The sequence below is a fragment of the Saimiri boliviensis genome, chromosome 12 (assembly GCF_048565385.1).
Source record: "Saimiri boliviensis isolate mSaiBol1 chromosome 12, mSaiBol1.pri, whole genome shotgun sequence".
NCBI classification, from domain to species: domain Eukaryota; kingdom Metazoa; phylum Chordata; class Mammalia; order Primates; family Cebidae; genus Saimiri; species Saimiri boliviensis.
Window position 1 is genome coordinate 8,729,876 of NC_133460.1, and position 101,276 is coordinate 8,831,151.

Consider the following 101,276-nt stretch of genomic DNA (forward strand, 5'->3'; position numbering starts at 1 on the left):
GGACTACAGGCATGTGCCACCATGCCCAGCTAATTTTTTTTGTTGTTGTATTTTTAGTAGAGATGGGGTTTCACCATGTTGACCAGGATGGTCTCTCTCTATCTCTTGACCTCATGATCCATCCACCTCGGCCTCCCAAAGTGCTTGGATTACAGGCGTGAGCCCCTCCGCCCAGCCCCTTTTAACTCTTTAATGGTGCTACTTCACAAGAATTTTTGTTTCTGTTAGTGGACAGAACATACACCCTGGGACAGGAGGTATTTTTTTTTCCTTTTTCTTTTTCTTTTTTTTAATGGTAAATGTAGGGGATTTTATTGCCAATGAAAATGGCTCTCAGTGGGAAAGACAGCTGAAAAGGGGACAGCAGGAAGGAAATCTTCCCCTGGAGTCCAGCCATCCAGACTTCTCTGAAGCTGCGCGGTCAAGCGGTCCCTCTGAAGTCAAGCTGCTTTTCTCTGACATACACCCTGGGACAGGAGAGTATGTTTTCCAAGACCAGGAAGAATTTGAAGGGACTTTAATATTCATTAAGCTCTTTTGTCCTGCAAAGTCATTCGAGTTAATAAAATTCAAAAAGAATTCAGCGGTTGGTCCGGAGCAGATTCAGGAGCCTCAGGTAAGCAGCACGTGTCTGCTGCACTCGGCACTGCAAGCTTGGTGTCAGGGACAGCGCCTCACACAAATTAGGAAAGCAAACATTTCCCGAGTGAGGGGATGGATGAATGAACTAATGATACCTGCACTCAGTGGGCCGGGGACAGGACTGTTAACTAAAGCCCATACCCGGGAAGAGGTTCGGGAATAAAGGATGCCCAAAGGTAGCCTGGGTCTTGTCTCACCCCAGGACCTTGCCTTTCTGCCTGGACGCTGATTTTGGGGTCAAGCCGGTTTCCGCTATTTTAACAAGTGTCCAGGGAAGGTGACACGCCAGAGTGGGAGGCCCTGGAAATCCACATTTGCAGCCCACCTCAAACCTTCCGCTGCCCTCTGGGTCCGCTCTCCTAGACTCTCAAAAACTGCAGGCTCCAGGCATGGGGCGCCGAGACCAGCGGGTCAGACCCTCACCCAGACGGGCGTACCTGCCGGGGTCCCGCACCACATCCCAGAACAGGACCGCTGCTGGAGGTCCAGCCGCCCAGCTCGCAAGGGCTCAGGCTCGCAACCACGCATCCTCCAAGGCCACGGCCACGGCCACCGCGGCGGAGCGCTGATCAGCCCTGGAGGGCTAGGGGCCCCTCCGACCCGGGCTTGGTGTGCAGGAGTGAGCGTGTGGGGCTCAGCCGGGCGTTGGGGGCGGCAGAACCGAGGGGAGGCCCTGCACCCCATCTCCCCACAGGCCTCTTGCTCCCTCTCCTCTCAACGAGGCCACCCGCACTGAGTGAGAGCCAGGCCCCTTCCCCAAGGCGCTGAACTCCGCGGAACCGGCCGGCGGACTCCGACGGAAAGACTCTCCGTTTTTTGTTGTTTTTTTTTTTTGTTTGTTTGTTTGTTTGTTTGTGTTTTAGACGGAGTCTTGCTCTGTCGCCCGGGTTGGAGTGCAGTGGCACGTTCTCGGCTAACTGCAGCCTCCACCTCCCGGGTTCAAGCGGTTCTCCTGCCTCAGCCTCCCGAGTAGCTGGGATTACAGACACGCACCACCACGCCTGGCTAATTTTTGTATTTTTAGTAGAGACGGGGTTTCACCATGTTGGCCAGGCTGGTCTTGAACTTGTGACCTCAGATGATCTGCCCACCTCGGCCTCCCAAAGTGCTGGGATTACAGGCGTGAGTCACCGCGCCCGGCCTGTAATACCCTCTAGTCCTCAGCCCCGCGGGTTTCTCTCCACGCCTCTCCCTCCCGGGCCTCTAGTGGCTGCCTCGTCCCGCCAAGGCCACAACCCCTCCGGTGCCACAGCACCCCGCCCCAGACACGCCCCCTTCGGCCCTGCAGAACCGCGCCCCGACCCTTGGCCCTTCGGACCCCCTTCCCTGGGGGCGAGGTTTTTTGGCCTCGCCCCTGGACTAACTGCGCGGTGGGAGGAACCCGAGGCTAGGAGCCCGCTGCGCGGGACGCAGAGAATACCCAGCAGACCGAAAGGAAAGACCGTCGCCCGCAGGGAGCCCTAGGCAATTAAAATAAAGAACAGGATGAGCTCAGATGCTAAGGGCAGGAAAACAAAGACCCGGCAGATGAGCCAGTCAGGCGATCCTGGCCCCGACGCACCGAGGGGTCTAGGTCGAGGGCCGGCCGACACTGGAGAGGTGGTCCCGGCTCCTCCGGGGCTCTGAACGCTCAGGGAGGCACCAGCTGCAGCCAAGGGCACAACCCAAGAGGCCACTTTAAGCACAGGGAAAGAGTTAATTTAGGTTCAAACGCTGTTGGTGAGGCCGCTTCCCTCCCGGGGAGCCACTGCTTCGTCGTCGGGAAAGTTGGGACAAAAACCGCCTGGCAGGCCTCGGGAGGACTTTAGGTGGCCGTGTAGATGGAGCAGCCTCTGCCCCATCACATCCTCCTGTTCCATCTTCCAGCACAGGTCGCTGCTCCTGTGCCCTGGAATGTAAGCCCCCGAGGGCAGGGCCTCATTCCTTCCGTTTCTCTCTGGGTCATCAGCACCGGCTTTGCAACGGTGCCTGGCACACCGCAAGCCGTTGTAGGGTAGTCACGTGAATGAAAAGTCTAGCAAAGAAGTCGGCACGCTGTGGGCATTTAAAAATGGCTCTTAGCTCTTAGCCCAAAAGAAAGACTGGCAGACCCCCAGGGGCACCAGGACAGTCTTGATTTGGGAGGTGGTAGTTCTGGCTCGGGGGTAGTTACACTCTCACACATTCTGGGATTGAAATCTGGATTGCTCACTTTGTCTTCCTGTCTCTGGCCCCGCCCTCTTCCCATCCCACTCCCAAACTGGGAGCTTAAGGGTTAACTCTAGGAAGCCCCTCATCACCTGGATGGGATGGGACTGGGGCAAGGAACTTCCTGTTCCATTTTCCCAGAGCCGTTCCCCAGGCTGGTGGAGGCTGACTCTGGCCCTGGAACCCTCAGAGAACCTCTCAGCATCTCTGCCTCTGTAGTGAGGACCCCGAGCGGTGAGTTGGAGGGAAGCTGGGGTGCAGGCTGCCAGCACGGGTGCTAGGAGCTCACAACAGCTTGAAGAGAGCACGGGAAGCTCCAGGCCTTGGTGCTGGGGCGAGGGCTGGAAGAGTCTTGGGAGGATGTAGAGGGTCTGCTGGGGAGCCTTGTGCCAGCCGGCTTGGTGGATCTGTTGAGATGGGCATTTTGGGGAGGAGGGAGATCGCAGGACTTCCCGTGACATTGAAGAAGGCAGGCTTCACATGCTCCCAGGTGGACTGATGGGCCTTGCCCACTCAGCCCAGCACGTGGAGAGAAGCCAACCAGCGAACAACAAATCAGGCAGCTGCCCACTGCGTCCAGGGAGACAGGGAGTGTTCCCAGCCGAGGACCCCACATTTGCCACCTTCGGCAGCGCTGGGCACTCATGTGATCTGGGTGGGTCTCGTGGCAGCATCTCCACTCCGGGCTCCAGATTACACTGGTCAAATGTTGGATGGTGGCTGTAGAGCCTCCCCTGCCTCCCTACCCAGCCTACCCCCTACAGTGGTGCATATTAACAGAGCTTTTGTCCTGGAGATCTTGGGGGAGGGAGAGACTCTCTGAAGCCAACTTGTCTCAAATTCCACCTCTTTGAAACCTTTTACAGAGACCTCACCTGGAGATTCCGGCCTCCCGGTGTGGCTGGGCCTGAGGGCTGGAATTTGGAATCCTCTTATTTTTTCTAGTTCTTGCTGTGATATTTTGGCTAAAGCTAGGAAATGGCACAGAGCAGGACCGACTTCAGTTGCTTTCCTGTTTCAGAGCTTTGGCCCTGTGTTCTAGATCTACATTCTCAGCCTGAAGCAAATCCTCGGCTCCATCTGGTGTGACCCTAAGCAAGTCACCAAGTGCAAAGATTGGTCTTTGCACTTGGCAAAGGGAGAAATGATTGTTTAGTCCATGGGTTGGACCAGGAGGAAGCGAGCCTAAGCGCCCTACACTCAGTACCTGCCCGCTGCTCCTGCTGGGCAACGGATGAGCAGCGATTGGTTCTCTTGTTATTTTGTGCATGCTACTAAAAACCACTCAGACACAATCCCATTTTCTCTCCCAACTCCGCCGTTTTTGTTATAGTTTTTTGAGACGGGGTCTTCCCCTTTTATCCAGGCTGGTGTGCAGTGGCACGAACATGGCTCACTGCAGCTTCAACCTTTCGGGTTCAAGTGATCCTTCTGCCTTGGCCACCCAAAATGCTGGGATTATAGGCATGAGCCGCCATACCCTGCCTCACGCCATTTTTCTGATCATTTGCCACAGATCTTTTCTGTCTTAGATGTTGCTACACACTTTTCCTTCGAGATGGCCAGAATCATTGCCATTTCCTAATTTCTGCTGACAGACGCTGAAGTAACTTCAGGTGCTGGATGAACACTCATTGAACTAGACACAGCTCCTATTCCCAGGCCAGGGTGAGAAGTACACTCATCTGTGATTGGGGCATGGCATCGTCCTGGTTGGGGAGAGATGGGGTGGGGTGGGGTGGGTGCCTGGAGTGGATGCCAAAGGGCAGGAAAGTGTAGTTCCGGCTTGGGGGTGGTTACACTCTCGCACAAGCAGGGGTTGAAATCTGGATTTCTCACTTTGTCTTCATTTACCCTGCCCCCATCCGGCTCCCAAGCTGAGAGCTTAAGGGTTAACACTAAGAAACCCCTCACCACCTGGATGAGATGAGACTGGGGCAGGGAGCTTATACTGTTCCATTTTTCCGGAGTGGCCCAGGTTGGGAGATGCTGGGGAGCCAGGGTGGGGGTGGGGGAGCATGGAAGATACTGTTCGTTGGGGGGAAGTTAGGAGAGATGGGTTATGTTCTGGCATCACCTCCCTCTCCTTTTCATCAGCTGGCTTAAAATCCCCCATTGTGTACCACAACTCACACCCGACTTGAGAAGGAGTTTCAGAGAACCCTCAGGCTCGTATTAAGGGGGTTCACCGAACTGTCCAAGGCTCTGACTAGGCCATCATTACCAGGGAGAGGCTGCCCAAGGTTGGGTTACTTTTTTTTTTTTTTTTTTGAGATTGCAGTCTCTCTGTGTCACCCAGGCTGGAGTGCAGTGGCTCAATCTCAGCTCACTGCAACCTCTGCCTCCCAGGTTCAAGCAATTCTCCTGCCTCAGCCTCCTGAGCAGCTGGGGACCACAGACGCATGCCACTATGCTTGGCTAAATTTTTTATTTTTTTGACACAGTGTCTCACTCTGTCACCCAGGCTGGAGTGCAGTGGCACGATCTCTGCTCACTGTAACCTCTGCCTTCTAGGCTCAAGCAATTCTCCTGTCTCAGCCTCCCAAGTAACTGGGACTACAGGCACACGCCACCACGCTGGGCTAATTTTTGTAATTTTAGTAGAGACGGGGTTTCATCATATTGTTCAGTCTAGTCTCGAACTCCTGACCTCAGGTGATTCACCCACCTCGGCCTCCCAGAGTGCTGGGATTATAGGGGTGAGCCATTGCACCCAGCCACTGGGTTATCTTTTTGCTGAGCCTTAGAGTCCTCAGCTGTAGAATGGGTCAACAGGACTGTGAGTCACTGTTTGCTGTGGTGCCTGCTGTTGTAATCAGCAATAATGAGAACAGTAACAGCTTGAGCTCATAGACGCCTACTGTATGCTAGCCACTAGGTGCTGGACATTGCCCTGGGCCATCCAGGTGGGGGGAGTGGTGCTTCAGGCTTTCTTCCCATCCCCCTACCTGGGGTGCCCAATGGAAGTGGAGGGTGGGAGGCTCTAGGAGAGGTTCATTTGTAGCCCTGAGGCTGGAGAACTGGAAGGGCAGAAAGCAGAGGGCAGGAACCCTCTGAGACATGGGTTTCCATGTCTATAAATTACCCTTGCCTGAAAGAAAATGTAAAAGTGCCTCAGAGATCTAACAAAAATAGGAGCCTGCTCTGCTCAGAAAAGCTTAAGTCTTCCAGCCTCAATTAGTTGAGCTGGGCTAAATTGAGTCCCCTGCAGGTGGGGCTGAAATTTCAGAGGTTCCCCACGGGTAGCACTCGGCTACCAGACCAGGAAGAGAAGCCCCACAGTGAGGTGGGGGAGGAGGAGGCTGTCAGTACCCTCACCCAGTGGCCCCTGGTGGCTATAGATGACTTTTTATTTTTTGAGATGGGGGATTTCACTGTCGCTTAGGCTGGAGTGCAATGTTGCAGTCACAGCTCACTGCCGCCTCAACTTCCTGGGCTCAAGCAGTCCTCCCACCTCAGCCTCCCAAGTAGCTGGGACTACAGGTGCACACCACCACAACTGGCTAATTTTAAATTGTTTTTATAAATGGGGGTCTTGCCATGTTGCCCAGGCTAGGCTTGAACTCTTGAGGCTCAAGGGATCCTCCTGCCTCAGCCTCCCAAAGTGCTAGGATAACAGGCGTGATCCCAGCACCCCTAACCTTTTATTCTGAAAATTCGAAAACATCCAGAGAGCTTGAAAGAGGAGTGAAAGGAACATTCATATATGTATCTCATTGTCAATCCATTAACGTGGCTGAGACTTCAGGCCCCTTCTCCAAACTCTTCAGCATCTTCTGAGAACGCAGCCATTTCCTATGTATTACAGGACTAGACTCTCACCTCCGCAATGAGTAGTCATTCTATTATCATGCAGTGTCCCGACCATACTCAAAATTTTCCAACTGGCCCCAGGATATCTTTTAGAGCCTTTAAGAAATATGAGTCGGGTGCGGTGGCTCAAGCCTGTAATCCCAGCACTTTGGGAGGCTGAGGCGGGTGGATGACGAGGTCAAGAGATCGAGACCATCCTGGTCAACATGGTGAAACCCCGTCTCTACTAAAAAGACAAAAAATCAGCTGGGCATGGTGGCGCGTGCCTGTAATCCCAGCTACTCAGGAGGCTGAGGCAGGAGAATTGCCTGAACCCAGGAGGTGGAGGTTGCGGTGAGCCGAGATCGCGCCATTGCACTCCAGCCTGGGTAACAAGAGTGAAACTCCGTCTCAAAAAAAAAAAAAAAAGAAATATGAATGAGGATCCAATCCAGGTTCACTCACTTGGTTGTGAGGGCTCTTTGGGCTCCTCCCCAGCAGTGCAGCCTCTAGGCACTTGCTTTTTATGACAATGAGTAGTAACTCAGGTCAGTTTCTTTGAGAGATGGTCTGACTTGTTGCATATTCTGGGCAAGCCCCTATGCATTGAAAGTTGAGTCTAAAGGCCACATTAGGCCGAGGCGTGGTGGTTCATGCCTGTAATCCCAGCACTTTGGGAGGCAGAAGCAGGTGGATCACCTGAAGTCAGGAGTCTCAGACCAGCCTGGACAACATGGTGAAATCCCATCTCTACTAAAAATAAAAAAATTAGCTAGGCGTGGTGGCACATGCCTTTAATCCCAGCTACTCAGGTGGCTGAGGGCCATGAATCACTGGAACTTGGGAAGCAGAGGTTGCAGTGAGCCGAGATTGCACCATTGCATTTCAGCCTGGGCAACAAGAGCAAAACTCCATCTCAAATAAATAAATAAAAATAAAGGCTCCGTTGGATTGAGATTAGGCATTTTTGGGCTAGGCACAGTGTCTTGTGCCTGTAATCCTAGCACTTTGGGAGGCTGAGGCCGGTGGATCTCTTGAGCCTAGGAGTTTGAGACCAGCCTGAGCAATATAATGAGACCTCATCTCTACAAAAATAAAATAAAATAAACTCAGCATGGTAATGTGCACCTGTAGTCCCAGCTACTCAGTCCCAGGCTGAGGCAGGAGGATCACTTGAGCCCAGGAGGTCAAGGCTGCAGTGAGCCATGATGGCACCACTGCACTCCAGCCTGGGTGACAGAGCGAGACCCTGTCTAAATAAATTACTTAATTAAATTAAATATTTAAAAAAGAGGTTTGGCCTGGTGGGTCATGCCTTATTCCCAGCACTTTGGGAGGCTGAGGTGGGCCAATCACTTGAGGTCGGATGTTCAAGACCAGCCTGGCCAAAATGGTGAAATCCTCATCTCTACTAATAATGCAAAAATTAGCCAGGTGTGGTGGCACAGGCCTGTAATCCTAGCTATTCAGGTGGCTGAGGGACGAGAATTGCTTGAACTTGGGAGGTGGAGGCTACAGCGAGCTGAGATCGTGCCACTGCATTCCAGCCTAGGTGACAGAGTGAGACTCCATCTCAAAAAAAAAGCCAGGCGCGGTGGCTCACGCCCGTAATCCCAACAGTTTGGGAGGCTGAGGCAGGCAGATCACCTGAGGTTGGGAGTTCAAGACCAGCCTGACCAACATGGAGAAACTCCATCTCTACTAAAAATACAAAATTAGCCAGGTACGGAGGCATATGCCTGTAATTTCAGCTACTCAGGAAGCTGAGACAGGAGAATTGCTTAAACCTGGGAGGCAGAGGTTGCAGTGAGCTGAGATCATACCATTGCCCTCCAGCCTGGGCACCAAGAGCAAAACTGTTTCAAAAAAAAAAAAAGTGCTTTAAAAAAACAAATATTTTTGGCCAGGATCCATCTTGATTCTCCCAGTGGCCACATCAGGAAGAAGGGAAGGACAGGTTGTTTCTCTTTCAGGGATGCTTACCCAGTGAGAAAAAGAATTCCGTTGGGTCTGTGTATTGGGTGTCTTTTGACATCGATGACGGAGGCATAGGGCAAGCTTCCTTGCAGCAGATCCTAACTCAGGGTGTTCAGCTCTGCAGGTGTGGGAAGAGAGGAGGAGAGAGACCCGAGAGCGGGGCCCGCTGCAGGGAAGCATCCCCACAGTGAAGGATGCTTGAAGAATCAGTCCCAGCTGCCCTGGAGCAGGAGCAGCTGGGGGAAGTCAAACTGGAGGAGGAGGAGGCTACTGGCCCAGAGGACCCCAGGCGGCCAGAGTCCAGGCTGAGGCCCGAGGTGGCTCACCAGCTATTCAGATGCTTCCAGTATCAGGAGGACATGGGGCCGAGGGCATCCCTGAGCCGGCTCCGGGAGCTCTGCGGCCACTGGCTGCGGCCGGCTCTGCACACCAAGAAGCAGATCCTGGAGCTGCTTGTGCTGGAGCAGTTCCTGAGTGTGCTGCCGCCACACCTCCTGGGCCGCCTGCAAGGGCAGCCGCTCAGGGACGGGGAGGAGGTGGTACTGCTGCTGGAGGGCGTCCACCAGGAGCCCAGCCACTCGGGGCCACTGGTGAGAGGGTCGGGGCAGCGGGCTGAGCGGCGTGGGAATGACGGGGACTTGATCCCCGCAGTGAGGAATCTCTGGAAACGCCACTTTCCCTCACCTGACCATTCCTTCTTCACCTCCTAACTCCTCCCCTGTCTGACTCTCACCCCGTCTCTGTCCCATGTCCCCTCGGAGTTGGTAGGACACAGGTTACCACCCCGGGAGTCGCTTAACTTGAATGTGTTTTGAGCAGGATTTTAGTTGTAATGCTGGCAAGAGCTGTCCCCGTGCGGACATCACCTTGGAGGAACAGGGGTGTGTTTCCCAGGTCGCCAGCCACAGCCCCAAGAAGGAAGTGCCAGCAGAAGAGCCTCCAGTGCTGGGCCTACCGGATGAGCCTCCCCCACCCCTGCCAGAGCCTGCCAAGCCTGCTGAGCTGGGACAGTGGAGACTTCCTTCAAGTTCAAAGCAGCTGCCGAGCCCGGGGCCCCAGAAGACATTCCAGTCCCTGCAAGAAAGCAGTGAGGAGCTTGCGCCCTGGGAGGCCAAGGACTGGATGTTGGGGGAGCGGCCTGCCTGAATGTCTGGGGTGGGGTGAGAAGTGGGGCATCCACAGGTGGCGGGGACAGGGGCGTGCCAAGATGCCTTCACAGGGCCTCGATGATGGGGCGCATGTCCTTGCAGCCACATGGCAGGCAGGGCTGCCTTCTAACGTGCTTCCTCCCCTCTTCCCCAATGCTGTCAGGTCCCCAGAGCCCCTTGCCATGGCCAGAGGAGAATTCCCGAGATCAGGAGCTGGTGGCTGTGCTGGTGAGCTGGGCCCTGCCCCAGGGGGTTCTCAAGCCCCGGGAACTTCTCTGCCATTGCAGCTTTAGCTAATTTGCATCTGCCCTGATTCAATCCTCCAAAGCGTTCAATTCCCCACAGTTTCCTGGGGCATGTTCCTCACTCACCAAGGGTTTCTGCTCTTGATACAGGAGTCCCTGACCTTTGAGGATGTGCCAGAGAATAAGGTGTGGCCCGCACATCCTCTGGGTAAGCAGACCTTCCCTGGAGCAGTGACCACTGATCACTGATGCGTCTTTCTTTTCTTTTACTTTTCTCTCCGTCTCTCTCTCTCTCTCTCTCTCTCTCTCTCTCTCTCTCTCTCTCTCTCTCTTTTTTTAGAGATCAGGATCTGTCTATGTTGCCCAGGCTAGTCTCAACTCTTGGGCTCAAGTGATCCTCCCACCTCCACCTCCCAAAGTACTAAGATTACAGGCATGAGCCACCATGCCCGGCCAACACCTCTTTCTTTGACTGAAGTTCCAGATCCCACCTGACCTTCTGGCCTTTTTGTTTTTTGAAACAGGGTGTCACTCTGTCACCCAGACTGTGGCACAATCAGGGCTCACTGCAGCCAGGACCTCCTGGGCTCAGGTAATCCTCCCACCTCAGCCTCCCGAGTAGCTGGGACTACAGGTGTGTGCCACCAGGCCCAGCTAACTTTTTGTAGCAATGGGGTCTCATTATATTGCCCAGGCTGGTCTTGGAACTTCAGGCCTCAAGTGATCCGCCTACATTGGCCTCCCAAAGTGCTGGGAATACAGGCATGAACCACTGTGCCTGGCCGTTCTGGCCTTTGTAAGAGGCTATTTTGATGTTTTCTTTTAAATTTTTACCTTTAGGCTCATTGTGTCTGGTATAATTGCCGGCTGTTAATTTTGAACTTTTAAAATAGGCAATCAAGGGAATCATTGCTAATGGGTATGGGGTTTCCATTTGGGGTAACAAAACAGTTCTGCAACTAGATATTTATGATGTTGACATAACCTTGTAAATATACTTGAAGGCCAGAACTGGACACTTAAAAACAGTTACTGTGGTAAATTGCATGTTTTGTGTATTTTACTGAAAAAAAAATAAAATAAAGAGGGGCACCCTCTCTACCCACCTACCAGGTTTTTTGTTGTCGTTTTGAGACGGAGTCTCGCTCTGTTGACCAGGCTGGAGTGCAGTGGCACAATCTCGGCTCACTGCAACCTCCCCCTCCCGGGTTCAAGCTATTCTGCCTCAGTCTCCCAAGTAGCCGGGACCACAGGCATGTTTCGTCACACCCAGCTAATTTTTGTATTTTTTGTAGAGACGGAGTTTCACCATGTTGCCCAGGCTGGTCTCAAACTCACTCCTGACTTCAAGTGATCTGCCCACCTCGGTCTCCCAAAGTGCTGGAATTACAGGCGTGAACCACTGCCCCTGACCTCTCACCGACCAGCTTTGCAGGATCCTGGGTTTCGTTCTACTTCCAGGCCAATCTCGTTCTGGCGATTGATAGGAGCCCTGGGAATAAGCCTGACCATCTCTTGTTTTCTCTTGTTTCCCAGGATTCAGAAGCAGAACTCCAGACAAGGAGGAGTTTAAACAAGAAGACCCCAAAGGGGCTGCCTGGCCCGCCGCCGTCTTAGCAGAGTCCCAGGCAGACAGTTCTGGGGTACCAGGAGAGCCTCCGGCCCAGACACGAGGACCAGGCGCTGCGGACAGCGGTCCCAGTGAAGATGGGTCCCTTCTTGGTGGCAGTGAAATATTGGAGGTCAAAGTGGCCGAGGGCGCCCCCGGGCCCAATCCGGAGTTGCAGTTCATCTGCGCGAACTGCGGGGTGAACTTCCCGCAGTTGTCTCGCCTGAAGGCGCACCAGCTGCGCTCGCACCCGGCAGGGCGCTCCTTCCTGTGCCTGTGCTGCGGGAAGAGCTTCGGCCGCAGCTCCATCCTCAAGCTGCACATGCGCACTCACACGGACGAGCGGCCGCACGCCTGCCACCTGTGCGATCACCGCTTCCGCCAGAGCTCGCACCTGAGCAAGCACCTGCTCACCCACTCCTCCGAGCCCGCCTTCCTGTGCGCCGAATGCGGCCGCGGCTTCCAGCGCCGCACCAGCCTCGTGCAGCACCTGCTGGCGCACGCCCAGGACCAGAAACCGCCGTGCGCGCCTGAGAGCAAGGCCGAAGCGCCGCCGCCAACCGAGGTCCTGTGCTCGCACTGCGGCCAGACCTTTCAGCGCCGCTCCAGCCTCAAGCGCCACCTGCGGATCCATGCCAGGGACAAGGACCACCGGTCCTCTGAAGGCTCCGGCAGCCGCCGCCGGGACTCTGACCGGAGGCCTTTCGTGTGCAGCGACTGCGGCAAAGCCTTCCGGCGCAGTGAGCACCTGGTGACCCACCGGCGGGTGCACACGGGCGAGCGGCCCTTTTCCTGCCAGGCTTGTGGCCGCAGCTTCACGCAGAGCTCGCAGCTGGTCAGCCACCAACGGGTGCACACCGGCGAGAAGCCCTACGCCTGCCCCCAGTGCGGGAAGCGCTTTGTGCGCCGGGCCAGCTTGGCCCGCCACCTGCTGACCCACGGTGGCCCTCGGCCCCACCACTGCACCCAGTGCGGCAAGAGCTTTGGCCAGCCCCAGGACCTTGCCCGCCACCAGCGCAGCCACACGGGCGAGAAGCCCTGCCGCTGCAGCGAGTGCGGTGAGGGCTTCAGCCAGAGCGCCCACCTGGCGCGCCACCAGCGCATCCACACTGGGGAGAAGCCCCACGCGTGTGACACCTGCGGCCACCGCTTCCGTAATAGCTCCAACCTGGCCCGCCACCGCCGCAGCCACACAGGTGAGCGGCCTTACAGCTGCCAGACATGTGGCCGCAGCTTCCGGCGCAACGCGCACCTACGGCGGCACCTGGCTACCCATGCGGAGCCTGGGCAGGAGCAGGCCGAGCCCCCACAGGAGTGCATGGAGTGCGGTAAGAGCTTCAGCCGCAGCTGCAACCTGCTGCGACATCAGCTGGTGCACACGGGCGCCAGGCCCTACTCTTGCACGCAATGTGGCCGCAGCTTCAGCCGCAACTCCCACCTGCTGCGCCACCTGCGCACCCATGCCCGCGAGACGCTTTACTAGCTTAACCCACCTTCCGCCAGCCATGCCCTGTGCCCACCTACCTGGGGTCCTCTACAGCAGAGGCCTGCAGAAATATCCCTTCCCACCATACCCCACGTCCCTCTGCCTCCACTTCCACAACTGTCCTTCCCTGCGCCAGGCATTGGTTCCCAGCCTCAGCAATGTAATTAAAACGCCCAAAGTAAAATGGCCTTCTCCAAAATGGCCCCTCTTTATTTCTTTATAAGCCCACAAAAATTCGAACTGTCAGCTTTCCCTCTGGAGCACAGGGACACAGCTATGCCTTCTGGAGTAGGCTGCCTGGGAGCAGGTGTGGGGAGAGGGTTGCCACCCAGAGTGGGGGAGAAGGGGAGATGTCAGCCATCACAGCCAGCTGTGGGGAGGATCAAGGAATCTGAACCTGAAATGTTTTCTCCTCTGGACATTACCCTTGATCTGTGCTGTGCAGTAAGTACTCACTAGTCACGTAAGACTCCTTAAGTTGGCTGGGCATGGTGCCGGTGCTCCCAGGACTTTGGGAGGCAGAGATGGGTGGATCACTTGAAGTCAGGAGTTCGAGACCAGCCTGACCAATAGGGTGAAACCCCTGTCTCTACAATAAATACAAATATTAGCCAGGTGTGGTGGTGTGCACCTGTAGTCCCAGCAACCAGGGAGGCTGAGACAGGAGAACTGCTTGAACCTGGGAGGCAGAGGCTGCAGTGAGCTGGGATCACACCATTGTACTCCAGCCTGGGTGACTATGTCACCAGATGTCACAGGAGAAATTTCTCTCATGGAAGACCCCAGAGAAGGTCATTTCAAGGAGGAGGCATCAGCCAACTGAAAGATAGAGGGTGAGGAGTTGGGAGAGGCCACATATGAAGCACAGGAAGCCCTCCTGATTTATTGAGTGCCTACTGTGTGCCAGGGAAGGTGCTGGGTTATTGAGCGGAATGAGGGGAAGGCGCCCTGGGAAGGATGTGGGGGTGTGTGGGGGGGTGGCCCAGGCAGAGGGAGTAGCAGGAAGCTAGGTGGGGGAAGGGAGGAGCCCCAGCTGCAGCTGGACAGCATCTGTCCCAGAGGGGGATGGGAAAGCTCCTGATGAGTGGCCTGACAGGACAGCCCTGAGCTCGTGTGCAGTGGGAGGCCCCTGATGAGTGGCCTGACAGGACAGCCCTGAGCTCGTGTACAGTGGGAGGCCTGCAGAGGGCGCAGGCAGGGAGGGATTTCTCTAGTAATAGTCACTTCTGCTTTGGCTACCGCATGGAAATGACTGGAGAAGGGCAAAGCCGGGGACGCCCGCTAGGTGGTGGACACAGTGGGGCTGCCACAGCCCCTGGGGACCACAGCACAGCAAGAGGGATTTCTAGGTAAGAGGGCCATGGGGGACATGAGAGCGGTGAGCCCTTGGGGACACGGGTCACTAGAGAGGTCAGGGAAATGGGAGAGAGAACTTGAACGGTCGCAGAGGGGAGATCCCACATGTGGCCCAGGGTAAGGTGAGTCAGGACCAGGCCCTGGCTGTGGGCGGCCCCTCAGAGCTGGGGGCTCAGGCCAGAGACAGTCCTCCCAGGGTCACCGGGTGTCAGAGCGATCTGCAGGATGTGAAGGATGAAAGCCTGCGGGGCCCTTTGAGGCTCTGCAGAAAGGAACTCGGGACCCAGCTGCCTCTTTCCTCAGGAAGGCTGGGGACAGCAGGGCCCAGAGAGCCTGGCGACACCTTTCTTCCCGGTCACCTCCCCTAGCCCTGCAGGAGCTACTGGGACAGGGGCTGGAAGCAAGCAGGGCCCCTCAGGGTGACCAGGGTCACTTAAGGTGAATGTCAGGGTCACTGTCCAGCTGTCTCCCCTGCTGGCCTCTAGGCTGGTCCCAAGGAGTACTTGTTCCAAAACTCAGGAGTGCAACCTTTTTTCTTTATAAATTACCCAGTCTCAAGTATTCTCTATAGCAGTGTGAAAAGGGCCAGACCAGGAATGTTCCTGGTCCCCAAGCCCTTCACATCCTCAAACACCCAGCGCCCCTCCCAGACAGTGGGCTCAGCCTTGGGACAGCTGCTCAGGGAGGAGCTTCCCCTGTGGGCATTTGCCCCTCCCCAGGCCATGGCCCATTTCCGCCTCCTTCCTGCTCAGACCGAAGGCCAGAGTCATGGAACCCCAGGATGGGATGGGACAGGCCAGGCCAGGGCCCCCAGCCCCATCTTTATGTCAGCAGCTGCTGGTGGTTGCCAAGCCTCCCCTGAATGGGAGAGGCTGGTCTCTGAGTCAGCAGAGGCAGGAAGTAGAGGAGCCTCTGCAGGACCGGGAGAGCGTGGCCTCCGAAATGGTGAGAGGTGCCCTCCCAGGCGTTTCTTCTGGCTGCTCCAGGCTCTGCAACTAACTGCAGGGTGGTGAGGCCTCAGGCCCAGAGATCTGACCCCTGCCTTCTTGACTCTACCCTGAAACCAGGGTCCAGTGGGGGGCTCCTGAGTCCCCTTCTGCCCCAGCCCCTGGGGCCTCTGATCTTGGGAGAAAACCAAGGGGATTTTGTGGCCCCAGCCCTGCCAGAGGGATGAGGGCAGAAGAGGGAGCCATGACAAGAAAAATGGAGCCCCAAACTCCCCTTGCACCACAGGCCCAGGGGTGGTGGTCAGGGAGCCGCTTCTGTGCTTCCAGCTCTGTGATCAAGGACGTGCCAGGCTAAAATCCTCTAGTCCTCAACCAACCCACCAGGGCACGGAGACCCATGCACTATTATCCATAAGAAAGTCGGGGGCCGCTGGGCGTGATGGCTCACACTTACAATTCCAGCACTTTGAAAGGCCATGGTGGGTGGATCACCTGAGGGCAGGAGTTTGAGACCAGCCTGACCAACATAAGAAACCCCTTCTCACCAGGCGCTGTGGCTCACGCCTGTAATCCTAGCACTTCGGGAGGCCGAGGTGGGTGGATCACCTGAGGTCAGGAGTTCAAGACCAGCCTGGCCATCATGGTGAAACCCCATCTTTTTTAAAAAAGAAAGAAACCCCTTCTCTACTAAAAACACAAAAAATTAGCTGGGCATGGTGGTGCATGCCTGTAATCCCAGCTCCTCCGGAGGCTAAGGCAGGAGCATTGCTTGAACCCAGGAGGCAGAGGTTGTGGTAAGCCAAGATTGTGCCATTGCACTCCAGCCTGGGCAACAAGAGCAAAACTCTGTCTCAAAAGAAAGAAAAGAAAAAAAAAAAAAGACAGGGGTCTGACCTTGTTCTTCCACATCTGTAACCCGGGTATGTCCATCAGAGCCACATTCTCTGCTGTCACTACTGGGCCCCCTGCCTCCCTGTGCCCGCCTCTCAGAGAAGCCTGAACGCAGGCACCTGATTCAGCAACTGTTATTTTATTGTGTTGCTTTCAGGGGAAAGTATGAATGCAGTGCCCGCTACCACAGATGATGCAGTCAAGTGTCCCACACTTGCGGAAGTCACAGGGGTCAGCACATCCGGAGTGTAATCGAGATGGTTTGGCTTCGTGTCCCACCCAAATATCACCTGGAACTCTAATCCCCACATGTCAAGGGAGGGACGTGGGAGGAGGTGATTGGATCATGGGGGCGGTTTCCCCATGCTGTTCTGGTGAAACTGAGTGAGTTCTAATGAGATCTGATATTTTTAAAATGTTTGGCAGTTCCCTGCTTTCTCTCTCTCTCTCTTTCTTTTATCTCTCTCTCTCTCTTTCTCTCTCTCTCTTCTGCCACCATGTAAGACATGCCTTGCTTTCCCTTCGCTTTCTTTTTTTTTTTTTTTTTTTTTTTTTTTTTTTTTTTTTTTTTTGAGACGGAGTTTCGCTCTTGTTACCCAGGCTGGAGTGCAATGGCGCGATCTCGGCTCACCGCAACCTCCGCCTCCTGGGTTCAGGCAATTCTCCTGCCTCAGCCTCCTGAGTAGCTGGGATTACAGGCACGTGCCACCATGCCCAGCTAATTTTTTTGTATTTTTAGTAGAGACGGGGTTTCACCATGTTGACCAGGATGGTCTCGATCTCTCGACCTCGTGATCCACCCGCCTCAGCCTCCCAAAGTGCTGGGATTACAGGCTTGAGCCACCGCGCCCGGCCTCCCTTCGCTTTCAACCATGATTGTAAGTTTCCTGAGGCCTCCCCAGTTTTGTAGAACTGTGAGTCAATTAATCCTTTTTTCCTTATAAATTACCCAGTCTCAGGTGTTCTTTGTAGCAGTGTGAAAATGTACAAATAGAGAAAATTCATAACAGATGTGGGTAATGCTATAAAGATAACCTGAAAATGTGGAAGCAGCTTTGGAACTGGGTGACAGGAAGAGGTTGGAGCAGTTTGGAGGGCTCAGAAGAAGACAGGAAGATGTGGGAGAGTTTGGAACTTCCTAGAGACTTCTTGAATGGCTTTGAGCAAAATGCTGATAGCGATATGTGTAAGATATATTGCCGAGTCGCAATGAGGAAACTGAGGCCGGTATATATAAAAATGGGAAAATCGGCCGGGCGCGGTGGCTCAAGCCTGTAATCCCAGCACTTTGGGAGGCCGAGGCGGGTGGATCACGAGGTCAAGAGATCGAGACCATCCTGATCAACATGGTGAAACCCCGTCTCTACTAAAAGTGCAAAAAATTAGCTGGGCATGGTGGCACGTGCCTGTAATCCCAGCTACTCAGGAGGCTGAGGCAGGAGAACTGCCTGAGCCCAGGAGGCGGAGGTTGCGGTGAGCCGAGATCGCGCCATTGCACTCCAGCCTGGGTAACAAGGGCGAAACTCCGTCTCAAAATAAATAAATAAATAAATAAAAATGGGAAAATCAAGCCGGGCGCGGTGGCTCAAGCCTGTAATCCCAGCACTTTGGGAGGCCGAGGCGGGTGGATCACAAGGTCAAGAGATCATGACCATCCTGGTGAACATGGTGAAACCCCGTCTCTACTAAAAATAGAAAAAATTAGCTGGGCATCCTGGCTTGTGCCTGTAATCCCAGCTACTCAGGAGGCTGAGGCAGGAGAATTGCCTGAACCCAGGAGGCAGAGGTTGCAGTGAGCAGAGATCGTGCCATTGCACTCCAGCCTGGGTAACAAGAGCGAAACTCCGTCACAAAAAAAAAAAGGGAAAATCAATTTATTCAGCAATTTATTCAGCTCCCGGGTGAGGTTCTATGGTCCGGGACATGGCCAGAGAAGTCACGCTTAACCTCTCAGGGCCGGGGGTTTTTTGGGGGTTAGAAGCAATTGATTAGATATTGGGGAAACCAAGCATAGGCAGTTTCATCGGTCGTAGGGAGACAAGGCCCGGATGGGGCGAGCCGCTATAGGTAAGGAGGTGAGACTTATTGAGAGGTGGGCTGCCATTGGGTAAGGTTTGGCGGGATGTCTTAAATTTTCGTGGGTCCAAATGCATAGTTTATTGCTGAGAGTGCAAGTTTAGGGCTGAGGTCCAAATGCATAGTTTATTGCTAAGAGTGCATAGTTTGGCCGGGCACGGTGGCTCAAGCCTGTAATCCCAGCACTTTGGGAGGCCAAGGTGGGTGGATCACGAGGTCAAGAGATCGAGACCATCCTGGTCAACATGGTGAAACCCCGTCTCTACTAAAAATACAAAAAATTAGCTGGGCATGGTGGCGTGTGCCTGTAATCCCAGCCACTCAGGAGGCTGAGGCAGGAGAATTGCCTGAACCCAGGAGGCGGAGGTTGCGGTGAGCTGAGATCGCGCCATTGCACTCCAGCCTGGGTAACAAGAGTGAAACTCCGCCTCAAAAACAAAAACAAACAAAAACAAAAAACAAAAACAAAAAAAAAACAAACAAACAAACAAAAAGAGTACATAGTTTAGGGCTGAGGTTCAAATGCACAGCTTAGTGCTGAATATAGACCTGGGGGCAGAATGCAGAAGTGGGTGAGGGGGAGCCCACATGGAGAAGCCAGATGCTGAGTAATGTGTCCTGGCTGATAACTGTTATCAGGCACGAAGAGGGGTGGGTGTTGTCTGTCCGGCTCCCATCGAGGCCATCGACCTTACAATATGGAGAATAAAGTCCAGGCTGAGGGGACATCAGATGGAGATAAGGAACTTGCTAGGAATTGGAGTAAAGGAGACTTGCTATGCTTTAGCAAAGGACTGGTAGCATTTTGCCCCTGCCCTGTGGTACTTTGAACTTGAAAGAGATGATTTAGCTTGTCTTGTAGTAGAAATTTCTTTTTTGGAGGGCGGGGGTAGACTGGAGTGCTGTGGAAAGATCTTGGCTCACTGCAACCTCGCAGTCCCTGGTTCAAGTGATTCTCCTGACTCAGCCTCCCGAGTAGCTGGGATTACAGGTATGTGCCACCACACCTAGCTAATTTATATTTTGTTTTGCTTTTTTGCTTTGAGATGAAGGTTTGCTCTTGTTGCCCAGGCTAGAGTGTAATGGCAAGATCTTGGCTCACTTCGATCTCTGCCTCCTAGGTTCAAGCAGTTCTCCTGCCTTAGCCTCCCAAGTAGCTGAGATTACAGGCGTGGACCACCTTGTCCAGCTAATTTTATATTATTAGTAGAGACAGTTTCTCCATGTTGCTGGGGCTGGTCTTGACTCCTGACCTCAGGTGATCCACCCACCTCGACCTCCCAAAGTGTTGGAATTACAGGTGCGAGCCACTGCACCTGGCCTGCTTTTTGTATTTTTAGTAGAGACAGGGTTTCATCATGTTGGCTAAGATGGTTTCATCTTGAGCTCCTGACCTCGTGATCCACCTGCCTTGGCCTCCCAAAGTGCTGGGATTATAGGCGTGAGCCACCACTCCCCACCAGCAGTAGAAATTTCTAAGCAGCAAAGCATTCAACACGTGATCTGTCTTTTCCTGAAACTGTATGCTTCTATGCACTCACAAAGAGATGGTTTAGAATTAGAACTTACATTTAAAAGGGAAGCAGACTGTAAAAGATTGGAAAGTTTGCAGCCTGACCATATGGTAGAATAGAAAAACCCATTTTCTGGAGAGAAATTCAAGTTAGGCCCAGGACCCTGCTGCTTTGTGCAGCCTTGAGACATGACGGCTGTGTCCCAGCCATTCCAGCTCCAGCTGTGGCTAAAGGGGGCCAAGGTACAGCTCAGGCCATCGCTTCAGAAGGTGCATGTCCCAAGCCTTGGCAGCCTCCACGTGGTGTCGGGCCTGCAGGTGTGCAAAAGATAACAGCTGAGCTTTGGGGCCTCCACCTAGATTTCAGCGATGTAGGGAAGTGCCTGCACCACCACGTAGAAGTCGGCTGCAGGGGCGGGGCTCATGGAGAACAGCTGCTGGGGCAATGCAGAGGGGAAATGCAGGGTTGGAGCCCCCACACTGAGTCCCCACTGGGGCACTGCCTACTGGAGCTGTGAGAAGAGGACCACTGTCCTCCAGACCCCAGAATGGCAGATCCACCAAGAGCTTGTACCGTGTGCCTGGAAAAGCCACAGGCACTCAACACCAGCTCATGAAAGCAGCTGCGGGGGCTGGACCCTGCAGAGCCACAGGGGCGGAGCTGCCCAAGGCCCTGGGAACCGCCCCTTCATCAGCGTGCCCAGGATGTGCGACATGGAGTCAAAGAGATCATGTTGGGCAGAGCGGCCCGACCAACATGGTGAAGCCCCATCAGTACTAAAACCACAAAATCAGCCAGGCTAATTTCAGCTACTCCACAGGCTGAGGTAGGAGAATCACTTGAGCCTGGGAGGCGGGGGTTGCAGTAAGCCAAGGTCACCCCATTGCACAAGGCAACACTCCATCTCAAAAAAAAAAAAAATAAATAAAGGTGCTTGGCAGTTCCCAACGCCCCGCTTCTCCTGCTGCCATGCAGAACGTGCCTTGCTTCTCTTTCACCTTCCCTTGTGATTGTAAGTTTCCTCAGGCCTCCCCAGCCATGTGGAACTGTGAGTCAATTAAACTTCTTTCCTTTATAATTACCCAGTCTCAGGCATTCTTACAGCAGTGTGAAAACGGACTCGGTGGCTCAAGCCTGTAATCCCAGCACTTTGGGAGGCCGAGGCGGGTGGATCACGAGGTCAAGAGATTGAGACCGTCCTGGTCAACATGGTGAAACCCCGTCTCTACTAAAAATACAAAAAATAAGCTGGGCGTGGTGGCGTGTGCCTGTAATCCCAGCTACTCAGGAGGCTGAGGCAGGAGAATTGCTTGAACCCAGGAGGCGGAGGTTGTGGTGAGCCGAGATCGCGCCATTGCACTCCAGCCTGGGTAACAAGAGCGAAACTCCGTCTAAAAAAAGAAAAAAGAAAAAAGAAAACAGACCAATACAGCAACGAATGAGCCTTGTCCTGGGAAAACCACCTTTGTGATCATAGTATCTCCTCTGCCAGGTAAGTTTAAGAGTTTTATTATGATGCCCTTGTGACAGTGCCAGGTCAGAGCTGCTGCAGGAACTGCCAGGCAGGGGGCTTGGGTGTGTGGAGGGGGGCAGGGCACAGCAGAGCTGAGGGAGGGGTCAGGGTGGGTTTGAAGTTAGGGGGAGGGCAAAAGTGGCATCAGAAGCTTCACTGGGGTTCAGAGCACTGCTGGGCTGTCAGCTCCTCCATCCCCTCAATGGGATTCCTTAGTACTGAAAAAGGACCCGAGGAGCTCTGCCAGAGAGCAGCAGAAACTCTCAAACTTTTCCCAGAGGAACGTCACCATCTTCTGCAACCAGGCCACAAAGTTCTGCCACCAGGTCTGCAGCCGCTGCATCATGGCCCGGAACCATCTCTTGACCATGTCACAAAAGCTCTCCTCCGGCTCCTGGGTTTTGGGATCCTGAACTTCCAGAACAGGCGGTCTGTTGCTTCTGCGCCGTACTGCATCCGTTTCTCCTTCAAGTAGAGGAGTGAGCTCCTGTGGAATGCGGGCACCGTTCAGGATCTGCAGGTGGGGGTGTCAGCCCCAGGCCCTGGCCACACCCAGGCCTCTCAGCCTTTTCCTGAGTCTGGGAGACGAAAGCCCACGTGTGTTGGTTTTGCAGCCACAGCCCCATGGACAGGAGGGACTTTTCCAAGAGTTCCGTCCTCTCCACTCCCCTCCGAGGCAGTGACACGCTGGCTGTGTCTGCTTGGTCACCATGCCAGGGCCCCCATCGTGGCTTGAGTTGAAGGCAGGGCTCTGCCACTGTGTGCTGGAGGAGGCTGGGGGCAGGTCCCAGCTCCGTTGTCACTCCCAGCCCTCCACCCCCAGCTCAGGGGCTGGGCACACCCTGCCGACACCAACATCAAGACAGGGCAGGGGTCTGCCAGGTGCGGTGGCTCACAAATGAAATCCCAGCCCTTTGGGAGGACAAGACAGGCAGATCAAAAGGTTGGGAGTTCAAGACGAGCCAGGACAACATGGTGAAACCCTGTCTGCACTAGAAATAGAAAAGAAAATTTAGCCCGGCATGGTGGTGCACGTCTATAGTCCCAGCTACTGAGGAGGCTGAGGGAGGAGAATCACTTGAACCTGGGAGAGGGAGGTTGCAGAGAACCCAGATCGCTCCATTGCACTCTAGCCTGGGTGACAAAGTGAGACTCCATGTCAAAGAAAAGACAGGGCAAAGGTGAAGGGAGGAAAGGCACACAGATGGGTGCCTCATACTCACAGGCTGCTGTCCCTGAAAACGATCCTTCGCAGTGTCCAAAATGCGCTCTTTGATTTTGTCCTGGGGAGAGGAGGACACAGTGTGCTCAGGCTGCTCCTGCCGCCCCCTCCTCACTGTGGCCCCCACTGCGCCAGGGTGATTGTCAAGGGGACCCAGAGCCCAGACCTAGTAACCTGTGGAGCCTGAGACCCAGCGACTAAGCTTGGTGGACGGGGAGGCTGTGGCTCACCTCCAGATCATTCATGCTCGACTCCACCTGTAAGGAACAAAGCACATGGTTCCAGGCCCAGCCTCCGCTGCACCCAACACCAGTGAGTCCTCACGCCCCGCCAGTCCTCAGCTCCCACATACCCAGAACTGGGTCCAGCAGGGTCCCAGGGCACATATGCCACCCCTGTCGTTTCCTCAAGGAGCCCTGGGGCTCGGATGCCTCCCTTAGTGTCCCTGGGGGTCCAGATCCCCCACCCGTGCACTCACTGCCACTAAGGTGCAAGCCTTTGCCCAGGGTAAGGATGAGGGAGCCTGCGGGTCCCTCTTCATCCTTCTCACCCTGAGCTCCCCACAGTGTGGAGAGCCTGAGGGCAGAGACATCTGACCTGATGATTGAGGGAAAATCCACCCACCTGTTCAGGTTTTGATACCTCATTTTTCATGGTGTCAGTAAATTCATCTATCATCTGATGCTGTGAAGAGAGGGAGAGTTGGCATCAAAGGGCCTGATCCTTGTCCCTCCCGAGTTCCAGGTGCCCACAGTGTTCTCAGTGTCACATACTTAGCCCCAGACCTCTCACCCCTGAGCAGACGTGCGGAAAAGCATTACCATGTCGGCATTCAGTTTCTTAATGTCATCAGGCAGGATCTGCAGAAATAATGGTGACACTCAGGCCCCATGTGTAACCTAACCCTTTCCCGCAAGAGAAGTTACACACACACACACACACACACACGACAGGGGTGCGGGATGAGAGGAGACGCCACTCCCAGGAGCCCCTCACAGCCCGGAGAGCCCAGGGCAGGGGCAGGCAGGGCTCTCCTGGAAACCACTCAGAGAACCCTCCTCTCAGGGACCAGCTCAGCTGCGCAGGCCCAAAGGCAGGGCCCGCATAGGCCTGGGTGACCCTTCCTTCCAAGAGCAGGACTTGTGTGACCCTGGGGTGTCTCCCTGCACACACACCCTCCTCCATGCACACACCCGGGGGGATGGGCGCTGCCCTGGAGCAGGCTGGCTCAGCTGGGATTCCCACAACCACTGTGGTCCCAGGTGAGAGGTGGCCAAGAAAAAACTTTTAGGGAGGTCACAGTGGCCATTCCTCTCTGAGGAGCTGATGAAGATTCAGGGGTGCCAGGTAGGTCCACCCTACAACCTGCCACTCTTTCCAACTGCCAACCTGCGCCCACAGTGCCCGGGCCATTCCTTCCTGCAGAAATGTGGCTGCACCTGCAGAGGCAGGAGGCACCACACAGACTCCCCGCTGAGCCCCCATGTGAAGGCCCTAGTCTGGAGGGTGACATGCCGGGTTCCCCGACCGCGGAGCGGTGAGCTTCACCACAGATTGCACAGGGCCTGGGAGGTGTTCTGGGCAGGGCAGCTGTCTGCACACTTGGAGGCAGTGAAGGTCCCATCCCGCCAGCCCCACTTCCCACGACACAGGGGAAAAGCAGCCACGTGCCGGCCTGTGGGAGCCACATGTCCTGCGGGTCCCTGTCTTGAACCTGGGCCAGGCCACAGCCTTGAAAACTCCATTGTCACGGGCCACAGAGTTCCCTAGAGGGTCTGGTGGGCCTCGCATTTAGGATGGGGCAGGGGTAGAGGACGGGAAGTGGGAGGGAACCCAGGAAGGAAGGAAGACGCACCCAGGCCCATGCCCGGGCCCTGCTCTCGGGCCTGCCCAGCTGAGCCAGCTCCTGCGAGGAGGGTTCTCTGAGCGGTTTCCAGGAGAGCGCTCCCTGCCCGTGCCCCGGGCTCTCTGGGCTGTGAGGGGCCCCTGGGCCTGGTGCTTTCTCTCATCTGCACCCCTGCCCTTCTCCAGCGCCCCTGACACACACGTCCTCCAGCGCCCCCGACAATACCCTCATCCCATCACTGTCCTGTCACTCGGCGCCCCCGACTGAACCTCACACACAGGCAGCTGGGAAATACTTAGGGCACACGCGACCTTACGGTGTCTTTTCAGACAAATCCACAAAAGCACACGCAGCTTCTCACTCACCTTTGCGAAGCACATGGCGGCCAAGAGTTCCAGGAGCCAGGACCTGCTGGTGAGGGACAGGTGTGAGGAAAAGTGTCTCAGAGAAGCGCCCTCCTCCCCAGAGGGTCCTCACCTTCAGAGACCCCAACTCCGCACCCGGGATGACCCAGCACCACTGAGACAGTTGCCTTGTGTAGCCAGCCTGGCACAAACTCAGCTGGTTTTATTGGTGGAGGGGGAGGAATGGGTGGAGCCTCTCCCAGGGCAGGAGGCGGGGCTGAGTGGCTGAAAAAGAGACAGACAGAGACAGAGACTCACCTGAGAGAGACAGTGGTCTGCAGTCCCTGGGAGGGATGAGGTCCGTCCCTTGCTGTGGTCCTGCACCCTCTGAGCTGGGGTGGGATATCTGAGCTCAGGAATGGGCTGCTTCTCCCACCCGACTGCCTGAGACGGGGAGGGACAGAGGCTGGGGAAACTCCCGGAGCCCAGGAAGGAGACCTCAGCCATGTGGACTCTGAGGACAAAGGAATGTGGGCACTGTCCTTGCCTGAGGTGTGCCCTGACTCCAGAGGGCCAGAGAAGCTTCTGGATGAGGAGGCAGGACCTGCCAGACCTAAAAGGAGGCCCTGGAGGGCAGGGGCCTGTGCAGGTCCAAGGGGCGGCTAGTGGTGATGAAGATCTACCTGCGGGACAAGATAGGACCCTCTGCAGGGTGCAAGGCGTCCCACTGACCGTCTGAGCTTGGCTGGCCAGGCTCTCCTGACCCCTTCTGGGCCAAGGGAAGGCCAGCGGGGGCCGAAGGTCACTGGTGCCAGCAATCCTGCGGCTCCCCTGCCGGCTTCTCTAGCCCCACGGGTTCTGACCCACCAGCCTGGCTGGGCCTCCCACCTCCTCCTCAATCCCCACCCTGGTGGCCAAGCCTCCCCTCCCCCCAGCTGAGCACAACCACAGCCTTGACCTCGGGATGGCTTCCTGGGGCTGCCCTAAGGCAGTAGCACAACAAGCGGCCCTGACTCAGGACATCTCTTCTCGCACCGTCTGCAGGCTGGAAGTCCAAGGTCAGGGTGGACGGTGCTGCGTCCTTCTGAGGGCGAGGAGCTGGGATCCTGTTCCGGCCTCTGTCCTGCCCTTGACCATGGCCATCTTCATCTTCATCGTGTTCTCTCTGGCTATGACTGTCCACACTTCCCCTTTTCATAAGGACACCAGTCACATTGAAGTAGGGTCCACCCCAGTGAACTCATTGTCCCTTCACCGCCTCCATAATGACCCTGTTTCCAAATAAGGGCACATTCTGAGGTCCTGGGGTGAGGACTTCAGCTTGGACACAATGTATCCCATTGTATTATCAAAGGGGCCCTGGAGAGACAGAACCTGGAAACCACGCTTTCCTGGGGAAATCTTCACTTGGGTGGACTAGACACTGGTTGTCACCTGCCTGCCACTCGGGAGTCCATTCCACTGCGTGCAGCCCCCTCTCCACAGTTAGGAAGTCCAGATCTTTCCCTGAGCCATCTCTGAACTGTAGAGTGGGTGAGAGAAGGAAGCCACTGCCGCACCAGCTCAAAGTCTTGCTCTAGGCTTCAGCTCCAAGAGACTGTCTCTCGCCCGGCAACCCTAGCCCCTCCGTGACTCTCACACAGGCCACCATCCAAAGGCATCTTATCATCCATCCAGACTGTTAATGGTTTTTATGGCTTTATGGTGACGTGATTCACAGGCAATGCAATTTACTCATCAAGCTGTGCGATTCAAAGCAGAGAACTGTGTGACTATCACCACCACCCGTTTGAGAACATTTTCATCATGTGAGAGAAATTCTGCCCTCTGAGACATCACCACCAATCCTCATTTCCATGGACAACCACTCATCTACTTTCTTTCTTTTTTTTTTTTCTATTTTGAGATGGAGTCTTGCTGTGCTGTCTAGGCTCAAGTGCAGTGGGACGATCTCAGCTCACTGCAAACTCTGCCACCTGGGTTCAAGCAATTCTCCTGCCTCAGCCTCCCAAGTAGCTGGGACCACAGGCATGTGCCACCATGCCCAGAAAATATTTTTGGTGGAGATGGGGTTTCACCATGTTGGTTGTAGGAAGTAGAAAAGTTCCTTTTAATAGTTTCCTTTCTTGTTAAAGAGTAGGTGTGCTAATAACTTTGTTAAGCTATTAGCACACCTGCTGTGTGTACGTGCTGTATATCTGTGTTGTACCTGCTCACAGGCATGTCCCAGCTCTCCATTGCTTTTACCTCTTTAGAAAGTTTGACGTTTTTAGCCAATCGGGTTTTAGTTTAGATTGTGAGGTCTGACTCCAGCCAATGGAGATAAGACACAGCAGTAAGGATGACCCCAAATGGGTAAGGGATAAATTTGTGTGTTTTCCTTTGTTCATTGAGCTCTCATGGCCTGATGGCTAGCGAGGGTACCCTTCCTGAAGTCCAGGAAGTAAAAATTATGTTGCTGAAAGATCCTCTGTCTCAGTACTAATTTTTCTTTGTGGCACCCAGCATCTGTTACCAACATTGATCAGGGAGTCTCGAGCTCCTGACTGCAAGTGATCTGTCCGCCTTGGCCTCCCAAAGTGCTAGAATCAGAGGTATGAGCCACTGTGCCTAGTTATGACTTTCCAGTCATTCTGATGTGGAATAGTCTAGAAGAATAGTTCTAGAAGCAATCATTTAGATCCTCAATCTGTGGGGAGTGGGGACAGGGTGAACAAGGTGGCCCCAGGTTCCACCCACCCCTCACTCTAGAACTAGGGCCACCCAGGAGTGCTGAGGAGGCAGTGACTGCGCCTGAGCCAGGGCTGGTCCCCGTCTTTCCACCAGCGTTGAGTCGATGGGATCCACGCTGTTCTCTCCAGGGAGCAAGCAGGGAAGGGCTTCTTGGGGATAGACTGTGTAAGGTTGACTCAGGATGGAGAGACAGACCCATGGTCAGGTTTAGCAAGTTTATTTTAACCTGCCAGGCTGTCTCAGCACAGGCAGTAAAGGCAGCAGCCTGGCTTAGACTAAGGGGTTACAGAGAGGGTTTGCAGGTAGCTGGGTGCTATTCTAAGAAAAACCGCAACTTGGTTCTCAGGGGCTGACATTCTGTTTACTTGGGTTAACATGCCGAGTTTCAGAGCTGGGTGCGACCACATCCTGGTGCCCTGTTCACCAGGCTTGAGGCAGTTTTTGTTATGAGCTCGGCTTAGCAGCGGAGAACGGGGAGGGGGTCTATGCACTTGCCTTGCTGTGACCCTAACAGAAGGGTGCCCAGTTGAATGGGAGGCAGTTCTGAACCCAGGGAGGCTGGGTGGCCTGGAGGGGAAGTGGGGTGACTGGAAACGAGGTAAACGGAGTCTGGAGAGCAAGGGTCTTCCCTCCAGTCACTGATGCCAGCACCCAAGACGTGGCACCTGGGTCCTCAGGGTGGTCTCTGGGCTGGGTCCGAGGCTGGGTCTCGGGTCCCCACCAATGTGGCAGTGACTATAGGGGGGCATCGTGGGAGCAGGTGGGAGAGGGGCTGGGCCCAGCTTCGCAGTCAGGCCGGTGTTCAAACGATCCAGGAGCGCCAGGCACAGCGGGCAGGAGGCGCGGGGCTGCGGAGAGTCTCCGAGAAAAGCCGGCTCTTCCCGGAATAGGACGGTCTTGCGGGGGCAGCGGGCGCGGGGGACAGCTGTTTCCCTCGTGTGACCCAGTGGGCCCGCCCTCCTCGCCGCCCCTCCCCGGGCTCAGGAGCGTCCGACCGCCCCCTGGTGGCCACAGGGAGGGAAGGACGGGGGCGGTGACTGACGCGTGGTCTCCGCGTGCGGGCTCCGGAGGGGGCGCGGGGAGCGCAGGACCCAGCTGAGGCTGAGCACAGCGCCAGGTGCCACCAATTCCCGCCGCCGCCGCTCCGGGAGAGATCCGCGCTGCTTAGTCCACGCGGGAGCCCCGGCCCCTGGGAACAGGCAAGGGGCCTCCGCAGCTCGTCACAACCCCCACCCAGGTCCAGCGGCGGGTGACTCGGCGGTGGAGGGCGCTGTTCCGTCCGGATGGGCCCCCCATCAGCGGGAGGCGACACCTCGCACCGGCAGGGGCAGGAGGAGCAGCGGGAGGGGCGCGGGCTGCGGTCCTGAGGCCTGGTTGAGCTCGCACCGACAATCGCAGGTTTCGGACTCGGGGCATGCTTTGGGGGGCTCAGGGCTCGCGGGCCAGAGCTGGGGGCGGGGCAGCCCAGCTACTTGGGCCCCACGGGCTTTGCGGGGTGGCGTTTGGCTCGGTCTTCATGTCGCCCTTGGGGAAGCGCCTGTAGAGGGCGCCCTTGAAGAAATAGGTGTCACCTGGGGGAGCAGAGCTTGAGTCCTGGGCCGGCTTCTGTGCTTCTGGCTCTGTGATCAAGGAAGCACCAGGCTGAAATCCTCTAGTCCTCAACCAACTCACCAGGTTACCGAGACCCATGCACCATTATCCATAAGGAAGTCAGGGGCCTGGCCTTGCCCTTCCACATCCGGAACCCGAGTATGTCCATCAGAGCCACATTCTCTGCTGTCACTACTGGGCCCCCTGCCTCCCTGTGCCCGCCTCTCAGAGAAGCCTGAACGCAGGCACCTGATTCCATTTGAGCAACTGTTGTTATTTTATTGTGTTCCTTTCAGGGGAAAGTATGAACGCAGTGCCCACTACCACAGATGATGCAGTCAAGTGTCCCACACTTGCAGAAGTCACAGGGGTCAGCACATCCGGAGTGCAATCGAGGTGGTTTGGCTTGGTGTCCCACCCAAATATCATCTGGAACTGTAATTCCCACATGTCAAGGGAGGCACCTGGGAGGAGGTGATTGGATCATGGGGGCGGTTTCCCCCATGCTATTCTGGTGAAAGTGAGTTCTCACCAGATGTGATTGTTTGATGGAGTTTTGCTCTTGTTGCCCAGGCTGGTGTACGATGGCACAATCTCGGCTCACTGCAACGTCGTCCTCCCAGGTTCAAGCGATTCTCCTTCCTCAGCCTCACAAGTAGCTGGGATTACAACACACGCCACCACTCCCAGCTATTTGTTTTAGTTTTTTTTTGGGAGGCCAACGCGGGTGGATCACGAGGTCGAGAGTTCGAGACCATCCTGGTCAATGTAGTGAAACCCTGTCTCTACTAAAAATGCAAAAAAAAAAAAAAAAAAAAAAATTAGCTGGGCATGGTGGCGCGTGCCTGTAGTCCCAGCTACTAGGGAGGCTGAGGCAGGAGAATTGCTTGAACCCAGGAGGCGGAGATTGTGGTGAGCCGAGATGGCACCATTGCACTCCAGCCTGGGTAACAAGAGCGAAACTCCGTCTCAAAAAAAAAAAAAAAAAAAAAAGACCCTTGCTATGCTTTAGCAAAGAGATTGGTGGCCCCTGCCCTGTGAAACTTTGAACTTGAGAGAGATGATTTAGCATGTCTTGCAGTAGAAATTTGTTTACTTATTTATTTATTTATTTCCTTCTTTCTTTCTGACGGAGTCTTGCTCTGTCACCAGGCTGGAATACAGTGGCACGATCTCAGATAACTGACATCTGTGACTCCCTGGTTCCAGTGATTCTTCTGCCTCAGCCTCCCAAGTAGCTAGGATTCCAGGCACGCACCATCACGCCCAGCTAATTTTTGTATTTTTAGTAGAGACAGCATTTCACCATGTTAGCCAGATGGTCTTGATCTCCTGACATCGTGATCCACTCGCCTCGGCCTCCCAAAGTGCTGGGTTTACAGACGTGAGCCACCAAGTCTGGCCAGCAGTAGAAATTCCTAAGCAACAAAGCATTCCGCAGGTGACCTGTCTTTTCCTGAAACCATATGGTTATACACACTGACAAAGAGATGGTTTGAAATTAGAACTTAAGTTTAAAACGGAAGCAGAGCGTAAAGAAATGGAAAATTTGCAGCCTAATCCTGTGGTAGAAGAGAAAAACCCATTTTCTGGAGAGAAATTAAAGGTAGGCCCAGGGCCCGGCTGCTCTGTGGGCCGGCAGGTGTGCAGAAGACAAGAGCTGAGCTTCGGGGGCCTCCGCCTAGATGTAGGGAAGTGCCTGCACCACCAGGTAGAAGTCGGCTGCAGGGGCGGGGCTCATGGAGAACAGCTGCTGGGGCAATGCAGAGGGGAAATGCAGGGTTGGAGCCCCCACACTGAGTCCCCACTGGGGCACTGCCTACTGGAGCTGTGAGAAGAGGACCACTGTCCTCCAGACCCCAGAATGGCAGATCCACCAAGAGCTTGTACCGTGTGCCTGGAAAAGCCACAGGCACTCAACACCAGCTCATGAAAGCAGCTGCGGGGGCTGGACCCTGCAGAGCCACAGGGGCGGAGCTGCCCAAGGCCCTGGGAACCGCCCCTTCATCAGCGTGCCCTGGATGTGCGACATGGAGTCAAAGAGATCATTTGAGAGTTTTAAGATGTAAGGACCGCCCAGCTGGATTTGGGATTGCCTGGGGCCTATAGTCCGTTTTTTGGCCATTTTCTCCTGTTTGGAATGGGAACATTTACCCAATGCCTGTACTCTCAGTGTATCTTGGAAGTAGCTAACTTGCTTTTGAATTTACAGGTTCACAGGCAGGGAAGACTTGCCTTTCACAGCTGAGACTTTTTATTTGGACTTTTGGGTTAATGCTGGAATGAGTTTAGACTGGGCGCTGTTGGGAAGGCATGATGGTGATTTGACACGTGAGAAAGACGTGTGATTTGGGAGGGCCCAGGGCAGAATGAGATGGCGTGGCTCTGTGTCCTCACGCAAATCATCTCAGATTGTAATCCCGACATGTCAAGGGAGGGGCCCGGTGGGAGGTGACTGGATCATGGGGGTGGTTTCCCCCAAGTCGTTCTGGTGTAAGCGAGTGAGTTCTCACAAGATCTAGTGTTTTAAAAGTGGCGGTGGACTGGGTGCGGTGGCTCACAACTGTAATCCCAGCAGTTTGAGAGGCTGAGGCGGGTGGATCTCCTGAGGTCAGGAGTTTGAGAGCAGGCTGACCAACGTGGAGAAACCCCATCTCTACTAAAAATACAAAATTTGCCAAGCGTGGTGGCACACGCCTGTAATCCCAGCTACTCAGGAGCCTGAGGCAGGAGAATCACTTGAATCTGGGAGGTGGATGTTGCAGTGAGCCGAGATTTCACCGTTGCACTCCAGCCTGGGCAGCAAGCGTGAAACTCCATTACAAAAAAAAAAAAAAAAGAAGGAAAGAAAAAGTGTTTGGTGGCTGGGCACAGTGGTTCACTCCTGTAATCCCAGTACTTTCGGAGCCTGAGGGGGGTGAATCACCTGAGGTCAGGAGCGTGAAACCAGCCTGACCAACATGGTGAAGCCCTATCTCTACTAAAAGTACAAAAGCTAGCTGGACATGGTGGTGCATGCCTGTAATCTCAGCTACTCAGCAGGCTGAGGCAGGAGAATCGCTTAAACCCTGGGAGGTGGAGGTTATACTGAGCTGAGATCACACCACTACACTCTAGCTGGGCGACAGAGTGAGACTCTGTCTCAAAAAAAAAGAAAAAAATAATAATGTAATAGAACCTAATAAATCACAGATACTTCTAATGTCATCTAGTATCCCAGTCCCCCATAAATAAAGCGTGGCCTTCATATAACCATTTTACAAATGAATGAGCAACTCCTGCGTATCTCACGTCTGGGATACTTTCCAGAGGCAGGAGCCCCGGGGAAGGCCAAAGAAGGGCACCTGTTCCCAGACAGGCAGAGCTCTCATGGGGTCCTGGCAATGCAGCAGTATTGTGTAAGTAAGTGAGTTCTCACAAGATCTAATGTTTTAAAAGTGTTTGTCAGTGGACTGGGTGCGGTGGCTCACAACTGTAATCCTAGCAGTTTGAGAGGCTGAGGCGGGTGGATCACCCGAGGTCAGGAGTTCGAGACCAGCCTGACCAACATGGAGAAACCCTGTCTCTACTAAAAATAAAAAATTTGCCAAGTGTTTTGTGGTATTGGGTGGCTGTGATCACAGGAGCACGGCCTGTGCAGTGCACTCCAGCCTGGGCAACAGGAGCAAAACTCCATCTCAAAAAAATAAATAAATAAAACAGTGTTTGGCAGTTCCCCCTGCCCGCTTCTCCTGCTGCCATGTAGAACGTGCCTTGATTCTCTTTCACCTTCCCCCATGATTGTAAGTTTCCTCAGGCCTCCCCTGCCCTGTAGAACTGTGAGTCAATTAACCTTTTCTTCATAAATTACCCAGTCTCAGGCATTCCTTATAGTGGTGTGAAAAATGGACTAATACAGAAACAGATAAGCCTTGCCATGGGAAAACCACCTTTGTGATCACGGTATCTCCTCTGCCAGGTAAGTATAAGCAAGTTTTATTAAGATGCTGTTGCGACAGTGCCAGGTCAGAGCTGCAGCAGGAACGCCAGGAGGGGGGTGGGGCACAGGAGAGCAGAGGGAGGGGTCCGGGTGGGTACATGGTGACAGGGAGGGCAAAGGTGGTGTCAGTAGCTTTGCTGGGGTTCAGAGCACTTCTAGGGTGTCAGCTCCCCCTTCCCCATCGTGAGGCTCCTTAAGGGCTGGAAAAAGGACATGAAGAGCTCTGCCAGAGAGCAGCAGAAACTCTCAAACTCTTTCCAGAAGGTCTGCACTTCATGGACCAGGTCTGCCCCCTTCTTCACCCAGGCCAGAGCCATCTGGCACCACGTCTGCAGCCACTGCAGCACGGCCTGGAAGCCCTCCTTGGGTTTCGGGATCCTCAACTTCCTGGACAGGCGGTCTGTTGCCTCTGCACCATAATTCATCTCTTTTTCTTTTCTTTTTTTTTTTTTTTTTGAGACGGAGTTTCACTCTTGTTACCCAGGCTGGAGTGCAATGGCGCGATCTCGGCTCACCGCAACCTCCGCCTCCTGGGTTCAGGCAATTCTCCTGCCTCAGCCTCCTGAGTAGCTGGGATTACAGGCACGCACCACCATGCCCAGCTAATTTTGAGTATTTTTAGTAGAGACGGGGTTTCACCATGTTGACCAGGATGGTCTCGATCTCTTGAGCTCGTGATCCACCCGCCTCGGCCTCCCAAAGTGCTGGGATTACAGGCTTGAGCCACCACGCCCGGCCATCTCTTTTTCAAGTAGAGGAGTGAGCTCCTGTGGAATGGGGGTACCATTCAGGGTCTGCAGGTGGGGGTGTCAGCCCCAGGCTCTGGCCACACCCAGGCCTCTCAGCCTTTTCCTGAGTCTGGGAGACGGAAGCGCACAGGTGTTGGTGTCTGAGCCAAAGCACCATGGACAGGAGGGACTTTTCCCAGAGTCCCCTCCTCTGCATTCTCCTCCACAGCAGTGACACAATGGCTGTGTCTGCTTGGTCAGCAGGCCAGGGCCCCCATCGTGCCTTGAGTTGAAGGCAGGGCTCTGCTACTGTGTGCTGGGGAAGCTGGGGCAGCCCCTAGCTGGGCTGTCGATCCCAGCCCTGCACCCCCAGCTCAGGGGCTGGGCACACCCTACCCACACCAATATCAAGACAGGGCAGGGGTCTGTCAGGCGTGGTGGCTCACGCAAGAAATCCAGCAGTTTGGGAGGCCGAGGCAGGCAGGTCGCAAGGTTAGGAGTTTGAGACCAGCCTGGGTGACATGGTGAAACTCTGTCTGCACTAAAAATAGAAAAAAAATTAGCCTAGCGTGGACACAATGTATCCCATTGTATTATCAAAGGGGCCCTGGAGAGACAGAACCTGGAAACCACGCTTTTCTGGGGAAATCTTCACTTGGGTGGACTAGACACTGGTTGTCACCTGCCTGCTACTTAGGAGTCCATTCCACTGCGTGCAGCCCCCTCTCCACAGTTAGGAAGTCCAGATCTTTCCCTGAGCCATCTCTGAACTGTAGAGTGGGTGAGAGAAGGAAGCCACTGCCGCACCAGCTCAAAGTCTTGCTCTAGGCTTCAGCTCCAAGAGACTGACTCTCGCCCGGCAACCCTAGCCCCTCTGTGACTCTCACAAAGGCCACCATCCAAAGGCATCTTGTCATCCATCCAGACTGTTCCCGGTTTTTATGGCTTTATGGTGACGTGATTCACAGGCAATGCAATTTACTCATCAAGCTGTGCGATTCAAAGCAGAGAACTGTGTGACTATCACCACCACCCGTTTGAGAACATTTTCATCATGTGAGAGAAATTCTGCCCTCTGAGACATCACCACCAGTCCTCATTTCCATGGACAACCACTCATCTACTTTATTTTTTTCTTTTTTGAGATAGAGTCTTGCTGTGTTGTCTAGGCTAAAGTGCAGTGGCACGATCTCGGCCCACTGCAATCTCTGCCTCCTGAGTTCAAGCAATTCACCTGCCTTAGCCTCCTGAGTAGCTGCGATTACAGGTACCTGCCACCATGTCCAGGTAATTTTTATATTTTTACAAAAAAAAAGAAGAGACTGGGTTTCACCCCGTTGGCCAGGATGGTCTTGATCTCTTGGCCTTGTGATCCGCCTCGGCCTCCCAAAAGCTGAGATTATAGGCATGAGCCACCATGCCTGGCTTTTTATTTTATTTATTTATTTTGAGTCGAAGTCTCACTCTGTTGACCAGGCTGGAGTGCAGTGGCGTGATCTTGGCTCACCGCAACCTCTGCCTCCCAGGTTTAGTCAATTCTCCTGCCTCAGCCTCCAGAGTAGGTGCAATTACAAGCACATGCCACCAGGCCTGGCTAATTTTTGTATTTTTAGTAGACACAGGGCTTCCACATGCTGGCCAGGCTGGCCTTGAACTCCTGACCTCCGTTGATCCACCCACCTACGCCTCCCAAATGCTGGGATTACAGGCGTGAGCCACCGCACCTGGTGAGAACATACCATTTTTAAATGACAGCATTTAGAAAATAGAAGTAATCGCTTTCACATGACATGTTTGTGTAGCAGACATAAAGCTTTAAAGGTTATAGAACTCTCCATGGAGTCATGAGGCAGTCTCACTTCCACAGTGGCCATCCCTCCACTGGGTGCCTCATAACCAACTTTTGGGTTCCTCTCTGCTTCCTCCTCCCACTCTTCCTTCTTTTTCTTCTTCTTCTTTTTTTTTTTTTTTTTTTTTTGAGACAGAGTGTCGCTCTTGTTACCCAGGCTGGAGTGCAATGGTGCGATCTCGGCTCGCCGCAACCTCCGCCTCCTGGGTTCAGGCAATTCTCCTTCCTCAGCCTCCTGAGTAGCTGGGATTACAGGCACGCGCCACCATGCCCAGCTAATTTTTGGTATTTTTAGTAGAGACGGGGTTTCACCATGTTGACCAGGATGGTCTCGATCTCTCGACCTCGTGATCCACCCGCCTCGGCCTCCCAAAGTGCTGGGATTACAGGCTTGAGCCACCGCGCCTGGCCTCTTTTTCTTCTTCTTCTTTTTTTTTTTTTTGAGACAGAGTCTTGCTCTGTTACCCAGGCTGGAGTGCAGTGGCGCGATCTCGGCTCACAGCAACCTCCCTCAGGTTCAAGTGACTCTCCTGCCTCAGCCTCCTGAGTAGCTGGGATTATGGACTTGTACCACCATGCCGGGCTAATTTTTTAAAATATATTTTTAGTGCAGACAGGGTTTCACCATGTTGGCCAGGCTGGTCTCAAACTCCTGACCTCAAATGATCTGCCTGCCTCGGCCCCCTACAGTGCTGGGATAACAGGCATGAGCCACTGAACCTCCCAACTCTTTGTTTTTAGATTCTTCAGCAACCCTGGATTCCTTCTGCAAAGCGAGGAGATTCAGGTCAGGCCAGTTCCCACCACCACACTTCTCCCCAGGTCCATCAATGCTCAGAAGAAGGATTTCTGTCTATTCTTCTTTTTTAGACAGAGTCTCCTTCTGTCACCAGGCTGGTGTGCAATGGCCCAGTCTCGGCTCACTGCAACCTCTGCCTCCTGGGTTCAGGCAATTCTCTTGCTTCAGCCTTCCGAATAGCTGAGACTACAGGGCAGTGCCACCAAGTCCAGCTAATTTTTGTATTTTTAGTAGAGATAGGGTTTCATCATATTGACCTGGATAGTCTCCCGCTGTTGACCTCGTGATCTACCTGCCTTGGCCTCCGTAAGTACTGGGATTACAGGTGTGAGCCATTGCACCTGGCCTGTCTATTCATTTTTATTGTCCTGAGTGGGATGAATAAGCTTCTAAAATAAAAAAAATTCTGCCTCCTCATACATGGAAAAGAAACTGACAGAGGCCTAACATCATTTCCTAGCAGCCTAGAATGCCCAGGTAACTGACCAAAGCCTCCTGTCTTCCATCCTCAAGCTGATCTGTTTGTATGAGCAACTGGGGCAACCCTTCCTGGTGGCTGCCACAGCCTTGGCTCCGGGAAGCACTGTGGGGCCACTGAGGCTGGATGGCAACCTAGGAAATGGCCCCTAAGTGACTCTACTCGTGGAGGTCAGGCCGTCAGTGTGGCTCTGCGGAGAAGATATGAAGAGATTGGTCCTGTGGTGGCGGAACACTGCAGAGCCACAGAAATGCTACGAGACAGCCAGCGGCTGGCCCCCACAGTCCTAACTAGTGAAAATGCGTTTCCTGACCCCACCCTGAGTGAGGATTCAGCATAAGGTGTGGGATCTGCAAATTTAAATTTCTCGGTGATTCTGATGTGGAATAGTCTAGAAGAATAGTTACAGATGCAATCATTTAGATCCTCAATCTGTGGGGAGTGGGGACAGGGTGAACAAGGTGGCCCCAGGTTCCATCCACCCCTCACTCTAGAACTAGGGCCACCCAGGAGTGCTGAGGAGGCAGTGACTGCGCCTGAGCCAGGGTTGGTCCCCGTCTTTCCACCAGCGTTGAGTTGATGGGATCCACGCTGTTCTCTCCAGGGTGCAAGCAGGGAAAGGCTTCTTGGGGATAGAAGGGTGCCCAATTAAATGGGAGCCAGTTCTGGGACCAGGAAGGTGCCCAGGCTGGGTGGCCTGGGGAGGACGGAAACCAGGTTAATGGGGTCCCTCCAGGCACTGATGCCACCACCCAAGATATGGAGCATGGGTCCTCATGGGTGGTCTCTGGAGCTGGGTCCGGATCTGAGTCCCGGGTCCTCACCAAAGTGACAGTGACTATAGGGGGGCGTCGTGGGAGCAGAATCGGGTGAGAAACCGCGGGTGGGAGAGAGACCAGCTTCGCAGTCAGGGCTGAGCTCTAACGATCCAGGAACGCCAGGCACAGGGGTCAGGCGGGGCGGGGCTGCGGGGAGTCCTGGGACTGCGCTCGGAGAAAAGCTGGCTCTTCCCGGAAAAGGACGGTCCTGCGAAGGCAGCGCGCGGTGGAGGACAGCTGTTCCCTTCGGGTGACGCCGCGGGCCCGCCGCCCCCCACAACCGCCGCCCCTTCCGGGCTCGGGATGGTCCCACCGCCCCCTGGCGGCTTCGGGGAGGAAGGACGGGGGCGGTGACCGACGCTTGGTCTCTGCGCGCGGGCGCCCCCTGGCGCGGGCTCCGGAGGTGGCCGAGAGCGGGACCCAGCGGAGGCTGAGCCCAGCGCCAAGGGCGACCAGTCCCCGCCGCCGCCGCTCCGCGGGAGAACCGTCTCGCTTAGTCCGCGCGCAAGCCCCAGTCCCTGGGAACAGACAAGGGGCCCCCGCAGCGCCTCACAATCCCGACCAGGTCCAGCGGCGGCTGACTCGGCAGCGGAGGGCGCTGTTCCGCCGGGATGGGCCCATCAGCGGGAGGCGACGCCTCCCACCAGCAGGGGCAGGAGGAGCAGCGGGAGGGGCGCCGGCCGCCGTCCTGAGGCCTGGTTGAGCTCGCACTGACAATCGCAGCCTCTGGACTCCGGGGTCGCTTTGGGGGGCCTGGGGGCGTGGGGTCCAGCGCTGGGGGCGGGGCAGTCCAGCCACTCGGGCCCCATGGGCTGGGGGGCATTCGGCTCGGACTTGATGCTGCCCATGGGGAAGCGCCAGTAGTGGGCGCCCTTGAAGAAATAGGTGTCACCTGGAAGAGCAGAGCTTGAGTCCCGGGCCTGCCCCGCCCCGCCCCGCCCTGCTGCCCAAAGACCCCCATCACCCCAGGGTGGCCTCCATGTCCTCATTCCCCGCACCCCTCTCCCCACCCCCAGGCCCAGTAACCCGCAGGTCCCCGCGCTCCCCACCTGTGTTGCTGACGGTGACATCGTCGGGGGAAGGGGGCGCGCCCTCCCAGAGGCTGAGGTCACGAGGGTAGCCGGGGTCCGGGCGCGCCGCCGCCTCGTCGTAGCGCCAGTACTGCCGGCCACGGACCAGGTAGGTCTTCCCATTCTGCGGCCACGAGAACACGGCGTCCACCTCCTCCCCCCAGGGCAGCCCCAGCTCGGTGAGCGGCCGCGCTCCGCCCTCCAGCTGCCGGTCCTGGAACACCCAGAACTGGGGACCTGCAGCGCGGAGGCCGGGAGGTCAGGGTGGGCTCCCCGTGCCGGCCCCAGCGAGCCCCGCCGCCCGCCTCACTCACCGCTAAAGAGGAGGATTCGGCCGTCTCGGTGCCGGGCATAGGCGGCCTGCACTACCCTCACCTGGGCGGGCAGACCCTCCCAAAAGCGGTGCAGCCGCGCGGGCCGCGGGGACACCAGCTGTCCCGAGGGCTGGAGACGCCAGAACCAGGGGCCTGCAAGGGACGAAAGGGTCGGCAGAAAGGCATGAAATAGCAGGAGGTCTCCTCTCCCGGGCTGTGCGGCTGGGTGGGAGGGCTCCCATCTGGAAATCAAGGGTGCAGTGGATCTAGGGTGACCAGCCCCTCCTGGCCTGCCTGGGGCTTTTCCCTTTTTAGCACTAAAAGTCACACTGGTGGGGCCTGGTGGCTCAGACCTGTAATCCTAGCACCTTGGGAGGCTGATGGGAGAATCACTTGAGCCAGGAGTTTGAGACCAGCCTGGGCAACATAGTGAGACCCCCCATGTCTACAAGATAAAAAATAAATTACTAGCAAGGCGTGGTGGCCTGTGCCTGTGGTCCCAGCTACCTGGGAGGCTGAGGTGGGAGGATCGCTTGAGTCCAGTATTTTGAGGCTGCAGTGAGCCATGATCACACCACTGCACTTCAGCCCAGGCAAGAAAGCAATACTCTGTCCCAAAGAAGGAGAAGAAAAAAAAGTTTCACTTCCAGGGTAAGCCCACAGCTCCAGTGGGTCACTTGAAGTGGGTAGGAAGTCAACACATGTGAGGTCAGGGGACATGAGAAATGACTCACCTTTGAAGAAGAAAGTTTCCCCTCGGATGTTGGCGATGGCGTCAAAATTGCCGTCACATCGATCAGGGATGGGGGAGGATGGGCTGGGGAGGAAAGGAGAGGTGAGCAGACACTGGGGGCTGGTTTCCTCCAAGGCAGGGACCCCACCATCCCCATCTGAGGGCACTAAGGCTGGGCAGCACGTCACCCAAGGTCACAGGTGGTGGGGGACTCACCTATCTGGGGGCGCGGCCGGGGGCTGGGGAGGAGCCAGGGGCTTCCTTGTGGGCTTGTCATGTGGGGTTTGGGGTGCCTTCCCTGTGGGGAAAGAGTTAGGCAAGTGTGGGTCCCCTGGCCCTGCTGCAGAGAACACTGCGTAGGGCACGTGATGGTTTGGGGCAGGCCCCCTCCCCCTACCATAGAGCTGCTGCAGGCCATCACGGTCATCCTGAGACAGGCGGTACTTGTCTGGGTCACCCACTGGGCCCTGGTAGAAGGGCCTCATGATGGAGTTGGGGGCTGAGGAGTGGCCCAGGCCCAGAGCATGGCCGAACTCATGCACAGCCACGGCAAACAGGTCAGTCCCCTCGCCATCTGCAGGGGAAAGCAGGCAGGAGCTGAGGCCACCCCTGCACTGGGAAGCGGGGGCACAGGAAGGCCCTGTGAATACGGCTGCTGGCCAGCAAGAACAGCAGGACACCCTCCAGAGGTGGCCCCAGATTTCCCTGCCCAGGCCCTCCCCAACCTTCCATCATTCCTGTCTCCAGTCACCCAGTCAGCATGGCGGTGCTGGACACTGGACCACAGGCTGAAGAGACCCAGAGAACACACAGGAAGGGGCGATCTTACACAAACAGATGGGCCCCTCCCCTGAAAAGGGAACATTTTGTGCAGAGAAACTTGACAGGGAACAGCTTGGTGTGGTGGCTCACACTGGTAATCCCAGCACTTTTGGAGGCCCAGGTGGGAGGATTGTTTGAGCCCAGGAGTTCAAGACCAGCCTGGGCAGCATAAGGAGACCTCTGTCTCTACCAAAAAAAAAAAAAAAAAAAAAAATCAAAAAATCAGCCAGGAGTGGTGGCACACACCCAAGGTCCCAGCTACTCGGGTCCCAGGCTGAGGCAGGGAGGCAGGAGGACTGCTCGAGCCCAGGAGGGCGAGCCATGACTGTGCCACTGCACTCCAGCCTGGACGACAGAATAAGACCCCATCTCAAAAAAAAAAAGAAAGAAAAGAAACTCGAGGGGGTGGTGGGCTGGGGCAGGAACCTGCAAGATGTGGGCCATTCTCTGCAGTCAGTGCCAGCCCTGGGAGCATCCCCTCCCCACAGCTCCAGTCTATGGTCAGCGACCCCCACCCCCTCCCCCTTACCACCCATATCTGCTGGGGATGGAGGTCCTTGTCCTTAACCCAAGAACTGCCCCCATTCCTGCCCCCATCCCTCCTCCAGGTACATTCCTTCCCCACATCCCTCGAGTCCTCCATTCCCCCTCCCCCATCTCCCTGCCCACCGCTTCAGCCCCTCATCTCCCCACCCTTTACCACCCCCACTCAGGTCTTCCTCCATCTCCTTGGAAACACGGAGCTCCTTCAGCAGGCACTCTCAGCCCACAGCCTGCTGGCTCCAGCACCCGGCCTCACTCCCAGCCTCTTCCCACCGCAGCAGCCTCTTCCCTCGGGACTCAGCCCAGGCGCCAGGACCCTTTGCAAGCCCAGCTCATTGATCCGTGAGCTGCCTGCCAGCTCCTGCTCCCGCTGCTGAGAGGCCAAAAGAGACCAAGACAGAGTCACAGCGTGGCAAGCACTGCAGGGAGGCACCGATGACTCCATGCCGATCTGTTTCACAACCAGCTCTAAGGTCAGCAGTGTTCCGGCAGATTCATAGGTAACGACTTGGTGAACTGAAAAGCAAATTTCTCTCGGTCCATAAAGCCACTCGCTAAGTGTCTAAGCATGAAACGTGAGTCCTGAGAGGAGTCGCAAACACGTTTTCATTCACTTCTCACCAAACCTGTCTCCTAGGCCCATTTTACAAAGGAGGAAACTGAGGGATAGAGACTTCAAGGTAGTGGCCAGGTACCCTGGCTGTGCCGGCCTGCCTCTCAGCAGGGGCTTCAATGGTCTTGGTGAATTTCCATGTTGACTCTACGTTCTCTTGTTCCTCTGAGCCCTTTTTCTGAGAAACTGGGGGAAGTTTGGTGTCTTAATCAGGGCCGTGTCAGTCATCTTTCACTTTCTTCCCTGCCTTGCCTCTCCTTGGCCACACTAGGCTTCCGGGCCCTGCACCTCTTCCTGCACCCTTGTCACGCCATGCATCTGGGGGAAATTATACAAGCACGACTGTGCAGACCCAGCCCCATGAGATTCCTAAAGGCCAGTCCACAGGGGCACCTCCTAGCATCCTTGCGCCAGGCTCCGGCAGGCAGCTCCATGCCAGGCCCACAGCCCCTCAAGCTTCCAACCCAGCCCCAGCCTCCAACTCTCAAATGACAAATGTGTTTCCTGTTTCATCAGGACAGGACATCGATGTCATCTGTAACTTCTGGTGCACTGGGGCACACAGCTGCATATCCCCACGGTCACCTCCTGCCTCCCACCCTGCCCGGTGTGAGGACTTAGCCTTGATCACCTCCTCCAGGATAAGAACGTCCTACCCCCATCTATCCATCCAGACCCACCCATCCATCCCCGCCTCTGTGCATGCAACCTTCTGTCTATCCAGCCCTGCCTCTGTGCCTGCATCTGTCCATCCATCCCTGTTTCTGTGCATGCATCTGTCCATCCATCCATCCCTGCCTCTGTGCATGCATCCGTCCATCCATCCATCCCTGCCTCTGTGCATGCATCCGTCCATCCATCCATCCCTGCCTCTGTGCATGCATCCGTCCATCCATCCATCCCTGCCTCTGTGCATGCATCCGTCCATCCATCCATCCCTGCCTCTGTGCATGCATCCGTCCATCCATCCATCCCTGCCTCTGTGCATGCATCCGTCCATCCATCCAGCCCTGCCTCTGTGCATGCATCTGTCTATCCATCCATCCTTGCCTCTGCGTATGCACGCATCCATCCATCCATCCCTGCCTCTGTGCCTGCATCTATCCATCCATCTCCACCTCTATGCATGCATCTGTCCATCCATCCATCCCCCATTCCTTTCTTTGTATCAGCTCATCCAGCGTTGAGTGTTCACGACTGCCTCATCCTAAGACGCTCATTGGACCCATTCCCTCCCCACACCTGTGCTGCACTCTGCTCTCCCTTCCCAGTCAAGTTCTCCAGCCAGTGGTCTCAACTTAATCTTCACTTCCTCCGCTCCTCTCACGCCTAACCCCACTGTGGCCTAAATTCTTCCCAACCCGCTGGGCTTACAGACACTAAAAAAGTCACTTTGTCCCTGGATGACCAAACGCAGGCCCATGTAACTTACTGGGCTTGTTTGCTGCCCCAGCCTCGGCTGACCACTTCCTCCTTCACTCTTGTTCTTGATCACCTTTGGGCTCAGTCTTTCTCCATCTCTGTTGAGTCCTCCTCCCCTGCCACCTACCGCTTTGTGGTGGGGTTCTCCATAGCTCTGCACCTGAACTTCACGTTCCACCCTTTCTTCCCAGAAGCTCGCCAACCCCCGTGGACTGCTGGCTCTCAAGGCGGCCGCTAGCCCAGCTCTGATAGCAGCTGGTAACACACAGTATGTGGCCCGGCCCAGGCCCTGTGCTGAGAGGTGTGGGTGAATCGCTTATTTCATCAGCAAGCCCCCTCCGCCAGCAGGTACCATTCTCATCGAATTTCTCAGGCGAGGAAGCTGAGTACAATGAGGTTAAGGAAGTTGTTCATTACAAGAGGAAGTTCCCTGACTGACTGGAGTTCAACTTTGAAGCCCACATTCTTTTTTTCTTTCTTTGTTGTGACAGGGCCTCACTATGTCACCCAGGCTGGAGTGCAGTTATGGGAACACAGCTCCTTGCTGCCTCAACCTCCCCAGCTCAAGCAATCCTCCTCTCTCAGACTCCTAAGTAGCTGACACTACAACCATGTGCCACCACGCTCAGCTGAAGCCCATTATTTTTTTCTTTTTCTTTTTTTTTTTTTTTTTTGAGACGGAGTCTTGCTCTGTCACCCAGCCTGGAGTGCAGTGTCGGGATCTTGGCTTACTGCAACCTCCACCTCCTGGGTTCAAGCAATTCTCCTGCCTCAGCATCCTGAGTAGCTGGGATTACAGGCATGCACCACCATGCCCAGCTAATTATTATGTTTTTAGTAGAGACGGGTTTTCACTATATTGGTCAGGCTGGTCTCGAACTCCTGACCTCAGGTGATTGGCCCGTCTCGGCCTCGCAAAGTGCTGGGATTACAGGTGTGGGCCACTGCGCCCAGTCTGAAGCCTGTGTCTTAATGCTGCAGCACACAGCCTCCCCAGCCTTTGCCTCACCCAAACCTAGACAGGGCCTAGGCCCCCTCCCTGGCTGCCCCCTTTCCTGGTCACTCAGGCTCTCCAGCAGCCCACAGCCAATGCATTTAATATGAGGCTACAATCCAGGGGTCCTCAGGCAGGACCACCTCCCCTGAATTGCTGTCCCTGCTGCAGAGCTCCCAGAGGATCAGGCTCCTCTGCAGCTGAGACCACATCCTCACTCAGCTTCTAGGCTGTTTCTGCTTCCCATTCTGCTCAGCACATGGCCCCCGAGAAACTGCTGGCACAAGAATTTCCCTCTGGAGCTCCACCTCTGGGGAACCTGACCTCAGACAGAGGAGTCCAAACTCTAGGGCAGGATCCTCAACTTCCCATACCCACCTGCATGGCCAGCCCGGGCACGCTGCAGACTCACATCCAGACCAGCACGTGTGCCGGGCTTCTGCCAGCCTGCTCCTCCCGCTCCCGGTTCCCCACCTGCATTCCCAACAGCCATCCTCCAAGGGCCTTAACCGCATCGCCCCTGTCCCAGAATCCAGCCGGATCTCAGTGCTAACCCTGGCCCCCGACTGAAGCTGGTGATATATCTAGAATGCGAAACCCCTTAATGACTCCCTCATTGTCCCAAGTCTTCCACATGCTTTCTAGGCCCTTGGTGATCCGGGACCTGCTGCCTTCTGATGCCACATGTTTGCCTTCTGGCCTCGGATGTTCTAGGGCATTTCCCTGTGCACTGGCTCCTCGTACCCCTGACTCAGCTGGCTCACTGCTTTCCTATTGTATCTCAACCCTGTGGACCTGAGGAGAGCAGAGGCCCGTCTGTCTTGTCTTGTGCTAGTAGGCGCTTAGTGTGTATGAGTGGATATTCAGACACACACATATATATATGTATAATTTTTTTTTGAGATGCAGTTTTGCTCTTGTTGCCCAGGCTGGAGTGCAGTGGTGCAATCTGGGCCCACGGCAACCTCTGCCTCTCAGGTCCCTGCCTCAGCCTCCCGAGTAGCTGGGATTACAAGCACCCACCACCACACCCGGGTACTTTTTTGTATTTTTAGTAGAGACTGGGTTTCACCGTGTTGGTCAGGCTGGTCTTGAACTCCCGACCTCAGGCGATCTACCCACCTCAGTCTCCCAAGGTGCTGGGATTACAGGCACGAGCCACTGCACCCAGCCGATATTCGTATACATATTGAGGCAATGAAGTCACCTCTTCCAGGAAGTCTCCCCTTGCCCAAGAGCTTTGAACCAACATCTCTGAGCCGCTGCAGGTTTGAGGACTTCCTCTGCTGGGATTCTGTGCAGCTGCGTCACTGTGGGTGTTGTCATTGCCAGCCGCTCTTCTGACTCAGCTGCTGGGCAAAGATGTGTTTTCGTCTCTGTAACCCCCAGCCTCAGCTGACAGGCTTTCGTGATGGTTCATTGTGTGTGTCAATTTGGCCTGGCTGTCGTGCCCAGCTGGTTGGTGAAACACCAGTCTAGATGCTATGGTGAAGGTGCTTTGTAGACACAATTAACATCTATAATCAGTTGACTTTAAGTAAAGCAGATCACACTCCATAGTGTGGCTGGGGGTGGGGTAGGGACACAGCCAGTCAGTTAGTTCAAGGCCTTAAGAGCAAAACTAAGGTTTCCTGGAGAGCAAAAAATTTTGCCTCCAGTCTATAACTGCCTAACAAATTTTGGATTTGCTAGCTCTTACAATCCCTGTGAGCCAATTCCTTAAAATAAATCTCTACACACACACACACACACACACACACACACACACACACACACATATCCTATTGGTTCTGTTTCTCCAGAGACCCCAGTTCATAGAGCCCCCCATCAATAAATATAATTTAAACCTAATTCTTGGCCAGGAGTGCTGGCTCACGCCTATAATCCCAGTGCTTTGGAAGGCCAAGGTGAGAGGATCACTTGAGCACTTGAGCCCAGGAGTTCAGGACCAGCCTGGCAACATAGTGCTACAAAAAAAAAAAAAAAAAAAAAAAAAAAAAAAAAAAAAATTTTAAAGGCTAGTCAAGTGAAGCAGTAAAAATTTTAAAACTAGCCAGTTGCGGTAGTGCACACCTGTGGTCCTGGCTATGTGGGTGGCTGAGGAGAGAGGATCACCTGAGCCCAGGAGGTGAAGGCTGCAGTGAGCCGTGATCATGTCACTGCACTTCAGCCTGGGCAACATAGTGAGACCCTGTTTCTACAAAAAGTAAAACAAATAGCCAGGTATGGTGGTGTGCACCAGTGATCCCAGCTACTCTGGAGACTGAGAGGGGAGGATTCCTTGAGCCCAGAAGTTCAGGGCTCCTGTGAGCTAAGATTGCACCACTGCACTCCAGCCTGAGCAACAGAGCGAGACCCTGTCTCTTAAACAAAACACACAACAGAAAACATATTCTTAAGACCAGACCGGAAGAGGATCTCTCATAAGAGAGGAGATTTTACCTTTTGACCCAAAAGTCCAGGTTTCCTCATCATCAAAGTGAGTGTCCCCAGAGATGGGGTGCTCCCCGGGGAAGAAGGCATGGGCTAGGGTGCCCCCCACCCCATCAAAGGGGTAGCTGTCCTGGTGGAAGGCGCTGGCAAAGTCGATGAGGATGTCAGGCTCCTGGCCCTGAGGGGAATCCACCTCATTGAATTTGAGATCTGTCTCCATGCCCCAGGCCATCAGGGCATAGTTCATGAGGACCCGCACGGTCTCTGGCCTCAGCTGGGAACTCTGGGGGAAGGAACGCACCCTGGGGAGAGGGGAGCGAGGCGTAAGGGTGGCTGTGGAGGGTGCAGGCAATCATTCAAAGCTGGGGCCCAGCAGTCCCGCCCAGGATGCGGGTGACCCAGGGACCTACCTCCACGTCAGGGTGCGCTTCTTCCACACACTGCCACTCAGAGCGTACCGGCGCCGACGCCTGACCAGCCCCGCCACCCCTAGCACGTCAGGCAGGGAGCAGCGGGGCTTACGCATGGTGGCCACAGTCCTTGGGTCTGCGGGAGACATTTGGCAGGGAAGGGTCCACAGTAGGAGAGCCTGCCTTAATCATGGCACCAATCAACTTTCTACATGGGGAAACTGAGGGTCAGAGGGGTTAAGAAATGGCCACGCATGGTGGCTCACGCCTGTAATCCCAGCATTTTGGGAGGCTGAAGTGGGCAGATCACAAGGTCAGGAGTTCAAGACTAGCCTGGCCAAGATGGTGAAACCTCATCTCTAATAAACATACAAATAATTAGCAGGATGTGGTGGCATGCGCCTGTAGTTCCAGCTACTCCGGAGGCTGAGACATGAAAATCACTTGAACCTGGGAGGCAGAGGTAGCAGTGAGCTGAGATTGCACCACTGTACTCCAGCCTTGGTGACAGAGTGAGATTCTATCTCAAAAGGCCGGGCACGGTGGCTCACACTTGTAATCCCAGCACTTTGGGAGGCCAAGATGGGCAGATCATGAGGTCAAGAGATCGAGACCATTCTGGTCAATATGGTGAAAGCCTGTCTCTACTTAAAAAATATATAATAATTAGCTGGGCGTGGTGGTGTGTGCCTGTAGTCCCAGCTACCGGGAGGCTGAGGCAGGAGAATTGCTTGAACCCAGGAGGTAGAAGTTGCGGTGAGCCGAGATCGCGCCATTGCACTCCAGCCTGGGTAACAAGGGCAAAACTGCGTCTCAAAAAAAAAAAAAAAAAGCAAGTCAGACCCAGCTCCAAGTTGCTTCCCTTCTGAGAACACTTGGGAGTTGCTAATCACCCTTGAAATCAACCCCAATCGCCTCTCATGGACCCTGGCTGAGGCCTCTCACCAGAGCTCTTCAATGCTCCTTTCACTCCAGGCACACCAGCTTGTGGACACCCTTCTTCCACACCTTCCCGTGGCTGGTTCTTAGCTATTATCGCAGCTCATATACCTTTCAGAGAGACCTGCCCTAACCAGACCAGCTCCTTGAGGCCAATCACATTTTACTTTTTTCCAAACACTCACCACTATCTGAAATTATCTTGCATATTTATGTTCTTGATCCATCTTTCTCTCCCTTGAGAAAGTTAGCTCCATGAGAGCAGGAGCCTTACCTGCTTTATTCATCACTATACCAGTGGAGCCTGAAAGGGCGTGGCATCTGAGATATGCTCAAAGTATATTTTGTTATATATGTCTCCATTTGTTACCCAGGTTGGAATGAGGTGGTACAATCACAGCTCTTTGCAGCCTTCAACCCCTGGGCTTAAGCAATCCTCCCACCTCAGTGTTCTGAGTAGCTGGGACCACAGGCCTATGCCACTACACTCTTAAGTTTTAAAAAATTCTTAGAGATGGGGATCTCGCTTTGTTGGCCAGGCTGGTCTCAAATTCCTGGCCTCAAGCAATCCTCAAGCCTCAGCCTCCCAAAGCTTGGGATTAAGGCATAAGCCACCAGGTTCTTGATAAATGCCTGAGACCCTCTGGGGTTGGGGCCTGAGAGCAACATCTTCCTAGCTCCGTGTTCGAGGAGCAGCTGAGGTCTGAGACTGTTGGGTGGCGGTCAGGCTGGGTGCAGAGCAGGGCTGGGGAGAGGTGGGGGCCACCTACCCATTAGGCCGGTCTCTGGTAGCCCCGCGAACCTTTGCATGACCTTGATGGCATCGCTCAGCTTCTCAGGGCTCTGCAGCTGGGCCTGGGCAGGGTGGGGTGGCGGCAGGTAACCATATCGCGTCAGCCACTCCTAGGGCATCGGAGGGGACAGGTGAAGCGGGCTGGCTGAAACGCATGGGGTATCCCTGCCCACCACCATCCTCGCAGCCCTGTCCCTCCCAGGCACCCAGAACCCAGGGCCCCAGCTCGGATGTCCGCCTGCTCCCTTCTGGAGGCCCTCGCTTCAGTCCCGAGTTTGCCAGTCTTTGTCTGGACTTCAGCTCCTCATCCCAGCTCCCTTCCAGAGCCCCAGATCCCAGCCCCAAACCTCCCGACAGACCCAAGAATCCGGGTGCCCAGATCCCATCCTCGGTCACTCTGGATATTGTAATTTGGCTCCTGCCTCCTGGGGTCCCAGGAGTCCGGTCCCAGCTTCACTCTCCCAACCTCCTTGCAGATCCCAGGAGCCTGCGGACCCCGCGCTCACCACGCCCAGGCTCACGTCCTGCGCCGAGGGCTTCGGGGCGCGCGCCGGCGGCAGCAGCAGCGGCAGCAGCAGCGCGAGGAGCCGGAGCCTCAGCCGCAACCGCAGCACCTGCAGCCGCATGGCGCGCCTCAGATCCGGCCGCCTTCAGGGCTCGAAGGGGGCCTGGCCGGGGCCGCCCCGGGGAACTGGGGGAGGAGATCCCGGCTTGGAGAGGGTCGGGGGCACCCGGCGCGGAGTAGGAAGGGATGCACTGGAGGGCTGGGTGTGTCCGGGGGGTCCCGGGAAGCGCCCAGTGGAGTCAGCGGAGGGTACAAGAGGTCCCGGGTCCAGACGCTGGGTCGGGTCGGCCCGGGAATCCCAGCACGGTTGAGAAGACGCAGGAACGGCGGAGGTCCGGATTCGCCGCGACGGCCTCTCCGGGTCCCGGGGCGCTGCGCCGGCTGCCCCTCCTCTCCCGGCTCGTGCAGAGGACTGGGTGGGGCGGGCCGGGCGCACCCGGATAAGCAGTAAGGGCGCGGCAAGGAAAATGGCCCAATCTTCGGACGTCCAGCGACAAGGGGCGGGCCAAGCGGTGGCCCCCGCCCCGACCCAGGGACCCTCCTCCGACGGAGGACGCCCCGGGGGTGGGGGGTCCACTGCTTCAACTTCGTCGTCCGCAAGTTTCTCTTCCCAGATCCCCGCTCCCGTGGGACTCCCCGGGGCAGGACTCGTTTCTGCTTTCTCGAAGTCGCGCGGCCGGGAAGAGGGCGTCCCGGACCTCTGGCTCGGCTAGCCCTCCCCATCCCCGTATCCCACCCCCACTTCTTCCCCTAGGACCCCATGGTGCTGGTCTTTTGAGAGCTGGGGGGATTTCCGGGCAGCTGGAGGCTAGGAAGGAAGCCTCCTTCCCCGCGGGGTCCCGGTCCGCCGCCCTCCCAGCCAGCTCCAGCTGTGCGCGGTTGCGGCTGCCAGAGGGCCGGATACTCAGTCCCCCAGCCCACGTGGGCTGCGCGCCGGGCTCGGCCTCTGCACGCGGGGGTTTGAGCTTCTCTAGGTCCCGGGGGCAGGAACTGCTCCGCGACTGCGCCCCTCTCCCCAGGTGCCAGACATTTAAATGCAGCAACCTCTGCGCGGAGGCCGCAGCTCAGGTCTATGCCGGGAGCCGGGGACAGGGGAGTGGATGGGCGGGCGGCGGAGTTCCGGGAAGCAGAGACCTGGGGGTCTGCGAGCCGCCCCCTCCCGCGCCCACAGCACGGGGCTAGGAGGCCCTGCCGCTGGGGAAGGAACTGGAGGAAGCGGGCGGGAGGCTTCCTGGCGAGGGCGAGTGTGAGTTAAACTGCTCAGTCCCGGAGCAGCTGGGGGGTCGCCGCCGGGCTGCTCACAAAAACAGCGAGCAGGATGCGGAGCTGGAGAAGCAAAGGCAAACACCGCGATCCCGTGCCCGCTCGCCGGGGCGCCGGAACAGAACACCACGGACTGGGAGGCTCAACCAGAAGTTTACGCTCTCACAGTTCTGGAAGCTGGAAGGCTAAGATCAAGGTGCCTGCGGGGCGGGTATCTCCTGAAGCCTCCTCCGGGGCGGGCGGAGGGCGTCCTCTTGCTGTTTCCCCACACGGTCCCCCCAGGTGTCTCGACCTCTTTTTTTTTTTTTTTTTTTTTTGGTGGGGGGCGGAACGGAGCCTTGCTCTGTCTCCCAGGCTCTGTCTCCCTTGCTCACTCTCTGGAGTGCGCTGGCGCGATCTCGGCTTACGACAGCGGCTTACTCCTCGACTCAGGCAATACTCCCACCTCAACCTCCCAAGTAGCTGGGACTATTGGCCCAAGCCACCATCCCTATCTTTTTTTTTTTTTTTTTTTTTTTTTTTTGAGTCTCTCTCTGTCGCCCAGGCTGGAGTGCAGTGTAGTGGCTCTATCTCTGCTCACTGCAACCTCCACCTCCCAGGTTCAAGTAATTCTCCTGCCTCAGCTTCCCACGTAGCTAGGACTACAGGCTTGCACTGCCACGCCTAGCTAATTTTTTGTATTTTAGTAGAGACGAGGTTTCACCGTGTTACCCAGAGTGGTTTGGAACTCTTGAGCTCATTCAATCCACCCACATCAGCCTCCCAAAGAACTAGGATTACAGGCATGAGCCACCACACCCAGGACTTTTTTTATTTTTTGTTTTGGAGACGGAGCTTGACGCCCAGGCTGGAGTGCAATGGCATGATCTTGGTTCACTGCAACCTCCACCTCAGGGGTTCAAGCAATTCAAGGAAGGGCTTTTACTGTGGTTATGGGATAAAGTGGGATGACGGTCCCTTCCAACCAGCCAGGGTTTTCCTAATTTAAATTTCTCTCTAGGGTGAGGGAGAGAGCACCAGGACCTTCGGATCAGAGGACCTTCGGATCATCCTGCTCCGATGTGGGCACAGGAGAGGAGGTAGGCACGGAGCTTTAAAGCTGTCAGCAGTAAAACATCAAAAACGGAGTCAGACCCTTTATTACCTGGTACAAATTAAAACCTATGCTTTAGGCCATGCGCAGTGGCACACCCTGTAATCCCAGCACTTTGGAAGGCCAACATATACAGATTGCTTGAGCCAGGAGTTCGAGACCAGCCTGGGCAACATAGTGAGACTCTGTTTCTACAAAAAATATACAAATTAGCTGGGAGTCGTGGTGCACACCTGTAGTTCCAGCTACTTGGTAAGTTGAGGCAGTAGGATCACCTGTGCCTAGAACATCGAGGCTGCAGTGGGCTGTTACTGCACCACTGCACTCCAGCTAAGTGACAGAGTAAGATCCTGTCTTAAAAATAAGTAAGCTGGGCATGGTGGCTCAGGCCTGTAATCCGAGCACTTTGGGAGGCTGAGGTGGGTGGATCACTTGAGGCCAGGAGTTCCAGACCAGCCTGGCTAAGCTGGAGAAACCCCATCTCTACTAAAACTGCAAAAAATTAGCTGAGTGTAGTGGCATGCACTGTAATCCCAGCTACTGGTGAGGCTAAGGCGCTCACTATGTTGTCCAGGCTTGTCTTGAACTCCTGGGCTTAAGTGATCCTCCTGCCTCAGCCTCCCAGAGCGCTGAGATTACAGGAATGAGCCACTGCTCCTGGCCACAAATTGTTGTCATAAGCCTCTAAATTGTAGAGTACAGATGATGCCACAAGAGATTATTGAAACTCTCACCCACTAATTTCACTTGTAGGTAGGTGACAGAGTGGGGATTCCACCCATGTGTTTTTGGAGATCTGTGTACAAGGACATTCTCTCATACTCTTACGAGAAATGGCAGTGGAGAAACAGTGGGAGTTTTTTTGTATTGTATTATTTTATTTTTGTTTGTTTGTTTGCTTGTTCCTGTCATTTATTAGCTTTTTTCTTTGTGGTATTTTTGGGGGGGTGGTGGGGGGGTTGTTTGTGTGTTGGTTTGTTTCTGAGATGGAGTTTTGCTCTTATTGCCCAGGCTGGAGTGGTACAATGGCGCAATCTTGGCTCTCTGCAAACTCTGCCTCCCGGGTCCAAGTGATTCTCCTACCTCAGCCTCCCGAGTACCTGGAATTACAGGCGTGTACCACCACGACTGGCTAATTTTTTGTATTTTTAGTAGAGACAGGGTTTCTCCATTTTGGTCAGGCTGGTCTGGAACTCCTGACCTCAGGTGATCCACCCGCCTTGGCCTCCCAGAGTGCTGGGATCACAGGCGTGATCCACCTCGCCTGGCCTTTTCTTTGTGTTTTGGGGGATTTTTCTGTTTATTTTTCACCTTCTTTTTGTTTTGTTTTGTTTTGTTTCTAGGAGTTTAAACACTGGATGGAACGCTATAGAGTGATTAGTAAACACAAGCTCAATCCAGATGCATCATCCTAGAGAGATCTCAGGAATATTTTTTTTCTTAGACAGGGTCATGTTCTGTCACCCATGCTGGAGTCCAGTGGTGCAATCATAGCTCATTGCAGCCTCTATTGAGCCTCCTGAGCTCAATTGATCCTCCTGCCTTGGCCTCCCAAAGCATTGAGATTACAGGAATAAACCACTGGGCATGGCCTCAGAAACACTTCAGAAATAAGTGCCTGAATTCTTCAAATGTGAATGCCTGAAAGACACAGAAGAGGGCAAGGTGACTATTTAAGATTAAATGAAACTAAATAGGGCTGGGTGAAGTGGCTCTTGCCTGAAATCTCAGCACTCTGGGAGGCCAAGGTGGGTGGATCAGCTGAGGTCAGGAGTTCTAGACCAGCCTAGCCAACAAGGCAAAACCCCGTCTCTACTAAAAAAGAGTAAAAAATTGGCAGGGTGCGGTGGCTCATGCCTGTAATCCTAGCACTTTGGGAGGCCGAGGTGGGTGGATCACCTGAGGTCAGGAGTTCAAGATCAGCCTGGCCATCATGGTGAAACCCCATCTTTATAAACAAAACAAAACAAAACAAAACAAAACAAAAGAGTAAAAAGTTAGCCTGATGTGGTGGTAGGTGCCTGTAATCCCAGCTTCTCTGGAGGATGAGGCAAGAGAATCACTTGAACCCAGGAGGCAGAGTTTTCAGTGAGCTGAGATTAAGCCATTACACTGTAGCTTGGGTCTCAAAAAAAAAGAAAAAGGCCGGGTGAGATGGCTTACGCCTGTAATCCCAGCATTTTGGGAGGCCGAGGTGGGTGGATCATCTGAGGTCAAGAGTTCAAGACCAACCTGACCAACATGAGAAACCCATCTCTACTATAAGTACAAAAATTAGCCAGGTGTGGTGGCAGGAGCCTGTAATCCCAGCTACTTGGCAGGCTGAGGCAGCAGAATCACTTGAACCCGGGAGGCAGAGGTTGCAGTGAGCTGCGATTAAGCCATTGCACTCCAGCCTGGGCAACAAGAGTAAAACTTCGTCTCAAAAAATATATATATTAGCAGGCATTGTGGTGTACACCTGTAGTCCCAGCTACTCAGGAAGCTGAGGCAGGAGAATCGCTTGAACCCTAGAGGCAGAGATTGCAATGAGCCGATTGTGCCACTGCACTCCAGCCTGGACAGCAGAAAGAGACTCTGTCTCAAAAGAAACACAGAGACAGGGTCTTGCTCTGTTGCTCTGGCTGGAGTGCAGTAGCTATCTGAAGGCTCCATCATAGCACACTGCAGCCTCCAATTCCTGGAGAGTTGGAAAGAGAAAAGAAAAAAGAAAGCAGAGGCCGGGCGCGGTGGCTCAAGCCTATAATCCTAGCACTTTGGGAGGCCGAGGCAGGTGGATCAAGAGGTCGAGAGATCGAGACCATCCCGGTCAACATAGTGAAACCCCGTCTCTACTAAAAAAATACAAAAAAAATTAGCTGGGCATGGTGGCACGTGCCTGTAATCCCAGCTACTCGGGAGGCTGAGGCAGGAGAATTGCCTGAACCCAGGAGGCGGAGGTTGCGGTGAGCCGAGATCACGCCATTGCACTCCAGCCTGGGTAACAAGAGCGAAACTCTGTCTCAAAAAAGAAAGGAGAGTGGTGGTTGCCAGGGGTTGGGGTGGGGAAAGAGATTGACTGCAAAGGGGCAAGGACAACTTTTTGAGGTGATTCATCATGACTGTAGTGGTAGTTACGTTACCAAATGTATTTGTCAAAACTCATCAATTGAAAGACATAAAATTGATGACTTTAATTATATGTATAGTATTCCTTGTAGTGGGTTAAATTGCGTGTCCCCGGCTGGGAGAGGTGGGTCATGCCTGTAATCCCAGCACTTTGGGAGGCTGAGGCCAGCGGATTGCCTGACCTCAGGAGTTCGAGACCAGCCTGGGCAACACGGTGAAACTCCGTCTCTACTAAAATAACAAAAATTAAGACTGGGCGAGGTGGCTCACGCCTGTAATCCCAGCACTTTGGGAGGTTTAGGAGGGCGGATCACAAAGGCAGAAGGACATCGAGACCATCCTGCCTAACATGGTGAAACCCCCTCTATACTATAATACAAAAAATTAGCTGTGTGTGGTGGCAGGTACCTGTAGTCCTAGCTCTTCGGGAGGCTGAGGCAGGGGAATTGCTTGAACCCAGGAGGCAGAGGTTGCAGTGAGCCGAGGTTAAACCATTGAACTCCAGCCTGGCGACAGAGGGAGACTCCATCTCAAAAAATAAGAAGAAAAAGAAAAGAAAGAAAAAAAATTAGCCAGGCTGGCCACGTGCACCTGTAACCTCACTACTCAGGAGGCAGGAAAATTGCTTGAACCCGGGAGGTGGAGGTTGCAGTGAGCCTGTAGGGTCCAGCCCCACGGGGTCCTGTGAGCCCTTCTGTACTGGTGAGGAGATGAGAAACTGTGGAAATAAAGACACAAGACACTGAGATCAAGACAGAGTTGGGCACAAGGGTCCACTGCCAACCAAAGCGTGGAGTCCGGCAGTGACCCCAAGTGCCTGGACGCTCTTTTATCGAGTGCAAAGCAGGGGGTGGGGTAGGTAGGGTGAGGTATTGGTGGTCAGTGATAGGTGTCATGTAGGGAGGGGTCCAGGACTTTCAAGTAGCCGAGACAAGGGAAGGAACATAATTCGTCAGCACTTTTCCCTACTTGTCAAGAAAGAAAAAAGACATTAAGATTTGTGTTACTTTTACTGATTATCTCTTCTAAGGAAAAGACGAACCAGGTGCAGAAAAGCAGAACATGAGAGTGGACCGGGAACGTGACCGTGGAAGCCCAGCATCACATAGAGACAAGTAAGCCCCTGGATGTCTTCGGGTCTCCCTGACAGCCATCAGGCCTACCGCAAGAGCTTGGGGGAGCAGCGTTTTCTCCTAGCTCCTCTGAGGAAGGAGACATCTCCGACGTCTCCTTCCATAGTTCGATAACAGCGGGCGCTTTCCCAGCGCTGGCACTACCACACAGCCATGGCGGCCGCCAGCAGCCCTTACACGGGTGTGACAGAGGGCTTAAGGCGTCTTGCCTTAGGATCACTTATTTCACAATGTCACCTTAGGTTCACACTTCACAACCCGAGAGGCATTAGTAAAAGATTATGTTGAGTATATATATATATATATATATATATATATATATATATATATCTTAGTGATTACCTATGAATAACTAAGATTACCTGTGAACAACTAGTATGGTTATATCTCTACTCATTTATTTTTCATTATTTAGATGGGAACAGGCTGAGGCTTCTGACTCCTGCCTCAGCACCTATGGGGTCTCCCACCCACATGAGCCGAGATCACACCACTGCAGTACAGTCTGGATGACAGAGCAAGACTCCATCTCCAAAAAAAGAAAAAAAACAAGTGTCCTCCCAAAAAAAAAGGATACTCACACGTCCTAACCCCAGGTCCACAAGAATGCGGCCTTATTTGAAAATAGGGTCTAGCCGGGCACAGTGGCTCACTCCTGTAATCCCAACACTTTGGCAGGCTATGCTGGGTGGATCGCTTGAGCTCAGGAGTTTGAGAGCTCCTGTAAAGATGGTGAAACCCCATCTCTATCAGAAATACAAAAATTAGCCAGGTGTGGTGGCGCACACCTGTGGTCCCAGCTACTTGGGAGGCTGAGACAGAAGAATCGCTTAAACCTGGGAGGCAGAGTTTACTGTGAACCGAGATCTTGCCACTGCCCTCCAGCCTGGGTGACAGAACGAGACTCCATCTCAAAAAAAAAAAAAAAGAAAAGAAAAGAAAACAGGGTATTTGCAGGCGTTAAGTTAAAGATTTCAGGATGAGATCATCCTGGATTTAGGGTGGGCCCTAAATTCAATAGCCTGCATCTTTTTTGTTTGTTTAAAAAAAAATTATTTTACTTTTTTTAAGAGACGGGGTCTTGCTATGTTGCCCAGGCTGGAGTGCAGCGACTATTCACAGGCGCCATCCCACTACTGATCAGCACGGGAGTTTTGACCTGCTCTGTTTCCGACCTGGGCCCGTACACCCCTCCTGAGGCAACCTGGTGGTCCCCCGCTCCCGGGAGGTCACCATATTGATGCTGAACTTAGTGCGGACACCCGATTGGCATAGCGACTGCAGCCCAGAACTCCTAGGCTCAAGAGATCCTCCAGCCTCAGCCTCCCGAGTAGCTTTGACTACAGGCATGCGCCACCGCACCTGCAGTGGCCGGCATCTTTATGGAAGAGGGTGAATTTGAGTTACAGACTGAGGAGAAGACCTAGGGGCGCAGGTCATGTGAAAGTGGAGGCAGAGACTGGACTGATGCAGCCAGAAGGCAGGGAACCCCGAGGAGTCCCCTGCTGTCCCCACGGCCAGGGAGAGGCATGGAGTACATTTGCCCTCAGAGCGTCCAGAAGGAACCAACCCTGAGTTCAGACTTCCGGCCTCCAGAACTGTGATACAATCATTTTCTGTTGGGTAAGCCCAGTTTGTGGTTTTTTTGGTTCCTTTTTTGTTTGGGACAGGGCCTCGCTCTGTCACCCAGGCTGGAGGGCAGTGATGCAATCATGGCTCACTGCTGCAGCTTCGACCTCCTGGACTCAGGGGATCCTCCCACCTCAGCCTCCCAAGTAGCCGGGACAGCAGGCCTGTGCCACTGATTATTCTTTATTTTTGTAGAGACCGAGTTTCGCTATGTTTCCCGGGCTGGTGTGGCATTTTGCCACCGCAGCCCTAGGAAGCTAATGCCTACCTCAATAAAGCCCCCCTTTTTTTTTCTTTTGAGACAGGGTCTTGTTCTGTCACCCAGGCTGGAGTACAGTGAGTGACACAATCTCAGCTTACTGCAGCCTCTACTTCCTGGACTCAAGTGATCCTCCTGCCTTAGCCTTGTGAGTAGCTGGGACTATAGCACGTGCCACTGTGCCCTGCTAATTTTGTACTTTTTGTAGAAATGGGTTTTTCCCATGTTGCCCAGGCTGGTCTTGAACTTCTGGCCTCAAGTAATCTGCCTGCCTCTGCCTAAAGTGTTGAGATTACAGGTGTGAGCCACTGTGTCCAGCCAAAGCTGGTTTTGTTGTTGTTGTTGTTGTTGAGACCAAGTCTCCCTCTGTCACCCAGGCTGGAGGGCAATGGAATGATCTCAGCTGAGTGCAACCTCTGCCTCCCGGGCTCAAGCAATTCTCCTGCCTCAGCCTCCCAAGTAGCTGGGATTACAGGCACCCGCCATCACACCTGGCTAATTTTTGTATTTTTAGTAGAGATGGAGTTTCACCATCTTGGCCAGGCTTCTTGAACTCCTGACCTCATGATCTAACCGCCTTGGCCTCCCAAAGCGCTGGGATTACAAGCCTGAGCTACCTCGACCTGCCTATTTATTTAGTTAGTTGTTTGTTTATTTATTTATTTATTTATTTTGAGATGGAGTCTCGCTCTGTTGCCAGGCTGGAGTGCACTGGTGCAATCTGGGCTCACTGCAACTTCCAACTCCCTGGTTCAAGCGATTCTCCTGCCTCACCCTCCCTAGTAGCTGGGATTCCCACCCAGTTACGTTTTGTATTTTAGCAGAGACGGCGTTTCACCATGTTGGCCAGGCTGGTCTTGGTCTCCTGACCTTGTGATCTACCCACCTTGGCCTCCCAAAGTGCTGGGATTCAGGCGTGAGCCACCATGCCCGACCTGATTTTTTTTTTTTTTCGTAAGTGGGAGAAAACACTTGGAAACATAAGCCTACATCAAAAAAACAAGTTGCAGAACAATGGATTCACTGTGAAATATTTCATATAAAGGTTTTTAATGCTCCAAACAATACCACCTACTGTTCATGGACTGAGCACACGTCATAAAAGCCTGGAGGCACCTGGGTCTGGACCCAGGTTATTTCTACCAGGCTGCCTCTGGGGACGGCAGGGAAGAGAGTGGAGTTCTACTGGCCTCTGGATGCCCAGCTGAGACTGCCCAAGGCACTGTGAGATCTGAGAAGGCTTCCCCAGGGATGAGGCCCCTCCTCAACTCCCAGCCAAGACTCTGAATCTCCCGGGGCTCAGTGGGTGGATGGAAAGGTGAGGGGGTCATTCCAAACTAAGCATCCGGGAAGCTGGCTTATTTAGGGGCCAGGCTGGAAAGTAGGTGAGGCTGGGTGACCATCCCTCCCTCCCTTCTTTTTTTGGAGGGTGGGTAGGAGTCTTGCTCTGCCACTTAGGCTGGAGTGTAGTGACAAGATCTCTGCTCACTGCAACGTCTGCTGCCCAGGTTCAAGCAATTCTCCCGCCTCAGCCTCCTGAGTAGCTGCCATGACAGGCGTGTGCCACCATGCCAGGCTAATTTTTGTATTTTTAGTAGAGACCGAGTTTCAGCATTTTGGCCAGGCTGGTCTTGAACTCCTGACTTTGTGATCCACCTGCCTCAGCCTCTCAAAGTGCTGGGATTACAGGTGTGAACCACCGTGCCCAGCTGATCCCTCCTTTTTTTTTTTTTTTTTTTTTTTTTTTGAGATGGAGTCTTGCTTTCTTGCCCAGGCTGGAGTGCAGTGGCACAATCTTGGCTCACTGCAACTTCTGCCTTCCAGGTTCAAGCAATTCTCCTGTCTCAGCCTCCTGAGTAGCCGGGATTATAGGTGCCCACCACAACGCCCAGCTAATTTTTGTATTTTTGGTAGAGACGGGGCTTAGCCATGTTGGTCAGGCTGGTCTTGAACTTCTGAGCTTGTGATCCACCTACCTTGGCCTCCCAAAGTGCTGGGGTTACCGGAGTGAGCCACCGCACCCTGCTGATCCCTCCCTTCTTAACCAGTCATGTACCAGTCTCCCCAGGGCTTCCCTGAGGCCCCTCTGTCTCTCCTATTCATTTTTCTCCTGGGATCGGCAGGGTGCCTAGGGATGAGGGGAGGGCTGGGGGCCCCTGTGTGCTGGGGGGCCAGAACTCTTAAGCCCAACAGGGAGATGGAGGCCAGGAATCTTGGGTCCGGAGGAGACTGAGCACCAGATTCAGATATTCAAATCCAGGCACACTGGCTCATGACTCAAATCCCAGCACTTTTGGAGGCCAAGGCAGGAGAATTGCTTGAGGCCAGAAGTCAAGACCAGCCTAGAGAATATAGTAAGACCCCCACCTCTACAAAAAATAAAAAAGTTAGCAGGGCATGGTGGCACCTGCCTGTAGTTCCAGCCACTCAGGAGGCTGATGCAGGCGGATCACTTGAGTCCAAGAGTTCGAGACTGCAGTGAGCTATGATCATGCCGCTGCACTCCAACCTGGGTGACAGAGTGAGACCCTGTCTCTGAAAAAAACAAAAACAACACAAACTTCCCAAGAGGGACTGAGGCCGAGAGCTAGGCAGGCTGGGATGAGGGCTCTGCTGTGCACCCACAGACAAACGACTTCACCTCTCTGAGCCTGGCCTCCTCATCTATGAATGGTGTGACCTCACAGGGCTCCTGTGAGGATGAAGCACAGGTAGCATGCAGGTGAGTCACCTTGGTGGCCATGCCGAGGATCACCAGCAAGGACTAAGTGTTGGAACTTCACCCCCATTTAATCCTCACACCTGGCCGGGCGCGGTGGCTCAAGCTGTAATCTCAACACTCTGGGAGGCCAAGGTGGGCAGATCACTTGAGGTCAGGAGTTCGAGACCATTCTGGCCAACATGGTGAAACCCTGTCTCTACTAAAAATACAAAAATTAGCTGGTTGTGGTGGCGCGTGCCTGTGATCCCAGGTACTTAGGAGGCTGGGGTGGGAGAATGGCTTGAACCCCGGAGGCAGAGGTTGCAGTGAACTGAGATGCCTGCACTCCAGCCTAGGGGACAGAGCGAGACTCTATCTCAAAAAAAAAGAAAGAAAGAAAAAGAAAAAGAAAGAAAGAAAAGAAATCCTCACATCCCTATAAGCTAGGAACTATTACCCCCATTTTATAGACGGGGAAACTGAGGGCTGCAGAGGTTAATCAGCTGAAGGGCACAGGCACATACATCTGGTATGTGGCCAACTGAATCCTGGACTGAAGCCATGTGAAGCCAGCACCCGCAAGCCAAGTGCCTTTGCTGTGCTGTTTTACTGGTTCTTTCTGGTTTATTGGTCTACACTCCCTCCCACGGCCTGGGTGGACTGTGAACCTGTGATCATTTCATCCCAGGCTGAGCCCAGCCTGGTAGGAGGTGCTTAAGATGTGCTAAGTGTGGTGTGAGTAGGGCCCAGGGTGACTGACATTTGGAGGAGATACTGAGCTTATATTTTTGGAGGGTCACATGGCAGCACCCAGGGGAGACTGGGCTGTCTTCAGCCCTCCAGGGGCTACCAGGCTGCTCCCACAGGTGCTGTGGGAGAAAGTGGCAGCCTTGCTGGGCAATGTGGCTCTAAGATAATGCTCCAGCTCCCCTACTCTCTGCTGGCAGAAAACTCTGTCCCAGCCCCAGGACCCAGAAGTCCCAGTTCCTAAGTCACCCCTCCAGGGAGTCCTTGCTTCCCTTTTCCCACAAGCCAGTGGTCCCAGCCCCCACCCTCCTCTGGTTTTTCTAGAACCCAGGTAAGTAGCCCCTAGGCCCCCGAGACTTACGAACCCTGACTCCTAGCCTGAGGTGCATGGAGCCAGCTGACACCCGCTGGCCAGAGCCGATGTGCACAGCCCCTTCCACCTCTGCACTCCACGATGCCAGGTGAGTAGCTGGAAGTCAGCCGAGGAGCAGGTATTGCATCATGGACATTGGCAAATGCAATGAACCCGGGCTTCTATTTTAACCAGGGAGCCTGCTGTTAAACGCCTAACGCATCGTTGCTCCCAGCCCTCCATCTTCCTGCTCTCCAGGCCAGGAGCCCCTGTCACAAGGCGCAGGGAGCCCTGGAGTCTGGAGAGAATCATGACAAGACACAAGGCTGTGGCTGGGCATCGCTGCTGTCCACGCCACCCTGGGGCTGGACCTGGTCCCCAGCCCCAGACCTTCCCATCTCCACACCAAGGCCCCTGTCCCAGCCTGGAGTTGGTCCCCAGCTCTGCATAACTCAGGAACTGAGAGCTCCAGGTGTGGAGCCGCACAGACTGGATGTGGCTATTGGCAAGTCACTTTAGCTGTCTGGGCTACAGTGTCCTCGTCTGCAGCATGGGAATCAGTAAATAGCATGACCCTAAAGCCACACTTGTGCTGTTTACCTTCAAGTTCTGCCCAAGGGTCCCCAAGCAAGGTGGAGAATCCCTCACCCCGAGCCTCAGCTTCCTCATCTGTAAGATGGGAATTACAGCAATTCCTTCTCATCAGGCCATCATAAAAGCCAACAAGTTGGGTGGAGCACGGTGGCTCACACCTGTAATCCCAGCACTTTGGGAGGCCGAGGCAGGTGGATCATGAGGTCAGGAGTTTGAGACCAGTCTGGCCAACATGGTGAAACCCCGTTTCTACTAAAAATACAAAATTAGCTGGATGTGGTGGCGCATGCCTGTAATCCCAGCTACTTGTGAGGCTGAGGCAGGAGAATCGCTTGAACCCAGGAGCGGAGGCTGCTGGGAGCAGAGATGGCACCATTGTACTCCAGCCTGGGTGAGAAGAGTGAAATTCTGTCTCCAAAAAAAAAAGAAAAAAAAAAAAAAAGTCAACAGGTTACACCTATAAAATAGTTTACTTGGCCAGTAGCAGTGGCTCATGTCTGTAATCTCAGTACTTTGGGAGGCCCAGGAAAGAGGATTGCTTGAATCCAGGAGTTTGAGACCAGCCCCGGCAACATGTTGAAAACCCACCCCTATAAAAAGTCCAAAAATTAGCGGGGCATGAGTGGCCTGTGCCTGTAGTCCCAGCTACTGGGGAGGCTGAGGTGGGAGGATCGCTTGAGCCTGGGAGGTCGAGGCTGCAGTGATGGTGCCACTGCACTCCAGCCTGGGTGGCAGAGCAAGACTCCATCTCTAAAAAATAAAAAGTTTACTTAGCAGAGTGCTTAAGATGTCAGATTCGATGTTGTTGTCTATTGCTAATCATTTCCCATCCCACAGGGCAAGGCAGTGGGGACCGGAAAGGAGCCGCGGCTATCTCAATGTAGGATCTGCACACAGTAGGTGCTCAGTTTGCAACCACAGCAAGGTGGGCCAGTGCCCCCAGCCGGGTGGAAGCGACTCTCCCTCGACCTGCCCGGCCACACCGGCAGCCTGGGAGGGCCCCGGCCCCTCCCGCGGCCCCGCCCCTTCACCTGTGCAGGCCGCACACCTGGAGCCGCCTCCGGAAGAGGGGACGGGAGACCTCGGAGGGAGCCCGGAGGCTTCGGGTGAGAGCGTGGGGGACGCCGAGGGCCAGGACCCTCGAGCTTCGGGAGGGACCGGTCTGGCCGCTTCAGCGGAGAAAATGGGGGTGCCGGGGCGGGGGCTGGGGAACCGGGATCGCGGTGAACCGGGGGCGGTAACTCAGCCGTCGGGGGTGAACCTAGTTCCTTCTCCAGGTCTCCAAGGCCTGGGGCTGGGGGTCGGGGGGCTGGAGGCCCAGACACCTGGGCAGCTAGGTGCTGGAGGGGATGGGGAGTCTTCAGGTCCGGGTCTCTGGGGTGGAGGGGGTCCGGGGAGCGGGGTCCGGGGTGCCAAGTCAGGGAGATCCCCGGGAGCGGCCTGGGGGCAGCTGGGCTGGGACCACCGTGACATTTAGGTCCTGCGAGCAGGGCTGCGCTTGGACACCGGGCGAGAGGAGGAGGGGGAGCACAGGTGTGTGGTGTGTGTGTAGTGGGGGACCCTCCGGAGGGCTGGGGCAGGTAAGCCTGGTGTGTCGGGCCCGCTGTTCCGAGCCCCTGAACCCCAGGCCCTGAGCAGTCCTAGGGGAGCACAGGGCTCCCGTCCCCAGGGGCGGGCCGGGAAGTAAACAGAAACTCCGAGCCGCGCTGTGGCGGGGCGGCCGGCACAACCTGTTACCTCGCCCTGTTCTGGGCCCCACGCCAGGACCCTGGGAAACTGGGGGGCTGGGGGTCAGGGCTCCTGAGTCCCATGGAAAATGAACTGAGGTGGGAATCCTTGGAGGGGGACACTGGAGGTGGGGACCTCTGAGTCTGGAGGGTGGAGTCAAAGCACCTGCTTGGGAGATAAGGAGAGTGAGGGCCCGAGACCTGGAGGGTCCGGGGCTGGGAGCTGGGCTTTTGGTAGGGGAGGGAGCTGGATTCCTGGGGGCCAAAACACCTCAGTTCCCAAGCCTTAGGGTCCAGCATTCCTGGGAGGAGAAGGGACGGGGCTCAACTCCAACAGCTGAGTCCCTGAGAACCTGGGTTCTGGGGACGATCTCAGATGGTGAGGGGCTAGGAGCCAAACTTGTGGGTTCTGGGAAGAGACGGTACCGGGAGCAGAGGTGGCCGGCGGCCCTGCAGCGCTCGAAGCTTTCCTGGGGGCAGAGATTGGTAGAGGCCAAAGGCTGGGCAGGTCATTTCCTTCTACTTCCTGCCTCAGTGTACCCCAGGGACATTAACGGAACTGGGTGGCCAGAACACAGGTCATTAACCCTTCGTGGCCCAGGAAGCTCTGGCCGCAGGACCCGGCAGGCCGTGCAGGTCAAGAATTCATGGAGGGCCGGGTGCTGGCCCGCGGAGGGCGCGCCCCCATCAGACTGCAGAGTAGAATGTCCCGCAGCCACCTGTCCCCACAGATGCTGCAGGTGACATGAGCTCTCCAGATGGGCCCAGCTTCCCATCGTCGGGGCTGCTTTCCGGGGGTACCTCTCCCAGCGGCGACGAGGGCTTCTTCCCCTTTGTGCTGGAGCGGCGAGACTCATTCCTGGGAGGGGGCCCAGGGCCTGAGGAGCCAGAGGACCTGGCCCTGCAGCTGCAGCAGAAGGAGAAAGACCTCCTGTTGGCCGCGGAGCTCGGCAAGATGCTTCTGGAACGAAATGAGGAGCTGCGCCGGCAGCTGGAGACGCTGAGCACCCAGCACTCGGAGCGTGAGGAAGTAAGCTAGTGCCAGCCCGGATGGGCAGGGGAGGACAGGTGGGCCTGGAGAGGACAAGAGAAGGGAGTCAGGCAAGGGAAGGAGAGAGGAGCCGGAGGGGGTGGAGGGACGGGGGGGGGGAGGACTCTGGAACAGGTTAGGGCTGGCCGAGTTCCCCTGGCAGTGCTGCCCAGTGGTAAAGAACATGAACTCTGGGGACTGTGGACAGTTCCTCACTCCTGTAATCCCAGCACTTTGGAAGGCCAGAACAGCACTAACACGAGCCCAGTGTTCGAGACCAGCCCGAGCAACATAGCCAGACTCTGTCTCTACATAAAATAAGAAAATTAGCTGGATGTGGTGGTGGCACTTGAAGTCTTAGCTACTCAGGAGGCTGAGGCAGGAGGATCACTTGAGCCAGGAATTTTAGAGTTTGAGGCTGCAGTAAGCTATGATCCACTGCACTCCGGCTTGGGCAACAGAGTGAGACCCTGGGGAAAAGAAAAAAAAACGGTGGCGGAAGGAAGGAAAGAAAGTGAGAGAAAAAAAAAAAAAAAGAAGAGAAAAACCATGAACTCTGAGGTAAGACCTGGGTTCAGGTTGGGCATGGTGGCTCACACTTGTAAGCCTGTAATCCCAGCACTTCGGGAGGCCAAGGTGGGCAGATCATTTGAGGAGTTCAAGACCAGCCTGACCAATATGGTGAAACCCCATCTCTAAGTAAAAATACAAAAAAAAAAAAAAAAAATTAGCCAGGCATGATGGCTTGTGCCTGTAGTCGCAGGTACTCAGGAGACTGAGGCAGGAGAATCACTTGAACCTGGGAGGCAGAGGTTGCTGTGAGCCAAGATCATGCCACTGCGCTCCAGCCTGGGTGACACAGTGAGACTTTGTCTCAAACAAAAAAAAAAAGAGGAAGAAGAAGAAGAAAGACCAGGCCATGCAAGGCGGTTCACACCTATAATCCCAGCACTTTGGGAGGCCAAGGTGGTCGGATCACCTGAGGTCGGGAGTTCAAGACTAACCTGACCAACATGGAGAAACCCTGTCTCTACTAAAAATACAAAAAAGTTATCCAGGCACGTTGATGCCTGCCTGTAATCCCAGCTACTCAGGAGGCTGAGGCAGGAGAATCACTTGAACCCGGGAGGCGGAGGTTGCGGTGAGCCAAGATGGCACCATTGCACTCCAGCCTGGGCCACAAGAGCGAAACTCCGCCTCAAAAAAAAAAAAAAAAAAAAGGAAAAGAAAGACCTAGGTTCAGCCCCTTGCACTGCTGTGTGACCCTGAGTCAGCTGCTGGCCCTCTCTGGATCTTGAGTCCAGCCCCTCAGCAGTATAGCGGGACAACAGGCAACAGGCATGGGTATCCACTCCCTGCCTGGCACTGGGCTAAGTGCTTTTCATGACTGTTGATTCTCACCCAGCCCAATGAGGTAGGAACAGTTCCCTCTGCTCAGGTTCTATTTTTGGCCAAATTCTCACTCTGGGATTCACACCTGGTCTTCTGAACACCCTCCTTTATCTGAGGCATCAGCCCCAACCACTGCCCTGAACCTGACTTGGGTAGCTAACCCTCTCCACCAGGCCACCTAGTGGGCATCTCAACACAGGTGGCACTCAATTTCACACCCCCATCACCTGCTGTCCCCATCCCCGCCTTCCCACCTGAGGACCAGAGCCTGTGCACCTCCTTGGCCTCTCTCTCTCTCTCTCTCTCTCTCTCTCTCTCTCTCTCTCTCTCTTTTTAACAGGGCCTCCCTCTGTCATTCAGGCTGTAGTGCAGAGGTGTAATCATAGCTCACTGCAACCTCAACCTCAGGAGCTCAAGCAATCCTCCCATCTCAGCCTTCTCAGTAGCTGGGACTACAGGCACATGTGCACCACCATACCTGGCTAGTTTTTGTATTTTTTGTACAGATGGGATCTCACCATGTTGCCCAAGACATTTACATTTTTAACTCTCATTCTCTCATGAATGTACAGCAAAGCTTTCAAGTGGCTAAATTGCCGAGTTTGACCCGCAGACTCTGGCCAAGTGACAGATGACAGAAGTACACAGACACAGGTGTTTTTCCTGTGAGAGCACAGCTAGGGGACCCCAGAGCTTACAGACCCCAAAGAACGAATTTGTCCCTGCAGCCCTAATATGCCAGACACACTTGAATTTATTTTAGAACAGATTTAATGACAAAAGTCTTGAGCAAACACCACTTGTGGGTAATTAACATTGCTGACCCTCCTCCCCAGTAGAGAGCAGTCATGCACATGGATAATCAAAGGTTGGTTTGGGGAGCGGGCAGAATAGGGAAACAAGCTGTTTAGATAAACTCCTCTACATTCCCCTGTTATCTGCTCTTTGCTGAAAAAGCTTCGTGGAAAAAGTTATGACTGAAGGCATGACTTCTGGGCTCAAGCAAACTCCCTGCCTCAGCCTCCCAAAGTGTTGAGATTATAGGTGTGAGACAATGTGCTCAGCCAACCTTTCTTGAGTGCACAAATTCCCCCTATAGCCACAAGCCCTTTTGATTCTTCTAAACTAGATTCGAACCACCCACTTGTCAGCTCTGCAGCCTTCAAGCTGATCACCTCTGCCCCAGACACTCCAGCCACCTGCTCCCAAGTCCCCAGCATCCACTCTTTTTTTTTTTTTTTTTGAGATGGAATCTCGCTTTGTTGCCCAGGCTGGAGTGCAATAGTGACATGGTCTTGGCTCACCACAACCTCCACCTCCTGGTTCAAGCGATTCTCCTGCCTCAGCCCCCTGAGTAGCTGGGATTACAGGTGCCCGCCACCACGCTCAACTAATTTTTATATTTTTAGTAGAGACAGGGTTTCACCATGTTGGTCAGGCTGTCCTCAAACTCCTGACCTCGTGATCTGCCCGCCTCAGCCTCCCTCAGCTGGGATTACTGGCATGAGCAACTGCACCTGGCCTCTCTCTCTCTCTTTCTCTCTCTCTCTCTTTTTTAAATTATTTTTTAGATGGAGTTTCACTCCGTCACCCCGGCTAGAGTGCAGTGGTGCAATCTCAGCTCACTGCAATCCCCACTTCAGGGGGTTCAGGCAATTCTCTCACCTCAGCCTCCTGAGTAGCTGGGATTACAAGCGTGTGCCACCACACTTGGCTAATTTTTGTATTTTTAGTAGAGACGGGGTTTCACCATGCTGGCCAGGCTGGTCTCGAACTCCTGCCCTCAGATGATCCGCCTGCCTTGACCTCCCAAAGTGCTGGGATTATAGGTATGAGCCACTGTGCCCAGCTCCCAGCTTTCACTCTTGACTCCTGGAGCCCATGCTCTAAGGGACACCCCACGATCTTCAAAAACTGCAAATCAGACCCTTTCACTCCTCACCCAGAATCTCCCCCTCACTCTTAGAATGAAACGGAAATTCTTCCCCAGGGCCTAAAAGTCCCCAAGAGCTGAGCTCCTCTCTCACCTCATCACAGAAGCATTCCTTCTTCCCCTCGTCCACGAAGGGCAGCTGCACCCCCCTCTCCCCAACAGCAAGGGCTCTTTTCACTTCCTCCAAGAGCTCATGCTCATTCCCTCTGGGCTTTGCACCTGCTGCTCCTTAATGCTTGGCCCTCTTTCTGGTGGCTCCTTGTCCTGCAGAAGTCAACTCAAACACAACATCCTCCTTGAAGGACTCTCCACCCCCACCCCAATCCTTACTCTTCATCACTTCCCAAGTCTCTTTACAACCCTTACTGTCCCCATGAAATTACCTGACTCTGGCATGTGTCCATACTTTCTGGACTCAGCTGCTTGAAGCAGTGAACTTGCTAACAGCTAACCCCAGAACAAGTGGAGCTCAGAAAATATTGTAGGATCGATAGTAGTGTGGGTGGATGGACTTAGAGATATTATGTCCAGGCCACAAGGCATCAGCAGAGCCAAGCATCAGCCAGGACAATCTGACCTTGAACCTGACAGCTTAATCTTGAGGCTGTGTTGCCCCCACAGTATTCAGTTGAAGAGTTTCGCTGCCTGAGTTGGCGTCTCTGCTTCACGAAATTACTGTGTGTTGGCTGGGCACAGTGTCTCACACCTGTAATCCCAGCATTTTGGGAGGCCAAGGAGGGTGGGTCACTTGAGGCCAGGAGTTCAAGACCAGCCTGGCCAACATGGTAAAACTCTGTCTCTACTAAGAAAACAAAAACATTTGCCAGGCGAGGTGGCACACCATGCCAGAAATCTCAGCTACTTGGGAGGCTGAGGCAGGAGAATGTCTTGAACCCAGGAGGCAGACATTTCGGGGAGCCGAGATCATGCCACTGCACTCCAGCCTGGGCAAAAGAGTGAGGACCTGTCTCAAAAAAACAAACAAAACAAAAATAAATGATTGTGTGTCCTTAGCCAAGGCACTCAGCATCTCTTTGAGCTTCAGTTTTATCTGTAAACCCAGGACGTTGGTGATTCTCCCTCTAGTGGATGAAATGGAGCAATGCAGCTAAAGCCCTGGTGCAGGGCACCTGAGTCCCTGCAGCAGCTGGGGCAATTGACACCTTCCTGTAGGCCCAGCCCGCTTTGAGGGTGGAAGAGGGTGGGCCAGAGGTTAACCCCCAACTCATCTGCTTCCCCACGCTGGGCATCTGGGTGTGCCAGGGCGTCCCTCAGCTGGTCAGACAGGTTTTGGACCAGGGCGGGGCTGACCAGGCTTAATTAGAGGGAACTGGCCAGGAGGAGCTGGGGAGGGGCCTGGGCAGAGTCCGGGCTCCAGAGCCCGTGGGCCACAGCTGGTGTGTGCCACGATGGGCCGGGGCTTGAATTCTGCCAGACTGAGGCGCCAAAAACGGCGCTTGCGACCTCGGGTCCAGAAGCCCAGGCAGCAGCTGGAGGTGAGTGGGCATCAGAGAGCCCCACCGCCACCTTGCCCGGGGCCCACAAGTCCCATCTGCCCAGAACCTTCCCTCTGAGTTTCTGGGTCTTGCTCACCCTTCCTCCTGCACTCTCCCTTGCTTTTGTGTCTGTCTTGGACTCAAGGCCCCCCCAGCTGTCTCTCCATCCCCATCTCTCCATGCCTGTCCAGTCTCATCAGTGCTACTCTGTCTCTGTCCCCTCTCATGGCCCCCACAGCGGCTCCAGCAAGAGAACCATGAGCTCCGTCGAGGCCTGGCAGCCCGGGGAGCTGAGTGGGAGGCCAGGGCCGTGGAGCTGGAGGGAGACGTGGAGGCCCTGCGGGCCCAGCTGGGGGAGCAGCGCTCAGAACAGCAGGACAGTGGGCGAGAACGGGCGAGGGCCCTCGGGGAGCTCAGTGAGCAGAACCTCCGCCTCAGCCAGCAGCTGGCCCAGGTGGGACAGCCCTGACCCCAGGGCCCTGGGCGAGGTTGGGGAGGACGCCTGGGTCCCCAGAGGGGGTTGGGTGCATTGGGCTTGGCGCTGAGGCTCCTCTGTCCCCCTATCTACCTCACCAGGCCTCCCAGACTGAGCAGGAGCTTCAGAGGGAACTGGACACCCTTCGGGGACAGTGCCAGGCTCAGGCACTGGCCGGGGCAGAGCTGAGGACGCGGCTGGAGAGTCTGCAAGGGGAGGTGCGTGCCAGCTGGGGCTTGGGGATTGTCTGAGCCAAAAAAGCTGGGCTGGGGGGCTGGGAGGGGGCGGCCCCCGTCCCCAGCTCTGAGATGTTTCCCCAGAACCAGATGCTGCAGAGCCGCCGGCAGGACCTGGAGGCCCAGATCCGAGGCCTGCGTGAGGAGGTGGAGAAGGGCCAGGGCCGCCTGCGGACCACCCACGAGGAGTTGTTGCTGCTGAAGCGGGAGCGGCGGGAGCACAGCCTGGAGGTGACCTGCAGGGCTGGGGGACTATGACTGCCTGGACGCTTGGCAATGGCTTCAGCACTTTCTGGGAGATGAAGCCAGAGCTGGGTCACTAGGAGGCCCAGAGGCTGGCCCACAAGACCATGGGCATTAGCCTGTAGGCAAGTGGGAGCCACAGAAGGCCGTTGAGTAGGGGAGGCATGCTCTTAGAATGCATCAGAGCCTGGCAGCTGGAAGGGCCAGGGAAGGGGCTGATGCCAGAGCTCAGGCCAGGAATGACAGCCCCTAGACAGAAAAAGGAATGAGAAGAGGACACGTGGTCTGATGTTAGCGGTCTCAGGAGTCTGCACTTTGGGGTCAGCTTGTCTGCCTTCGCATCCCAGGGCCTCTTCTTACTACTGTGGGGCAAACAGCCTCCCTCGCACTGATAAATGCCGCGTGAAAGCAATTAGTGAGTGAGGAGGTAGACTGGGCAGGGGAGGGGACAGGGCTCTCCGAGGCGGGCCCCGCTTTATAGGCGAGGAAATTGGTGTCTCAGCCGAGGGAAGGCACAGCTGGAGGCGCCCAGCGATCCAAGAATGGGAACAACCTGGGCCGCTGGGGTGCGGGGGCCTCTGCGGCCCCCCAGCGTGGACCTGCCGCGGGATGCCGGTGCCGGGTGCGTCCCGCTGACCGCCCGCGCTTCCGTCTGCGGGACCGTCCTCAGCTGGAACGCGCACGCTCCGAGGCCGGGGAGGCGCTGAGCGCGCTGCGGAGGCTGCAGCGGCGAGTCTCGGAGCTGGAGGAGGAGTCACGACTCCAAGACGCCGACGTGTCGAGCGCCTCGCTGCAGTCGGAGCTGGCCCACAGCCTCGAAGAGTACGGCCAGGGCGCTGTCGCACGCGGAGATGCCCCGGTGAGCTCATAGGGCACCAGTCCTGTTACCTGTGCCATCGCGAGGGTCGCAGGCACCGCCTTTCCTCCAACAGACTCCACACCACTAACCCATTTCTTTGGCCCACAGACCACCCGGTCCCCAAAGACCCTAGAGGCGTCCGGGCCCCAGCCTTCACCCCCAGAGGAGAGCTTAGAGCCCCCCAAGAAGCGAGCATCCCTCAGCCCAGCGGAGATACTAGAGGAGCAGGAGGCGGAAGTGGCCAAGCTGCAAGATGAGGTTAGGGAGAGGGCACGTTCTGGTCGCAGGACCCCTCCAGCTGTCAGCTTCTGTCTCCCATGTCGCCTCCCAGCCTTTGCCCACAGAGCTCCCTACACCTTTGTTGGAAATAGATGCTCCGTGCGGCAAAGAAAAATTAGCACTGAGACAGAATCTTTTCAGGACAGCAATTTTTACTTCCTGGACTGCAGGAAGGGTACCCTTGTTAGCCCTCGTGCCAGAAGAGTACAATGAACAAAGAAAACACACAAATGTATTTCTTATGCATTTGGGGTCGTCCTTACTGCTTTTTTTTTATTTTTATTTTTTTATTTTTATTTTATTTTATTTTTTTTGAGACGGAGTTTCACTCTTGTTACCCAGGCTGGAGTGCAATGGCGTGATCTCGGCTCACCGCAACCTCCGCCTCCTGGGTTCAGGCAATTCTCCTGCCTCAGCCTCCTGAGTAGCTGGGATTACAGGCACGTGCCACAATGCCCAGCTAATGTTTTGTATTTTTAGTAGAGATGGGGTTTCACCATGTTGACCAGGATGGTCTCGATCTCTTGACCTTGTGATCCACCCACCTCGGCCTCCCAAAGTGCTGGGATTACAGGCTTGAGCCACCGCGCCCGGCTTTTTTTTTTTTTTTTAAGATGGGGTTTCACCATGATGGCCAGGCTGGTCTTGAACTCCTGACCTCAGGTGATCCACCCACCTCGGCCTCCCAAAGTGCTAGGATTACAGGCGTGAGCCACCGCGCCTAGCCTTTTTTTTTTTAATTTTATTTTTATTTTTTGTCCTTACTGCTTTGTCTGATCTCCGTTGATTGGAGCCAGACCTCACAATTTAAAGTAAAACCCGATTGACTGACAACTTAAAACTTTTCTAAGCAGGTAAAAGCAAGGGAGAGCTGGGACATGCCTGTGAGCACGTCTAGCACAGATACCTTGGTTAAAGTGTAAGGACACTGAACGTACTATGTGTCTGTAAGCATGGCATGTTTAACAGCTGCATAGGATAGGGCTTAACAAAGAATTAGCACACTTATTTTTTTTTTTTTTTTTTTTTTGGAGATGGAGTTTCGCTCTTGTTACCCAGGCTGGAGTGCAATGGCGTGATCTTGGCTCACCGCAACCTCTGCCTCCTTGGGTTCAGGCAATTCTCCTGCCTCAGCCTCCTGAGTAGCTGGGATTACAGGCATGCGCCACCATGCCCAGCTAATTTTTTGTATTTTTAGTAGAGACGGGGTTTCACCTTGTTGACCAGGATGGTCTCGATCTCTTGATCTCGTGATCCACCTGCCTCGGCCTCCCAAAGTGCTGGGATTACAGGCTTGAGCCACCGCGCCCGGCCCTTAGCATACTTATTCTTTAACAAGAAAGGAAACTTTAAAAAGGAACTTTTCTACTTCCCACACCTGAATTGGCCGTCATCCCAACAAACTTACTTCAAGAGCCAGCCTGTATGCCACCACCTCCAGGAAGACTTCCCGACAGCACCTCTCCCCTTAGGTCCTTAGCGCTTCTCCCTGCATTCCTTCTGCAGGGTTATGGCACCCCAAGTAACCCTGCTCCACCCCACCCCGCACCAGCCTGAGGGGCTCAGAGGGCTCATCTAGGAGTCTCCAGCACAGGGCCACAGCTGCCTGGCGTGTCTGTCGAGCAGGCAGAGGAGAGCTGCGGAGAGCCAGAGTCGGGGCTGCTGGGAGGAGCGGGGACTGGAAGGCCCATTGGCCCATCTGCCGCGCGGCCCCTCCTCTGCCCACAGATCGCGCTGCAGCAGGCAGAGCTGCAGGCCCTGCGGGAAGAGCAGCAGAGACAGAAGGAGCTGCGGGCGCATGACGACCCTGGGGAGGCCCTGAACAGGGCCCTCTCAGACCGGGACGAGGCCGTGAACAAGTGAGCCTCAAGTCATCCACCACCACCCCAGTGCCCCCGGAACCCCTCTGAGCTCCTGATTTCCCTTCTGATGCTGGTTATAATGATCCCCACCCCCACCCAGGGGCCCACGGCCCTCCTGGATCTCGGTGTTGGCAGCCCCCCATCCCCACCCAGGGGCCCACGGCCCTCCTGGATCTCGGTGTTGGCAGCCCCTCATCCCCACCCAGGGGCCCACGGCCCTCCTGGATCTCGGTGTTGGCAGCCCCTCATCCCCACCCAGGGGCCCACGGCCCTCCTGGATCTCGGTGTTGGCAGCCCCCCTCCTGCCCGGGTCCAGACTGTCACCCTGGCTCCCTGAGTGAGGTCTCAGCTCCCTCAGATGCGTCGTCCGCCCCTCCCCCGCTAGGGCCCTGGAGCTGTCCCTGGAGCTCAAACGTGTCTCTCTGGAGCGAGACTCCCTGTCCCGGGAGCTGCTGCGCGCCATCAGCCAGAAGGTGGCGCTCACGCAGGAGCTGGAGGCCTGGCAGGTGAGGGGCGGGGCCTGCGTGCGGGGCGGGGCAGGGGGCGGGACCGGCGCTGAGTCGTCCGGGGCCTCCCGCAGGACGACATGCAGGTGGTGATCGGGCAACAGCTGCGCTCGCAGCGCCAGAAGGAGCTGAGCGCCGCCGCGTCGTCGTCGACCCCGCGCCGCGCCGCGCCCCGCTTCTCGCTGCGCCTGGGCCCCGGGCCCGCCGGCGGCTTTCTCAGCAACCTCTTCCGAAGGACCTGACGGCGGGGCCCAGGGGGCTGCCCTTGCCCACTTGGGGGCCCACTTTCCTCTTCTGGCCAGTGGAGCGACAGGGCACGGATTGTCTTCCAAGAGGAGCTGATGCCCTCCCCGCCCCAGGAGGATGGGCAGGGGCTCATCGGGAGTGGAGCCAGCTTTGTGGGGCAGGAACTCCAGGTGGGTGGCAGGGGCAGGTGAACAGAGCGGTCGATTTTCTGAATCAATATAGGTCTTTCCAGGGCTGGGATTTACTGGGTATTTCTAGGGCAGGGATGGGGCTGGGTATTTATGTATCAAGATCGGAGAGAGTAATACATAAATCGCGCCACTGATTTGGCCTCCATTCGTGGAAAGAGCGAGCATGGAAAAAAGCCTGAAACTTTATTGTTAAAAAAAAAAAGAAAAGAAAAACACTCTAAAATCTTGCTGGCTGGGGGTGTGGTCAGAGGTCAGAAGGATAGGGAGAAGGCTCGGTAGCCCAGGTTGGTGAAGACATCCACCCGGCAGCTGTTGCCTGCAGCTGTCAGGACCTGGAAGAGAAAGGGGCATGATTGGCCTGCCCATTCCCCCACCCGTCAGCTGCCCGAGGCCCCTGTCGGACCCACCTTGCACTCGGGCGCGGTTGGCTGCTGGTTGAGGCTGAGGCTGAGCAGCCCTGGGGAGGAGCCAGGCACCTGGGCCTTCAGCTCCCCACTCAGCTGCCACTGGTTGACACAGTGGCCCTGGCCAGCAGACAGAATCTGCAGGGGACAAGGAAGGTGCTCAGGGGTCAGGGCTGGAGGGGAGAGCCTGTGGGGGTGGCAGACAAGACAGAGGGACTCACCAGGTCCTGGTAGAAGGTGACGTGCTTCTGTGGCGCGCGCATGGGGAAGACGGTGGTGGGTGTGGAGGATCGGAGGTGCCAGAGGGTGAGGGCTGGGCCCCCTCCACAGACCTGGACAGAAAGGTGGGCGTCCCCAGCTGTGAGCTACAGGCCCACAGCTGACAGGGCCCGAAGCTGCCAACCTGTCCCACAGTCTGCCCTGCTCACCATCCAGTCGGAATCAGTTGCCAAACATCCGATCCAGCGCCCATTGTGGGGCCTGGAGCACTCCTGGGAGGGGGAGGGAAGGAGGGAAAGAGGTGAAGTCCTGGAGGGTTAAAGGAGTTGCTGGCAAAGAGGACAATGGCCACAGTCACGCCCTCACCTCGTGCTTATAGACCTCGATTGTCTGGACCTCCTTGGCTGTGCGCAAGTCTGCAGGGCAAGAACCCACCCTGAGTAGTGCCCGACGAGCCTCAGCCTCCCTCACTGCCATCTTGCTCTCCAACCAGCCACCTCCTTACCCCAAAGTCGAACAGCTCCATCCTCGCCACCTGACAGCACCTCCGGGCTCCTTTCCCTCAATGCCAGGCAATGGATGTAGTCTGTGTGGCCCCGGAGGACCCGCTGCAGGTAGAGGGGCAATGTCAGGAGGTCTAGGAAGAGTGCCTCTCCCTGGCCTGGACCTGCTCTAGGGCTCCAAGCCCCTGCTCACCGTGAAGGTCCCAGTTTCAAGGTCCATAGTGTGTAACTGACAGTCTCCCCCAGCCAGGATGAGGGAATTCTCCTGTGCAGGGGCAGGGTGAGGCAGGAAGTCAGTGTCCAATCAGGAAAGGCAGAGAGTGAAGGATCAAAGTTTGGGCCAGGAATAGTCACACGGGGCTCAGACCTTGGGGACCAGCAGCAAAGCATTGATCTCAGGCACTTCCAGGCTGGTCCTGGGGGAGGAAGGTCAGGGTCAGTGAGGGAGTTCCTTCACCCTCATGCGCCCTGTATCCACGTGGCCCTGGCTCACCTGTATGGAGGCTGACGACACCACAGCTCCTTACACCCCTTCAAAAGGAAACACGTGAGGTGACCTCAAAGGCCCTTTTTGGGTCTGGGCACCCCAGCCCTTTCCCCAGCTTGACTCTTTACCTTCTTGAGCATCTCCGCCCAAAGCCAGGCCTTCACCTCCCCATCCCCAGCACTGAGCAGATGTCGATCGGTGGAGACCATGCTGTAGACCGGCCCATCATGGGCTAAAGAGAAATCCAGAAGTAAGTGAGCCAATCCCACCCAAACCCCCGAAGCCAGACTCCACTGCTAGACCCACCTTGGAAAGTCACCACTGGCTTCTTACTTTCCTCTTTGGCTTCCGAGCTCAAAGCAGCAGACAAGCTGCAGGGGACAATGGAGGGGACCCAAAAGTCAGAAACAGAGGGCATCCGTCCCATGAAGACCAAGTGCCAGGGCTAATGGGTGGACATCAGCAGAGGGTACCTAAAGATGGCGATCTGCCCATAATTGTTGCCAGCCGCCAGAAACTTCCCACATGGTGAGACGCTTTGGGAGAATATGGTCATATGGAGCCGCTGCAAGGCCTGGAACACCTCTGCCTGCAAGGAAAGACTGGATGAGGCCTGCCTGGGACATCTGAAACCTCCCATCCACAGACTCCTCCCTGCTTCCCCCGACACCTGCCAGGCCTCCCACTGTCCTGACTTCTCTGACCTCTTTTGCAGCAGCTAGCACCTGCCCATGCAGTCCCATGGGTGGCTCCAAGAAGACACTGAGGAAGGGGAGAGTTGAGGTGTGATGCCTCATGAACCTCTGAGCAAGCACCCAAGCCTCTCCTACCAGTTCCTCAACTGTCAAATGGAGCTCACAGAAGATTCTGTCACCATTAGATGAGCTAGTATATAGACAGAGCTTTGCACAGGGCTGTCACTCAGTGCTTAATCCAGGTGCCATGGCTCAAGCCTGCAATCCCAGCGATCTGGGAGGCTGAGGCGGGAGGATCGCTTGACGCCAGGAGTTCGAGAGCAGCCTGGGAAACGTAGTGAGACTCCATCTCTACAAAAAAAATCAAAAATTTGGCCAGGCACGGTGGCTCACATGTATAATCCCAGCACTTTGGGAGGCCAAGACGAGTGGATTACCTGAGGTCAGGAGTTTGAGACCAGCCTGGCCAACATGCTGAAATCCTGTCTCTACTAAAAACACAAAAATTAGCTGGCCATGGTGGGACATGCCTGTAGTCCCAGCTACTCTGTAGGCTGAGGCAGGAGAATCGCTTGAATCTGGGAGGCAGAGGTTGCAGTGAGCCGAGATTGCGCCATTGCACCCCAGCCTGGGCGACAGAGACTCCGTCTCAAAAAAAAGTGTTGAAAAAGTGGCTCGGCTCGGCCGGGCGCGGTGGCTCACGCCTGTAATCCTAGCACCTTGGGAGGCCGAGGTGGGTGGATCACCTGAGGTCAGGAGTTCAAGACCAGTCTAGCCATCATGGTGAAACCCCATCTTAAAAAAAAAAAAAAAAAAAAAAAAAAAAGTGGCTCTGCTTGAGACAACTAGCTAGGAAATTTAAAAAAAAAAAAAAAAGTGGCTCTACTATCCCCAAATAGAAAAATGTACTGACTTGTAATCCCTATTCTGACTTGCGTTAAGCCCCTGAGGCCTTATTGGTTACTTTCCCGCTCCCCACCCCCGGTCATAGTCTTGAGTCCCACAAACAGCCCAAGCAAAACAAGGCTCCGGGCACGATACCCTGCCCGCCCAGTCCAAGTCATGCATGGACTACAAACCCCAGAAGGAACCGCGCACCACGTCCGTCTCACCTGACCCAGAGGCACCACGAGCGGCAGAGCTCGCTCCATCTCCAGAACTACAAGTCCCAGAGCGCTCCGCGCGCGACGCAACCTCACTCACGAAGCCGTACGTGCCTAGAGCGGTTCCTCCTCGGGGCGCTCGGCGCGAAGGTGGCTGCTGCGTACTGTACTGAAGAACCCCAGGAGCCGAGGTGAGCGCCACGAAAACCCCCGACACTAAGAAGTGGCGCCCACCGCAGTTCCGCTAAGCCAGATACCTTCCCCCACCCCGAGAAACAGGCCCGCCTTCCGCCACGCGCCACCCGTCTTCCGCGCCCGCGCAGAACCTCGCCGCTGCGCACGCCTAAAGCCACACCCCTTCGCGTTGGGCCACGCCCTCAGAGACTCCGCCCCCGTCGCCCAGATCCCACCCGCAGGACCCCAAAACCCAATGATTCTGCAGCAGCCCTTGGAGCGAGGCCCCCAGGGTGGGGCCCAGCGCCTCCCGCGGGCCGCCTTGGGGGTGACTCGCGGCCTGGAAGCCAGGTGCGTGTAGGGGACCAGGGTGGGCCTGACCAAGGGCCGCAGGAGCTTTGGCTGGGTGCTCAGGGCTGGTCTGCAGGATGGACACGGTGTTGGGCGAATCGGCCGGGCTTAGATGTGAGCTGAGACCAGATTGGGTCTAAGGCTCAGGGTCGAGACTTCGAGGTACGCTGCTGGATGGCCCAGGAGAGAGGGGACAGGCACCACCTGAGACAGGAATGGGCTTGGGGCTCCTGGCTGATGCTGCAGGCTCAGGCGGGCAGATCCTTGGGAAGGGGCCAAGAGGGTGGGGTGCACCAGGCTGTCTTTTTTTCCCAGCTCCCCTCTCCGAGGAGCTGTGCCCCTGAGCACCAAGCGGCGCCTGGAGGAGGAGCAGTGAGTTTGGGGGCAGGGAGGGACTCCCAACAAGATCTCTGTCACCTCTGGTCCCCAACACGCTGCCACCTGCCTCAGTATCCCAGCTTCCCTGTCTCTCATCTCTCCCCAGGGAGCCTCTGCGCAAGCAGTTTCTGTCTGAGGAGAACATGGCCACCCATTTCTCTCAACTCAGCCTGCACAATGACCACCCCTACTGCAGCCCCCCTATGGCCTTCCCCCCGGCCCTGCCCCCACTCAGGTAGGCGCCTCCACTGGCCAGGCCTTCTGCAGGATCACAGGCGGTCCTCAGAGCTGACCTCAGGCCCTGCCTCATCGTGCCATTTTTAGCTCTAGCTGACCTCTGGGTTGTTTCCCATCTTGGCTCTTTGGAAAGTGCTGAGAACCCAGGAGCCCTTGGGGACCTGGACCTGGTGGGAGGTGCTCAGCTAGGCCAGCCTCAGCCCCCATGCCGACTATCATTTCCTCTTCTAGGAGCTCTTGCTCTGAGCTGCTTCTCTGGCGATACCCTGGCAGCCTCATCCCTGAAGCCCTCCGGCTGCTGAGGCTGGGGGACACCCCCAGTCCCTCCTACCCTGCAACCCCGGCTGGGGACATAATGGAGCTCTGAGTGCTAGTGGACAGCGCCCCTCCCACCTTCCTTCTTCCCCACAACAGAAGAGACCAGCGACTCCCGCAAAGGGACAAGGAGCCTCCCTCTCCTCCAGACCAGGCATCTGGGCACCAAGACCTTCCCTCAACAGAGGACACTGAGCCCAATGGAGCTCTGGGATGAGAGGGGTGGGAGCATGGGAAGGGCGGCATCCCACCCCCAAGAAGACCTGAATAAAGATCGCTGAGCAAAGAAAGGCTTCCATCTGGAACCTGGGGCTTTTGGGGGTGGTGGAGAGGGCAGAGGCGCAGGATGCTGGGGTTTCTTCTCAAGATCTTCCCTGGAAAACTGTTAGGGCCAGCCAGGTCCTGGCCGGCTGAGTTCCAGGCATTGAGAATGTGTGAGTCAGAGCCTCACCCCCGCCCCCGTGGCTGGCTGACTCACTCCCTCCCTCCAGCTCAGGGTAGTCAGTCGGGGATCACAGCCTCTCCAAACCATTTAAAGTTAAAGATTCCTTTATTAATAAATTCTCCCTCCCCTCCGAACTCTCCCCAAAATAAATATCTCCTCCCCTCTTTAGGGAGTTGGGGGGGTCTGTATCTTAGGGCCAGCCCTCCTAGTGGGCCAGCCCCCTAGTGTTAAAAATAGGTCCCTAACCCCCCAGGCTGGTGACCCCTGTGGTGAAATTTCAGGACGTCTGAGTGAGTGGGGCCTAGTGTCTGTCCCCCAAGTCAGCCTAGCCCCCAGGGCCTCTAGGGAGGAGGATACCTCCTTGTGCAAATGCTGCAGTTCCTTAGTCAGTGTCAGCTGTTTGTGTGAGCCAGCTTAAGGCTCCCTTTCTGTTCTGAGGCCAGAAGCAGGGCAACCAGACACCTTGGAAGGCTCCCCTGAACCCTGCAGGAGCCCAGGCCTCAGAGGTGATTCACCACCCCCCACCCCCCTGTGGCTGGAGTGGCTACTGCCACGTCTGGGAGGCAGAGACTGGCTCTAGATGGATGAATGAATGATGAGTAGGCGAGCCCCGGTTGGCAGGGGGCGCACTGTCACTGGATCAGGGCCACGGCCGGGCAGCCATCTCCACCGGTCTCCTCTATGGGGGCTGCAAGATAAGAGGTGGGGTCGTCAAGGGCAGGGGAAAGGTCGAGTGATGACGCGGCTGGGGAGGCCGGGGCCCACTTACTGGTGAACTTCTCTCTCCTGCGGCATCGTCTCCAGACCAGGAAGCCAGAAAGCAGCCCCAGCACGAAGGTCAGACTCAGAGCGCCCCCCAGGATGGGCCAAAGCAGCCGGAAGGGGGTCGGAGGTGTCGCAGCGCCTGGGGGCGCACTTGGAGTCAGACCTCGCCCCTCTCCAGACCAGCCCCCTAGGACTGAGCCTTCAGCCTTCTCCCAGCCGTGGCGCCCCCTCCCTGACCTGAGACCCCTCCCCACTCCCACCTTCCCCTGATTGATTTCCCAGATGCGAAGCCCTCGGCCCCCATCTCCGCACCAGCCACCCTTTCTCCCAGTCTGGGATCCGATCGCCACTGGCCCCGCGCCCCACTCACAGCCCAGGCAGAAGTCGCTGTGCGGTCGCGCCCGGCACGACGCGCAGTCCATGCACTTGTCCAGGTCCGCGCTCCAGGAACTGCCGCGGGAGCAGGGGGCGGTGTCTGGGGAGGGGGCCGAGGGTCAGAGGCTGGGGGCGGGACTCGGCTATTCTGGGGCCTGAGGTCAGGGTCGGCCGGCTCGAATAACGTGAGTCACTGGCGCCCTCCCCGCACATTCCTCACAGGTGACCGCACGGCCCGACCGGGACACGGCAGCTCCGGGAGGGAGGGCGTAGCGCGGGACGCTGGGTGTGGGGGTGTCAGGTCCCCATAACCCCCCTGCCGCCGGCGGGTGACTCACTCCTGGGCACCGGGCCCGACCCCGGTCCCTCCCCCCGCATAGCTGGGCACTGAAGTCACCGGATAGAAGGGGGCACCCCACATGGTATAGAGGGCACAGACCCTAGTGCCTCTCGACAGCCCCCCCAACTCATCGGTCACTGGGGCTAGTTAGAACCCGTACAGACCGGGGTGGGGGCGTGCCGCTTCCTAGACTAAACATCCCGCCCTCAAAACTTACTTTCTGTCTCCACTTCTAGTTCGAACTTTCGGAACCGAAGATCCCTCTCCCCCAACCCCAACTGAACAGTGGGAGAAACTGAGGCCCGGATTCTCAATGAAGCTTGGAAAGTGATGGAAGCTCCCACAGCGGGAAGCGCGCTGTCTGAAGCCCACCTGACCCCAGATCCCCACATCCGCCTGTTCCCCCAGTTCCTCGCTGTCCTCCGGGCACCCAATCTGGGCTCCAGAGCCCCGGCCCAGGGTTCCCCGCTCCCCGCACCCTGCGTACCTGGCGCCCACTCTCCGGCCACGGCGCGCAGCAACGCCAGCCGGAGCCCCAGCACGAGGAACAGCAGCAACGGGCGCAGCGAGCCCCGAGCCATGGTGCACGTCCCGCGCCCGCGGCTGTCTGCGCCCGCCGCGGGCCGGCAAGACCCATGGCCGCTGCCCCGCCCCCGCCCCCGCCTTCCGGGGCGGAGCTCTCGCCTCCGCCAGCCTTGAGGTCCGCTCCGGGACGCAGGGCCCGCTCGGTTCATTCATTCATTCAACAAAGTCCTGGCGCGGGAGCTGCCAGGACCTGGCAGGGACATAGACCCCTCCTTTGCCCCGCCGGTGGTCTAGTCCGGGGCGCGTCGGGTAGGGAAATCAGAAATCAGACCCGAGTGCTTCCTTCCGCAGCACATAACAGAAATCAGACAAGAACGGCCGGGCGCGGTGGCTCACGCCTGTAATCCCAGCACTTTGGGAGGCTGAGGCGGGCCGATCACAAGGTCAGGAGTTCCAGACCAGCCTGACCAACATAATGAAACCCCATGTCTACTAAAAACACAAAAATTAGCCAGGCATGGTGGCGCGCGCCTGTAATCCCAACTACTCGGGAGGCTGTGGTGGAAGAATCGCTTGAACCCGGGAGGCGGAGGTTGTAGTGAGCCGAAATCGCTCCACTGCACTCCATCCAGCCTGAGCGACACAGCAAAACTCCGTCCCCCCACAAAAAAAAAAAAAAAAAAAAAAAGAATCAGACACGAACAATTAATTCCTGCAGAGATCACTGCAGCTTCCTTCCCACCCCCCACCCCACACCTCCTGAGATTGCATCTCACTCTTGCTCAACCTGGAGTGCAGTGGCGCAATCTCGGCTCTCTGGGCTCAGGTGAGTCTCCCACCTCAGCCTCCCCAGTAGCTGGGACCACAGGCACGCGCCATCACGCCCGGCTAATTTTTTTTTTTTTTTTTTTTTGAGACAGTTTCTGCTCTCGTTGCCCAGGCTGGAGAGCAATGGCACGACCTCGGCTCACCGCAGACTTTGCCTCCCGGTTCTAGCGATTTTCCTGCCTCAGCCTCCGGAGCAGCTGGGATTACAGGCACTCACTACCAGGCTAATTTTGTATTTGTAGTAGAGACGGGATTTCTCCATGTTGTTCTGTCTGGTTTCTAACTCCTGACGTCAGGTGACCCGCCCGCCTCGGCCTCCCAAAGGGCTAGGACCGCGCCTGGCCATTTTTTCATTTTTTGTAGAGACCGGGGTTTCACTATATTGCCCAGGTTGGACTGGGCACTGCAGCTTTCTTAAGGGCCTGAGGGTTTTAACAGTAACAACATAAAAATAGGGCTGGCACGGTGGCTGACGCCTCTAATCACAGCACTTTGGGAGGCGGAGGCAGGTGGATCATGAGGTCAGGAGTTCAAGACCAACCCGGCCAAGATGAGTGAAACCCTGTCTCTACTAAAATTCCAAAATTTAGCCGTGCCTGGTGTTGGGTGCCTGTAATCCTAGCTACTCGGGAGGCTGAGGCGGGAGAATTGCTGGAACCCCGGAGACTGAGGTTGTGGGGAGCGGAGACTGTGCCATTGCACTCCAGACTGGGCAACGGAGCAGGACTCCGTCTCAAAACAAACAAACAAAAAACATAAAAATAATGTGCTCTAGCCAGGTGCGGTGGCTCAAGCCGGTAATCCCAGCGCAGTGCGAGGCCAAGAAGGTCAGATCGATTGAGTCCCCGAGTTCGAGACCAGCCTGGGCAATGTAACCTGTCTGTACAAAACATAAATTAGGTAGGCGCGGTGGGGCGGGCCGCCTGTAATCCCACCTACTCAGTAGGTTGAGGCCGGAGGATCGCGTCAGCCCGGGAGGTTGAGGCTGCAGTGAGCTGTGATCGCACCACTGCACTCCAGCCTGGAGTCACCGTGTCACTTCACTGACACAGTGAAAATATTTATTTTCTCTAAAATAATCCTAATAGTGTGCCCTTTAATTTGTACCTTAGGAAGTAGTTACATAATAAAATGCAGACTTGTTACCTCCACTTTGCGAGGTAGGAAACGAAGGATCGGGAAGGTTAGGTGAGTTCCCCACGTCGCCGCGCGGTATAAGCGCTGCAGTGGAGACTCAAGCTCTGTTCTCTCCTAAGCCCGGCCGGCGCCCGTCACCCTCGGTGAGTCTGGACGTCCACCTGCCTGGCGCAGCGACCCCAGCCTCCGGCGCCCTCCTCTGACGAGGCTGGGATTCGCACGCCCGCTCGCGTCTGGGACAGGGTCTCTGCCCCTCCTCCGGGGCGGTGGTCCAGTGACGTCACCGCGTCTTTAAGACCCCCCGCCTCCGCCCCTTTCCCGACACTCGGCTTAGGAATTTCTCTTACCCCTTTCGCAGGTGAGTCCGGGGCAAGTGTGCGCGTTGGAGACACGCCTCTTGGGGTCGGGTGCAGGGTGGTGGCGGCGTGGGTAGGGGTGCCTTCGAACTCCGGCTGCAGCCACCTGGATGGGCGAATCCCTGAGGGGGTCGGGGCGGTCTGCTCCCAAGCCTCGGCGGCGGTCGGGTCCTTCGGCGGCTCCCAAGGGTTAAACGCCCCTCCCCCTTCCCCAGGGACAAAAGACACCGAAACCCCGGGCGCCCTCCCCCACCTGCCTTGCCTCTCGGGGCGGGGCGCCCCTCGCCCCCTTCCCGCTCACCTGCGAGAGCGGACCTTGCGGCCACTGCAGCTATCGAACCCCTCCTGGGCGCACAGCTCCCTGGCTGGGTTGGGCGGGTGGGCGGGGGAGCCCTCAGACGGAGTAGGGCCTGCAGTGCCTGGAAAAGAAAGGGGCAGGGACGCACTCAGAGGGCAGAGGACTGGAGCGCCTAGACCAGCGTGGCCCTGGCCCTAACTCTGCCAGAGGCCTAGTGCCTGGACCGGGCAGCCTCCCCGGGTCAGTCTTCCCAAAGTGGCCAGCTCCGCCCAGGCCTGGGGCCCCCGGCTAATGAGTAGAGAGCCTGCCCTCCGGCCACTGCAGGCAGGGATAAGTTTAGCTCCGTGCCGTAGAACGTAAGAACTCTGGGCAGTGGGAGGCCACAGCCAAGCCCTAGGCAGAGGTGATCCCCTCGACGGCCTCCAACACTGCTGGGATGTGATAGGACTCAGGTGCAGGCCAGGTGTCGGTGGGAGAACTGGTCTGGAGGGGAATCTAGCACCGCATTTAGGAATTTGGAAAAGGCCCTCAGCCTTCAGGCTACACTCTCCTAGGTGAGATCAGAGGGTGGGACGAGAGAGTCAGCGAGTGGCTTTGGGGAAGGAACTGCTTCTTTTGGGTGGGGAGTTAATGATCTTTTTCTTCAACTCTCCTGCTGCTCCCAGGTTTGGCTGGGCCTCCAGATGTGAGGAGCTTGACTAATCTCCAGGCTCAGGTGGCTCCTGTAGGGTGTGGGAAGGCGGGGTCTGAGATACAAGATCCCAAGATCCAGCTGGTGTCTGCCAGCCTGGAGGGTGGGATCAAGTTATGAGAGACATTGGGTGGTGGGAGGAAGCTTGGAATCGCCAATCTTAGTGTCAAAACTAACAAGTTTCAGTTGAGCACGGTGGCTCACACCTGTAATCCCAGCACTTTGGGAGGTGAAGGCGGTCTAATCACCTGAGGTCAGAAGTTCGAGCCCAGCCTGGTCAACATGGTGAAACCCCGACTCTACTAAAAATACAAAAATTAGCCAGGCATGGTGGTGCGCGTCCATAATCTCAGGTACTTGGGAGGCTGAGGCTGGAGGGAGGCAGAGGTTGCAGTGTGGTGAGGTAAGATTGCACTACTGCACTCCAGCCTGGGTCACAGAGCAAGACTCCGTCTCAAACAAAAAGAAACAGACAAATACTGCACCTTAAACTCGGGGCTAGAACCGAACCATTCCACACGGAAACTGCCTGGAAATAGCAACGTCTTCTCATCCTGCTTTTGCCGCCTTGCAGCCTGATCCCTGGCTCTGGCCCTGGACTGGCATTGCATAGGTTTCACCCTGTCATCTTTCATTTACACTCAGAGTGGCCAGGGCAGGGCTGCCTGCACATTCGCTGTCTTGCGCTGGTGCCTGTCACATAACTAGAAAGAAAAATAAGTACTAAAGCATTAAGTGCTCATTTTGCCCATGAGAAGTGAGGCTCTGGGAGCGTGTCTCCACTGAGGTGCGGGATATGATGACCACTTTCCAGGGCGCATGCCCCTGGTGTCCTGTCCGCATGTGGCCTGAGGTCTGGGCCCTCCAGGCCTCACCTTGCTGTGCTTCTGTCCCCACTACAGTGCAGCTCGTTCACCCTCACCATGGCCTCTGCCGGAATGCAGATCCTGGGAGTCATCCTGACGATGCTGGGCTGGGTGAATGGCCTGGTGTCCTGCGCCCTGCCTATGTGGAAGGTGACCGCCTTCATCGGCAACAGCATCGTGGTGGCCCAGGTGGTGTGGGAGGGGCTGTGGATGTCCTGCGTGGTGCAGAGCACAGGCCAGATGCAGTGCAAAGTGTACGACTCGCTGCTGGCGCTGCCGCAGGACCTGCAGGCCGCTCGAGCCCTCTGTGTCATCGCCCTCCTGCTGGCCCTGCTTGGCTTGCTGGTCTACCTTGCTGGGGCCAAGTGTACCACCTGTGTGGAGGACAAGGATTCCAAGGCCCGCCTAGTGCTCATCTCTGGGATTGTCTTTGTCATCTCAGGGATCTTGACGCTAATCCCCGTGTGCTGGACGGCGCACGCCATCATCCGGGACTTCTACAACCCCCTGGTGGCTGAGGCCCAAAAGCGGGAGCTGGGGGCCTCCCTCTACCTGGGCTGGGCAGCCTCAGCCCTTTTGTTTCTGGGTGGGGGGCTGCTGTGCTGCACGTGCCCCTCGGGGAGATCCCGGGGCCCCAGCCATTACATGGCCCGCTACTCGCCATCAGCCCCTGCCGTCTCTCGGGGGCCCTCTGAGTACCCTACCAAGAATTACGTCTGACGTGGAAGGGAATGGGGGCTCCACCAGTGCTAGAGCCATCCAGAGGTGGTGGTGCCCAACAGCTTTGGGATCTTTTGTTTCTGCCTCCTCCTACTGCTGTCCTTTTGACTGAGGGTATTTAAAATCCGTTGAAGACAACCAAGAAGGTGACTCAGACTCCCACCTGGGATCTGCTGTTTCTCACCTTGGGATGACGGAGCCAAAGAGGGGATGCTTTGAGATTCTGGATCTTTCTCCACCATAGAGATGCCCATCTTAGAAGCCAGTCGAGCTGTGGAACTAATGTGGAGGCTGCTTGCTGTGCTGGCCTTTGGGACAAGACAGACTGTCCTCAAGAGTTCCTGCTGCTGCTGGGAGCTGGGCTTCCCTAGACTTGCCAGGACAGCCACCCCTCCATCCTACTCAGGCCTCTGGAGCCCCTCTCTTCACCTCTGGGAAAGCAAGTGATCTGTTAACAAAGGACTGCCCTCCTCCAGAACTTTGGACCTTCTCTGTCCTGATAGGATGTCCACACCTCCAAAGGTCCCAGCTGTGTAGACCCCCCCACTGCCACCTCCAGTACTGTACCCTTCTGCCCTGCCCATCCTGCCCTGCTTATACTCATGTTTTTACCAAATAAAGCATGTTTTATTGGTGTGTTTGGTGTTGCATGGGATTACTGAGTGCCCAGCCTGGCTAGGGGGAGAGGTGGACAAAAGTGAGTTACGCTCCCCTCTGCCCTCTGCCCGTGGTTTGAGTGAGCAAACCCAGGCAGAACCTGGAGCCAGACCTTGGCCTGACAGCCACCAAGGGAGGCCACCTGGCTGTCCCTGCCCAGCCCCGGTGGCGGTGAACAGATCAGAGGGAGCCCAGTTACAAATGTTCTCTTTATTCCCAATCTTGGGTGGCGATGTCAAGGAGGGGGAGGTGTTGGGCAGACTCTCCATGCCAACTCCAGGGTTGGGAGGGCACAGTCAGCTGCTTGGTTTTGGAGCCAAGGAGCTGCTGCCCTTTTGGTGAAGCCAGGGTTCCTGGGGCAAGGGCGGGCTCAGAAGAGAAGGAAGACCAGCCAGTGTCCTGGGCAATGGAAGGAAACAATTACTGGGGAGGCGGGGGCAGGCCAGGGTGCCCAACACGTCTGGGCTGCCCAGCTCGGGGGAGAACATCAAAGGGAACCCCACTGAGAAGAGCTCAGCCAGGCCAGCAGACCCAGCCCTGCAGCCAGGCGTAGCTTGGGCTTTTGGAAAGTGTGTTTTCCTGGGGTAGGGGCTTGTAGTGGAGCAGGGCCTATGGTCAAGGTGGAAGGTGCAGGGCAATGGGGAGCAGCAGGCTCTGAGGGGGAACCCTCCGCCTCACACGTAGTCCCTCTTGTCCAGTCCGGACGCGCCTGAGCGGGAGGGGATGGAGTAGCCCAGCCTAGGTCCCTGGGGCCGCTCGACCTGGGGCGGGGGGCATGTGCAGCAGAGGAGCCCCCCGCCCAGCATAAGCAGTGCGGCCGCCGCCCAGCCCACGTAGAGGGAGGCCCCCAGCTCCCGCTTGAGGGCCTCAGCCACCAGGGGGTTGTAGAAGTCCTGGATGATGGCATGCGCCGTCCAGCACACGGGGATGAGCACCAGGATGCCAGCGAGGAGGAGGATGACCCCCGCGGTGAGCACGATGCGGGCCTTGGCGCCTTCGTCCTCCACGCAGGTGGTACATTGGGCACCTGTGATGGCCACCAGGAGGCCAAGCAGGGCCAGCAGGAGGGCCACGACACAGAGGGCTCGAGCGGCCTGCAGGTCCTGCGGCAGCGCCAGCAGCGAGTCGTACACTTTGCACTGCATCTGGCCTGTGCTCTGCACCACGCAGGACATCCACAGCCCCTCCCACACCACCTGGGCCACCACGATGCTGTTGCCGATGAAGGCGGTCACCTTCCACAGGGGCAGGGCGCAGGTCACCAGCGTTCCCAGCCAGCCCAGCACAGCCAGGGTCATGCCCAACAGTTCTAAGCCAGCGGAAGCCATCTGGCCCCTTCGTTAGGTCTTCTCAGCCCCAGACGGCCTGGGTGACTCAGCAGGTGTGTCAGGTGTGCTGGGTGGGGGGTCTTCGTGCCCAGCAGAAGGGGGGCCTGGTTGGTGTCCCCAGGCCAGGCCAGTCCTCAGCTCCAGGAGCCTCTTGAATGGCGTCTCCTCTCCGTGCCTCTTGCAGGTGTCTCTGATCCTCGCAGAGCACAAAGCAGACTCCAGGCCCCGATCAGCTGAGTGGTGGGTGTCACCTCGAGGGGCCGTTGCCCATCAGATGCCCTGAGGGTGCTGCTGCTCTTACCACCCTGCAGTCACGCCTGGGCCGAGCTCACACGGGCCCTCCAGACGCACCGCCACGCTGAGGACAGCCTCGTACCCTCCGGGCTGGCGCAGGTTTCCACTGAGCGATTCAGCCTCTGCCGGTGCCACCTGGGGACTCTGCCGGCTGCCGGCTGCAGGCGGGGTTTTAAGGCCCAGGCAGGGGAGGAGCAGAGTGAAGTGCAGGGAGGCCTCGACGAGGGAGACCTGAGCCACAGGGAGGGTGCGGGGCTGGGAGCTGGTAGGCGGTGGGTGGATGAGTGGCCTTGGGGTCAGCAGGGGATGCTGTGGCTGAGAGTGGACAGGGGAGGAAGAGCATGCGTAGCATCCAGGCACGTGGGAACCAAGGGCAAAGGAGGGGAAGACGGAGGACCAGCTAAAGAAGAAAGGAAGTGGGGGTCAAAAAACTAACAGGCTCAGGACAGAAACGCATGCAGGGGCTTCGGCCTGCCTTCCTGAGCCTTATCCTCTCGCAGCCCCTCCCCGGCCGACTCTGCTCTCCCCCGGCCCAGTTTCGTGATGCAAACATGCCCCAGCTCCCCAGTATCGCCCACCCCCGCCTACCCGGGACTCTCTGGAATCTGATCCATCCTCCGTCTCAGCCCACTGGCCCTGCTAGCTCCCGGGGGAAGGGCCCCGCCCGCACTGTTCCCCGGACGACAGGTGCCTGGCGCCCAGCTCAGGTGGCATCGCCCTGGCAACGGCCTAGAAAACTACCCTCACCTTCAGCCTCAGCTCAGGTGTGCTCTTGCCGCCCCTGCTGCTAAAACCAGGGTTGAGCTGAGCTGCCCAAGGTCTCCAGAGTCCAGAGTATACTTGGCCTGTTGTGGAGGTTGTGGGGGACTCCGGAAGGGAGATGGAGGTGGGAGGGGCTGGGGCTGAAACCCAGGGTCCAGCGCAGCCCAGGACCCAGTTGTGGGTGGGTGAGTAGCCAGGTAGGCCTCCCGGGCCAACACACCCCAGAGGTGGGCATGGGGATTAAACCCAGGGACTCAGGGGTCCCCAAGACCTACCTTCCAGTTTGCAGGAAAGCCTTCCCTGCAGAAAAACCCCCTCAGAGCCTGTGATTCCACTCATTGGGATAGCCTGGGAGTCCCACTGACAAAGCTCAAATCCTGACCCCTACCTGGGACAGACATGGAGGTTCAAGGTCCTTAACCTCCTTTGGTCAAAGACCCACTTGAGAAACCTCATGGGACTCACAGAATATGTGCCCACAAACATGTGCCCCTCATTTTGAGGAGGGGTTCATGGACTCCCGTGGGCCTCTGCCTGGGTGTTCAGAATCTCTGAGGATTGTTGTCTGAAAAAGGTGTGATGGCCAGCCTCGGTGGCTCACACCTGTAATCCCAGCTTTTCGGGAGGCCGAGGCAGGCAGATCGCAATGTCAGGAGTTAGAGACCATTTTGGCCAACATGGGTGAAACCCTGTCTCTGTTAAAAACACAAAGATTAGCTGGGCATGGTGTTGCATACTTGTAGTCTCAGCTACTTGGGAGGCTGAGGCAGGAGAATCACTTGAACCTGGAAGGTAGAGGTTGCAGTGAGCCAAGACTATACCACTGCACTCCACCCTGGAGACAGATCAAGACTCTATCTCAAAAAAAAACTGGGTGTGGTGGTGGGCACCTGTAATCCCGAGTACTCAGGAGGCTGAGGCAGGAGAATCGCTTGAACCCAGGACGTGGAGGTTGCATGAACCAAGATCGCACCACTGCACTCCAGCCTAGGCAACCTTGGGAGACTCCGTATCAAGAGAAGAAAAAAAAAAGAAAGCAAAAAAGTGATGTGAGGAAGATTCTCTCCATTCATACAGCTTCCAGGGAGGTACAGAGGATCCTCAGAATGGGCCCTCAGCTGGAACAGCCTCTCACCTGCCTGGTACTGGGATGGCTGGGGTATGCTGGCACCCACTGGCTGGTAGGGGCAGGGCTGGGGGTGCCCATCAGGCACCATGCACATCTGGTGGCTGCCTTACTTCACGGCACTGCCTTGGGGAAGCCGGTGGCCAGGCACATGCAGTGGCTCAATCTTGGCTCACTGCAACCTCCGACTCCCAGGTTTAAGCAATTCTCCTGCCTCAGCCTCCCCAGTAGCTGGGAGTATAGGTGCGCACCACCACGCCCAGCTAATTTTGTATTTTTAGTAGAGAGGGGCTTTCACTATGTTAGCCAGAATAGTCTCGATCTCCTGACCTCATGATCCACCTGGCCTTGGCCTCCCAAAGTGCTGGGATTCCAGGCATGGGAGCTCACTGACCTGCTGGGCTCCCCTCTGCCTTTCTTCTCTGCTCTCCCCATCCCCATCCTGTGAAATCCAAGCCCCAGGGGCTGGGCGAACTGGACAAACACCCCGCAAGATTCCCTGAGTCGGTCGATGGCCATTTTCCAGCCCAAAGTGGCTGCCACCACACTCCAGCCTAGGCAAGACTCTGTCTTTTAAAAAAGCATCACTGGCCGGGCGCGGTGGCTCAAGCCTGTAATCTCAGCACTTTGGGAGGCTGAGGCGGGTGAATCACGAGGTCGAGAGATCGAGACCATCCTGGTCAACATGGTGAAACCCCGTCTCTACTAAAAATACAAAAAATTAGCTGGGCATGGTGGCGCGTGCCTGTAATCCCAGCTACTCAGGAGGCTGAGGCAGGAGAATTGCCTGAACCCAGGAGGCGGAGGTTGCGGTGAGCCGAGATCGCGCCATTGCACTCCAGCCTGGGTAACAAGAGCGAAACTCCGTCTCAAAAAAAAAAAAAAATTAAATTAAAAAAAAATAAAAAATAAAAAAATAAAAATAAAAAAGCATCACTTCTGGGAAAGGGTTTTAGCATCTTTTGGGTCCAGGCACCGAGGCTCACGCCTGTAATCCCAGCACTTACTTGGGAGGCCAAGGTAGGAGGATTGCTTAAGGCCAGGCATTTGAGACCATCCTGGGCAACATTTTCTACAAAAAATAAAAATACAAAAATTTTTTTCATTAATTTTTTTTTTTTTTACAAAATACAAAACTTAATTTTTTATTTTTACAAAATACGTTTTCTACAAAAAATAAAAATACAAAAATTAGTCAAATGAGGTGTTTCCTGTCTGTAGTCCCAGCTACTCAGGAGGCTGAGGTGGGAGGATCTCTTGAGCCCAGGAGTTGGAGGCTGCAGTGAGCTATGATTATGCTACCGCCCTCTAGCCTAGGCGAGACCCTGTCTGTAAAAAAAGAAAAACGATACTTAGAAGAGAGGTTTATACTTTCCTTCAGATTTGCAAAGGGGCCTTGACCCAAAAGAGTTTAAGATCTTTCTGGAAAATACAGAGACTGAGGCCAGCGCCAGTCAGCTGGTCTGGAAGGTAAAGAGAAGTCTGGATTCCTTCATACCACCCCCTAGGCCTCTCCACTGAGAGGGGCTCCTCCTGTACAAGGGGCTGACCTGGTGGCCCTATGGAGTCTGGAGGATGGGGGGTGATGACAGGGGCTGGAAAATGGCCATCGATGGATTCAGGGAATCTTCAGAGGGTTTGTCAGGCTCGCCCTGCCCCTGGGGCTCAGATTTCACAGGATGGGGGTGGGGAGAGCAGAGAAGAAAGGCAGACAGAGGCCAGCCAGTCCGTGGGCTGCCTCGCAGCTATCCAGGGGCCTCGAGGAATCCAGCCGCACAGGTTTGGGCAGCTGTCAGGAGGCAGCCGGTGAGCCTGGCCCTCGGGAAGGCCCCCACCTAGAAGCCCCAACCCAGGGACTATTCTCTTCCCTGGGCCCAAACAAGTCCTCCTTTGCCTTGGGCCTAAGGTGATCAGCTCCCACTTTTTCGAGGGACATTCTCAGTTTGAATACTGAGTCCTGCATCCGAGGGACAGCGGAATGGCTGGTCCACTTGCAGTGGGGCCCTGCCTCAGTGGCCCGCCGGCTCCACAGGCAGCTCTAAACCCCTATGTCATGGCCTGGTGGGGGTCTGCACACATCCGGTGAGCGTGGTGCCCGGAAAGGGCGTAAGAGAAGCCCAGGTTTTGTTGTTTTGTTTGTTTGTCTGAGATGGAGTCTCACTCTTGTTGCCCAGGCTGGAGTGCAACGGCAATCTCAGCTCACCCAAACCTCCACCTGCCAGGTTCAAGTGATTCTGCCTCAGCATCCCAAGTAGCTGAGATTACAGGCAGGCACCACCATACTTTTTCTTTTTCTTTGAAATGAGAGTCTCACTCTGTCGCCTAGGCTGGAGTGCAGTGGTGGATCTCAGTTCACTGCCACCTCTGCCGCCCAGATTCAAGCAATTCTCCTGCCTCAGCCGCCTGAGTAACTGAGATTACAAGCGCCTACCACCTTGCCCAGCTAATTTTTTTTTTTATTTTCAATAGAGACGAGGTTTTACCATCTTGGCCAGGCTGGTCTTGAACTCCTAACCTAGTGATCCACCCTCCTCAGCCTCCCAAAGTGCCGGGATTACTGGTGTGCGCCACCTCGCCCAGTGACCCCAGGTTTTTAAGACTCCAATTCCTCTTTGGCCCAACATCTCCACACTCGAGCAAAGAGGAAAGAAATCCCAGACTCCAGGAACTGGTCAGCTGTGGGAGGCGGCTGCTCAGTGGATGGGCACACCCCCACCCAGGTGACCAACCCGCTGGACTTGCCCTCACAGTGGCCCCGGGCAGCTTCAGTCTCCTCCCACCCTAAGTTTCCCACTCCAGATCTCTAAGATAAAACGAAGTAGTTCCCCAAGCCCAGGGTTGGGTGGGGGGGTGGGCAGAGTAAAAGTATGGATGTGGAAATATCTTGGAGCCTAGGAGAGGCTGGGAGAGGGTGGTCGGGGAGCTGCCTATGTTGGGAGGATTCCCAGGACAAGTGGGCAGCAGTTTGCCTGTTGTCTGTCCTCAGCCCTCACTAGGCCTAGGCTGGGAGGCCCCACACCTTCTCCTAGGCACCCCTATGACCTGGATTCAGTTGGATCTTGGGAATGGAAGGGTTAAGGTTGGGGCCTAATCGGGGGACTTTGAGGGGCCAGAATGACATTGATATGGAGAAGTGGGGGCCCCTTGGTGTGGTTACCTCCTCAATGGCACTTTAACACGTCCAGTGAAGTCCCCTCCCCCGTCCGCCATGTCTGGGGAAGGAGGTGGAGGAGGGGAACCTTCCTCACTGTACTACCCTGGGAGGAAAGGAAGCTGGCTCTCCACTAGCCCCTTCCTGGAGCGACAAAACGGACCTCGTTTTTGTTCCATCTAGGAGGGTAGAGGGGAAGGAAGACTCAGGTGGGCAGCAGAAACCGGAGTTCAGCTTAGATAGGGTAGAAGTGGGTTAACGTGCACCTCTTAGAGGGGGAAGTGTGGCCCCACAACAAGGGGAGGGAGCGAAGTTACCAGGAACTACCATGCCCCAGGAGGAGTTTGGGGTTTGGTGTGAGGGCTGCACGCTAAGAACCCCAAGGGCAGAGTCACTCATTGCACCCGGAGGAGCCGAGCCCCTGATCTTACAGGTAGAGAAGCCAGTCCCCTGGGTCCCAAACCAAAAGGTGCAGCTAGATCGGGTGGTACGGCAGTCACCCTCACGGGCTTGCTGCATGCCTTCATAGATAGGAAGGAGCTCAGGGAGCTGAGCCAACCTGGCCCAGTGTGCAGCAGGAAGCAGGACACGCCTGACATCCACCCAGACCCTGGGTGGGCTAAGAGGGCCTCCTGAGCCTCTTTCCTGACAGGCAGTGGGGCAGGGCCTCTCCTCCTTCTGGGCCTCCCAAGCACTGCTCCATTCCTCCTTTTCCCAAATTCTTTGAGACTCCCAGGACAGGGAAACCCACAGAGATGCGGGGGAAGCTCCCCTTCACCTGCTGGCTCACTCTCACAGCCACATCCCTGGCCTGGAAAGTGCCCTTTGCTCCCCACTTGCAGGGGGCAGTGGGCTGGACTCCTGGGAATTCATGGGAGCCCCACCCCAGGGCTCCCTGAGCAAGTCACAGCTGCCCAAACCTCAGGTGCCTCCTGGCTGTAAAGCAGAGAGGAGAGCTCTGCTTCAACCCTGACACCTCCCTGGGGGTTGAGGTAGGTACTAACTCAAGGCAAGCATATTCTGTCAGAGTGTGATGGAGGTTTCACTTGTAAACCTGGGCACACTCCATTGACTGGGTAACAATTAACTTTATTATCAGTTGTAACTGTCAATTTCAACCAGCAGCAGTTACTGCTCCCACCCTGTGAGGGTGGGAGCCCCTGGGGCTACGCTGTCTTCAGGAGTAGACTCTGTCCATGGGCTTCCTGTTTCTTAGCTGAGAGAGGAGGCCTGAACTATATAAAGTTCAGGAGTGGCAAGCCAAAGGGAATGGGCACCTGGCCATAAGTCAGAGAAGAGGAAGGAAAGTCAATCTATTTTCTTCGGGTGCCAGTAAGAACTTTATCAAGGTACTAGTGCCATCAGCTCCTGCCCAAGGCACCCAGAGCTCCAGGTCACTGAGACAGGACCTGACACATTCCGTTCTGGGAAGACAGCTGGGAAGGCAGGCCAGCCCCAAAGAAGAGAGGACACTGCCTGTCCGGAATGGATGGGGGCACGCAGAGTACCTTCACCCCCTCGGTCCTGGACTCTGTGAATGTGCTCTTACTTGATAAAACGGCCTTTAAATATGTAATTAAATTGAGGATATCAAAATGAGAGTATCCTAGATTTCAGGTGGGCCCTACATTCAATGACAATCTGACCTCTTAAAAGATAAAAACAGGGAGATTGGAGACAGACCTGGGGAGAAGGCCATGTGAAGAGGGAGGGGAGAACTGGATTGATGTGGCCACAAGCCGCAGAAGGCCTGGAGCCACCGGGCGGTGGGAGAGGCAAGAGGGACCCTCCCCTAGCACTGGTGAAGGGAACATGGTCCTGCCCACACCTTGATCTCTGACTTCTGGCCTCCAGAACTGTAAAGAATAAGTTTCTGTTGTTCGAAGCCACTCAGTGTGTACACATTTGTTACTACAGTCACAAGGAACTAGCACTGCCTTTCTCGGCGGTGAGTCCTGGGCTCTCCAAGGTCTCCCAGGGTCAAGGTTGGCTTCCTGATACTGGTCCTGGGCTGCTGGAGAAGAGCCCACTGAGATAGAACTTCCGCCTGATTTACCTGAGCTCAGGCCACCCAGGGAACAAAGAGAACTTTATTGAGTCTTAGAAGCTGCACAGAAACTGGCGGGTGAGGTGTGGGCAAAGCCAGGGAGAACAGGAGCCTCCTCTCAGGGCCCAGCGCGGGAAGGAGGGGTAGGGAAGCTCTCCTGTTCCGTGGGGATGACTTTACAGCCCTTGCATGTGACCTTCGGGTCCAGTATCGATCCACACCGTAGCTTCCCTGGTCTGCACGGCCAGCCCAACCCCTGGATCTGTTTCAGTTGAAAGTTAGACTTCTTAAGTCTTTTGAGGCAGGATCAGAATTTTCAACAGCCATAAACTGAGGATGGTCTTCGCCGTGGCATCCAGATCCTTTATTTCTAAGAGAAATGAAACATCTGGATATAGTTAAAGCACTTTAAGCTTTTGTTTTCATCTCCTTGATCCCCATTTCCCTGGGCATGTGCTGTGGGCCCCGCCCACTGCCCTGATCACAAGCCAGGTTATCAGCTCAAGGGATGGGTTACATTCTCAAATAACCTAGCAAGAGGACTGCAGGAGGGCACCAAGGGAAAATAGAAGAAAAACTCGAATTTTTAGACGAGTCTATTTTCAGACTCGCCCCTTTCTCTACCACACCTGGGCTGCTTCCGATTCCCCTTTCTCTCCTCCCCAAACCGGGCTCTTACCCCCATCCTCTGAATCCATGCCGGGGGAAGGCGGCTAGGGGCACTGGCCCTGTGTCCAGGCAGGGGGGCCGCTCACTCACCCGCCACGGGAGGGCCGGCTCAGCAGGGAGGCGACAGGAAGAAATGCGGCGGTGGGGGCGGGGGGAAAGCGGGCAGTGGCCACGGGTCGCGGGTAGCGGGGGGCGCCAGCAGGCTGAAGGGTGAGGGCCGAGCAGGCAGCGGCGGCAGCAGCTGCGGGGGCGGCTCGGAGACCAGGGGCAGGCGGCCGCGCGCACCCACGGGCCCGGGGGTGGCGGCGACGGCGGCCTCGGGCAGCGGAGGCAGCGGCAGGTGCGCGGGTGGCGGCGCGGGCGCCGGCAGGCGCGGCAGACCCTGCAGAGCGAGCGCAGCTGCGGGCGGCGCGGGCGCGCAGGCCTCGGGCGGCAGCTCAGGCAGCGCCAGATGCGCTCCGGGACCCCACGGCGCCAGCGGCTCGGGCGCCAGCGGGAGCGCGGGCAGCGGCGGCAGCTCCGCCAGGGCGAGCGCGGAGGGCGGCGGCGGCCCGGGGCTCAGGCCTGGCGGCAGGCTGGGCAGCGGCGGGTGCGGCAGGGACGGCGCGGGCAGCGGGGTCGGCGGCAGCGACGAGCGGGCCCGGCCCAGTCGCGAGTGGGCGCGGGCGCGGGCGAGCCGCGGGTGCGAGCTGGAGCGGGGCAGCCGCGCCGCCAGCTTGGTTGCGGCTGCCACTCCGGGGCCCCAGAGCGCGCAGTCCGCAGCGGCCTCGAACCTGCCGAGGTGGCCAAGCGCCGCGCTCCGACCGGCCCGGCCAATCGCGGACGTCCGCACCGTGCTCCAGCCAATCAGAGACTAGTGCGTTCGCGGCCTCCGCGCCCCTCCCGGCAGCTGGCACGGGCTACTGTTGACAGCCAATCAGGTATCAGCGCTCTCCGCCAAGTTCTTCCCGCCCTCTCCTGGTCGCAGCCAATCGCTGTGTCTCAGGTGCCGCCGCTGCTCCCCGCCCTGGACTAGCCAGGAGACCGGGCACTGCACACGCGCAGTGGGCGCCCCCACCTGGTCTGAGGATCTGTGGCTTCGTTGCGACCCCGAGGCGCTCCTCCCTACCAATGTGTTTTTTTGTTTTTCTGGTGGCTTTTTTTGGGGACTGAGTCTCACTCGCGACCAGGCTACAGTACAGTATCGCGAGCGCGGCTCAGTGAAGCCTCGACCTCCCGGGCTCGAGCAATTCTCCCGCCTCAGCCTCCCCAAGTGGCTGGGACTACTTGGCGCGCGCCACCACTCCTGGCTAATTATTATACCTTATTTATTTGTTTATTTGTTTTTGAGTCGGAGTTTCCCCTCTATGCCCTAGGCTGGAGTGCAGTGGTGCAATCTCAGTTCGCTGCAACCTCCGCCTCCCGGGTTCAAGCGATTCTCCTGCCTCATCCTCCTAAGTAGCTGTGATTACAGGCGCCCGCCACCACACCCGGCTAATTTTTGTATTTTTAGTAGAAATGGGGTTTCATCATGTTGGCCAGGCTGGTCTCGAACTCCTGACCTCAGATGATCCGCCCGCCTCGGCCTCCCAAAGCCCTGGGATTACCGGCGGAGAGCCGCCGCGCCCGGCCTAATTATTAAATTTTTTTTGTAGAGATGGAGCCTCACCATGTTCCCCAAGCTGGTCTCGAACTCCTGGGCTCAAGTGATCCGCCAGCCTCCGACTTCCAAAGTGCTGGGATTCCAGGCATGAGTCACCGCACCCGCCCACCCCCATCAATCTGGAGTGTGAAATTGTCCTGTTTACCCATAGCAATTCAGGTATGATGATTCTGTGCGGGTGGGTCAAGGTACACAGATTTCCATTCAGTTATCTTATGAGAAAGATAAAACAATATCAAAATTCAAAAGCAAAGTCTGGTGGTAACATACTTAGAATTTTTTGTGTTCTTGAGAATGTAAATGACAGATGGGTAAGAATCTGGTAGCTCAGAACAAAAAGGATAAAATGGTCAAGCTATTCAAAGTTGGAATATAGAAACTTTTTTTTTGAGTCAGGATCTTGCTCTGTCGCCCAGGCTGGAGTGCAGTAGTGCCATCATGGCTCACTCTAGCCTCCTCCTGGGCTCAAGTGATCCTCTCATCTCAGCCTCCCAAGGAACTGAGACTACAGGTGTGCGCCACCATGCCAGGTTCATTCTTTTATTTGTAGAGATGGGAGTCTCACTATGGTGTGTAGGCTGGTCTCGGACCCCTGGGCTCAAGTGATCCTCCTGCCTCAGCCTCTGAAAGTGCTGAGATTATAGGCCTGAGTCACTGCACCCGGTGGAAACCTTTATAAGAACAATTAAAACAATATTATAGCAATATTTCTTAGTGTTAAGGGTTATCCTCCACTGCCTTCACTGACAATAGGTCAGTGGCCACTTTGCAGATGTTGGCTCCTAATCCTATTCTCCAGTAAAGAGAAAAATCTTGGAATGTGGTTTACTCCATGCCGTGGTGTAGAGGAAGACAAGACCATTTGAATAGTATGTATTAATGTATGTATGTATATATTTTGAGATGGGGTCTCGATCTGTCGCCCAGGCTGGAATGCAATGGCGGGATCTTGGCTCACTACAATTTCCACTTCCCAGGTTCAAGCAATTCTCCTGCCTCAGCCTCCTTAGTAGCTGGGATTAAAGCTGTACGCCACCACGCCTGGCTAATTTTTGTATTTTTAGTAGAGACGGGGTTTCACCATGTTGGTCAGGCTAGTCTCGAACTCCTGACCTCGTGATCCGCCCGCCTCCGCCTCCCAAAGTGCTGGGATTACAGGTGTGAGCCACTGCGCCAGGCCTTATTTTTCATTTTTATTTATTTATTTATGAGACAAAGTCTCCCTCTCGCCCAGGCTGGAGTGTAGTGGCAAGATCTCAGCTCACTGCAACCTCCCCATCACAGGTTCAAGCACTTCTCTTGCCTCAGCCTCTTGAGTAGCTGAAACTACAGGCATATTCCACCATGCCTGGTTAATTTTTGTGTTTTTAGTAGAGACAGGATTTCACTATGTTGGACAGGCTGGTCTCGAACTCCTGACCTCAGATTATCCGTGTGCCTTGGCCTCCCAAAGTGCTGGGATTACAGGCATGAGCCACCGAGCCTGGCTAAATATATATATATACTTTTTTTTTTTTAAGACAGGGTTTCACCATGTTGGTCAGGCTGGTCTTGAACTCCCGACCTCAGGTGATCCGCCCGCCTTGGCCTCCAAAGTGCTTGGATTACAGGCGTGAGCCACCGCGACTGGCCAAGACCCTGAATATTTTTAAAGAGTCAGTAATTCTGTGAAAAAGAAAAATCCTGTGATTCTCCAGTAGAGCACATCAGATGAAGTAGGCAAGAAAAATCAGGCTGGAATTTCAGTACTATTTATAGAATCTCCTGAATGTTAATCAACCCAAAACCTTGTGCATACTGAGGTAAGGTTTTGGTCTACACCCAAATTCCGTGATCATAAATCAGGCTAAAAAAAAGAAGAGGTGGTGCCAGATAGGAATGCCGGATCCCATCAAGGAACTAGCTTGCAAGAAGAGGCTTGGATTTGGAAGGGCTTAGCTCAGAGGGGAAAGGTTCAGCCAGGTGCGGTGGCTCACCCCTATAAACCCAGCACTTTGGGAGGTCCAGGTGGGAGGATAGCTAGAGCTAGAGTTTGAGACCAGCCTGGGCAACAGTGAGACCTCTCTCTTTTTTTTTTTTTGAGACGGAGTTTCGCTCTTGTTACCCAGGCTGGAGTGCAATGGTGCGATCTCGGCTCACCGCAACCTCCGCCTCCTAGGTTCAGGCAATTCTCCTGCCTCAGCCTCCTGAGTAGCTGGGATTACAGGCACGCGCCACCATGCCCCGCTAATTTTTTGTATTTTTTTAGTAGAGACGGGGTTTCACCATGTTGACCAGGATGGTCTCGATCTCTTGACCTCGTGATCCACCCGCCTCAGCCTCCCAAAGTGCTGGGATTACAGGTTTGAGCCACCGCGCCCGGCAACAGTGAGACCTCTCTACTAAAAATTTTAAAAATTAGCTAGGCCTGTTGGCGTGTGCTTATGGTACCAGCAACTCAAGGGGTCTGAGGTAGGAGGATCACTTGAGCCTAGGAGATTGGGACTGCAGTGAGCTATGCTCAAGAGACCCTGCCTCAAAAAAAGAGAAAAAAAAAAAGGAAAGTAAAAGTAGTTCTGAGACATAGCTGGGTGTGGCGGCACACACCTGTAACTCCAGCTACTTGGGAGGCTGA

At 55.7% G+C, this 101,276-nt stretch overlaps 12 protein-coding genes and 1 long non-coding RNA gene across 25 annotated transcripts; 6 read left to right on the top strand and 7 right to left on the bottom strand.

Annotated features, from left to right (window-relative positions):
- The first annotated feature begins 8,625 nt into the window (after nucleotides 1–8,625).
- On the top strand, nucleotides 8,626–13,285 carry ZSCAN10 (zinc finger and SCAN domain containing 10). 2 transcript variants are annotated; one of them, XM_010339099.3, is made up of 5 exons: nucleotides 8,626–9,188; nucleotides 9,418–9,685; nucleotides 9,910–9,974; nucleotides 10,142–10,199; nucleotides 11,528–13,285. In XM_010339099.3, the coding sequence occupies exons 1-5, from the start codon at nucleotides 8,793–8,795 to the stop codon at nucleotides 13,081–13,083; spliced, it is 2,343 nt and encodes a 780-aa protein (XP_010337401.2). In that variant the 5' UTR covers nucleotides 8,626–8,792; the 3' UTR covers nucleotides 13,084–13,285. The 2 variants fall into 2 exon arrangements, with proteins under 2 accessions (XP_010337401.2, XP_010337402.2); XM_010339100.3 differs by lacking the exon at nucleotides 9,418–9,685 and having other exon boundaries at nucleotides 8,801–9,188.
- Nucleotides 13,286–21,272: 7,987 nt separating this feature from the next.
- Nucleotides 21,273–27,261, top strand: LOC141580533 (uncharacterized). The gene is made up of 2 exons (XR_012512707.1): nucleotides 21,273–21,362; nucleotides 21,662–27,261. It is a non-coding gene; the product is annotated as an uncharacterized LOC141580533 (long non-coding RNA).
- Nucleotides 21,351–25,008, bottom strand: IL32 (interleukin 32). 3 transcript variants are annotated; one of them, XM_039477719.2, is made up of 7 exons: nucleotides 24,929–25,008; nucleotides 24,817–24,859; nucleotides 23,427–23,465; nucleotides 23,230–23,289; nucleotides 22,836–22,862; nucleotides 22,607–22,666; nucleotides 21,351–21,870 (listed from the first exon to the last, which is right to left on the bottom strand). In XM_039477719.2, the coding sequence occupies exons 2-7, from the start codon at nucleotides 24,829–24,831 to the stop codon at nucleotides 21,583–21,585; spliced, it is 489 nt and encodes a 162-aa protein (XP_039333653.1). In that variant the 5' UTR covers nucleotides 24,832–24,859; nucleotides 24,929–25,008; the 3' UTR covers nucleotides 21,351–21,582. The 3 variants fall into 3 exon arrangements, with proteins under 3 accessions (XP_039333653.1, XP_039333654.1, XP_074237805.1); XM_039477720.2 differs by having other exon boundaries at nucleotides 24,817–24,862; XM_074381704.1 differs by lacking the exon at nucleotides 24,929–25,008 and having other exon boundaries at nucleotides 24,817–24,922.
- Nucleotides 27,262–35,842: 8,581 nt separating the features above from the next.
- MMP25 (matrix metallopeptidase 25) lies at nucleotides 35,843–49,575 on the bottom strand. Of its 2 annotated transcripts, none has more exons than XM_003928447.4 (10): nucleotides 49,362–49,575; nucleotides 48,833–48,965; nucleotides 47,124–47,259; nucleotides 46,723–47,015; nucleotides 40,284–40,460; nucleotides 40,103–40,184; nucleotides 39,888–39,970; nucleotides 39,154–39,306; nucleotides 38,819–39,076; nucleotides 35,843–38,661 (listed from the first exon to the last, which is right to left on the bottom strand). In XM_003928447.4, exons 1-10 carry the CDS (start codon nucleotides 49,479–49,481, stop codon nucleotides 38,390–38,392), a joined length of 1,707 nt encoding a protein of 568 aa, XP_003928496.1. In that variant the 5' UTR covers nucleotides 49,482–49,575; the 3' UTR covers nucleotides 35,843–38,389. The 2 variants fall into 2 exon arrangements, with proteins under 2 accessions (XP_003928496.1, XP_074237808.1); XM_074381707.1 differs by lacking the exon at nucleotides 49,362–49,575 and adding an exon at nucleotides 49,215–49,357 and having other exon boundaries at nucleotides 35,844–38,661.
- On the top strand, nucleotides 42,393–43,920 carry LOC141580677 (uncharacterized). Its single transcript, XM_074383162.1, is given in 4 exon segments — nucleotides 42,393–42,401; nucleotides 42,505–43,105; nucleotides 43,108–43,224; nucleotides 43,227–43,920. Coding segments are annotated over 4 exon segments (792 nt in total). The 3' UTR covers nucleotides 43,292–43,920.
- A 558-nt stretch (nucleotides 49,576–50,133) lies between the features above and the next one.
- Nucleotides 50,134–75,001, top strand: BICDL2 (BICD family like cargo adaptor 2). 6 transcript variants are annotated; one of them, XM_039478062.2, is made up of 13 exons: nucleotides 50,134–50,879; nucleotides 51,684–51,762; nucleotides 55,915–55,999; nucleotides 63,137–63,405; nucleotides 64,758–65,056; nucleotides 70,116–70,331; nucleotides 70,454–70,570; nucleotides 70,673–70,819; nucleotides 71,502–71,690; nucleotides 71,799–71,948; nucleotides 73,698–73,828; nucleotides 74,217–74,337; nucleotides 74,412–75,001. In XM_039478062.2, the coding sequence occupies exons 1-13, from the start codon at nucleotides 50,739–50,741 to the stop codon at nucleotides 74,577–74,579; spliced, it is 2,112 nt and encodes a 703-aa protein (XP_039333996.2). In that variant the 5' UTR covers nucleotides 50,134–50,738; the 3' UTR covers nucleotides 74,580–75,001. The 6 variants fall into 6 exon arrangements, with proteins under 6 accessions (XP_039333996.2, XP_039333997.2, XP_074237806.1 ...); XM_039478063.2 differs by lacking the exon at nucleotides 71,799–71,948; XM_074381705.1 differs by lacking the exons at nucleotides 50,134–50,879; nucleotides 51,684–51,762; nucleotides 55,915–55,999 and adding exons at nucleotides 57,499–57,640; nucleotides 57,952–58,053.
- LOC141580678 (putative uncharacterized protein FLJ46214) lies at nucleotides 63,542–64,539 on the bottom strand. The gene is given in 4 exon segments (XM_074383163.1): nucleotides 63,542–63,711; nucleotides 63,714–63,837; nucleotides 63,840–64,148; nucleotides 64,453–64,539. Coding segments are annotated over 4 exon segments (690 nt in total).
- Nucleotides 74,920–78,278, bottom strand: THOC6 (THO complex subunit 6). Of its 2 annotated transcripts, XM_039478066.2 has the most exons (13): nucleotides 78,195–78,278; nucleotides 76,861–76,976; nucleotides 76,694–76,758; nucleotides 76,516–76,619; nucleotides 76,394–76,431; nucleotides 76,268–76,316; nucleotides 76,094–76,165; nucleotides 75,903–76,005; nucleotides 75,764–75,813; nucleotides 75,607–75,669; nucleotides 75,400–75,510; nucleotides 75,182–75,316; nucleotides 74,920–75,106 (listed from the first exon to the last, which is right to left on the bottom strand). In XM_039478066.2, the coding sequence occupies exons 1-13, from the start codon at nucleotides 78,231–78,233 to the stop codon at nucleotides 75,026–75,028; spliced, it is 1,026 nt and encodes a 341-aa protein (XP_039334000.1). In that variant the 5' UTR covers nucleotides 78,234–78,278; the 3' UTR covers nucleotides 74,920–75,025. The 2 variants fall into 2 exon arrangements, with proteins under 2 accessions (XP_039334000.1, XP_074237809.1); XM_074381708.1 differs by lacking the exon at nucleotides 75,182–75,316.
- A 337-nt stretch (nucleotides 78,279–78,615) lies between these two features.
- On the top strand, nucleotides 78,616–79,930 carry HCFC1R1 (host cell factor C1 regulator 1). 3 transcript variants are annotated; one of them, XM_003928446.4, is made up of 4 exons: nucleotides 78,616–78,710; nucleotides 79,026–79,082; nucleotides 79,195–79,323; nucleotides 79,557–79,930. In XM_003928446.4, exons 1-4 carry the CDS (start codon nucleotides 78,616–78,618, stop codon nucleotides 79,690–79,692), a joined length of 417 nt encoding a protein of 138 aa, XP_003928495.1. In that variant the 3' UTR covers nucleotides 79,693–79,930. The 3 variants fall into 3 exon arrangements, with proteins under 3 accessions (XP_003928495.1, XP_010337400.1, XP_074237810.1); XM_010339098.3 differs by lacking the exon at nucleotides 79,026–79,082; XM_074381709.1 differs by lacking the exons at nucleotides 78,616–78,710; nucleotides 79,026–79,082 and adding an exon at nucleotides 78,776–78,872.
- A 241-nt stretch (nucleotides 79,931–80,171) lies between these two features.
- TNFRSF12A (TNF receptor superfamily member 12A) lies at nucleotides 80,172–82,210 on the bottom strand. The gene is made up of 4 exons (XM_003928575.4): nucleotides 82,053–82,210; nucleotides 81,221–81,325; nucleotides 80,855–80,989; nucleotides 80,172–80,773 (listed from the first exon to the last, which is right to left on the bottom strand). Exons 1-4 carry the CDS (start codon nucleotides 82,144–82,146, stop codon nucleotides 80,718–80,720), a joined length of 390 nt encoding a protein of 129 aa, XP_003928624.3. The 5' UTR covers nucleotides 82,147–82,210; the 3' UTR covers nucleotides 80,172–80,717.
- Nucleotides 82,211–82,216: 6 nt separating this feature from the next.
- On the top strand, nucleotides 82,217–87,622 carry CLDN6 (claudin 6). The gene has a single exon (XM_010339097.3). The coding sequence runs from the start codon at nucleotides 86,324–86,326 to the stop codon at nucleotides 86,984–86,986; it is 663 nt and encodes a 220-aa protein (XP_010337399.1). The 5' UTR covers nucleotides 82,217–86,323; the 3' UTR covers nucleotides 86,987–87,622.
- A 212-nt stretch (nucleotides 87,623–87,834) lies between these two features.
- Nucleotides 87,835–89,411, bottom strand: CLDN9 (claudin 9). Its single transcript, XM_003928444.4, has one exon. It carries the CDS (start codon nucleotides 88,969–88,971, stop codon nucleotides 88,318–88,320), a length of 654 nt encoding a protein of 217 aa, XP_003928493.2. The 5' UTR covers nucleotides 88,972–89,411; the 3' UTR covers nucleotides 87,835–88,317.
- A 6,965-nt stretch (nucleotides 89,412–96,376) lies between these two features.
- On the bottom strand, nucleotides 96,377–98,811 carry LOC141580696 (uncharacterized). The gene is made up of 3 exons (XM_074383175.1): nucleotides 98,764–98,811; nucleotides 97,111–97,873; nucleotides 96,377–96,721 (listed from the first exon to the last, which is right to left on the bottom strand). The coding sequence occupies exons 1-2, from the start codon at nucleotides 98,809–98,811 to the stop codon at nucleotides 97,130–97,132; spliced, it is 792 nt and encodes a 263-aa protein (XP_074239276.1). The 3' UTR covers nucleotides 96,377–96,721; nucleotides 97,111–97,129.
- Nucleotides 98,812–101,276: the final 2,465 nt, after the last annotated feature.

Excerpts from the sequence above, each read along its gene's own strand:
- ZSCAN10 (XM_010339099.3), top strand. The coding sequence starts at position 8,793 with ATGCTTGAAGAATCAGTCCCAGCTGCCCTGGAGCAGGAGCAGCTGGGG. Across the intron at positions 9,189-9,417 it reads CCAGCCACTCGGGGCCACTG|GATTTTAGTTGTAATGCTGG; the intron begins GTGAGAGGGTCG and ends TGTTTTGAGCAG. Across the intron at positions 9,686-9,909 it reads CCAGTCCCTGCAAGAAAGCA|GTCCCCAGAGCCCCTTGCCA; the intron begins GTGAGGAGCTTG and ends CAATGCTGTCAG.
- IL32 (XM_039477719.2), bottom strand. Across the intron at positions 22,863-23,229 it reads AGGTATCAAAACCTGAACAG|GTGGAGTCGAGCATGAATGA; the intron begins GTGGGTGGATTT and ends TGTTCCTTACAG. Across the intron at positions 21,871-22,606 it reads GTTTTCAGGGACAGCAGCCT|GAGCTCACTCCTCTACTTGA; the intron begins GTGAGTATGAGG and ends CGCATTCCACAG.
- MMP25 (XM_003928447.4), bottom strand. The coding sequence starts at position 49,481 with ATGCGGCTGCAGGTGCTGCGGTTGCGGCTGAGGCTCCGGCTCCTCGCG. Across the intron at positions 47,016-47,123 it reads AAGCGCACCCTGACGTGGAG|GGTGCGTTCCTTCCCCCAGA; the intron begins GTAGGTCCCTGG and ends CCCTCTCCCCAG. Across the intron at positions 39,307-39,887 it reads GGAAACTTTCTTCTTCAAAG|GCCCCTGGTTCTGGCGTCTC; the intron begins GTGAGTCATTTC and ends CGTCCCTTGCAG.
- BICDL2 (XM_039478062.2), top strand. The coding sequence starts at position 50,739 with ATGCGGAGCTGGAGAAGCAAAGGCAAACACCGCGATCCCGTGCCCGCT. Across the intron at positions 56,000-63,136 it reads CCAGCATCACATAGAGACAA|GGCAAGGCAGTGGGGACCGG; the intron begins GTAAGCCCCTGG and ends CCCATCCCACAG. Across the intron at positions 65,057-70,115 it reads AGCACTCGGAGCGTGAGGAA|CGGCTCCAGCAAGAGAACCA; the intron begins GTAAGCTAGTGC and ends TGGCCCCCACAG.
- THOC6 (XM_039478066.2), bottom strand. The coding sequence starts at position 78,233 with ATGGAGCGAGCTCTGCCGCTCGTGGTGCCTCTGGGTCAG. Across the intron at positions 76,620-76,693 it reads GCCAGTGGTGACTTTCCAAG|CCCATGATGGGCCGGTCTAC; the intron begins GTGGGTCTAGCA and ends ATTTCTCTTTAG. Across the intron at positions 76,166-76,267 it reads CTTTGCTGCTGGTCCCCAAG|GAGAATTCCCTCATCCTGGC; the intron begins GTCTGAGCCCCG and ends GCCCCTGCACAG.
- HCFC1R1 (XM_003928446.4), top strand. The coding sequence starts at position 78,616 with ATGATTCTGCAGCAGCCCTTGGAGCGAGGCCCCCAGGGTGGGGCCCAG. Across the intron at positions 79,083-79,194 it reads CGGCGCCTGGAGGAGGAGCA|GGAGCCTCTGCGCAAGCAGT; the intron begins GTGAGTTTGGGG and ends ATCTCTCCCCAG. Across the intron at positions 79,324-79,556 it reads CCGGCCCTGCCCCCACTCAG|GAGCTCTTGCTCTGAGCTGC; the intron begins GTAGGCGCCTCC and ends TTCCTCTTCTAG.
- TNFRSF12A (XM_003928575.4), bottom strand. The coding sequence starts at position 82,146 with ATGGCTCGGGGCTCGCTGCGCCCGTTGCTGCTGTTCCTCGTGCTGGGG. Across the intron at positions 81,326-82,052 it reads GGCCGGAGAGTGGGCGCCAG|ACACCGCCCCCTGCTCCCGC; the intron begins GTACGCAGGGTG and ends CCCCCTCCCCAG. Across the intron at positions 80,774-80,854 it reads CAGGAGAGAGAAGTTCACCA|CCCCCATAGAGGAGACCGGT; the intron begins GTAAGTGGGCCC and ends CTTATCTTGCAG.
- CLDN6 (XM_010339097.3), top strand. The coding sequence starts at position 86,324 with ATGGCCTCTGCCGGAATGCAGATCCTGGGAGTCATCCTGACGATGCTG.
- CLDN9 (XM_003928444.4), bottom strand. The coding sequence starts at position 88,971 with ATGGCTTCCGCTGGCTTAGAACTGTTGGGCATGACCCTGGCTGTGCTG.
- LOC141580696 (XM_074383175.1), bottom strand. The coding sequence starts at position 98,811 with ATGGGTAAACAGGACAATTTCACACTCCAGATTGATGGGGGTGGGCGG. Across the intron at positions 97,874-98,763 it reads AGATTGATGGGGGTGGGCGG|TCTCTGATTGGCTGGAGCAC; the intron begins GTGCGGTGACTC and ends CGAACGCACTAG.